General features: G+C 41.4%; 3 protein-coding genes across 8 annotated transcripts; 2 read left to right on the top strand and 1 right to left on the bottom strand.

Annotated features, from left to right (window-relative positions):
- Positions 1-3,302: 3,302 nt before the first annotated feature.
- Positions 3,303-27,304, top strand: BMPR1A (bone morphogenetic protein receptor type 1A). Of its 6 annotated transcripts, none has more exons than XM_009955788.2 (11): positions 3,303-3,369; positions 16,743-16,905; positions 18,704-18,806; positions 20,317-20,416; positions 21,641-21,740; positions 22,647-22,791; positions 23,522-23,714; positions 24,096-24,393; positions 25,120-25,295; positions 26,064-26,194; positions 27,179-27,304. In XM_009955788.2, the coding sequence occupies exons 1-11, from the start codon at positions 3,303-3,305 to the stop codon at positions 27,302-27,304; spliced, it is 1,602 nt and encodes a 533-aa protein (XP_009954090.1). The 6 variants fall into 6 exon arrangements, with proteins under 6 accessions (XP_009954090.1, XP_086323111.1, XP_086323112.1 ...); XM_086466985.1 differs by lacking the exon at positions 3,303-3,369 and adding an exon at positions 22,068-22,105 and having other exon boundaries at positions 16,748-16,905; positions 20,317-20,410; positions 21,641-21,737; positions 22,616-22,791; XM_086466986.1 differs by lacking the exon at positions 3,303-3,369 and adding an exon at positions 22,330-22,334 and having other exon boundaries at positions 16,748-16,905; positions 20,317-20,410; positions 22,604-22,791.
- A 10,439-nt stretch (positions 27,305-37,743) lies between these two features.
- On the bottom strand, positions 37,744-61,363 carry MMRN2 (multimerin 2). Its single transcript, XM_086467142.1, has 7 exons — positions 61,080-61,363; positions 46,435-46,557; positions 45,082-45,188; positions 43,571-43,636; positions 42,180-42,353; positions 39,150-41,057; positions 37,744-38,132 (listed from the first exon to the last, which is right to left on the bottom strand). Exons 1-7 carry the CDS (start codon positions 61,361-61,363, stop codon positions 37,744-37,746), a joined length of 3,051 nt encoding a protein of 1,016 aa, XP_086323268.1.
- Positions 61,364-69,340: 7,977 nt separating this feature from the next.
- SNCG (synuclein gamma) lies at positions 69,341-86,058 on the top strand. Its single transcript, XM_086467305.1, has 5 exons — positions 69,341-69,461; positions 74,417-74,458; positions 75,331-75,458; positions 84,760-84,846; positions 86,038-86,058. Exons 1-5 carry the CDS (start codon positions 69,341-69,343, stop codon positions 86,056-86,058), a joined length of 399 nt encoding a protein of 132 aa, XP_086323431.1.
- Positions 86,059-110,869: the final 24,811 nt, after the last annotated feature.

Genomic DNA, 110,869 nt, shown 5'->3' with positions numbered 1-110,869 from the left:
TTAAAACATTTGAAGTAGTCATTTAGTTGTGCCATTCTACACTGTTAGTAGTAGGCTGGTTTTGGAGAAATTCCAGCTGTTGCTCACTTTAGATAGTGTGCATTAGCTGGGCTGCCAGTCTTCCTCTTTAGTGGGAGTCCAGAAGTGGCTCAGAAAAGGTGTCACTGTGGCCTCTTCAATTTTGTCAAATTATTTTTTTTGTTGTTGTGCTTTGTTTTGTTTATAATGAAAGATACTCTCTTACAAAGGTCATAACTACATCATTTTGGGGTGTGGTGGTTGTTAGAAGCACCAGAACAAGTAGGTTTTTTAAAACTTTTTTTTTTTTTTTAAGCTGTTAAACTGCATAGCTATATTGGAGTGCCAGGTGATTTTAAGAATTAAATGTGTTCAGTTTTCGTTTCTGTGAAAGAGCGATGTAGGCTATTAATGCTATTAGGGACTTAATTGTCTTTGTTTAGCTCAGAAACTTACATGAGAAAAAGGAAGAACCGTTCAGAAGATGGGTAAAAAGATGCCTGGAATCTCTTCTGATAGCTGTGGCCGGAAAGCTCTGCTGAATTTTACTGGGTGACTGAAAAATTGCCTCAACCCATCCACATCATGTTTTTGCCACAGCTTTGTTGCTTCTGTAGTGTGGGTGGTAGAAAAGGACATGTGTCCACCCTGCAGTTCATGTAGTTAGTATTGGGACATTTTATTGTAAATCGCTAGTTTTTTCACCAGTGCTTTAAGCTCACTTGCCCAGTGGTGAAATGTTGCCAGTAGTGCTGTGGGCACAGCGAGCTCATCGGGGCTTGTCTGCCCAAGCCCTGCAGCCAGCTGTGGGGCTTGCGTGGCTAAGGGCAACCTTGGCACTGACAGTAGCAGCAACAGAAAGATAACTCGAGTAATAATGTTAAGGTGTCATACGTGTGTTTCAGAGGAAGAAAATTGCAGCCCTGCTGGGTTTTACTTTCCATTTGTGAGGTATTCTTTTAAATGCTGATAAGCATTTCCAAATTAGAATATTTTTTTAAATGAGGAATTTTAACAGAACTTGTTGGTATGGTTTTATTACATGTTTTAATGTAAATTTTTATTCATATTTACATTTTAATATGTATCTGTGAAAAGTGAAATATTTAATGAAAGGAAGATTCAGGTACAAAATACTGGTTCTAAGTGGAGAGTGTTATATTCTTGAATAGGCTTGGACAACATTTTTGAAAACTGCCTTAAATTGTCTCACTGAATAAGATCACCATGAAATTGGAAGTGAGTTGCATTAATTTTTTTTTTTTTCCCATTTCTTCTTGATGTTTTAATAATGTACTACTCTGTAGTACAGTGTTGTTTTACTACATACAAGCTGTTGGCAGTTTTCATCTTCCACGTGTTTTATTAAGGACTGAAGTTCATTGCAGTTGAAACATGGAATAAAGCAATAATACTTACAGACTTATGTTGCTGGCCTGATGTTTTTATAGCTAGAAGGACGTTCCCTGTCAGCTGTCAGAATTGGTCCCTTTTCTTGTGCTTAGGAAGCACTAAAGGGAGTGAGTATTTTTGTTACCATACTGCTTTTACCTCTGCCTCGCCGGGAAGTTGGCATTTTGAAGTTACTAGTGCTTTGGACATCCGCAAAGTGTCTTGTCCCGAGTCCATCCCGCTGTCACCTGGCTGTAATCACGGCAAATGCCGGGCCCGCTGCGGTGTTTGGGGAGTGGCGCCCAGGCCAGTGCTCGCCCCTAGCTTCCTCCAGTGTGGAGGCGCTTTGTCGCTTCATTAGAGAGAAGTCAGAGAAGTGTGAAAAGTAGGCCAGGGGTCGGGGCGGCCTGCCCCGGCCCCGCTGAAATTAAAAGTGACGGACACCTCCCGGCTCGGCCGCTAATTTGCCTCCATGTTAAATGCCTCTGAAGCACTAATTAAAATGAAAAGTTCTTGGGTCTCACCGACAGACAGATTGAGTTATTGATGGTGGAAGCGGCCACCAGCAGTAATTGCAGCCCATCCCTGAGCGAACACCAGTTTTGGCATTCATGAGCAGCGCCAGGCTGACAGGGGTCGGAGGGTCAAGCCCAGCAAGCAAGAAAGGCAAAATCAGCCCTCTGTTCGTCTTTGTGTGACATCGCTTTTGTTGCGATTAACTATTTAGGTGTTCGAGCTCCTTTTTAGTCCTTTGAGGCCCAATTATGCTTCCCTTGTGAATTGCTGTAGAAAGTTCCTTAAGCAGAACGTGACCACAACTACTGCAGTCTGAAAAAGTAGCTTCTTACTCATTTGTCTGTCTTAGCTAAGTGTTCATCCACTGAATGAGTAGAGTTATATTTTATTTTTGGAGCAAGTGGCGTGTGCATATAGTAGCATAATTTTTCAGGAGGGATTACTTTGTACAAAACTCTGGAATCCAGAAGGATATCAGGATTTTGAATTGGAGTTAACAGAGATTTAATAATAAATCTTCATTGGTGGTGTGAACTGAGCTAACTTTCTTTTTGCCAGAAAACACTATGTGATGTAGTAGTCTACAGGAAGAGGGACTGGAATATAGTTGATGTAGTGAGAAATTAATTTCTTCATTCAAATGCTAAATGAGATTGTGTTTGGGTTTTTTTTTTTTAAAGACCTAGTACTATTCTAGAAGACAAAAGTAACATTGTAAGTAAATTAGTAACTAAAGTAACTATTTTAATGCAAATTTAGCTTTCATCCCACAGAGAGGCTGGGTTTTTATTGCAATAAAGCTTCTCTGCAAGCATTTTTCAACTGGTGGCTTAACATGGTATTGCTTTTTTTCCTACAGTATTATGGGAAGTCACCATCGAGTCTCATTTTGAAGAAAAAGAATAAGTATAAATTTTAATTTCTGTAAAGAAAATAGTTTTCAAACAGATTTACTTTTCTGTGTTAATCTGTTGAATACTGGCTATGATAGCTGTTTGTGAGTCTGAAACATATGGCTTTGACGAGTGAGTTAACACATCTAATATTTTTGATAGGAATGTAAAAATATTCCTGTGGGTTGTTACCAAAAATGTGTATTTCAGAACACTGATATTTGTTTGGATACTAAACATGCCTAACGTTTATTTTTTGCAGTCACGTGGTATGATCAGTGTGATGAAAAATCTTGATGGTTTTTTCTTGTTTCAGAAATGCAGGGAGTTTTGTAACACTTTGTTTTACTGTGTTTTTCAGGAAACCAAGTTGGAAAAGTTACCAAAGCATCTTTGCAGTCAGGCACCAAATCTTGTATTAGGCTTAACATTTGTCAAGCAGAAGGGCCAGTCATCTTGCACAGGAAGGATTAAAAGTGAACAATGACTCGATTGAGAGTTTATGAGCAATTGCTTGGAGCCTATGTGCTGATCATTCTCCATGTTCAAGGTAAATATGTACTAGTTGAGATAAGGTTGTATTTTTTACTGTAACTGAGTCGTGTGTATTCCAGTGGTTGGGGTAGGGGTTTTTTTCATTTGGGGTCTGGGTTGGGTTTTTTGTTCTTTTGCAGACAAATGGCTTCTCTGCCTGACATGCTATGTAGACATTTCCCTAAAAAGGACATTACAGTGGTCATATATTGTTGTAGTATAGATTATAGATATTTTAGCAAATGCTTAAATAGAGACAGTACCAGAAATGCATAGTACGCTGTAGAGCAAGTTATATGAGTAGCAGAATTGAAGGTTTGACTTTCTGAATTTCAGTTTCCTGTATGTGTGCATCTTTGATCCCTTTTAAACTTGACTCACTGAAGAAATTGCAGTGTGCAGTTCCTCTTGCCTTCTGATGCTTCCAGTGGCCAAGAGATAGTGTGGCTTATCTAATCTAAATAGATTTGTTATGCCTACTTGATGGGCTAAGGTGAGGCTATGGGATGTTCACAATAGCCTGGTTTTCCTTTAGTGAGGATAATAATTTGTACACCTGTTGTCTTTCCAGCCACAAGTTATCAAAAACTTCTGGAAATCCAGTCCATTAGGTCTTTAACTCCTCTTCAAATTGGGCTCAATTAAGAACAGTATTGGAAACAGATCTATGTGACTATCTCATGGTCTATCAGGAGTTGAAGCTTAAGCATAAAGATTGTAACTACTTTGTGGGAAAATCCATTTTATTCATATTTCCTTACTCCTTATTAGTGACTGTACCTGGCAGATCTGATTCTGTGATTGTTCAGAAAAGTGTCAGAATAGCAGAATGGTATCTGGGCTATTAGTGGTCTTGCATTCCTACGTTTGGGACATGAACAGTAGTGATCTGCATGTCCTTCAAGCATGTACATCCCTAGTTGGTCTCTGTGTAAGATTTCTTGTTCTCCCAGCTGTATACCTCTCAGGTGTTTGAGTTGAGTACACAGAGCTTTCGGTATGTTTCAAGGGATATAGACAAGACTAATTTGGTACTGCCATTTTAGTACTTGAATACAAAAGGATTTATATCCTCTTTCCATACTTAAATCAATTACTGCTTAGTGCTTGATTTTATTTTGAGATATTATTTGAGCTATTTACTTTTAAGAATAAGAATTCTGTGAACTCATTAAAACAGGGAGTGGTTAAGAGCAGACTTGCATCAGATGTGTAATGGGCCTGCACCTTCCAAGCCACTTGATCCTGCCTCTTCCCACATGCTGCTATTTATCCTTCTGTAATCAAGTGCCAAGGTGTATTTGGGAACTGTTACAGCTTCTAACCTGGGTGGGGGGAAGCATTTAAGCAGAGCACAAGACTGTATCCTTAAACATAACCCAAACGTTTATTAAGCAGTAAATATAAATGACACTGAAGATACTTACCTGGAATTGACCAGGGATGAGCTGTCAACTACACTAATACCCAAATTAAATGAATAGTGCGAGGAAGAATAGTGCAACGAAGATCATTTTTAAGCTCTTTCAAGGACCATAACACACACACATTCACAGCTAAGCTTTTATGGAACAGAAGTGCTTGCTCTGGATCTGTGCAGAATTGCACTTTGTTAAAGATATTTAAAACTGCCATTCTTCCTTTTGAGTTTCCTGTGGAGTTCAGTCTAGGAGGCTACCATGAGCACACTGAAGGCTTCTGTGTCGTTGAGTACAGCCTGCAGAACTGTAAACGCTTTTCTTCCAAAACTGGTTAAGTGTTCCTGTATAATTGCCAAGTTATTTGAGTGCTTTCATCTTTTTAGCCTGCAGGGGCTCAGAATAGTGTCTCCTAACTTCTAGGTATGTGCTTTAAGCGCTGATGTTTGGCTTGATTCACTCTGTGTCTGTGTGTGTGTGTATGCATGCACACACATACTTCAGGAGTGGGGAAGAGCATGGGTCTTAGTTTGAAGCATTGCCATTGCAGCAAAGATTTCAAGGTTGGAAGCATCAAAGCAAACAAAAATCAAGGATTCTTCAATCTTTGTTGCATTAGTTAAGTTGGGAGAGGGAAATTCTCAAGACCAGTCCCTCTTCCTGTTGTGGAAATACGATTTTTAACTGGCAAGAAATAACTCAATCTATTTAGACAAAAATAGCCTAGTTTGGGTATAGTTGAAGTCTATAGTACAGGTTTACAAATATTTACAGGTAGCTGTAAGGCAGTTAGGCTGGTAACAGGCACAAATCACAGTAAAGGAAATTTTGGTGAGAAATTAGCAAAGAAACTTTCAGTGTGAATGTGGTTAGAACAGGCTGCCTGGAGAGGTTGTGCAATATCCATCCTTAGAGATGGCCAAGACTTTACCTGAATGACTGAACACGGTGGGCCAACTTAGAAGTTGGTCCTGCATTGACCTGGTGGTGGTACCAGGTCACTTCTAGAGGTCTTTTCCACTCTAAAATACTTTGACATAGTATTTTGCAGTGCAGCTTGTTCTACTAGTATTCAAGCAGTTTTGCTGCTTCTTGCAGAAGATAGCAGCCTCTTCCTTGAAGAGGCTGGGAGTGATATGCTTTGTTCTTTTTACTGAAGTCGTGGTTACCCCTTTGCATTAGTCAATACTCAGCATTTTACTCAAAGGCAATAGCAACTGAAGAAATTTTTTTTTTTCTCTGTAGATACAAATTGAAATAATAATACAAACATACAGGTCTTGTAGTGACTTAAAATTAAATTACATTAACTCCTTCCATGATCGTATCTATTAATAATGCTTCAGTAAATAACTTCTAATAAATAATGTAGCTAAATTAAGTTTAAAGACTGTATAAATTTTTTTTAAGCTTCTAAAGAAGAATTTGCCTTGTCTTAGGAATAGTTTCTGACTTTCAAATCAATACTGAGTGCGATCTAAAAGCTATGGGAAAGTTGAACTTGCTGAAACGTTGTTGGTTCTTTGATGCAAGTTGCCTAAGGGCTCGTCTTCAAACATGAAATATGCTTGGTTTGTAAGGGTGGTGAGTAGAAAAACAGTCAAGTCTTTCAGCTTGTCTCTAGATTCATGGAGGAGTTGTGCTTGAGGGAGAGGAAAAAATAAAATTGATAGCCATCAAGTATTTGAGATTTTTATAGGAAAGAGAAAATCTAAAGTGAAAAGTCAAAAAAGTAGAAATTGAAAGTGGAAAAATAGTTTCAACAAAGAAAATATATGCAGCATCTTACAAAAATACATCATAAAGGAACCAATAGAGGTGGAGAAGACAGAATATGAGGAATTGAAGAGCATTTGTGTGGTTTACAGAAAGAGGGAGGGAAAAGCAGAGAAAGTGGAAACAGCCAGCGTATGGGCTTTCAGTGACTGGCACCTAGCTTAATGGTTTGGTCCCTCATTTGTTTTGGAGGCTTCTTCAAAATGGTATTTCAGGACTTAACCAAGACCTGAGAGAATAATAGCAGCAAGTGTGTCTGTATATGTGCATGTATATACACACACACCAGATTCCTTAACATGTAACTTTAAAAAAACTAGTGGCTGCATATGTTGATTAATGTGAAAATATTCTTATAAAAAAGAGCAGAAAACAGGAGCTGTTCCATGACATTATTGGTGAACAGCTGTTGTTTCTCAGGTTAGTGCTATGGAGTAGAGGGATGCTTGATTACCTTTTGGATCGTATCTTTTTTTTTTTTTAGCTTATGCAACTTTTTCACGTATGTTGAGAAATGATTGAAAACAAGCCTGAGTAGCAGGTGACTAGATTTAATAGCAAGCTTTTCAAGAACGTTTTTGTATTTCCTTTCTCGCTGTGGAAGGCCTTTGCAATACCTTTAGACCTGTGACGTGCTTTGTGTCTTCATCCACCTACTTTTGCTCATCTTAAGGCAAGAGGTTATCGGCTTCAGTTGCAGTCGAAGACTGGTAGATATGTGGTTGTCTTCCCACTAGTGCAGGTTTTTAGGTCAGAGAGACAGTTTTACTTCCAAGTAGAGTTCTTTCTTTGTTTTTTAATGCATTGATGAGCATAATTAATCAATATATGTAATGGAGTAGTTAAAGAACTTAATGTATACGAAACATATTCTCCTAAATTTTGTACTTTGTTACTGTCAGTTTGCTATATACTGTGATGGTAAATATGTGGTTCATCACACCTTTATGTGTTCCTCAGAGACACCACAAAAGACCAGTATTTTAATCCTTGTAAATTAGTTGACTAAAAAGGTATTAATAGAATTCAATAGATATGACAAAGATTTATTAAAAGTTAAATTTTTAAATAATTAATGTTAATATTAGATATTAACATGATCTTACTAAAGTTGGCATTTTCCATTAGTGAACTGTAAAAGATCTATTGAGATCTGTTTTCACTGTCATACTTAACTTTTATTCAAAGATTTGATATAGAAAAGGATATTACTTTTTTTTTTCTTTTATGCACTTTATAAATTTCAGGTGAAATAGTTACTGAATTTAAACATATAAACTATTCTGAAATAAAGAAAATATTCTTAAATCTGCAGAAGGAACTTTCAGTTGTCAAGAGCTGATTCATTGCTTGAGGATGGTGTAGTTCTGTTTACCAGTAATTTCCCCAACTAATGACTGCATCTGTCTTTAAAATATGAGCAGCAAACATGTATTGTTAAATATTTGTCTGATTAAAGTTATTTTAATGGATTATTAAAAGGTTATATATTTCTTTATTATAATTCCGCATTTAGTTTTAAGTAATGCCATTCTTTAAAACTCCGCTTAATTTAAATTAGAATGCAATGTACTTTTTTTGAAGTAAAATACACGTAAAGTTTTCTTATCTCTGGCTTTTGTATTGAATACATAAGAACAGAGAGTAGTCTTCAGAAGTGGCCTTTTCAGGGAAGAGAAGTGGGAGCAGAGGCTGGGGATTGCTGGTTGGGAATGTAGGGGGGCGGGGGCACTTGTTGAGCACTGGTGTAGCTCCTGGGAGAGCTGGAGGGTGGTACAGAGAGATTTTAAACAAGTAGTCTGGGAACATGCTGTGATTTTTAGGAACCGGTTCTGCTAGATGGAGCTACCTCTAACGTGGTTGGTCTTTGGAGATCACAGCCTTGATATATAAAAAAACACTATAGGGAGAATTATTGTTATGCCAGACACAGAGCTCATAGAAGCATTTAAGATGTTTTCTTTGCACTCATAAACATGTATTTCTGATTTTTTTAAATTATTTTTTGTTTTAAGAAAAAGTACTAGTGTTTTACTCAGGCTGTATCAGTTGTACTGAGGTTTAATTCACATAGCAGTACATGTTAAATCATTATGAAAGCTTGTGATGTGTATAAAGGTGAAATGTCCTCGTTGGAGTGGATGATTTTGCGGTATCTGCATCCTAGAGCAAGAAAAAGTAATTTAAAAGTACCACATAAAAATTTCAGGTTATGTCTTTTTCATAAGGAAGGCATATTTAACATAAAGAACTTTGGTACAACTTTCATCTTTTATGAGAAGAGCCCAGTGTGGGCAAGCCCTGAGGGTTAGTGAGCCCAGCAAACAGCCTCAGCACCAGCAGGAAGGCAGGTAAAGGTGGTCTTCTGACAGAGATTGTTTTTATTTAGGTATTGAATTCTGGGGGGTTTACAAGCTTTGATCAGAATAGCTGCAGAGACATGCTGATACTACTGTAGTTCTCCATCCCTGGAACTGTTCAAGGCCAGGTTGGATGGAGCCTTGAGCAACCTGGTCTAGTGGGAGGTGCCCCTGCCCATGGCAGTGGGGTTGGAACTGGATGGTCTTTAAGGTCTCTTCCAGTCCAAACCATTCTATGATTCTACTAGGATAAATCCCTTTTAAGGATAATATGCGGTGGAATAAAAATGTTTTTATGTGGAACATCTATACTATGAATTCAGAAAGCTATTGAACCAACTTGAATGCTCTAGCCTACTTTTTGTAGCATTGCACTTCTATCTGTGGAGGTAGAGGAGATACAGTTAAATATGAAATTATAGGCGTAATTTGGCTTTTGATTTGTCTTGTTTCACTTACTGCTCTCTGTCTCTGCATTTCTTAATAGAGCTGGTTTTTTATGGGTTACACAAATCCTTTCTTAGATCAGAAGATTTAATGAAGTTATATATGTGTACTGGAATTGAGTTGCAACCAAGTTAGCTCAATCTTTAGTGGTTAGTAACACTTCACTGTCACACACAGTACCTTCTAAAGATTATCCATATTAATAGTAATATTCGAGGCCATGCTTTCAAGTAGACTTACACTTCTAACCTAGTTGGATTTTGAGTACAGTGTGCTGCTTTAAAATACATTTTGTAGTCTAACTTATTTTCTACGACTGGAAGAAGTAGTTCTTTGAATAACTTATATTTTCGATCAAGGGCTGGATATGATATATTGGCAAGCATTGTTCTTTTTTATTAAAAAACGTTTCATTTTAAACAGAAAGCCATTTAAATGTCTTCTTATCTGTAGGAGTTGTTCACACTTCTAGAAATTTAAAATTAATGCAGTATGTATAAGACAATGTTGTGATGGGGCAGAGCAGATGACAAACTGGGAACTGTAAGTCCCATCAGCTTGTTTCTCTTTATTGTCTTACAGTGTGGTTATGTGTGAAGAGGAGAATGTTCCAGCTCACCATCACTCTCATATTTTGTTGAAATGTGGTAAAAATGCACATTATAGAGCAGTTTGTATCTTGAAAGGTATATGATTCTATCTTTCTCAAGGCTGGACAAACAAGCTGAAACTGGTCCAGGATCTTGAACAAGTCCTCCAGTGTGTGACAGTTCATTTGCTAATGTATATTACTTTGCCCCACCAGCCCTGTGCAGTTTACAGGTAGAGACTAGGAAATCATGGAGAAAGTAGCTTTGCTGTGCTTGAAATCTCAGGGTACTGTATTTCAGTGCCAGTTTTTTTCTTTTGAAGCTGTATGTACTAATGCGTAGCGCTTACAGCTTTGAAGGTTATGTAAGACTTGTGTATGTGTGTTTCTTAGCTGCACTGCAGAGCTGACAACTGCATGTGTCATGGAAAAGAAGGCATTAATTACATCATCAAGTAGTGTAGTGTCACCCTAAAACGTGATCCTCCCTTTTTCTGTCCTGCTCCCAGAAGGAAGGTAAAGCAGTGTGGATGTTTGAGAGGTGGAGCTCTGAGGGTGGGGGATAATGAGAGCACTGGTGCAAGAAGGTCAGGTGGTTCCTGAAGCAAGATGTTGTTTAGGCATATCGTGCATTCACTGTTGTTTGTTTATTCTGTATTTGTTAACCAGGAAAAACAGCAATGTGGCATCCTGTGACCCTATTTAGATCTTGATCTTCCTTCTTAACATCTCAAGTGAATGGAAGCCAAGTCATTTTCCACATTCAACTCTCTTCCCCATATCTAGCATCTTTAAGATAGACACTAATCTTTCTTGATATGCTGCAGAGGAATTGTAGTAAAGGGTACAGATAGGGATAATATCTAGATGGCGGCTATTAAAAACTTTATTCTGAAGTGATCCCAAACAGTCTCAGTATTTTGCTTTTTCTTCCTTCTCTGGATGCTCAGTTAAACTCCTGTTTAATGAGAGCTTTTCTTTACAGTCTTAGAAAGTAAAAATGCAAGAGTGACATGATTTCCCCCCCCGCATTCTTACTTCAATTCAGATATTACCTGTAAGATGAAAACAGCCTACCATGGAGTATTGTTTCTCTTTCACGTTACAAAGATGATGAAATTGTAGTCTGTTTTTGCTTTGAATAAAAAATCTTTGCATATGTAAACTGTAGAAAAGACAAAGATGCTGGTTCTTTGAAAATACAGTTATCTACTTTGGATTTTATTTGGTATGTGTTCTTCATAATTCTTGTTATACAATCCATCATAATAAATTAAGAGGAAAAATGTATACCTGTAGTCATGCTTCAGTGTTACTTTACAAAGAATAATATTGCTTTAAAAGATCCCAGACCTGCATTAAAAAAAAAATTGTTCTTTCTCTTCTGAGTTAGGAGAAGCCATTAATAGAATCATAGAATCATTTAGGTTGGAAAAAGCCTTTAAGATCATTGAGTCCAACTGTTAACCTAGACTGCCAAGTCCACCACTAAACCATGTCCCTAAGCGCCTCATCTACATGTCATTTAAATACCTCCAGGGATGATGACTCCACCACTCCCCTGGGCAGCCCGTTCCAATGCTTGACAACCCTTTCAGTGAAGAAATTTTTCCTAATGTACAATCTAAGCCTCCCCTGGCACATCTTGAAGCCATTTCGTCTTGTCCTATCACTTGATAGTTGGGAGAAGAGTCCAGCACACACTTCACTATAACCTTCTTTCAGGTAGTCGTAGAGAGCAATAAGGTCTCCCCTCAGCCTCCTCTTCTCCAGACTAAACAACCCCAGTTCCCTCAGCTGCTACTCTTAAGACTTGTTCTCCAGACCCTTTACTAGCTTGGTTGCCCTTCCAACACTCCTGCCCAACTTGGTGTCATCTGCAAACTTAATGAGGGTGCACTCAATCCCTTAATCCAGATCATCAATAAAGATATTAAACAGAACTGGCCCAAATACTGAGCCCTGGGGAACACCAGTTGTGACCAGCTGCCAGCTGGATTGAGCTCCATTTACGACCACTCTTTGGGCTTGGCCATCCAGTCAGTTTTTAACACAGAGTGTGTAAGAGTATGCCCATCCAAGCCATGAGCAGCCAGTTGCTCCAGGAGAATGCTGTGGGAAACAGTGTCAAAGGCTTTACTAAAGTCCAGGTAGATCCACAGCCTTTTCTTTGTCCAAGTGTATCACCTTGTCATAGAAGGAGATCAGGTTAGTCAAGCAGGACCTGCCTTTCATAAACGCATGCTGACTGGGCCTGACCATCTGGTTGTCCTGTGAGCACTGTGTGATGATCTGCTCCATAACCTTCCCCAGCACTGAGGTCAGACTGACAGACCTGGAGTTTCCCAGATCTTCCTTCTGGCCCTTCTTGTAGATGGACGTCACATTTGCTAACCTCCAGTCAACTGGGCCCTCGCCTGTTAACCAGGACTGCTGGTAAATGATGGAAGGCAGCCTGGCAAGTACTTCCACCAGCTCCCTCAGTACCCTTGGGCGGATCCCATCTAGGATGTGTATGTCTAGGTGGTATAGCAGGCCGCTAACCATTTCCTCTTAGATTGAGGGCTTTGTACTGCTCCTCCCAGTCTTCCAGCTCAGGGGGCTGGGTACCTGTAGAACAACTGGTCTTTAATAAATATTAAAGGCTGAGGTAAAGAAGTCATTAAGTACCTCAGCCTTTTCCTCATCTTTTGTCACTATTGTTTCCCCCAGCATCCAGTAGAGGATGGAGATTCTCTTTACCCCTCCTTTTGTTGCTAATGTATTTATAGAAATACTTTTTCTTGTCTTTTATGGTAGTAGCCAGCTTAAGTTCTAGCTGAACTTTGGCCCTTCTATTTTTCTCCCTGCATAACCTCATGACATCCATATAGACATCCTCCTGAGCTTCCTGCCCCTTCATTCAAAGGCCACAGATTCTCCTCTTTTTCCTGAGTTCCAACCAAAGCTCTCTGTTCAGCCAGGCCAACTGTCTTTCTCGCCAGCTTGTCTTTTAGCACTTGGGGACAGCCTGCTCCTGAGCCTTCAAAGATTTCCTTCTTGAAGAATGTCCAGCCTTCCTGGACTCCTGCCCTTGAGGACTGCCTCCCAAGGAACTCTGTCGACTAGGCTCCTAAACGGGCCAAAGCCTGCCCTCTGGAAGTCTAGTGTGGCAGTTCTGCTGACCCCTCTCCTTATTTCTCTGAGAATCAAAAACTTTATCATCTCATGTTCACTGTGCCCAAGACAGCCTCCTACCATCACATCACCCCCAAGTCCTTCTCTGATTGCAAACAACAGGTCCAGTGGGGCACCTTCCCTAGTTGGCTCCATCACCAGCTGTGCTAGGAAGTTCTCTTCTACACACTCGAGGAACCTCATAGACTGTTTCCTCTCTGCTGTGTTGTATGTCCAGCAGACATCTGGTAAGTTGAAGTGCCCCATGAGAACAAGAGCTAGCGATTGTGAGGCTTCTCCCAGCTGCTTATAGAGTATTTCGTCTGCCTCCTCATCCTGGTTGGGTGGTCTGTAACAGACTCCCACCATGATATCTGCCTTGTTATTCTTACCCATAGACACGCAACCCTATCATCACCATCTTTAAGCTCTAAACATTCAAAACAGTCGCTAACGTAGAGGGCTACCACACCACCTCTCCTTCCTTGCCTGTCTCTTCTGAAGAGTTTGTAGCCATCCGTTGCAGCACTCCAGTTGTGCGGCTCATCCCACCATGTTTCCATGATGGCAACTGTGTCATAGTTTTCCTGCTGCACAATGGCTTCCAGCCCTTCCTGTTTGTTGCCTGTGCTGCATGCATTGGTGTAGATGGGCTTCAGTCAAGCTATTGATCCTGCCACCTTTTTGGGGGGAGAAGCCCCAATTCCTACGTGACCTTTCTTGGGTGCTTCCATGGTATCAAGCACATCAATAACTGTTGTGTCTTTGCTGCCGCAAGGGTTTCCGTTTCCTACCTCCACAGAGTCAGTGGTCTGAAGGGCCCTGCGTGCACACTGTCCCTCAAACATTGATGGGCCTCCCTCAGGCTTATCTCTAGCAAGCCTGATATCATCGCCTTCCCCCTTCAGGTCTAGTTTAAAGCTCTTTCAGTGAGCCCTGCTAGCTCTTGTGCAAAGATCGTTTCCCCCTTTGCAACAGGACTTCCCTGTCTATCGCTAGCAGGCCTGGTGTTGTGTAGACCAAGCCGTGATCAAAAACCCTAAAATTCTGCCTGTGACACCAGGCTTGGAGCCAGGTATTTATCTGCTGGCTCTTTGTGTTTCTTCCATCATCATCCCCTGCAACAGATGGGACAGGAGAACAGTACTTGTGCTTCTGATCCCTTAACCATGTGTCCCAGGGCCCTGAAGTCTCTCTTGATTGCCCACAGACTTCTTATTGCAGCATCATCACTGCCTACCTGAAAAACCACCAGTGGATAGTAATCTGAGGGCCGTGCCAGGATTTCCCAGGTTGCCTCCTCTTCACATCTTTAACCCTGGCACCAGGGAGGCAGCAGACCTCCCTAAGGAGTGGGTCCGGTCTGCATGTTGGACCTTATGTTCCTTTCAGAAGGGAGTCTCCCATGACAATGGGAGCTGCCAGATCCCTCGGCCTTGCCCCAGGTCTCCCCGGCTCTGGGGCAGCCCTGCCCCGCCTCAGCAGATCCACTGCTGGAGAGCTAACAAACCCAAACAATGCTGCATTCAGTGCTCAAGGTAGGAGGATGGATGAGTGACTGCTAGGCACAGATCATAAAAGTATTCAGACTTCTAACATGTGGAATGTCCCTGAAGATAAAGGGGATAACATTAACTAGGAAATAAACCTTAGTAGTTCAACGAAATTAGAAGGAAAGGCAATGTTTGTACATATGCAGTGGCTTTTCCTTTACATATTAGGTAGAATTACCTGTTCTTTGAGCAGGTAAGGATCTCTTAAATGTGAATACAGAATTTGTGTAACATCTGTAACACAGGGTTAAATTGAGCTTTCAGTTTATGCCGGGAAGAAATCTGTAGAACAGATGAAAGAGCTGCTATCTCAATATGTGCAAAATTCCTTTTGGTTAAATTGGAAATACCTATTGCATAGATAATTGTGTTATTCCAGCACTGGACCTTCTTTCTTGTTAACAAGTCTGTACATACTGGGAATATTTAACTCGGGCATTACTAAAGTATTGTTTGAAAACTGCATTTCATATAAAACATGGCTAAGTGATTTGAGGGTTTAGGCCAATGGTGCTGTACTTTCATAGGATATACTCTTAGCTGTGTCTGAAAAAGGCACAGTTTCATTACTTTCAGGGAAATTGCTGAATCGGGACCATGCACTAAGTGTGCTGTATTAATCGGATAAGGAAATCTGTGAGTCTGCTTTTTTCGGAACAGTAAGATCAAATTTCACAAATACTTAATCACATATTTGGTTGACTAGTATAGTGAATGTTACAATAGAGTGATGCAGAGGGTTGTATCTGCACAGGGTTTTATTCAAGTTTTTCTGGACATCTTTCAAGCAAGGTACAATGTGAGAGTATTGTTCTCATTACTCTACAGCTAGTATTCGGTGGGTTTGTCAGGAAGCCACAAGAATATGTTAAAAGAGTCCATGAGTTTCCTGGTCAAAAAAAATTATTTTTTTTTAAATTCTTAGATAAATTGAAAATTTTATTGTGACTAAAACCTTTTAAGAGGTACTGAGGTACCTCCACTTTTTTAGTCATAACTGAATTTGTAAAAGCTTCTATTGGTCCTAACTGGCTGTTCTCTTGTCTTCCATGCTAAGCCTCCCACAGTGACTGGCTGTAAATTCTGTCAGTGCAGGTGACAGTCTGTTCACAACTCTTCTAGCTTTATTCACTTCACACCTTCAGGACTTAAAGCCAAGAATACTGTGAGATGATGGACAGAAAGAGATTGTCTGCTGGTAAAATTAATGCACAATAAAGCTAGAGAAGATGGATGAAGGTGTTCTTATCTCACGTAGTGGTCACAAAGCATATTCCGAATGAGGCAGATAATGTTCCTGAATTTTTTTCTGGATGTTCTTCACTGAGAAGAAAATAGATGGAATTTTTCTTCTGCATGCCTGCGTTCACAAAACCACTTCAATAATACAAACTAGAATAAATGATGCTCAACTCTCCTACTATTGAGAAATTGAGGGCTACTTGGAACATAATTTAGCCCTGTTTTTATTCTGTGAAAGCTTGTTTGTGTGGATGTTCATGTCATTTACTGAAATTTAATTTGCAAACAAGATTTACTTTAGCTCTGTTTTGAAGTACTAATGCATACAGAGATCAAAAAACCCAAGAGATTTTGGAGTTATTACTGCTCTTCTATGAGACTGTGAATCCATAAAAAATTACTTCAGTTCAGAAAATTAGAAAATTGCATATTAAGTATGTTCAGTCACGCATAAAATTATTCTGTTGTGATTATCAAGAGGTCCACACTTTGGTTTTCTAAACACATGAATGACAAAGGCTTTTTTCAGAAAATTCTTACCAGTTACATCACTACTTTTCTGCCCCACCTCAAAAAGGGAAAATATCCTCTTTCCGTTTATATTGATTATTGTTGGAAAATCTGCTGTTACAATACAAGCTTTTTGAGCTAGGTATTTCTAGAATAAAATTAACTCAAATATCTGCCATAATCTTGGGAGAGGAGGTTCTTATGTCTTGTATAGTTCAATTATTTGTTAATATAATCATTCTATTGTCATGTTTTGCCTGTAAAGCTCTTGAACTTTACAGTTATCAGAGAGATGTAAAAATACTTTTTCTGTGTTTTTTTTTTTTTTTCATGTCCAGGTCAAAATCCAGACAGCATGCTTCATGGCACAGGAATGAAGACAAATCCTGACCAAAAGAAACAAGCAAATGGAGTAACACTGGCTCCAGAGGACACCTTACCTTTTCTTAAGTGCTACTGCTCAGGACATTGTCCAGATGATGCTATTAATAACACATGCATGTAAGTATTGCATACAGGGTAGAAGAGGCTTTTTGAAGAGGCTCGTTTTTGCTCATGAGAGAGCAAACTATCTCTAGAATGCTGACTGAGATTCTATCAGGTGATTTGACAATAATTGGTTAGAAACTGACTAGTTCTGTGGAGTCACAGAAAACCCACGGTCATCTGTATGCCTAGTGTTTACATAAGTAACCTGTAGCATTTTGTAACTGGGTGAGTATTGAATGACCCAAATCTAAACTTTCTGTTATGACCACCTGCTTGCTCAGTCTGATACTTCATCATCTAGTAGTCAAAAGGTGATGTCAGCAACATATCAATTTACTGAGAATTCTTCTTGTTAAATGTTCACTAGTTGTAGAGTATGAGCGGAAGGCAGGGGAAGAGAAGAAAAGCCTCTGAACAGATGGGGAACATGAGGGTAGTTTTAACTTTGATAGGCATAAGAATCCAGACTCATGGCACTGATTATGTGCTTGCTTAAGATGGGTTTTTCATGTCATGAAATGTCCTTAGTTTTCCTTTTTTTTTTCCTCTTCATTTTCAATTCCATGTTTAAGGTCCTCCTGTTTTCATCCTTAAGCATTAATATAAAGATAGATAATAGAAAACATATTACTTGCTACTGCAATTTGAGTCTTTAACACGTATTATTAAGCCTTTCTAAAGCTGTCACTTGGCAGATAAAGCCGTTTCTGTGGAACACAAGGAGGTGGAATAAACACTACTATCTTTTTAAATGTAAACACAGATAGTATTTTTACAAACATAGAAAATTGTCAGTTATGATCCAGTGTTTTGTCTTTCAATTCCTTTGATATTTTTTGCTTTTTATCTCCCTCTAGTGTATGCAGTCAGTATAGGCCTTATTAATTTTGGCCTCTGAACTAATGACTGTATAGATCATTATTCTGATGGTAAAACTGTTAGGGAGTTAATAACACTTATGCGATGTTCATATGCAAGGTATTTTATGGCATTATGCTTCCCAAATCTGTATTTCTTTACAATCATTTAAATAAAAAATTTTTGGCAAACAAAAATATTTGTGGGTTTATTTTCCTTCATATCTGCATTGAGGGAATTAATTAATTTTGATTTACTTAAAATCTTGATTTTACATATATTGAAAGCAATTGGTTTGGGATTCTTCACAAATACTGTTGACATTTTCGTGTAGTAGAGAAATTGAAGTATTTGTATAAAGAGATAAAAGGGGAATTAAAGTACCATTTTTTTGAAAGATTGATTAATTTGTTACTGTCAACTTCAGAAAGTGAGTTTGGGGGTTTGTTTGATTGTTTTGCCCTAAAGTCTGAATATTTGAGAGAGCTTATGTGGGAAAAGTGTAGCTGAGCTTTTCACCTTGAAATAGCAGTCTTTCACATACTGGGGCTTCTCTTCAAGAGTTCATCATTGCAGTTTCAGGAACAGACACAAGTGAATTTTATTTTTTTTTAACTTATAAAATTGTAGTCCGTAAGCGTTTTTAGTTAGATGTCCTCTGCTTTTCCACCCCCTCAGTTGTTTCTAAAAAACTCTGTGTGTGGTTGGATATGAGCAGTCTTGAAGGGGGGTGAGGAGCTAGAAGACAATATTCAGGAGGAAACATTGCTACAGTGTTCTATTTGAAAATACTGTGGGGGTCTTTTGTTCTCAAACTTTATGGTAATCAGTGTGTTAGAGAAGAATTTTTCTAGATATTGCCAGGCTAGTATTCTTAATGGGTTCGTGGTCAGCTAATGGTGCATATTAAATGACAAACATGCTGGTAAAGCACAAGTGATGTTTATTCCAGAACTAATGGGCATTGCTTTGCTATCATTGAGGAAGATGAACATGGAGAACCCACGCTTGCTTCTGGGTGCATGAAGTATGAAGGTTCAGACTTCCAGTGCAAGGTAAAAAAATGAGGTATCATTAAAATTTAAGATCTCCCTGGAGATTATGTAGGAAAACTGCATGAGCAGTTTAAATCTCTGTAGTTTACAACTGCAGTCGTAGAATTTTGCATGTTGCCATTTACCATTGAGGAGGGTGGGACTGAACAGTTAGGTTGAGTAGTGGCAGAAAAGACACTTAGTGGTGTTTGAGGAAAGGTTGGACTAGAATCCTAGCTTGTTGGAGTTCTCCACAAGTATCGGTAAGCCACTGGCAAAATGAACAGAGAACATCAAGCTTTACTTCTGTCAGCTGTTTCCTCAGTTGAAGAGACAACTTTATAGTCAACCTAATTGAGTAGTTTGTTTTAAGGCAGAATTTCTTGATTGTTTTAATTTGGAATTTCTTGTTTTCTTTGGTGCCTTTGACAGAAGAGCATACTCATAAGGAGTTGGCTTCGGATTACATAAGAGCTCCCTTCAAGTTTCATGAACATGTACACATAGTTTATCAAATGTGTATGGTTTCCTGTCCAACATATAGCTTTTCTTTTTTCCTTTCTAGAAGAGTTATGTATTGTTAATTGCATTAATATAACTTGCTTTTAATTTAAAGGGGTATAATTAAGCAGACTGTTGCCTTTAAAACTATCTGTTAGAAAAGTTGCAACTGGAAACACAGTTAATAGAGCAAGGATTTGTTTAGAAGACTGGGATATAGTGCTAGCTGGGCAAATGAATATTCCTTTGCTTTGGAAGACTGGATTTTGCTTTTTCTTTTGTCACATTGCTTACATTAAACAAAGCTTTTGGAAGTAATCACGAGCTGGGTTGCTTCCTGCCCTGCCACCCCTGCCACCTCCAATGCTATTACTGTTTTGGATACTCAGATCTCTAGAACTTCATTTTCTGTATAATACAGTTGTCAGTAGCACTGCTTTTTGGAAATGTTGACTGCAATTAGAGCTGTGAATGTTCAGGGTTACTGCAAATCAGACCTGAGGTGCCAGGATGACGTTCTGAAATTGCTTTTGTATTTATATTAGTGTCTTACTTTCAGGTTAATTTTCATGCTCCTGCATCTTTTAGATAGAGTTATGAGGACGTTTTTGAAGCAAACAGTGCTGCTATGACGAGTGCAAGAGAAAAACTTCTAAAGGGATTGGGGTTTTTTTGTCTTAAGAGCAGTATTTGTTTAACATACAACTAACTGCTTTTGACCAAACTTAAAAATTTTGCAGTGTATGAAATAACAACTTAAGTAGAAACCATCTATTTCTGTGCCCCTAATAAAAAAGGTTCTGTGACAAATAAAAAAATGTGAACATAGAACATAGGCACCCAAAGAGATTAGATGATGCTTGTCTGACACTGTGCAGTTGTCTCATACATTAAATTGTGAGGTTGAACTGGTTTTCTAAATAAATAGCTTAAACTTTTGTCTGTGCTGTATTGTATCCGTAGCGTCAGCTGTCCCCGTCCTAGCCAGTCACTTCAAAATATGAATGTTTATTCAATTCTCCTTCAACAGGACTCACCTAAAGCACAATTACGTCGAACAATTGAGTGCTGTCGAACAGATTTCTGCAATCAGGATCTACAACCAACATTACCACCGCTTGATAGTGCAGGTAAACAGCTCCTAGGTGTTCATACTGCTACTAATAAATGCTGTGTGGACTTTGTTCTTCCTGATCAGCAGATAAAAATAAGGAGAAAATGTAATTACGGTATTGCACAGATCTGTTTTTTCCTTATTAAGTAATTTTGATATGAAGCTCTGTACTAAACTTCATACTCTGTTTCCAGTTTTCCTTTTCTGCCACTTCCAAGTTAATCTTTTCCTCAATCAGTCACTCCTGGTATTTTTATTCTCTTAGTTTGCTCATAACTTGATCTGCATGTGATCTTTTGATCTGTTTTTATGCCTTTTCCACAGCCTATTCTCTTTTTCTTTTTAAAATTATTTTCCTAATCTCTGCTGTGCTTTTGACATGATGAATGTATTTTTTAAAAAAGTGTTCTGACATTGTTAACTGTTATCTACTGTAAATTCATTCCCTTTCTGTTGTTCCCAGTGAAAATAGTTTATATTTTCATGTGCTTACTCATTCATTGCTAGACAAGTTGCACTGGTTTAACTGTTTCTTAATACCTTCTCAGAATCTTACTGCTCTAAATCTTTCATTTCTATTTCTAAGAACAAACTAACAAGAGTCAACCAAAACCAACAACTCCAAAATCTCAAGTTACATGCTTTTGGTTTTGTTTTGTTTTGTTTCGTTGTCATCCAAATTAAATTATCTCTGCTTTTCTGGTGTAAATACTTAATATTAGATATTAAGCCACTAAACTATATTTAGTTTATAAATACTTTAACTGAAGTTATAGTAATTACTTATTATTAAGATACTAAACCACTATAAATTTTGTGTAATTTCATATGGACTCATATGCATCAGCTGTCTTGCTCCTTTCTGACATTTTGCAAGTGGCTCCACACACTGTCACAGAATCACAGACTGGTTGAGGGTTGGACAGGACCTCTGGAGATCATCTGGTCTGAGCCCCTGCTCAAGCAGGACCACCTAGAGCTGGTTACACAGGATCGTGTCCAGACAGCTCTTGAATATCTCCAGTGAGGGAGACTCCACAACCTCCTTGGGCAACCTGTGTCAGTGCTTGATCACCCTCACAGTAAAGAAGTATTTCCTGATGTTCAGACAAAACCTCCTGTGTTTCAGTTTGCCCACATTCATATACACAGTATACGAAAAATATCTCTAAATAAACTGTTTACATTAGGTGTTTAATTAATAGACTTTGGAAACTTTCCTGTTGTTCTTTTTAAATAGATGGACTTTTTGCTGGCAGCATTCGTTGGATGGCAGTGTTGATTTCTATGGCAGTCTGCATAATTGTCATGATCATCTTATTTAGCTGCTTTTGTTACAAGTAAGGAAAGCATTTCTTTATTGGCAATGTTTTTGATTTCCAAAATGAGCATAAACAGAACAGTTATTTTGTAAATGTACTCAGTTAATCATATGTATTTCTCACAAAAATAGATGGAAGTGAAGCCGTTGTAATTTAATTTTACTTTTCTGTGGATAGCAGTTTGTGTTGCTCGGTACAACGAAATGTTCACAGCATAGAATTTAAATTCTCTGGCTACACAGTGTGTACAGCTTTCTAAGCTACATATAACTGATGCTATAGCATCCAGTAGACAAGAGTATCAATGCTTTTAATGTTTTTGGATCTTCAATTACTTTTGATAGTTAAATTCCATCTACTTCTGAGATTTACCTTTGTGAAGTGCTTTTGGAAACCTGAAGTGGCAAGACTGTTTTCTAACTTTTCCTTTATCTGCTTTTTCAAAACTAAGTAATTGACCAGCTGAGCTATGACAATTCATGCAGGTGCAGTTTAAGAGACTATGCCTACTTCTGTCAGCTGCTCCAGCCCTGTACTGGAGGTGATCATTGTTCTAGCAGTTTCAGCACGAATGTGCATGTGTTGGCCTCATCTGCCATGGCTCAAGGTTCAGTCTGTTAGTTTAAAACAGAATGAGCGTTGTTATGCTAGTAACACTGGCTGCGAGCCGAGTATTAGAAATGCTGGTTTTCTGCCTGACTCTTAATAGACTGACATGCCTCTGTGCATTACAACAACTTCTTAATATTAAAAAAAAAAAAATGTAAGTTACATTTCTGGAAAAAATGGTACAGTAAAATCTGATTATTATTTTTTCTTTTAAGAAAATTTGTACATTTAAATAGCTTTTTTCCTATCTCAATTTACTACATATTTTGAAGAGTGTTTTGGAGCTCAGCTTAATTTCTCCTGTTACTTTTGCAGGCATTACTGTAAGTCGATGGCAAAGAGGCACTGTTATAATCGTGACCTGGAACAAGATGAAGCATTTATTCCAGCTGGGGAGTCATTAAAAGACCTTATTGACCAGTCACAGAGTTCTGGGAGTGGATCAGGACTACCGCTGTTGGTAAACCATAAACTTACCATGTTTCTTCACTGAACTCTCCGTCAAATACAAAGTTATACCTAAAGCATAGAACAAAGTAGTTTATCCATACAGTATGTTATATTATGTCCAAATACTCTGAAAGATACAGTACAAACTAAACATGTATGAAAGCCCATCGTCACATAATTAACTAAAATGAAGTGCAAAATTAGATTACATGTTAGGAAATCTGTTGGCATCAGCAAAATTTAAAGAAAAATTAGACCCTACAGACATTAAGATAAAAATGCAATGAATGGATAATACAAGTATTGAAGTGAGTGAACTCAAAGATATTTTTTTTTCTCAGTGTCCTCTGTCCAGTAAGATATTTGCTTTTTATTGGCTGATAGTTGTTGATAATTTTTGATTCACCATCCTATGTAATACTTGCATAAAAATTAGCCAGTGAGACAGATGGCTGCAATTATTTATAAAACAGAAACAAATAAAATGCAAGGGAATGCATCTGAATTAAATAAGACATTGAACTGATTTAATCTTTTTGGGTTTCTTATACAGGCAGCAATAATGAGTTTGAAATAGGAATAGTGGAAAATAATATAGAAGAAATTTTACAATGGGATCAAAATTCAAAGCAATCCAAGCTTGAGAAGCAGCTTGTCTGGGTACTTTTGGTGAATTACTGGCTTTCCCTCGTCCACCTTCTCTATTTTTTTTTTTTTTTTTTTTTTTTTTCCTTCTCTAGGTTCAGCGCACTATTGCCAAACAAATTCAGATGGTGAGGCAAGTTGGAAAAGGACGGTATGGTGAAGTGTGGATGGGCAAATGGAGGGGTGAAAAAGTCGCAGTGAAAGTGTTTTTCACCACAGAAGAAGCCAGTTGGTTCCGAGAAACAGAGATTTACCAAACTGTTTTAATGCGTCATGAAAATATCCTTGGTAAGGAAGTGTTGTTTGGCTACTGGAGGGCTTGTGCAGGGGTGAAGGATGACTTCTTAGCAGGTGGCTTGAGGGGTATATAGTGGCTTCTGTGGAATAACCAGATGGGTGTTCCTTAATATATGCTAATAAAATGTTACTGAAAGGGTAGTATCTTGCTGCTCTTGGTTGGAAACATGTCTGCAATCTCTTTGCTGGAAGACTGGAGTGGTAACTTCATGTATAGTTGAAATCTGAGCGTTTACATTATTAGTTTTTATAAGGGCAACAGGTATCTTTTGATATAGTCCAAGACAATATGGCTTTAGGAATTCTTACTAAATCTGTGGCATAAAAAATTTATGTATAAATAAATTGTAACTTTGTTGATATATTTTGTAGGTTTCATAGCTGCAGACATTAAAGGCACTGGCTCCTGGACACAGCTTTACTTGATTACAGATTATCATGAAAATGGATCCTTGTATGATTTTCTGAAATGCACTACACTAGACAACAGGGCTCTCCTCAAACTGGCATATTCTGCTGCATGTGGTCTGTGCCATCTACACACAGAAATTTATGGGACACAAGGCAAGCCTGCTATTGCACACAGGGACCTGAAAAGTAAAAACATCTTGATAAAGAAAAATGGAACCTGCTGCATTGCTGACTTGGGTCTTGCAGTCAAGTTTAACAGGTAGATGAACAAATCCTCTGTAATGAGAAAACTTGTATATCTTTTTTTCTTTTTAATGTACCAGGTATCCAGTTTAAAAGGAAGGTGGAATCATTTGGTTGCACACTTTTGGGTTTTTTCAGTTTTGAGAGTAAAATGTTGTTCTTCCTTTGAATGCTGGTAAGCATTGAGATGAAAATAGGTTGTCAAGAGAACAATTAAAAGACTTTTCTTGTGGGAAATAAAAGTAATTTTGTAGAGGAAAGGAAGAGGAGATGAATTCATTCATTATTCAAAACTGGCCTTTCACAGTAATTGCTATCATGTAGTTTCATTATAAATTATCTCACAGAAAATTTGAACAGTGTAAAGGGAGTTGAAACTTAATTGGAGAAATAATACTGTAAAAGTATTATTAAATACTTTTTTTTAAGTCAATGGAGCCAGAGAATTGTCTTTTGCTATAATAGAGCCTGAAGGAAAGCATAAGCCTTTGCAAATAATTTTCTGAGTTATCAAATATACTCATCTTTATAGTGGTTTTTAATTCCATTTTTTTCATAGGTGTTTTCAGTGTCTTGTAAAATAAGCAGTAAACTGGCAACTCCCATACTCATCATTTTTCTAGATCACCTCTTTCAGGGAGGTAAATGGGAGCTTTGCAGTGTAGTGATTGCATCGTAAAGGATTTCATACAGTGTCTTGTAATAGTCCATAATTCACTAACTTCCTGATATTTTCATATAGTGACACCAACGAAGTTGATGTGCCCTTGAATACTAGAGTGGGAACAAAACGTTACATGGCTCCAGAGGTCCTAGATGAGAGCCTGAATAAAAATCATTTCCAGCCGTACATCATGGCTGACATCTACAGTTTTGGGCTGATCATTTGGGAAATGGCTCGGCGCTGTGTCACAGGAGGTACACTTTTAAATTTTCTGCATGAAATCTACCAGGCCTTTGTCTCACTTTAACAATACTTCTCCAGGAAACAATATAACAAGCCTGCTATATCAACAGGCTTGTGTTCTTTAAAAGCATTAGTAACAGTCTGTCCAGAGTACAGATTGAAAATCACTGAACTAAACTTTTTTGATTGTTACAATTAAGCATCTCAGGCTTTTTTTTCCTTGCTTAGAAAGCAGAGTGCCTGGTCTGGGAGAAGTAGGGGGATGCAGATGTATTTTACCCCTGTGCTGTTAATAAAACTTTTAAAATGTAATTGATGAGATACTATTGTTTTGTTGTACTTTGCTGCGTTTCTGGTGTCATTCAGTTTTCTCCTTCCATGTATTTTTGTAACTTATGCTTCCTTTTCTTTCACTCTTCTTTTGTGACTTTATAGATCTTTACGTGTATTCTCTTCTTCCATCTTACGCATTCTCCCTGTTTCTTTGTAGCACGTAGTGGGCTAGTAGATGTCAAATTCTGCATTGGGTATCAAAGTGAAAGGGACTGCAAAGAATTATTGTAGCTATTAAACTTAATATTCACAATATTGCAGCTTTTCTGGTGAATGTCTGATTGTTACAGTGAAATTTTGAGATTTTTATCACACTATAACAATGTTGTGGGTTTGCATTGGCACAAAATTGAGTTAATTTTTGCTCCTGGCTAGGTAGATCTGAGAGTAGATATATAGATTTTTTTTTTTTTCAATGGTTTTTGATCTTTCACAATTATCTTCAGGTATTGTTGAAGAGTATCAGTTGCCATATTATGACATGGTGCCAAATGATCCATCCTATGAGGACATGAGAGAAGTGGTGTGTGTCAAACGCCTACGCCCAGTAGTATCGAATAGATGGAATAGTGATGAAGTGAGTATGCTGAAAGGAAAAATCAATCCAGTTTGCTCATTAATATGGAAGGATGTTTTAGTTTAATAAATATTAAAATATTGTAAAATAGGGACTACATTCAGACATTCTGATATTTTGACAACTCACAGCAGCAATGGGAGAAAGATATGTTTGAAATCAACTCCAAAATACTGTATTTTCTATGTATCTTTTCAATGATCAGAGGGGAAGATACCCTGAAGTAGCATCCAAGTGTATGAATACTGCTCTAACTGTGGAATTTTTTTCAGAGTTTTGAGTTTTTAATTGGTTTTATTAGTCTTAATGTATATAGCACGTTGGTTTATGGCATAAGGTATTGTAGACTTCCTCTTTTTTTATTTTTTACCGGTACATTCCAGGGCGAGCCATGATGTAATGAAAATATTAAATTTAAATGTGTTTTTAAAGGGCCACAGCTTGAACACAGTAAATAAGACATAACCTACTTTGCACAGCAAGCTAGATACGCCATATACTTTCTTCCCCAAATTCTTGATTTCTTTTAGGAATTCCCAGTTTTTTCACATTTTTTTTTGACTGACTGCTGAAAGAACTTTTGTCACATCTTCATTTTTAGTGAATATGTTCTCTACAGCTTTTCTGCCATATATACAGAGATTTTTCTGCTCTATATAAGGAGACTTTTCTGCTTATTGCTACTATTTTTGTCCTGCTGTTCTTGAGCTGTAATGGTAAGTTCTGGTAATGCATCTTTGTGAAACTAAAGAAACACTTCAGTTAGTTCAGCTGCTGTAATACAAGGCAGTGAAAAGGAGGAAAAAGGATTTGGACGTGGTGGTTGTTTTTTGTGTTTTCTTTTTTAGTTGATTTTGCAGAAAATGTAGAAGTTGCACTTTTAGACTTAAGAGTTCTATGATTTGGACTTCACAGCAAACCAAAATTATACACCTCAGATCTGTCAGTTGTTACAATACTGTTCCTTTGTTTTTTATTTTGCAGTGTTTAAGAGCAATATTGAAATTAATGTCTGAATGCTGGGCTCATAATCCTGCCTCAAGGCTTACTGCCTTGAGGATCAAGAAGACACTTGCCAAGATGGTGGAATCACAAGATGTAAAGATTTGACATAGTAAATTGACATTGGAGAGCAAAGCTGGACTCCTAAATCTTTTCACTCAAACATGGGTGAGACTTATGTGGAAAGAGGAAATAACTGAGATTCAGTATATTTTCTCAGCACACTGCTACAGGCTGCTAATCAAATCTTTCAGTACTTCGTAGACTGTGATACTGAGAGCCTCTGTACACTACATGCTACGTATATGGACAGCCTTGATAAAATACATGTTTTGTTTTTGTTTGAGCTGCATTGAGACTTCAGTTATGCTTAATGAGTCTCCAGTAAAACTCTGGGTACTGAATTGAATGTTCAGATTACAGTGCTTTCTGTGAAAGCCTAACAAGCTAAATGGATTCAACAGAGATGGAGAATATAAGCTTTTTTTTGCCTTCTACCTGATAAAACCTAGTCAATCCATACCAAGTTTTTGTGAAACAGCCTGTAGGTTATGAATCTGTTTGTGATACTACTCAGTTTAACAGTTCTTTATGCCTTTGTGTGTGCCAGGATTATTTTGCTGTCATTTGGAATAGATAAGAAACCATTTAAATGAACAAAGTTTTATGGTCGGGGCTTTGTGAGTTTTGTGGCTCCACAATCAGAGATTTGCTACAGAATTTACTCCTTGCCATTAAGTTATCTTCCAAAGTCTCAGTTTTAATTTAATTTCTATTATTGTTTTGGTCACAAGGAGAACTGCAAAAATGTGAACCATTAATAGATTAAGGACTGCCTACCTAAATATGTAAAGAGCTTGAAACAGTCTCTTTTAGAGGTATAGACTGCCTTGGACATCTCACTTACAGTCTGGTGGGCTCCATAATTGGATGTCTATGAAATTTGGCATATTTTTCATAATGCCACATGCAACCAGCATTTTTGCTGTAGAATACATCTTAACAGAAAGACCATTGATGATGTGTTTTGCCTTTCCACTTTATTGGGACTCCCTGCTAGGTCCTTGTCACGCTCTGAACTTTTTTCCGTACAGGAGGGAATCAGTCAGCTGAAGGAGCATGGTTTTTCATCATTTGACAAAACTAGGCAGAAGATAAGTTTTGAAAGGCTTGAGAACAAGTCTAATTTACAGACACAAAAGAGGGAAGGGAAGAAGCGTAGGCCAGGTACTCAGAAGATTAGAGAATACAGTAAAGATCAAGCCAAGGAGAACTGAATATGTGAACTGTTGAGGATAAGATCCGCAACACGCAGAAGATTTTGAGCTGGGTTGCCCTGTTGTAAACACATGAGGCCGTGTCTGTGAGCCACTTAGTGGACAGTTAAAAAATTCAAGATTTGAGACAAGGTAAATCAGTGGATGTTTTAAGTTCTAGTTAAGCACATTTGGGAGGAATGGCATTGAAAGATAATTCATGAAGGTAAAGTAAGTTAACGTAGTTGCAAAATTTGGTCTTATTGTGCCAACTATTTGGCACACCGAGGAAAGTGTAGTTCCCTCCTTTTCTTCACTGACCCAGACTAGTTGGTTAAAAGCCAGAACCCCTCCATGAGGTTACTGTAAGGCAGAATTATTAATTTGTAACTCCTTTGGCACTTCTTCTTTTAAGTTAGAAAATACTACCATAACTCAAGTTGAAGCTTCAAATGTGCGAATAATCTGAAGAATGAACACACAGTATTGGAACCATTGAACCTATTTGATAATTTAAGTGCCTATAACTTTGTACTGTAAATCTTGTTCTAGATAACTTTAAAAAAGGGAAGTTATTTATACTGTGTGTTTTATGCTTTAGTAAAAATACCCCACCTAGTCCTAGGTACAGGTGTACAATTAGATACATGTGCGCACACACACACACCCCATAGTCGAGATTTGAAGAAAAAAGTTAGGAATAATATTAAAATTGATGAAAGAATGTTAAAACTTCAGATTGATTTATGCCAGATTATTTGTTGTCTTAAATATGTACATGGAGGTTGTTTTGATATGTGTTTAATTTTCCCTTGAAAATACAACTGATAGAAAACAATGTAATGCAGAACTAGTGTGATTTGTGAACAATTACAACCTTTCTAACATGTTAATTTTTTGTTTTAATTCTGTAGTTCACATAATGTAAATGGTCAGGCAAAAGATTGCAGTATTTTTATTTTCTATTGTGATGTACAGACGTTATTTAACAGTTCTACATATTTTATAGAAAACTAGCTATTTTGAGGGACTTTTTTTAAAAAAAAATAAAGTCATTACTTTTGTTCCGTAATGCCTTTAAGTATTAATATGTATTCTGGCTGAGAAGTCCATAGGTTTGTCAACTATGGTTTTAACTTATTTGAAAACAGCAAGAGATACATGATACTGTACCACAATCCTCACGGTAAAGGGCTTTTTAGGAGAACATTGCTCCGTCCATTGCCAAGAAATATATGATGAGTTTGAAATTGTTAATCGTATCTTCGCGCATAATTTTTGCACAGGTAGTTGGAAGATATTTGGTATGAGCCAAAAAAAGTAAGGGATAAGCTTTTTTTTTTTCCTTCTCTAGGATTTTTATAAATAAGAATTAAAAATGTTGATGTAGATACCCTGCTAGCTTAAACTTTCAGAGCATGGAGGTCTATTTAAATTAATCAATTCCTATTTTGAATATTTTTTTATTTCTTTTAGAAGTTGCCACAACATTGTTAGCTGTAAACTTGTTTTGTGAATTTTTTAATTAGTTTTTCCCAAGTCTCCAGGAAGCCACTGCTGGAAGTGTGAATTTTGATAATTTGTGATTATTCACTTATTTTCTTCTCCATTCTTTAGGTATTTGCAAGGCAGTAGGATAGTAATCGTTGGTAGACATCTTCAGACCTAAATTCATTTACACATTTACTTTAACGCAGAAGAAGTGAACTGGCTGCTGCAAAGTTGATATCTGAGAGAAAGAAAAAATCTTTCTGCCTTAAGCTTAACTTTAATTTTTCAGCACTTCGGTTACTAAGTTCATACTCAAGCATGTCATACATACGCAGTTTTCATTGTCCTGAACAGGAGCTGCTGGGTCTTTAGCACTCCTTGGTTCTCTGATACTCAAAAAAATGTGATTACTAAAGGATCTGGTTGCATAAAGCGCTTGAGCACATATATACATTCCATGCCAAGTCATTCACTATTTGACACTTAAGTATGTCTATACTAATATGTTAACAATCATCTGGAGGGAAAAAACAGCTTCGCTCAAAGCTGGCTATTAGTTTTTACATAATTAAGCATACTTAGTGCAGTCTCTAAAGCTAAGTTGTTGCTTTATGCAATACTGTAGAGTTCAGAATTTTATTTTTTTTTAAGGTCAGGACAGGTAGTAGGATTCTTCTGTTGAAATGTGATTAATCTCATTTTGTTGGTCAAAACAAAAGCAGAAAAAATATCCCCAAAGCTGGCAAATGTATTTTCATTCTTTTTTTTCTTTTTTTTAAATATAAAAAAAAATCAAAGACGTGTGGAAAAATATTTTGGGCAGTATCAAGGTACAGACCTTGGAAGTTCTTAAACACTCGTGTACAGAGGGGTTTTTTGTGTTTAACCTGCTCCATGTGATTTCAGTTAGGTGGAAAATAATTTAAGTCACTTATGTAATTCTTACTCTTAACAGCAACTGAAAGGAAAGGTTTTGTGTTCCTGGTTAACTTGTGAATTCTGCAAGAAACATGATATTCTTGGAGAAAAATGTAGGCTTACGTTTTGAGTTTATTCCTGGTTTTACTCAATGTGTAGTTTTTCCTGAGTTTTACTCAAGAAACTGCCAGTTTTCCCAATAGCCATCACTTTTCCCCCAATTATTTTCTTAATTAGTCTATTTTGAGGTAATGAATAAAATGTAAAATGCATATTTTGTTACCTCCATAGTAGTCTAGAATCAGAGTTTAGATCTTGATCTAAATGACCATTTGAATGTGTTTATAAAACAAATCATTTGGATACATTTCATCTATTCTATCTTCACATACTGTATTTTGAAGGTGTAAACTGTTTGAAAAACAAAGATATTAAGTTAAAAAGCATTCTTTTACTATTGCAGATATTTTTAAAGAAAAGTTACATGCTCATCTTCTGTCAAACATTAGAATGATTTAGGACTTCCTCATTATTCTGATGGTGCCTCTGAAGTCAAAAGTCTTTATCCTATGCCCACGATCTTTATCCCCAGTAGGAGTGGTGTCTAAAGATGGCTGGCGATGTTGCATGGTACAGTGCTTTATGGAGCCATGGTGTATTAGCCTTGGTTGGTACAGCAGAAGAGAGTGCACGTTATCTCTAATTTGTGAACAAATCTCATGTAACTGTTGCTTTTTAATATTTTCCCGTTGAATGCAATTATAGAAGCCCACATCATGTAGTGACATTTGTGCTCTGACATGCCGTGCCCAAAATGAAATGTACTATATTGTATACAGGAAGAGTAAATAACATTGTAGTTAACTTGGAGAAGATGTAAATAAAATATGAAAGAGTGGAACAAGACAAATGATCACACTCTTGTGTGTGTTATATGCCAGAAGTGTAGAATACTCCTTTAAAAATGTAACACACAAATGTATTTTGTACAGCATCTGCTTTAGAAGGTGCCTTATTGAGTTTACCATGAATTGCTTGTTCTGTACACAGATTATGTCCAATGTATCATTTTTAAGTAAATAACCTTATTTTAGTACACATTAGTATGTGTTTTGTTACTGTAAGATTTTGCCTTAAAAATGTAATGACTTGGAAATCATAATACTGTAGCTAAATAATTCCCTACTTTTTAATACCTCGTTTATGGGTTGGTGTTTTTTTTTTTCCCCACGGTCTTTCAATAAGTTGTTAATGATCACTTTTATTGTTCAGAATTATTTTGTGCTCTGTAAGTTCAGGCTTTGTATTCCTGGGGCTAAATTTGGGCACAACAGTAAAACCAATGTTTCCTGTTTTTTATCCCTGTCTTACAGCAAAGCCAGAGGCAAGTCAAAATTGAGTAATTCTTTTATTTGAATAATGCTTTTATATGCAAGTTCACTACCTGTTGCTTTCATCCTTGTAAATTTGCCTCAAGCTCATAAAGTAAAAAAAGTAAAAATAAAGGGATGGGGGATTTTGTAAATGTGTTTTGTTCCCTCAGTGTACCACGTTCTTTTTGAGTAGTGATACCTAAATTAAGGCATTTGAGCTAATATACTTATGAGCTGTTGGTTACAAAATTGTGCAGATGCTTCTGTATAGCCTGCTAAATTCATACTTCTATGATTCAAGCAAATGAAGACCAATCAAGGGGGTATCTCATCTGTGAGTACACAGTTCTATAAAATCTGAGAATTTATTTCCTCATTGCAGAAACGTGTTGGTTACTACTCTTTGTAGAGTTCACCTTTAGTTTGCAAGCAGGAAGAAGTAAAATCAATTTCTGTTCTCTTTTGCCTTCGATCAGGAGTAATCTTAGCTTTAAAGATAGTTTTTTTACAGTAGCTAGAAAATTTTGATATCTAAGTATCATATATGAGCAGTATATTATGAAGTTAATTACAACACTTTCTTTTTCCTGCAAAGTCAAGTGTTAAATTCTTGCAATAGAGTTCTGGAAAGCACAGTGGAAGACTAGACTATGCGGTTTCAAACCCTTTCTTCCTTAATATGCAGTACCGGGAAATTGTACTGCACAAAGATTTGGTCTCCTGACGATTAGTATCTTGGCAAAGTAAACTTTGTCTTATGGTTGTGACTGTTGTGTAGTTTGTGGAATACCATCACTGATTACACTGATCAGTGCATTGATTACACTGCAGTGCTGCGTTCAGCTCTGGGGCCCACAGCATGAGAAAGACACGGACCTGCTCGAGCAGGTCCAGCAGAGGGCCACGAAGATGATCAAGGTGCTGGAGCACCTCCGCTGTGAGGACAGGCTGAGAGGGCTGGGGTTGTTCAGCCTGACTGGACTGAAACCTGGGATTTTTATATTGGCGTTACAGGAGAACTTAGTGAAAATGCTGTGGGTAATTGAAACTTTTTGCATCTATCTTGGTTTTGACAAGCACTCCCTCCTCCCCAGTGTTACTTCTTGAAATGACCACAGGATGGTGCTATATCCTAAAGACAGGGAAATCCTTTTGAAAAAATTGGGGCATTTTGATAAGTAAAAATAAGTTCTACTGCCTGCTCATAATAAATACCAAAATGTTATCGTTTATGTATGGTTATTTTTGACCTCTAAAAATGTGTTAGTGATGAGCTTGCATCAGTGTCTAAGAAGTGAAACCTATATCCAGTGACAAGTGTAAAAACCCCACATGTATAAATTGTGTGCAAGCCAAAAAGCATGCTGAGTAGCTGGATTGAATCACAAGCTTTTAAATAAATTGCAGAAGTATTACTAATTTCATAAAGGTTCAGATTTAATTCCATTCATTTCCTTTGTCCCTTCTCCAGATTTATATTCACCTCTCCTCAAAATACCACTTCAGTCTTTCTCACTGATGTTAATGTAGTAAGTCAATACCAACTGTGAATCTGAGACATGAGGACCAATACTGTGGGCTGACCACCTCATGAATCTGGTTCATGAGGGGTGACCACTATGGACTTCCCCTTGATGTGGATGTCTGAAATGAGTTCAGATTAATCTAACTGCAGCATTCTGGCATTGATGGACCTATAGAAAGTAAAATTGTTTATATACAGTGGGTACTTGCATTTTGAGTAAAGTAAGGAGATTATCTTAGTAAGGAAAAGAAAAAAAATTAGGAAATTTTAAATGTAAAGATACTGACATTGATAAGGCGGTAAAACTTTCAGTAACAAAATGATTATGAGCAGGCATTAAGATGCACAGCTTTTTTAATCTTTTTATAAAGCTTAGTGGTTTGGTCTGGAAATCCAGAAACCTGAACTATTGACAGTGTTTTCTGGTAGATTTTTGGGTAGGACTAAGAGGAGTTGGAAGGTGGTTTTGTTTGGTTTTATTTGTAATATAAGGCTTAGATTGACAATATAAATCTGTATCTTGGTGGGAGCATACATGTTTCTGTCTGTGTGGGTCCTTGGCTGAAGCTGCATTAGGCATGCCAGTCTAGTTGGTCTGCTATGAAATAAACTGAAGCAACTTGTCTACTCTTACAGACAACTTTTCCTAATGCCTGTGGTCAGCTTCATTTGTTTTTCGTGTTTGAAAATCCCGTTCTTAATCCACTGGCTAGCCAATAAGCCATGTTTTAAATTGTCAATTAATCATCCTTGTCCTTTTGCTGGTTTTGTGGCAATTTTTTTCCTCTAGGTCCTAATTTGGAGTCTTCTGTCTCTTCATCAAAATGGTTTCCTCTAGTCTGTTGCTTAAAAATGCAGGTTGTGGCTGTGTTAAACTTATCCAAAAAACCCCAAGAAACCAACCCCCCAAAAAACTGCAGACCACAAAGCAAGTGTTTGGTGGGGGGGGTTAAAGAAACCTATACCAGTAGTCAAATAGTTTGCTTTTATTTGACATGTGATTTAGATGGAAGTTTATTAAAAAGCTGATGTATTTATTAAAAAAAAAAAAAAAAAAAAAAAAACACAAAACACACCACGACCAAGCACAACCCAGTAGCTTAATCACGTTTCTCTTGTTGCTTGAGAAGGAAGTCAGACTTCCGTGCTTATGCAGCCAATCAAATGTTTAACCCATTATGTTGTGTTAATTTTTTGCTCCTTAGTCTAAAAATGAGTCCTCCGGTCAAGTATGTCTTCTTTGTATATGCAGGTGGCTAACTTCAGCACATATTTGAAAAATACAAATTCGAAAACCTCTTTATATTAACATTGTGTTCACTCTGAAGTCGATGATCTCTGAATTTGCCAGGCTTATTCTTCAACAAAAGTAAACTGGTAAGCACGAGGATACCAAGCCTTTCAAAGCCCTGTCTGGATGAACTGCTGTCCTGTCTGCTCCCTACCATGTCCTTTTCCAAGTAGCTGTATGGGTTTTGTTCCAGTTGAAGCTTTCCGTCAAAGCTTTAAGAACAAGCAAAGTGTTTTTAAATATATATATCCCCTGTCTGTATTTAATTGTGGAACTTAGCTGGTAGCTGCAGAATTGGTGTGCACTGAAGATGGGGTGTTCCTTGAGCTACCCTGACCTAGGCAGCACACTTGGCTTTGCACTGCAGAATGCTGCTACCACAAAAGCCCATAATTTGGAGGACTACTGGGAAAAAAGCCTGGGTCATCCCAGTATAGTAGCTTTGTACTGTAGAAACCAGTCTCACAATTTCATGCTTTTCTTTCTTTTTGACACTTCACCTCTTCAAATTTTTTCTTCTCTTCCTTCTCACGGATATTTGAGCAATCTGTGGGACGGAAGATGATACTGAGCTTGTGGGCACTTCGTACTGCCTGCCGCAGAGCAGTGTGAGATGTGGTTCCATGCTAGATAAATGGGGAGACTTGGCCTGTTAATCTCATGTGAAAATCAGAATTGGTTAGGAGTAGATGGGAGAGAAATTTTAGTCATTTGCTTTGTTGGATTTTTCAGGATGGAGGATAACAATCTTCTCAGCAAGTCCGTAGCTGAAACTGCTTTGTAGCTTTATTTCAAAAGACACACATTGTCTGCTTGTCGAACTGTTGTCTTAAGTGCAGTATGTATTGGTACTGATGTGTAGTTTGGGTTCTTGGGGTTTTTTTTTATAATTTATTTTATAATCTTATAATTTAGTGTTGCTTAGAATACAAGTAGGTGGGGAGAAAAGCCCTTAACACCAGGACAGATTACTGTTAGACAGTGCTACCTTAAAAGGGCATAAAATACATAATAAGAATTTACCTCCTTCATCAAAAATATTGGGAATTTCTAAGTACATTTTATTTTGGCAAATTTAGTTGTTTTAATATCAGTTTGTAAGGCATTAGGATAGGCAAGGAAAAATACCACAATAATTGAACTTCTTTAAAGTGAAAGCCTTTGGGATATTTTATTTGACAGAACAAAAGTTTAGGGCAAGACCAGACATGGCCATTTTGAAATTTCAGAAATTGAATAAAACTTCACAGTTCAGAAATTCCACTCTTTAGTTTACTTTAATTATAAATCTATATTCGACAATGACAGCAGACCAATGAGCTTGCCTTTTTACTGTGAGTTTTATTTGCTTGCTTGCTTGCTTGGTTTTAAACTATTTATTAAATGCTGAACTCTGGGCTGAATTCACAATATGCTTCAGGATTATCTTTAGAAATAAACTGTATTTTCCCCAATACTTTTTTAATATCCTTGAAATTTTCCTAATGTCTAAATGTAGATGTAGTTCGGTGTAAGAAAGACATGGACCTGTTCGAGCGGGTCCAGAGGAGGGCCATGAAGATGATCAAGGTGCTGAAGCACCTCCCCTGTGAGGACAGGCTGAGAGGGTTGGGGTTGTCCAGCCTGGAGAAGAGAAGGCTCTGGGGAGACCTTACAGCCTTCCAGTGCTTAAAGGGGGGCTGCAGGAAAGGTGGGGAGGGACTCTACCAGGGAGTGCAGTGATAGGATGAGGGGTAAGGGTTTCAAACTGAAAGGGGGGAGATTGAGGTTAGATATTAGGAAGAAATTCTTTATTGTGAGGGCAGTGAGGCACTGGAAGAGGTTGCCCAGAGAAGCTGTGGCTGCCCCCTCCCTGGCAGTGTTCAAGGCCAGGCTGGATGGGGCTTTGAGCAACCTGGTCTAGTGGAAGGTGTCCCTGCCCATGGCAGGGGGATTGGAACTGGATGGTCTTTTAAGGTCACTTCCAACCCAAACCATTCTACGATTCTATGATTCATCTTAACAATGTTGTATTACTATTAAATTTTTACAGGCCCAGTAGCAAAAAGACCAAGCCATTTCTAAAATCCTTGCTTACAAATACTAGCATAGGGTTCATCTTACTGGATTTGATCACTCTCTTCTAGTGTTCGTGTTATGCACCAACTGAAACATTGAATTGGAGTGAGTAGCAGAAGCTTCCAAGACAGTCTGTGACTGCCTGTGGTCCTCAGAGAACTAAAAGGTAATGTTATCCTGGCTTCTTGGTTTTAAACTACTGTTCACAAAATACAAGAGTTGATCTATACAACCCTTCCTAAAATCTTTTCCTTTGCAGTGATGGGAGTGTTTGCCATGGCAGGATACTCTTTTGCCAGGGGAGAGGAAAAATTATTTGTCTTTTAAGTGAACAAATTCCCATGAAACATTTTTTTCTAATTAGGCGCAGTTCTCACAGTGAAAGGATGTGGGAATGTGTGTGCTGATACATTTGGAGTCCAAACTATTATCATATCACTTGAAAGAAAATCCCGTTGCTGCTCATAAGCAACTAATCAAAAGCCAAACACTTCCAGAAAAGAAGCATGAAGACAAATCTAGGGTAGTGCTATGTTTAAACACATGCAGTAGAATTGAATACATCACAGATGAAGCAATAGTGAATTGATCCATTGCATCTATGGAAAGATACCAGTAAAATAAAACGTCACTATTCAAGTTTTAAATATTAGGAATCCACCCATTGTTGTCCCAGGTGGACTCCGTTTCACTACAGAGCCCTGCAGCAATTCAAAGCATACTTTCTCCCCCTTCTCCATTTCTGCCATAGCAAAAGTAGTCATGGTGTTCCCATTTGGTGTTTTCCTCTGACTACTTGAGAGAGTTCTTTTGTACCCACGGCTAAAGGAGAGTTGTCCTAATGCTGGTCCTGAACTAAACTCTGCTGAGATGACAAACAGGTAGACACCTTTATGCGGTGCTTTAAAGTAGCCATGTTCAGGGAAATAGCTGTTTCCATAATTGAGGAAAGTTTCATTAAACCTCAGAGTTTTTTCTTTATCCTTTCCTTCTGAGAATCCCACATGGAATGCCACCAAAGAGTCTGAAAAAGAAAGAGGAACAGGATTTTAGCAGTGAGTGCTCTTCTCTCCCCAGGATCATCAGGTTGGGAGATAAGGTGAAGAAGCCCTATCAGGCCTGCTTTCTCTACGCTCCTTTGCAGAGCTAAATGTGGGTATGTGCCTGGGATTAGATCAAATGGTTCCCTGGAAATATCTGAATTGCTACTCTTGGAAAAGTGTAAGGCTGAGACCACCCAGGAGAAAAAAAAAATAGCACTTTTTTACTGTCCTAAAACTATGTTTGCTTGAAATGCATTCTGTGGTTATTCAGTCGTACCTACAGTTTTGCAGCAGAGATGCCTAAAGGGGCTGATTTTTTCTCTATGTTCTATGTCCATAACAAGTGCTACAGTCATAAAAGCCAATGCTAAAGCTGTGGTGGTTGTAATTACCAGGTCCTTATGGGCACAAGTTTACAGTGAAAGGGAACTGGCCAGTCACAGTGAAGTATAAGGTGAAAACTTGTCTCTGAAGCTTAGCCATAGGAGTGTGTGCTCTCTGGTCAGTCCTCCCTGTTCCACTTGTGCAATTTATAGTAGTTCATTTAATGTACCTGTCTGCGTTAGGAAGGATTTGGTGCTTTGAGTATGCTCCTTCCAGACTCAAATGACAGAGGGGAAAAAAAAGTAAGACCAGGAAGCCTAGCGCTCCCCAGCAGCTTCAAAAGAGAAAACTGCTACTACATTAACATGAACATCTACAAACAGAATTTGTGTTCTAAACATCTCAAGTTGAATTAGTTCAAGACCAATTTCCCAGCAGCTTTAATAGATGTTATTGGCCTCAAGCAAAGTGCAGCAGTGTATCAACTTAGTTCTCACTCAAACTGCTTATTTTGATGGAGGAGGAGGATGTAAATGATGTCAGAATTTCTCCCTCCAGCATCCCATAAGATATCTGACAGGTCTCGCAACTAATATGCTATGTGTGGGGGACTTAGGGCAGGGCCCAGAAAGAAGCTAGACCTGCGAGTGAGCAAGTAAGAGAGAAGAACCCACCTTTTTCCAAAAGTTCTGTCTGCACTGTAATTCTTTTACTTATTGTTTGCATATTTTCTCTGTGCTTCTCAGGCTTTTTCTTGTCTCTTTGCTTATCTTGACCTTTCTGTTGCCTCCTCACTTTCCTGGTCAGCATTGACTGAATCTTTGTAACATCCAGACTTATATTAGAGGCAACTAATTCTTCATTGCTTCCAAATAGCTTTTTAAAAATCAGCAGATGTTCCTCCAGCTTCTGCTTGATGGTTGCTAAATCTGCTGAGAGAATTTCCACAGAAATGTTGAGTGGCTCAATTACATTTGCTATTGTATGATTGCAGCAGAGATTCATGTCACTTCTGGATTCATGCCTCTTGATTGCCAGGCTCAGGTGTTTAATATCGTTCTTTAGAGTCGTGATATCATTATAAGCTGAGCTATCCAAGGAGTCATCTTTGGCAGCCTCATAGTTAGGTTCCATATGTTCCACGATGTTGCGTTGACTACTAGCTTCATTTAGACTAGAGGATGTTTGCATTTCTTTGGGGTGGTTAGGAGATGTATGAGCATTGTGATTATTCTGTTGACCTCTCTCCAAAAGATGAAATCTCTTTATAAGAGATTCTAAAGTCACATTTTGTTCTTGGAGTTTATCTGAGATATGTCTGAGAGATTCTTGCAGCTGAAATACTGATGATATTAGAATTCTAGGATCTTCTTCAAACAAGACTTCCATAAATTCTTCTCCCAGCAAAGCCTCCAGTGCTGCTTCATGCCGCTTGCCATCTTCCAAAAGAGAGCTGAAAGAACTGTTGAGATAATTGATATGTCGATGAATTTCTTCATCTTTCTTCTTCAAGAAGCCTATGTCTTCTGAAAAAGCCGTAACTTGTGACTGAAGCTGTCTGTTTTCTTCTTGACGGAGATTAAGGGACTGATGGATAGAAGGAAAAGCTGAGGAGAGCTCTTCGATTTCATTTCTCAAGAGATCTCTGAAAACTGACTCTAAGTGCTTCATATCCTTTAAGTTTGATTGGGTGCCTTCAAGGGAATAAGTGATGTTCTTTAAATCTTCCTCCATTACATCAGTGTCAGAAGATAGTCTCTGGCAATTACATTCCTCCATGTACCTCAACAGATCTGAATAGTTTTCCCGAAGATTTGAGAGAGTATAGTTGAGCTCTGATACCTGCCTTTCCATTGCTGCTTTGTTTTCTGCCATAATAAGTGATTTCTCCATTAAAGTTATTGTCAGATCTTCTGGCCTATACTTTGTGATGTTTTTTTTTAACTCCTTAAACCACCTCTCTAAAACTGCAATATTCTGAAAGGCCACATCTGACTCCATGTAAAGTTCTTTAAGCTGCTTTGCATGCCCTGCCAGAATGTCATTTATTTGTCTGATAGTTAACTGGGTATTTTCATCTTTGGGACCGTGCTGTGAGGAGAGTTCTGTTAAATTTTTTTTCAAAATCTCGAATTTATTTTCAAGATTGCTTTGCTCTTGTTTTGTGTTTGCTATGCTGTTGTTCAAAGCTAAGAAATGAGACTGCTGTATCTTGTGAAACTTCTTGAGCTTTGTGTCGGTATCTGCCTTGATCATGGTGAGATTATAGTGAATACTAGCCTGCTGTGTTTGCAGTTGGTTCCCTATATCTCTTTTCACCTGATCAACTTTCACTATGTTTTCTTGAACTTTCGATTCAAACTTAGTTCCCAGCTCCTGGAATTCCTTCTTGGGCACAGTGCTCTCTTGGAATCTTTCTATGCTTTTCTTGTTGGCTTCCACATCATGGGACAGGTTTCTTACCATATTCGACAGGTTCTGTAAGCTTCTGTTGAAGCTTGCCCACGTTGGGTTAAAATGTTTCCGTAGAAAATTCTCCACATAGGGAAACAAAATCTGCTGCAAAAGCCTTTCCTGTAGATCTGTTAACACAGTTAAAAAAAAAAAAAAAAAAAAAAAAAAATTTCATTAAACTTAAGTTCTGCTTTTGGAACACATCTTAATCTGGCCAAGGTAACTCAAGTATGTATTTTTCTATAGCAACTGCCATCTTACTCCCCAAAAGCTGATCGCGTGATGAATTTTGACAATTACAAAAATAGCCTAATTTTAAATCAAGGTTACTGTGAAGCACATTGTGTCTTGCATCTGCAGACAATAACTGAGATATGTATTGACTGTCCCATTTAAGTCTCAAAAATACTGCATTTTGAGACCCCTGGACAAGCAGTTTGTAAGTGGCCATAACTGCTGATTTTCACAACAGTTCTTAGCTGGTCAGCTCTTGTTTATTTGACTGTCTCACAATGTTGTTCTTTTTCTGATACTTTCTACAATGCACCTTCTACTTCACAAAGTTACACAGCATCTTAACAGCTGAATATTCCAGACCAGGACTAAATAATTGAAAAATCTGTGAAGTGTCTGTACTAGGTGTGAATTACACTAAGGCTAGTTTTTTAATTTTTATGTTCAAACTTGAGTGCCTTGAATCTCACTGAGGACAGTAGTCAGTATCATTAGAAAATGTTTCCACAAGCCAATGGCTCACATTAGTAGGTCAAATTTGGTAGCTCTCTTTTTCCCCACTTCTGTGTATGGCAGGAATAATATTCCAGAGAAAGGTTTACTTTTTTTTTACATACACCAGTCTGATATTCTACGCATCAGAGTACACAGCACGAGTATGAAAAAAGAACAAAACCCCAATCTAAACTCTGCATCTCCATAGAAGAGAAGAAGCCATAGAAGCCGAATAGTAAGCTAACAAATTGTAAGTATAAGCAACCTCTTCATTCTGAAGGCATATTCTGAAATTCCAGAAAGGCAGATTCCTTTGTACTTTTCATCTCATTTTGCATTTCAAGTTACTGTTGAATTTGGTTCATTCCTTTGTATTGGGATAGCGCCCATTTTTTCTCTATTTAGAAGCAACCATCAGACCAAGGAATATTAGGGTATTTTTGTTTTCAAATTTTCTCTCTCGTCTGCACAGTTTTAAAGGGCCTATTGGCAGGCTGATAGTTCTGCATCAGACCTCTCACCTGAATTGCTCTGGTTCACTTCTAACACCAAGCTTGTACCGTTGCTTTCAAATATTCTCTGTAAGTCACCTAAGTTGCTGACTGCTTGATGAATATCACTTTGAAGATCATCCAGTAAAGCCTCATGATTTTGAATGACTTCCAACATTTCTCTTGAATCCAGTGTTGTTGACACTAATCACAAGATTAAAAAAAACAAAGTCATGCAACGGAGTGCCACAACCAGGTGACAGGTATTTCTAAAAGACCTCTGAGAACACCTGTGTACTTTTTGCTCTGAAAATTTTGCACTGACATTTGTTGATTTATAACACCTTATCTTGTGGTTTCTTTGCAAAGATTTTTTTTAACAGTGACGAAAACCTAATATATTTAAGTATTATCAGAAGAACTTCAGCCATGCTAGCCATGATGGCAGTAAAATGCTCTTCATTTCAAATCTCCCCATGTCATAAAAATATTCTGGAATAATAACTCCTTTCAAGCCATTGACCGAAAGGACAGCAACGTTTAACCACCCAGAATAAAAGAGAGAATGAAAGAGCAATTGAGGCGTTCCACTAAGGAATCAGAAGCATAGGGTTTAAGTGTCATAGCTGACTCTCACTGAGGGGCCCTTTAACTGGTGTTATTCTAAGTAAAGACCTGTTAATTTGAGCTGCATTTCAAAGTGTATAGTGACTGTGCCATCCTGGGGGCCTCTTACCCTCCAGGGTTACCTTGACCTTTTAGTCTAATGTTTTATAAACTTAAGTCATGTAAAGCAACTGCTTATGCATTTAGTGCTGGCAGCATAATGTAAGGGAGACTCTCTTTCAGAGCTGCAGCATTACCCCAAAGTCGATTGCTAGAAGATGCTTAATAGGACTGCAAGCCGCTTCATTTCCCAAAGGGTAAGGAAAGATCCTTCTTGGATATGTAGATTAATAGGATAGAGTGCCTGAGACACAAATCTATGGTACCTCATAGCAATAATCTCAAAGCTACTGGGTAGCTGCTCTAAAATAGCATTTTGAATAGATTTTTTTCTGGTAGACTTCTGAGCATGGTGTACTTTCCTGTGAATCTTAGCAGAGCAAGGGGTTAAACATCAATTCCATTGAAAAGTTTAATGCTCTGTACCAGCTGGCATTCTCACTAGGTATTGCTGATGACCAGCCAGCATACAATTTTGAAACTTTTGGAAGTTTTGTGTAGAGCGTTCATGTAGTGTTATAGCAAAAGCCCTTGTTTATGTCAATAAATGTAGTTGTGTAAAAGCTTTCGAAAATAATGCTTTCACTAGAGATAGTGTCCATAGCTTATGTTAAAACTGCAGCTAAAAAATACATCTTTCTTTCTGATGAGTGGCTGAGAGCTAGAAGAATAGCACAATAACTTCAAGCACATACTGTGTTTTGAGAACTCTTCTTCCCGTCCTTCAGTTTGATTTTCTGACACCAGAATAAAATTGGGATCTGCAATTGAGATGTAATACATCTGTGAAAATGTTTTAGATGCAGAAACTACTACAGTTAGCAAGGCAACACAGGGCAATTTCATGTGTAGTGTAACTGATGTGGAGATAGCCCTTCTGCATTGCAGGTTTCTTAGGGAAAGAACATCTTGTCTGGAGAGCTTATTTTGCTCATGGTAGAGCACTGGCATACAACATCACATAAATGGTAATGCTGTGCAGTAGGGTGGGATTTTTTAACTCATGCTGAGTTATTGCTCTTAAGAAATAAGTCTACTGCAAATAGATCCACTACTTTTTCAGGGGGGTGGGGTGTCCTATCGAAAGATCTGCAAATCCGTCTTCCTCTTCCACAGTTACCTGAACATTCTGGTGATACCAGTTACAGTGAGTGATACTGTACAAATGAAGACATAAAGATGGAGCAGCTGGTTTTGGTCAATGACTGTAACAAAGGAGAGACTAAACTAGAAGCATTGCATTTGGTAATACCTTTGCAACATTATAAATGAAGGTCAGGCTGGGGCGTCACCCGGAGATAAATCTACAATAGAAGCTATCAGTGAAGAAAAGGTAAACCTAGAGATGAAAACAGGCACTCCTGTTTTGTCCATGGAGTCTGTAGGTGAGTTAGACATGGATTATGTGAAAATTTTCACACAGATTTTCCCTTTTTTTGTTGTGGTTGTCTTAATTGCTAAAGGAAATTACCTTTTATCAGTTTAAATTCTCTTCCTGCTTTTGGACTATTATTTGCTAAATCCCTCCAATGCTATGAAGCACTCCAGTTTTTAAACCACACTCTCCCCTCTCTTTTACTGGCTGCATACATCATAATTCAACAGTGCAAAGAGCTACAGTAGTTTATTGTATGTAAAGGCTATTGCTAGAGCTTCCATGGAAGTAACAGCCTGAGCTCTCTTCTTGTGTTGTAGAGCTGCTCCCTGCTCTAGGAGCCAGTATCTGTGCAGCCAGGGTAAGCAGAGAGGAGGCAGCAATGCAGGCTGGAGAGTGAACGCTGCCTACCTTGTTTGAACTTGGATACGTTGTGATTTCCCTAGCCAGACGACTTCATCCTGTAAACTGACCATAGGGGCATTTCACATACTAGTGTTGCTTTCTGAGGTCACCAGTTTCTACCTGGAATTAGGCATTACACTTGTACATCTGACAGGCCCCCCCAGCAAATGAATACCTTTCTCTGTGTGTAAAGATTACAAAGGTGCCTACTAACAGAAGAGTAAGTAGCTAGTGCTATTAGCTACTAATTGCAGCTAATTACAACTACTCCTTGTTTCAAGGTATCGGTGACATGGGGCATAGCAGACCAAAGAAAATAAGGCATCAATTCCAAAAAAAGGAAAAACAAATAAGCAAACTTATTTCGTGCCACCATGACTGGCATTCAGTCATTCATTCTCACGCTTGTTCTCTAGCTTTCCTTACCGTGCTGTTCACAGTTCTTGCCAATAAATCCAGGGCAGCATTTCCACTGCAGAGACTTGAAAACCTTCTGTTTCACTTGATAGACTGGCTTCAGAGCTGTCCTGTACCTGGGGAGTAAGCACCTGGGCATTAGGTCGCAAGTTATTGCAAGCTAGCATCACTCTGGGTAAATTCACTGACACTAGCAGCAGTCTGTGCCAAGTGTGTCCTAGATGACTAATGCAGAACACGGTTAAGAAATTTGTCATAAACATATCACTGCTGCTTAATAAAACATTCAGGACAGTCCACAATTTTTTTCCCCTATGTAAGATTGCTTTTCAGGATTGCTGTCTGCAAGAGGTGTGTGCCCATTCTTACATGCAGATAGAATATAACTACTATTCAGTGAGCAGGGCTCCAGTGGTCTGCCTCACACTTTAGTGTTCTTCGATAGAGATTCTTTCCAAACATGTTGGCACGGGTCTGGCACAAGTCTGAGAAATGTCACAGATGGCAAATTTATGTAACCATCAGAAATGCAACTGTGATATTTATTGTAATAGAGCCATTTGCAATCAAATTTGGACTGAGCTTGAGCTTCTGTAATGTTCTGATGAGTTGTAGAGAAAGTTTTATTTCTAAACAAATATTCCAAAATGTCACTGGTACCAAGGAAGATACAAATTTCTTAAAATCTCCAGTAGAAATAATCATGCTTTCTTGTTGTTGTTCAGAGAAAGATAAATTAATTGTATTAACATATAACAAAAGCATTCTTGCACTCAGGTGACTACATAGTGTGAAAACATGTAGGTGAGCATTAAATATTATTTCACTTCAAAAGTGTGTTGTGAGTCAATGTCTCCCAACTTAAAAATGTATCAGTTCTAGTAGCTTAACATACGCTATTGGCTTTCACCAGTATTCTTTGGGCAGCCAGTCCTTCTCAAAGAAGAGTAAGCACTTGGGCAATTGCACATCTCTAACTCCTGCCATGTAAACAGTCTCACTGATGGCCACAGGCAGAGATTTTTTTTTTAGTTATGAATGTGTATTATGACCTGAAAATCACGGAGAAGGTATGGGTTTTGGTTTGTTTTGTTTTCTGAAAAGACGTGGTAAGATTTGAAAAATCACTTAATCACCTTGTAGTCCTGTATTTGATGGCTTGGAAAAGCAGTTGTTCTTCCAGGTTACTTAAATGCCTGATCACCTGAGGTACCTAAATCAGACCCTACATCACTTTGGTATTAAACTGAGTTGATGCTTTAATTCTTTTTTAAAATGGGTCATGAAATACTTTTGAAAATATCATTTAGATACTTCAGAGAAAATTCTGTTTTCTTCAGTGGTTTTATTTAAGATACTTACATGATCTTCTGGCAGTCTGGTGCTCCATTTAAACATGGCTGTTGGGAGTTGACAATGTACTTCTCCTTCATGCAGGCTTCTATGTACGTTACCAGCTTGGACTGCATGAAGGAACACCAGTTCCTAGTGGAAGACAGACATGGAAAAGGAATTTGAAGTAGGTTTTTTTTAAGTCTCTGCTTGTAACAGTGCCAAGGATGAGTGAAAAGTAGAAGGATCATAATCTTTTTTTTTTTCCCTCCTGTTTTTTGAGGGTTTTTTTTTCCCCAGCTGGATGATGAGGAAAGTGGAAAATGCCTGCTAGTTTCTACCTCCACTCCCAGTTAATTTGTTTTCATTTGGGATGTTTATCTGAGTTTGTTACAAAAGAGTTGATTGTCTGAACTTTGATGCATTAGTTCCATTTCCAGTCCTTTCATTTAGCAGGAGAAATTTCCAACCCATGATAACCTGCAGGTTAATGTCACTTTAAATGTCAAATTGCCTTTCTCAGCATGTTACCATTTCAGATGCCTAATGACTGACTCATCAGGTTGAGGCAGACTGCTTCTGAAAACTTAATCTGACATAAACTCAATTAATAATCAATGTCTTCCTAGGTAGTACTTCTTCAAGATAATATAGTAACTGATTGAATTTTATTTATTAGACTAGCTTTGAAATAATTTCTCCCATCACCTGCAGGCAAATAATATTGGGAAAATTAGTGTTTTCTTGGCTTTTAGTTTTATGCTTCTAGCAAGGACAAGTGAGTTTTACTAGTCTGGTAAATTTTCCAGGTCAAAATTATACAGACATCTATTAATCCTAGAGTGTAGGTGAGCCTCTTCCTTCTTGAGAGTTTAAAGTCAAGACATGGAAGTGTACAGTTGGTTGAAGTCTGATGGTTAAAAGCCAAGATCAGAAGTGACAGGAAGTGAGGAATAATAACTATAATGGGAAACAACAAAAAAAATTATTAGCATCTGATTAATTAATAATTGCAATTATTGTTCATAAACTATGCATGTATTCAATACCTTATTTCAGATAGTGCATTTACAGAAGTTTGCCAGTTAAACACCAAGGGATCCGATCATTCTCTATGGATAGTGATGAGTAGAAAAGGGATGTGACAGCTTTGTTTGGACAAAGAACCTATAGGGGGACAAGGGGTCCCTGCTCTCTTGCTGTTTAACTCTGGCTACAAAACCTTCAGAAGAAGAGTCACTGAACCAGCAATTGCATTTTACAGATGACCTGTCTTAAAGACAGTCTGGGGCTGTCTGTTTCACACAAGTTTGGCTACGTGTCCCTGTCTATTGTAGGAGAGCACCCTCAAGGGTTATTTCTAAAACTGTGTGCACACAGGGCCTTTAGGAAGTTGTGAAATACCACTTAACAACATACTGATGTTAAAATGTGCTAATCCGCTTCCTTAGGAAAAAGGTGGGGTTGAGCAGTGGGGAGAGAGAAATGAGAAAATATATACCTCCCTCAGTGTTACAGCTAATTTAGCTTTCCAGAGTGTCTCTATAGAGATGGATCCAAACAGGCTGCTGGGTTAACACAGATAACCTGACTGGGTCCTGCCCTGGGAAGTGGAAGCAGGGATTTAATTTAGTTCCCCTCTTCAAATGAAGATGCATTTTTTGAGGGATGAGGGGCTTACAGGAGCACTCCGACTCTGGCAGCTCAGCCTCTGTGGTTTAGGCTCTAAAGCAGTGACCTTCCACAGCCCATGCCACCTGGGCATCAGGCAGGCTGCAAAGGGCTCAGTCTTCTTCAGTGACCCATGAAATCCAGCTCTTCCCTTTGCAGCAGAATCTGTGGCTCCTCCAAACATCCCTTGATGCTCGCTGGGTTGGGGCTGTTAATTATTCTGAACCAAAACACCAGACTCCACAGTTTAAGTTACAGTCTCATTTTCCAGACGGGAAGATTAGCATGAAATCTAAAAAGGGCTTTGGGCCTTCGTCGCTCCCTCATGGTAAAGCACATGCAGAGGAAACAGCTCTGTAATTGTCATGAAATTAGCTGTCCTGGTTGAAGACCACTTGAATCTTAAAAACTGAGGTACTCCGTTATGTTAGATGTCCCTGCACCAGATACATTAGTGACGGCAAGAACTGGTCATTATGTTTTGGATGGTTTTTTTAACATTGTTCTTCCTGATACTGACACTGGAATTCAGTACTTAAAAGTTTGTCACTGGAAAATTTGAATGCCCAAGAGTAAATCTGATGAGTGAGCAGGTGCTATTTTTCACATGATGTCCTAGGTTACAGTGTAAGATGTGCCCCAAAAAAGTATTCTTTTACCATCTTCAGGAGCTGTTGAGACCAGGTGGGGCGGTGCTCCCTGCCTCCCCCCTCTGGACTATCTTCTGTTAATGGGCACAACAATGCCTTGTCGCATGACCCATAGATAACTCGCTCCTGGACTATCTCCTGTTAATGGCCCATCAAGGAACTGCTTCACGACTCGCCATCCATTGTGAGATACTCCGCCCGGGGGAAAGGAGCCAAGCATTCCATGCTACATAAAAACTGAGATCTCGAACACCCTAGCAGCCTTCTTCCACTGGATTCCCAGAGGAGTTTTTCCCCTCCACTGGAGTTCCAGAGGACAAGAGCTACCTACCTACCACTGGACCTTCGGAGGAAGACCAGACCCTTTTACAAGATCGCTGCTTCAACAGAACTACATCCATCACTTCAGGAGGACTGCAGCCAGCATCTTATTGGACTGCTACTGCCACCCTAACAGGGTGTCAGGTTGTATTTCTGACTCTGTCGGTGTAAACCAGTGGGTTGTTTTTTTTTTCCTGCCTTGTGTTTTTTATATATATATATATATATATATATATATATATATATAAGTAAAGAATTGTTATTCCTATTCCCCATATCTTTGCCTGAAGGCCCGTTAACTTCAAAATTATAATAATTTGGAGGGAAGGGTGTTGCATTTTCCATTTCAAGGGAGGCTCCTGCCTTCCTCCACAGACACCTGTCTTTCAAACCAAGACACACGATCTGGGGTTTTCCCCCCTCTGTCTGGAACCTCTAGGGCTCTGCTGTTCTACCTATCGTAGAACAGTGTCCAATATCTTTGCAGCCGTTACTATGAGCCTTAGAGCTTTCTGGTGTCAATACATGCAGCATATCTGCTTAAATGAAGCCCAGAGAAAAATTAGAAATCATGTTATATGCCATTATGCATACTATTCAATTCCTTTCCTGTAAGCAACCACACTAGTTTCTCAGAATGAAAGTAATGTCAGACCTTATGCAGTACTGATCATGCCAGCTGGGCTATTTGGAGACATCAGGAGGTTCTTGTCCTCCATGAGTTTGTCAGAACATGTGTTATAATGGAGAAGGGCAGTGGGAGTGAGGAGAGCTGTCTGATAAAGAACAGCTGAACTTTAAGCAGTATATTTTTACATGGGAACACAGGAACCAAATCTCTGATAATCAGCATATATGGAAAAAGTTTGCCCCTCTGAGACAGTTGCAGAAACAATGGGGAACTGAGTCCCACACAAAAGCAGAAGCTGCGGCTGCAGCAGCTGGGTGGCTAGTAGAAGGGGAGGAAGCTGCAAGGAAGCTGGAAACATCAGGAGGAAAGGGCAGACAGTCTATGCGAGCTGGGAACAGTTCACCAGGCTTGCTGGGACATAGCCTTTTTTGCTCCCCTATTTCTTAAGGAAAATATTATTGTGATTTCAGCAACCACTCATGCAGGCAAAACTCTTCCTCTCTTAGAAGCAGGGGCAGGAATCTGGCAAAGCCTGCGGCACTGGGAAAGCTGAACAGGAAAGCCAGCTGCTGCAGCCTTTGTTGTGATTTCAAGCCAAAACAGCTGTTTTGATGAGCTGTAGTTTTAAGGCCTTTGCAAGTGACTGGGGAAATTTTTGTGCCTATTATCAATGGGAGTCTTGTTTCCTATGGGACTGAACCAGAAGACAAATCCTCAAGTTTTTATTAAAACATTACTCAAGAGTCAAATGCTCTACTTGTGTCACCGGGCGATTCAGTTAAAGCCAGCAGACCAACACATGTTCTGGCTGATGTCTGCCTCCGAGGTGTAAGTCCACCAGGCTTTCTAAGGCTGCATCACTTTTCAGTGTTTGGTGTAAGATGAATAACTCTGAAACAGAGACCTGATTTGTGCTTGTATTTAGGCTGTCCTCTCTCATGTGCCTGGCAAGCCATAGCTGGGAGTGGCTTTTCCCCTCTCAAATCCTCTCTGCTTTTTTTGGGGAGGAAACAAAGTGACTGGGTGCTGCTGCTGGAGCTCACTGGCATTGATGTTAGGTGTAGTATCTTCAGTCTGCCGCAGGATACCTGCCAGATCCAGGCAGGAGTCTGCATTCAGTATGGAAACCTTTTAAAATAGGATTCTTTGGCTTTAGTGTTTTGTTCTTTCCCAACAAAAACAATCCACACCCCATGAATCATCATCTGAGCTGATTTGTTTTTCCCATACAGCTCCCAAACAAGTCCTTTGAGTCATATAAGCCATACAAATCTAAACCAAATGTTTACATGCATCAACATGTGTGTGAGCAAGAATGGGGCATTGTGTGACTGTGAGTACTCTTGCTGTATTGCACATGTAAATGTGCACACACATTTAATAGAAAATACGAAGATTCCCTTTCAAAACCTGTTAATGTGTTGGAGGTATCTGGTGGGCTTCCCACTTGTAGAAAGGGATTGTATCAGAAATTGAATCAATGGTTGATCCCAACTTGATGTGTACTTTGGACAGTTATTAGCATTATGTAGAATGAATAGCATGAAAAAAAGGGAATTTGATAAACTTTCCATACAAACTACTTTTATGGCGGTCACATATTTTTATGACCATTTTTCTTTTGTATCTGCCCACTAGTTCTCTCCCACTTGATAGAATCATTGAATGGTTTGGGCTGGAAGGAACCTTAAAGTTCCAACCCCCTGCCATGGGCAGGGACAACTCCCACTAGACCAGGTTGCTCAAAGCCCCATCCAACCTGGCCTTGAACACTGCCAGGGAGGTCACAGTCACAGCTTCTCTGGGCAACCTGTGCCAGTGCCTCACCATCCTCACAGGGAAGAATTTCTTCCTAATATCTAATCTCAATCTCCCCTCTTTGAGTTTGAATCCCTTACCCCTCATCCTATCACTACACTCCCTGATCAAGAGTCCCTCCCACCTTTCCTGTAGGCCCTCTTTAGGTACTGGAAGGCCACTAGAAGGTCTCCCCAGAGCCTTCTCTTCTCCAGGCTGAACAACCCCAACCCTCTCAGCCTGTCCTCATAGGGGAGGTACTCCAGCCCCATAAGCAAAATTCATGGCCCTTCTCTGGACCTGCTCAAGCAGGTCCATGTCTTTCTTACACTCGGGACCCCAGAGCTGGACTCAGCACCGCAGGTGGGGTCTCACCAGAGCAGACAGACAGAATCCCCTCCTTCGACCTGCTGGCCACACTGCTCTTGATGCAGCCCAGGATGCGATTGGCTTTCTGGGCTGTGAGCGCACATTGCCGGCTCATGTTCAGTTTTTCATCCACTAGAACCCCCAAGTCCTTCTCCCCAGGGCTGCTCTCAATCCACTCGTGGCCCAGCCTGTGTATGTGCTTGGGATTGCCCCGACTCAGGTGCAGGACCTTTCACTTGGCCGTGTTGAACTTCCTAAGGTTTGCACAGGCCCACCTCTCCAGCCTGTCCAGGTCCCCCTGGATGGCCTCCCTTCCCTCCAGTGTGTCGACCACACCACACAGCTTGGTGCCATTGGCAAACTTGCTGAGGGTGCACCCGATCCCTCTGTCCGTGTCACTGACAAAGATGTCAAACAGCACCGGTCCCAATACCGCGCCTGAGGAATGCCACTCGTTACTGGTCTCCACTTGGACGTTGAGCCACTGACCGTGATTCTTTGAGTGTGACCATCCAGCCAATTCCTTATCCACTGAGTGGTCCATCCATCAAATCCGTGTCTCTCCAGTTTAGAGACAAGGATGTTGTGCGGGACAGTGTCAAATGCTTTGCACACGTCCAGGTATATGACGTCGGGTGCTCTTCCCTTATCCACCAACGCTGTAACCCTGTCACAGAAGGCCACCAAATTTGTCAGGCGCAGCTTGCCCTTAGTGAAGTCATGTTGCCTGTCACCGGTTACCTCTGTATTTTCTCTGTGTGTAGTTTCCAGGAGGATTTGCTCCATGATCTTGCTGGGTACAAAGGTCTTTGCATTGGTCTTAAAAGCTTATTTGTGGAACTGAAAGGCTATGTAATACAATGTTTTGCTTTAATCACAGAACCTTTCAGTGGTTTCGAGTTCCACGAAGCTTATCAAAATGTATTTTTTCATCAAATAAGTAAATAAGACCCATCTTTCCCATCTGTGATAAGCTGCAATATAGATACATGTGCCCAAAGATTAAACTTTTATTGCAGTATTTTTTGCACATCTTGTCAAATGCTTCCTTTAAGGAAACTGCTCTCTGTAACTAAAAATACTCCTTAACTATATTAACCTTGAGGGAAAATACGTCATTCTTTAATGTTAAGTGGAACAACGTGAAGACTGAGAAAGGCTTGATCTAAAGTTCAGTGAGGGGAGCAGGAGTTCTTTTGCTGGCACCAGTGGGCTCTGAATCAGGCTATGAAGTTTCAAAGAGCTGCTCTTTCACAAATAGCACTTTCTTTATTCAGCTGGTTTCTGGAACACAGCAGCTTTGTGTTCTGCTTCTGCATTTTTCCCCTCTTTGTAGTTATGTCTTCATTCACTGAATATATAACCAACTTAACACCCTCTGCTTTTGTTCTCTTTAGTACAGTTTCCTTTTGATTCAAGCTTCTGCTGCCAAGTAGAGAGAGGAGTAGAAAGAAGTTGCTCATGTGAGGAGAGCAGAAGAGCTTTCTTTTCAGTCTGGTGAATGGTAAAAGTTTATCACAATACTGCAACACTTGAGGGAACCCTAGCAAATTCAGAGCTACATGTTTCATTTGTTCAGTTGCTTTTCCTGTTTTACATTCCAAGCAAATTACTTTTTTCCTGATTTAAAAAAAAAAAAAAAGGATTATCTGAATACTTTTCTTTGCTAGACTTGGTGGGTTTTTTCCTAGGCTTTATTCTAATCTCCTTGTTGAATAGAGTCTTCACATGCATCTATCCACTTTTGCCTTATTTTGAGGCAAGTATATTCTTCTGTCTGAGGTTAAATACATCTGATGACAAAGCATTCTGTCTTTAAATAAGATTCAGCAAATCTGTGTTAGCTCAAGCTCCTTTTATTTGAACTTTTAAGATCTTTAAACTAAAAATTGATCTTAAAATTAATTTTTTCTTATGTTGGGTAATACTTCTGCTTTTACAGAAACATAGCAACATGCAGGCAGTTCTATTTCTGATTCTAGGATTTGGCCGGGCCACCTTATGTGTTAGAAAACAGAATAAAACCCACAGAACCAGGAGATAAAGTGAGATGACTGGTCTGCAGTAATTATCACTCCGCTCAGATAAATATGGGGTAGTCTCTTTTTTCAGACACATTCTGAAAAAGCAGACAGACAATTGCAGCATGATAGTGAGTGTGAATAATGCCCCCCAGCTCAGCTAGGTACTTACATACTTTATATTTCTTGGTTACATGCTCTTCTGATTGGCACTGCAATGCATGATTTTAGCCACTTCCTAGGTCAGTGGAATTTTTGCCTGAACAAAAGCTTCAGGACTTCAGGATATTGTTTTTCCATGAGTTTTGTTATTCCTTTGGCTGTACTAGTACAACTGAGTTGTCCTTCACATCAGGTTCCTCGGGTTTTTATGCTCAGGGAAGCCAGTTTCTGTAATTACTTTCAAAACTCCTGTCCAGCCATTCCTGTCTCTACCACTGACAGAGCGCAAAACTTCTCAGGTCCGTAACACTTTCCTTTTCTATACAGAGCAAAAGGCACCAGATAAGCAATTATTGCTGCTTAAATGTGCTACGAGGTGACCAGAGAGGACTATGTTGTTCTGATTTAAACAAGCAGTTTTCCATAGACTTGTACAGAATGACTCCTGTTTTATACCAGTTGAAGCAGAAAAAAGAACGAGGCTTTAGCTGTGGAATAGTCTGTTCAGTTTTTCCCTTAGTGCAAAATGTTCACTTACAAGAAAAAGCAGCCTCAATAAAACAGAGGTAAAATACCACATTTAAACTAATCTAAACTAGGACCGTGCATGTCAGTTTTAAGACAGAAGTATCTTTTTATTTGTTATGGAATGGTGTTTGGCTGTTGAAAAAGGTGCTTGCTTTCTGAGGGAACACGGTGCGCCTCTGGGTTTTTAATTAGCAGACAGCAAGTGGTCACTGGTTGTCATCAGTGAATTCTCCAGCTCTTCCCGAGCAGACAGCAGCAACTCTCTTATTTCTCTGTCTTTCCCTTAGGATGAGTAGAGCTCCCTCTCAGGCAAGGTCTGGGATCTTCCTGGGACTCATCCCACGAACCACCCTGCTTTTCACTGGGGTTTAAGCAGAACGATTGATTTGCAATTCACCTTAACAAGCCAGGCTGAAAAGAGTGGCAGTGGTAGTTTCAAACATGTGGATTTCCATACAGTGCTGGAAGTCTTCCAGAGCCCTGAGTCACGCTGATTGAATGCCACTTTTATTCCAACAGTAGTGCCAGTTAGTCTGTTATTGGCTGGGACTTGTCCTGCAGAATGTCCTGAAAACTTAGTGCAGTGAAGGCTTTCTGAGTAAATCCAGTCCTGAACCTGGAGCCTCACTGGGAGCAGGAGCTCAAGAGAAAGCAAGCTTGGCTGGGAGCTGGTTTTGAGCCAAATCCAGCTGTTGTACAAGTTACTTCAGAGAAATAAATGCAAGAGGATTTTCCTCTTCACAAAGCATCTACAGCCATTACCTCGTTTATATTATCCTCCCCACAACAGAAGCTCTACAGCCTGTAGAGCAGCTTACACTTGGATTTAATGTTTTGATTTCTGCAGACTTAAGTTCACCCCTAGTATAGCACGCTCTCTCCTTTGTCAGACCTGGTCTTGAAGCAGGAATTGCAGCCAGTGGCCACCGACAAGCTCAGCTGTGCTGATGCCAGTGAGTCAAAAATATCCGGGAAGACAAGCTTCCCAGACGGCATGCACTGAGGGTGCAGACAGCGTACACCAAGGTGTGCCCCCGTCATGTTTTGAGCATGAGTGTAATTTTGTTCAGGGTTGGCCACTGATCACTCATTCAAGGGGTATTTATTGACCTGCACAAGTAGGAAGGCATCAGATCCACATGGTAATAGTGCTAATGATGGTTCTGTGGCTCTGCTAAAACAAGAAATTCCTTGCTATCTGCTGAAAGAATGCATTGCTGCAGCTTGCACTAATAAGCTGTGAAATAAAACAATCCTTTGGGCACAGAGGGTTCGGTAAGTCCTGTATTGCATGCCATGAAGCTGCATCAAATATGCTAATGGGGAGCCATTCCACCTGCAGCTGTGCAGCTTGACAAGAGCCAAATATCAGAGAATTTCCTGAAGTCCTGAAAAGGAGCTAAGTTCCTAACTTTAATAGGAAACCTTTGCTTCTGTTAATGAACTTGGCACTGCGAAAGCTATTGTTGAGCACTCAGTGGCCATTCCAATAGTTTGCAGGATGTCAGGGGCTGAAGGTCACATTTAGGTGAGTTTTATCCAAACCTGTATTATTTTAAGCATATGTTCTATGCCCCTTTGTTGGGAAATTTCAGTATCCCATAAGCTTCCTAAGAAAGGCCCTGACCAGTTTTGAAGAAATAGATGAGTCAGTGCAAAAGTGGTCTTAATTAAATCAGTGGATGTTTTCCTGTAAAAGCAGGCAAAAAAATAAGCTATTAAGATTGATTAAGCATTGTTCTGACTTTCCTTATAGTAAGACAGATTTGGGTTTTCTCTGCTTGTCTACACTTCAGAGGATAGTTGTACTGTATTTTGACACCCTGGGTAATCACAAAAAGAGGCCTGCTTCTTTATGGCTGTCTCCATGCTGAATTAGAGGAAGAGGTGCCTGTTTCAGTGAGATAACAACACACCTGGTTGACATCAGGAATCCTTCCTCTAATCAAGGATGACTTCACAGAATTGTGTGTCCAAACCTCGAAATATGTTAACGCAATTAAGGATTTACTTATGCTGAAGATTTCTGCCTTTCCTATTTATAGTTCAGGTTGTGGGGTTTGGGGATTTTTTGGGTTTGTTTTGGTTTTTGGTTTGGGTTTTTTTTTTTTCATTTTTTTGCAGACAAGGTAATCATAAGAAGAATCCCAATAGAAGAAAAGCTGAGTGTGTGTTTGTGGATTAAAGAGAAAGAAGGAAAACTAAACCACCTACCCGACTGGAGGGCAAATCCAAAACAGGGGCCGCTTGGCAATGATTACAGTTTCGGAAAGACAGAGAAGTTCTGTGAGACTTTGTGACAGATGAGGAAACGAGCTTTAGTTGCTCTGCCCCTTCCCATTTCATCACCACAGTCTATTTCTCCCTTAGTGGGTGAGCCATCTGTTTGGGGACCAACTCTGTCAGTGTGGTTACTGAGTGGGGGAAAGTTAAAAATAACCTTTGCCTTTTCCTAAGATTATTTTTAACCTGGAATGCTTAAGTGATCTGTTTTACAGTGTTACTTGACAGACAGGTCAGGCCAACTGAGGGTACAGGCTTTGGGCTTTGCTGTCAGAACTAGCATGTGATGGGATTGCACCTTTTAGATGCTTCATTTTTATTTTTTTTTTAATGAAGTATGAACACTACATGCATGAAATCTGAGTTGTCAGCCTGACTGTTCTTGTTGTTGCAGGCACATGGGTTAGATTAAAGCCAACTGACTGCAATTCCGCTCAGTGCTGAGGAAAGATAGGAGCCTTGTGGGCTATAGTGCTCCACTGATGGTGCTTCAGTGCATTGCTTGATTTGAGGAATAATCTGTTTGTAGGGAGAGAAAACAAGCCCTTCTGAGTGTAATTACAGTAGAGGGCTTTTCATGGATCACTGATCAACAGAGGTAAGTTCATGGCAAGGGTATAGAGAAGATGGTGAGTTCTGCCCAGGGCCATGAAGCCTTTCCTTTCAAAGGCTGGGTCACCATGCTCCCAGCTCCATACAGCGGCATGGAGAAAGACATTTGTGTCCAGTTCTGTCTGCCCAGGGCTGAACTGCACAGCCTAAGGGAGGGCAGGCAGCTGTATACTTACGTGGCCTTCTCTTTCAGCTCCCCTGAGGTTAGCTCAGCACCAAGCCTTGCTCAGGCATGTGTCATTACCAAGTATTTGATGGAAGCGGCTCTAAAGAAAGAAAAATCTCCAAGGTGGCTTGCTAGTTTAGGACAAGTTTCCACAAGCTATCAGGTGTGTCATCCACATAGCAATTGTCAGGAAAACAATAGTGGTGTATTATCTCATTGACCTATTTGTTACCCCTTTCACTATGACTTGATCAGACAGCAGTTGAATTGGTAACACCTAGTGGTGAGTATTAGAGTAGGTGATGAGCTAATGCAAAGTTAATGCAAGTTCTTATTTGATATTTACTGGGTCACTTTAGAACTTTCACATATCTGGTCATGTCCTAGGCAGATTTTCAAGCTTCACTTTAGCTGCCTGTATCCACAAAGAGGAAAGCCACCATCTGTTTTATATGGGAAATGAAGAGTGAAAAACGTATTTATTGTCTGAGTGTTATGCATTGATTATTTATGAAATCCAGAACCTGTTTTTACTGTTCTTACTCTTCATCTTCCATTGCTGAAACAAATACTAATATAGTCCAGCAATTTCACAGTACAGATCTCTTCATGTACTTGTGCTTTAGTTTCCCTTTTAAATTCTGCTGAAGTTTGGGTACACATGGATCCATTTACCTCAGCCATAGAATAAAATATCTAAAGTCAAACTGATCAGCTCATATGACGCACAGCTGCAGGGTAGAAAAGAAAAAAAAAAGGTGATTTCCTTTGGAAATTGCCTCTTCTGTTAGTTTTGATTTTGTAAGTTAACATGTACAAACACTTGTCCACTTTGAACGTGCAGAGCTTCTCCTGCTCACTCAGACACAAGCAACAGCTGAGATACTAAACTGTTACCTAGTTCTTCCTCTAAAGAATAGTTGAAATGAGGATTATTAGCCACACATTTCTCTTTTTAAAAAAGTCACCTAAAGGCCTGTGACTTCTTACTGATTTTCTTATTTTAAAAATCTTATTAGAATAATCTTATTATTCACTAGTACAGTAACATATCCAAGCATTTGACTGGGATCTAATGAGTCTTTTCCCCTTACATTTTGAAACAGAAACCAGAGGATTCTGTCTGACTAATTACCTTGGACTTATTAGTCATGATGGTCTCAAATAGCTGTAATAAAACAAATAATATTTTTTAAAAAAATCTAAGAATATTTTGTAGCAACCACTATTCCTAATACATAAGGAAAATAGCAAGAGGTTGGGAAAAAACACATCATTTTCATTAGAAATTGATGAGAGTCAAAGCTACCATAGATTTCGTTTGTTTGTTTCCTAGTTCTGAAAATAAAGTATTTTCATATTTCAAAAGCAAACTAGAAGTGGAACATAGTTTTGGTAGAAAATTATTCTCTGCGACCCCAGGCTTTTTTATGGCATGTCTTTTTCTCCCTATATCTCTTAATTCCTGATTAGTTCCGGATGCTTTTTTCTTGCTCTCCCCTTTAGAAATACAAGTCCAGTTCCTCGATGTTTTTTTCCAGGGCATGTGTCACATTTGTAGGGAGGAAATACTAGATTCATGACAACTTCTTGTCTATGCATAGCGAGGTGCTCCAGCCATGAGCACTGACATGCACTTGAGGACTTCAGGCTCTGAAGGTATACATTGCTTCAACCATTTGCAATGACTTTTAGAATTTGGAGTGCAGTAACAAAGGGAGCTGTGCTGTCACTTCTTATTTGCAGTCTCTCCACTCACTTTTGGACATAATTCCTCTCAAAGTCTCGAATTTCTTTTGTAAGACATACACCAGTTTCCTGGGCTTTTGTCGCTATAATTGTGATAGCTCTAGCAAAAGAACAAATCCCTTAAAGCTACTGCCAGGCTGGATTTTGATTGCCTGTAGTCATCAACATAGCTTTAGAATTGTGAAGAACGTTATGATTTGACTCATTATGCAACTATCTCCATAAAAGGAGGAAGTATTTATCTTCTTGGGAAGAAATTAGGATGACTAATAGCTGGTGCTGAACTGAATTACACTAGCTGGTGCTGAACAAAGTTACATAGCAAAGGAAGAAATCCCTCTTGCTGACCTATACATGCACCTTTTTACACCAATGAATTTTCATAGTACTTGTAGTTTCCAGAATGCTTTCGGCATTTCAACCAGCAGTCAAATGATTAGCACATTACAGTATAACATGGAACTTCAGAGTACCCGTTAAGCTTTATTTTCCTTCCTCTGACTGTCTGAAATGCATTAACCAGGGGCTGGTGAATTAACAGCGCATGTCGTTATTGAGCACTACCCATCAGGAAGCTGGAAGTCAACACTTACAGGCTATAGAAGATGCTTTAAGGTTAATGTTGGGAGGTATAGATTTGTGCAAAGATGTAGTATGAAGGGTAACAGGCTTTCAATGCACTCACCATGCTACATGGAGACGGGAGGCCTCAATTTTACACATAGATAAGATTAGAAACAAGATTGCATACTTTAGTTTGCATGAAAGGGAAGCGTGAAGTGAGCACAGGTTTTATAATCTCTTTCCATCTCCCCTTTTTTCTTTTCCTCAAGAGCATTTAAAGGGAAAAGTACCAGGGCATCCTAAAGCAGTGAGCTGTGAACAGCACTCACTGTGCTGCTGTTTCAGCTCTCCCAAACAAGACTCTGCAGTACCCATCCATCAGGGCTATAAAAGATTCATTCACTGTCCTGCTTGGTTTTCATCTATTTTCAACATTTAGAGACCTACTTACATGCCCTGTAAAACTTACAAAAATCATAGTGTTTGGAAATCTTTCTAGTGAAGTACATGCCTTTTCCACTCAGGATGGCTATAGATTACTGTGAAAAGCATTTCACTGTCACGAAAACCTTTGGGGGGGTTGAATTTGTAGTCATTTTCATATTTATTTATTATTCCTTACTTTATATTTGTTTATTCCTCACTATTTTTTGTTTTACTAACATCCTGCCATTCTCTTTCCCTCTCCATTTCCAAGGCCCAACTCTGCCCAGGCACATTCTGATGATGGGCAAATGTTGCCAGGATCAGCAAAAATAATCAGCATTGTTTTGTGATGAGAAGAAGTCAGTAAATCAATTTCCTCTAGTTCTGCTTTGCCAGAAATAGCATTTTGTTTTACAGTGCTACAGCAGAACTGTAAGGCTTCACATCTGCCAGGTGTGTCCAGACCCTTAACCCCATTCTGCTATCTAGGTCTAGGTAGAGAGCTGATCCCATCTGTGCTTTCATCCTCCACAAGCAATTCAGCTTTCTGTTTCTGTAGTTAGAACATTTAAACCCCTCCTGTTTGGCTATAGATTGATCCCTAAAATCTAATATATTTTAATGAGAAACTTCTATTGAAAATGGTCCTTTATCAACAAGATATAAAGGTATCAGACAGGATTGTACTATCATTACATGTAAGACAGACACATTGGGGTACTTACCCATTTCGGGACTGTGGGCTCGCAGCTTCAAAATCCTCTCTCTCTTCCTCATGTAAGGAGATCACACTGGAAGGGTAATCCTGAGTATCCTCCCTGAGCCCTTCTGCCTCCCAATAACTTTCTTCCTGGTGTGACAGAGGAGTCCTCTGGAGGTATGAAGAGGTGTCATAAATCTGTCGCTTTGAGCTGTGCACTGAACCACCGTGATATCCATGATGGTCTGAATGTTTGACCAGCTTTGCCAGTCCTACTGTATTACAGATAAGCAAAAACTTCACTAGCATTGTGGGATTTTTCCCACCCAGTTACACCTGTCTCTTGTTCTCTTCTCTGAAGCTCAGCCTGGATTAATTCAGGAATGCCCTGGCAATATTCTTTAACTGAAAATTTGGAAGAAGGAAGGGGGAAAAAAAAAACTGTAACAAAGAGCGGAAAAAGCTTTAGACCCTCCCAGCTACTGTGGAAACGTCCGTGGCTATTGAACAATGTGAGTCTGGTTCCTGTGTGGGGCTCGAACGTCTCTGACCGAGCAGGAGGAAAAAAGGTGGTAGGAATATAGCTTATTCAAGGACCTTCTGAGCTTGGCTGCCTTCTAAACTTATCTGTGAACAGGAACTTGGCTTTTATCAACTGCCTTCTCCCTCAGGCACAGGAAAAGGATGTTAGCTTAAAGGAAAGGAAGAGAAAAGAAAGGAAAGAAAATACTGAGTGGTGTAACAGACTCTCCTTACGGTGCCAGAAAATGTCACAAACCTGCTTACTCCAGTGTCTGCACATGGAGTTTTTTCCTACATTTTAAAGGCTGAAATACCCTGGCTTTTTAGCAGCAGAATATTCATGATATGTACAACAAATTATGGACATTAAGGGATTCAGAGTAAAGCACAGCAAAAAAGAGCTTACAAACACTCATTTTTGTGTGGCCTTTGCAATGTAGCTCTGTGAATCATAAGCTGTTCCCATCAAAGTGGAAGGATTTCATGAAGTAGACCTCCAGAAAAGTCAGGATTATTGAGCATTTTTAAGAATTCCTGTTTTGGTTGTCAGCTCTGGATCTCATGCCTAATTTTTTTGTGTGTTTTTTAATTAGTGTTACAAAAAAAATTACTTGCCAAGAGCTGCGATAAAGAGTTGAATCCATCACCGCATCCTAATAATAAATTTTAAAATGGCTATGGAGGTTGGATGTAGTTTTCTTACTGGTTTTGCTTTATTTGGTGGTGCTGCTTTTAGTTTTGTTGCTACGATAAAGTGTATTTCTTTTCTCACTGCCTTGTGGGGTGACTGGAATTTTTAAGAATAAAATGAGGGAGAATGATGCTCCACTAACAAAACAGGTGGGAATGCTGCTGCAGGACTGCTAGATCATGTCTCAGTTTGAACGATGAGATGCATAGCCCAAAGTTCCGTACGTCCTGCAGAGCATTAAATGTAAAACTCTTCTGGAGTCATTCCAATGCCAGCCGAAAAAATAGAGTATAAAATCTCTCTAGGATTTTGGAAGGCCTTGTTATTAAAGACTGTGAATTTGCATCTCCTTTTCACTGGTTGGATCTGCACCCCTTTCCTTCTTATTGCCCCTCTCTTATGCTTAAGGGAAGAACCTAGAAAAATGCAGAAAAGCCCTTACTGGCCTGCGACAGACACCGCTGGGTAAGAGCAATTAAGCACTAGGGTAGTGACAGTGGTACGTGGGGCAAGGTAGAGAGAGATTTTGGTAATTTTAAGGGCAAAACCTCTTGTCGTTGTAGCCACTTCTCCAGGGAGGTGGAATCACAAGTTCTGGACTGAAGACTGAAAGAAATAAACAACTTCCATCTGTTCCTTCCTGCTGCTTGTATTCCAGAATTGTGTGCATCCTGATATAATACATGTTAATGTGTGAGTACTTTATGTGCTATGTTTCACATGGAAATGTGCCTTTCTTACAAGTAACTGGATGTGACCTAAGCATTATGTTTGTTTACTTCATAAGACCCATTATCGGAAAGGAACTGAAAAAAACATGAAACGAAACAAAACAAAACACACAACAGGCTTGTAAGATGAACTGCTGTGTGACTGAGGCTTGCAGAACAGGGATTTTGTGCTACAGATGTTGAAGTTGTCACAGCTGTGACCTACTTCCAAGCCCTTTAGACTTGTCTTTCAATATATACCTTTCCACTCAGTCTTAACTCATCCATTAAATCTTTATTCTTCATGGATGTGATACCTCCCAAGTGGTGGGGCAATGTTTCTCTCCTGTCTTCCTGGCTTGGAACCTCTGCTGCTCCTTCAGGTGCAAGAACCCATTCTCTATGCCTTTGTAGTCGTGTTGCCTGTAAGCACAGCAGTTGGGAGGCACAGATTGCTCAGCCGTTTGCAAGTTAATAATTTAGCAAGACTTTTTGGTAGCAGTTATGAAAGAATTTAAAATATTGACCATCCTGGGGACTGACATCTCTTTCCTTGTGATGGGCATATCATAGGATGCCGCCATGAACACGTGGAAGGCATGAATTATTCAAAGGGCCTTCCCCACTAAACACTAGTTAAGGTTTTAAACACTAGTCAAGGTTTCTCTCTAATAGCTGTTCAGATTAAGGGTATCTGCATAAAATATTCAGACTGTTATACTGTTGGTTCATAACATAAGTCTTATTGGCAGACAGAGCTGTAAGTTTTCTTCCTTTAATATCTGTAGAGGGTCAGGTATGAGGAGTGTACCTATTTAAGGAACAAGATACACCACAACTTTGCCTCTTTGTTTTAAAGCTGGTGCCTCAGCATGGAACCAGGGAAAATAGACATACACGGTCATTTGCTGTAACAATTTGCTCTTGGCTTTCTGATGTCAGACTCTTCTAGGAGGTACATTCTAGATGAGAAAGGCAACTGTGCACCAACTAACAGCAATAGGTATCTATTCACTGTTCAGTTGCCTAGTTTAGGCTTGGTGTACCATATGGAGCTGGATACCCCTGCTGGAATGGAAGAAATAGGTCAGAGAAATCAAATTTAAAACATAGTTTGGGAAATTATTTGGAAATAGGCGTTGCTCCAAAAGTATACTTGAAACCCTATCAGTAAGTGGCATGATAATAGCAGTATGGAGATGTTTGGAGCTGCCCTGATACTTCTCAGAAGTTTCTAGCAGTTCTAGAAAGCTAGCTTCACAGCTAGCTAAAAAAACCCACCTCACTCACTCTTTATTTTGGCAAATAAATTTGACAGGTGACAGATATTGTTCCTCCACTCTTCGTCCCCAGTCATTAGTGGCTTTTTTTCCTGTGCTCTTATTCATGAAAATACTTCTTCCCCCAAGTATTTCTGAGAAATACTTCTTTAAACTAGTCAAACTACTCTTCAGACTTCAAACTAGTTTTGAAAGAGTTGATATTGCCAGTTACACCAGATTCATAGGTGTGCCCTGGATCTTGCCAGATAACTGTCAGGTAACTTGCCTTGTCTGGTAATTATAACCATTTCCATTAAACACAGCACTTAACACACTCCAATGTTGCTCACGCCAAGAACTCAATATCTTATTCCATATACAAGTTGTCAAATACCAGCACCGTCTTCTGGATAACCTGCGCAAGATGTAAAAATATCACCTTAGCCCCTTTCTGTTTGTTTAGAGTCAGAGCCCTGCAGTTGGCCAAGAGGTGGGTGACCACACTAGAACGGTGCCAACAATATGCTTGATAAATGGCTCAAATGTACTTGGAAAGCAAATGCGCTGGCTATTCCAGTTGGTGTCTCTCTGGAGAAAGAGCCTGTAGAAATTAAATTTTCAATTAATAGATTCAGATTTTTTTTCTTTGTTTCGTATCTTCACAGATCCACTGCCTACTCCATAATGCTCTTAATTATGGACTTAAATTCAGAATCTGTGTATTTAAAATTTAAAAAAAAAGCCTTGGAAAAATGTTTAAAAATCCAAGAAAAGATGGAATTCTTTTAATAAACATGTGTTGCCTTAGATTCATGTATCCCAGCTCCAAATTTCTGAAGCAGACTGAATAACTGAAAGGATTTTATGCCTTGGAAGATGAATAGGACAGTTTTGTTGATAGCTGCACAGCAAGGGAATAACTTCTCATCAGGCATTGGTTTTCAGATCTGGAAAAACCGCTGTCTCATTCCCTGCCTGCTGCCGATGCGCGCATGTGTGTGTGCAGCAGCTCCAGGAAAGGGGAGCACAGGGAGAGGAGTGTCAGGAGAGGGGCCGCTGCACTAGGAAGCGATTTCTTCCAGTGGTCTGTCCTTTAGAGGAAGAAGATGAATTCTTGTTGACTATATCTTTATTAGTTTGCCCAAAAGCTATCAATGGTATTCGATGGCAGAGATCAGTCACGAAAGACTGCTGTACTGGCAGCACTCTGCTTGCTGTATGTGTGCCTTAAAAATGGCTTGTCTGTCAGCCTTCGCGCTATGCATTCCCTGGCAGAGGAAATTACTCATTAACTATGCAAACGTACATGCAGGGATTCAAGTCCCAAACTGTTTGCCAAGAGGATGTCAGACAGAACTGCTTGTTTTTGTTACGGCATGAAAATGAATGATCTGAGACAGTTCTCCCTTCTGCATTTTGAAGTTTTCATAAACAGACAGGGAGGATTTCTGTTTATATAGAGCAAGGTTTGTATCCTGTTAATATTAATATTATTCTCCATACAAAATTTTCCTGAACAAAGGATATTTACCAGCCACAAAAGTAGTCTGTCTTTCCTTTCCTTACCTGTCTTTCAAACATCATACACCATTTAAGTCTTTTAATAGAGTATAACCAAATCCCACTCCTTTCATCCAGCAAGGTGCCTTTGTCAGCTGTTAGTCTCCAGTGCAGGTTCATTGTTAAAAGACAAGGTTAAGGTTTTGTGTGCAGGGTAACTTGCAACTGGGAAAATTAAGGAAGGAAGATTAAAATCCTGTTTTAGTCTGTTGGAGACACAGAGAAAAAGACAGTAGAGGACAGGGAACCTTGATTTCTGCTTTGCATTCTTTTTTTTCCCCTTGCATCTGTGTTTTGGTAATAGGTAGATTTGAGTTAGACTTGTCTTGCCCATATTCCAGAATTACTGGCAGGCATGGCACAGACTTGCTTCCAGATATTAGCCACCAACACCCAGGGGGAGGTTTAGGCGTGTGGGAGGTGGGGAACTGCACCTTTCAGAGATCCTCAAGAATCTAGTGTTATGCAGCAAGAGACTCAATGGACAAGCCTGAGCAGCCTGAATTCAGACTTTAAATGAACAACAGTTGGATGGTTTGCCATTGCACAAGTCAAGAAAAGGCTTTCTTTTGGTATTACGCAGATCAGCTAAATGTTTGGGAGATACAAATTTGTTTACAAAGTGATATGACTTAAACTCAATAGAAAAAAATGGGAAGTTAAATGTCTAGCTTAAATGACTTCTCCCTAGTGTCCCAAGGTAGATAACAGAGAAAAAGAGGTTGCTTCCAGGTGAGATAGTAACTTGGGTTCTCTGAATTGCTCACTGGAGGAGCTTCTTTGTAGCTGCTGATTACAAGGGGAAAACTGATACAAGGGGAAAACTTATCAGGCACAAAGTTGAGATCCATGCAGAATCTTAAAGCCAGAGTTGCTTACATTAACTCCTGGTGTTGGGTTAGCCTAAGGCAGGATATGCCACAAATCAGGAATGAATCCTCTGCTTAGAATAGAAATAGGATACTGCAGTTGCCGTGGAGTAGCAAACGTTCAGGAGCTGTTATTGGTGCTTGCCCTATATAGATCACCTATGATGTTGTCTTGAGTCCAGAGCTTTCCTGAAAGGGTTTCACGGTAAAACAATGGCTGTGCAAACTGCCTGCTGCCTTGGGAGGGATCCAATGGTATTTAAATGCCTCTTGTGAGCTCCTTCTGAAGGTCATCCGGAAAGGAGAAGGCAGGAAAGGAGTATCCCATTCGAGTACCAGCTAATTCAATTTGGTGATGATTCATGTTTCATGTCCCAGAATGGCTAGATATTTCATGTATTTGTTACCTTTTATAGCAATGCAAAATATGTAGAATTGTAAAAATCACAATGACAGAACAATAGCTTAACAAAATCAAAATACACTTCTCAGTCAGCCTTATCAGCCTAGGCATTCTCCTGAAAATGTGAGTAAAACCCATAACCTTGGGAAGATCTGTCCTCTGCTTTAACGATCTTTGAAGGCCTAGTGAAAAAGTAAATGGGCCCTGTAGCAATTCTGAAAAATGGTAAATTCACTTTTTACCAAACATAGTAAAAACAAGAGTCCTGCCCTGTGTCTGATGAAATCAATGGGAGTCTTGCAACTGATGCCAAGAGCAGCTCAGTTAAACCACAGGTTGTATGGCACAATAAGACACAGATATCTTCGATTTATGAAAACCCTGGGAGCAGAAACATGCTCTGCACACTGGGTAGTGGTCAATCAGCCACCTAAGGGAAATTTTGAAAGGTGGTAAGAGAAACCTTTTTTTGCTCCTTGCTGCAACAGTCTAGAACAATGACAGCTCCTGCAATAATTGGTATGTTGTGATGGCCTTCCTCTGAATCTTGCACTTTTTTTTAATTAACATCTGATAAATTTATTAGTATGTCAGAGATTTGGTTCTTCTACATTCAAATGGAAATTTGTTCTTCATTTATAAATAAGGAGACTTACCTGTGAGAAAAAGATTAAGAAATCTGTATTTTATTTTCCAGATCAACAGCTTTTTGATTGTTTCAATATGGAGTACAAAAAACACTCCCAAAACACAAAGAAATATTCTTAGTTCCACAGTAAGAACTATGTTTGTGTACACACCTGCATATATGTACAGATATGCCATTTTTTATTCAGTCTTTTTTCTTTTCTGTGTAGTCATTCCCCATCTGACACTTCCAGGCTGATAACTTGTGGCAGCAGTGGCTTATGGACCACTACACTTCGTGATGTTACAATGTGCCACCCTCCTATGCAGTTAAATCTCTGAACTTCATATTCTGCTTGCTTGGTAGAGAAAAGCAGCCAAAGCTGGTCAGGGTTTATGCTCAGAGGCTGATGCTCCATGGCTTCCGTAGTTTCACATATGGTACTATTAAAAAAAGATATAAATAATCACCTTGTTGCATCACCAATTGCTTTCACAGGTGCTTGCACTGAATTTCAGTTTGCTAGAGGGACAATAGCTGATTTGGGCCACTCAGAATCTACTTCAGAAAACAATTTAGCTTGAGTTTGACTTTAAGAACATTAGGATATCCAACTGCGATTAACGATCACGTTTTGGTATTTTTTCCTAGTGAGGACTTGAGGCTGGATGGATCCTCTATGCAAACTGTAAGATGTCCCAAATCAGCTCTCCGCTGGATGATTTTCTCGCTCCACTGTGCTCTGCAGCACAGACCTCTAATGTGAGTAATGGTGTCAGCGTAAAATGTCGTCTCACTCTGCAGTGGCGGAGCAGAGTCCTGTCTACAGTGACTCAGAGAAACAAATAGGAAACAGCATTTCCCCCAACAGGCATCTGATTTTTCAGAACTGAGCCATTGTAATGGGATGTGCAAAAAAACCCATCATTTATGCTTTCAGACAAACATGGCAAGTGGGACTTCTAGCTCCCTTCACTTGAGCATCAGGCTTTAGCTGGTTGCCTTTTTTTCTCTCAGTATTTACTAGAAATATTGTTCTTGTTACCACTTTGTGCAGGCTGGGTTCTGGTAACTGCCAGACCAAGAAACTTGACCCTGTTTGTTTGCTATAAGTGCTGCCAGCTTTACACGCATTCCACCCTCTGGGAACCCAGGAGAGCTTGTGTTTGCCTCCTGTTGCAACCTCGGGGAGATGCCCTTTCAGGAACTCGGCTCTTCAAATAAAAAAATCTCCCTCTTCACATGAAAGCATCCTAGAGTGAAAGCATTGCAGCATATTTTAAAAGCTTTATCTGTCTGGAAATTTTCCAGACAGTCCCTTACCTACCAATGTCGTCCTCCTCCTCTCCCCCTCCCTTCTTACATCTTCCCAAGCAGATCTGTATCATTAATATTTCAGTATCAGCTGTTCACAGGCATTGGCTACACTGCAGCGCACTTCATCAATAAGAGCCGGCAAAGGCTGTGAGGTTTGCCACACTGCCTTCATCCAGCGGAGGAGTAAGAGCAAAGGCAGAGACCGGCAGAGACACCAAGTATCTGCCGAGGGTAAGGCTGCATATTGCTGTGCCAGTCTTGAGGTGTGTTTTGCTGCTGTCCTTCACTGAGATCGTCCAGGTAATACCCTAGCAAGCAATAGGAATGGATGTCTTTAAGAAAGGTTTCTCCATTGCTAAAGAAGGTGTGGTGGCTGCTGCAGAAAAGACCAAGCAGGGAGTGACGGAAGCTGCGGAGAAGACTAAAGAAGGGGTGATGTATGTAGGTAAGACAGAACTATTTTCAATCTACATTTGAGCATGAACTGACACATAAGTTGTCTCTGAGAAAGCCTGGGGAAATTATGCTGTGGCTAAAGCTTGGGAGTGAATGGCAGGAGGTCTGGATAACATCCTCAGCTCTGTCCCGGAGTCGCTGCAGAACCCTGGAATGCCACATCCTCCCTGTGCCTCAGTTTCCCCAACTGTAAATTAGACATAGGAACAGCCACTGCTTCAGGGGAGGCAGAACTAATGCAACGTTAAGGAGCAGATGCCCAGGGGGAACGTTTCTGTTATGGCTATTCACTGGTTGTTTGCAGGGCAAGTCACTTGCTCTCCAAGCATCTGAGCACTGCTCCTCTCCGCCTCACTTCCACACTCCCCGAGAGGAGCCAGCAGCATTAAGTGGGGATTGCAGGATGCATCAGTTTCCCCAAAAGCATACTGTTTTATCCTGAAATCCTTCTCTTGTTCACTGATCTGTTTCATTCCTTGTGCACACATTAATCTTGCTTTGCAAGAGACACACAAATTAATTTTGCCCAAGCAATAGGATCTGGAAAACAGCACGTCTGATGTCCTGCCTAGAGACCTCTCTCACAGTTAATGTGCTGTTTCAGAAGCCTCCCTGTTCAAGGTGACCCTCGAAACCCTCTATCTCCACTATCTAGTGCATGCAGTTATATGGCTGGATGGTCAGATATTCCAGGTACTATAAAATCTATAAAGTCTTATGTTCCCAAGACTGATTACCTCGCTGCTGATTACTGCACCTCGCACAGCTTTTTCTGTTTGCTATATGTGGGAGAGAGGGGTTTTTTTAATAGGAAAGTTTACATGCAGACTCCTCCTGCTATCGTGCTGCAACATCCACAGCTGTACATAGCTACTGTATTTAAAACAGCTCTATTGACAATAGCTACAGATATATATTTGTACATTACAAATCAAATACACATTTTATGTGTAGCAGATCTGGTAATGCCTTCCTCCCAAAATTTTAAATACTCAGCTATCGATTGGTATGCTGTAAGTGAACACATGTAACGGGTCACATTTCAATTTGAAGCTGACTCACAAGAAAAAAAGGTAAACAGCATCCCTGTAAGCAATTAAACTAACCACAGTAGCTGAAACACCAGCCTGTGAAACATCACAGCTAGATGTCAAGTTGTGGCACTGATACTGTTCCAGCTGCTTCCTGATTTGAATGATGTCAGAGAGGGTTATTCTGAATGTTTGTACATAATTCCTCACATCTCTGTTCAGTCATGTTGTACATCTCTGTACCATGACCTGGTTTTCATTTTTGCACAGCCATGAGGTACAGAGTCTGCCTATGAGATTCTAACCTTTTCAATAAAGTTTTCTAAAAGCCTTCTTAAAACCTCAATCTCTGAATGAGGATCAAATAAGAATCAAGGTGAAGACTAAATGCTTTCTCCTTTTATTTTTTTGTCTTGGTTTGTTGCATACTGCAAGTTCCTGTCTGTCATGCACTGAAGAGTGCTTTGCCTTTGGGCTGGTGCAGTTCCTGTTGCACACTGGAGGATGCTCAGCTTTTTAGGGAAAACTCAGTCTTTCACAGGCAGGAAAAGTAAAGGCCAGATGCTGATTAGCTCGGAGAATTGATTTTTAAATAAGCAGAGAAGATGGAGGCCAGGTATGTTGATTAAAACTAGAATGATTAACATGTTGTTCGTGCTGCCTTTTCTCACTCTGTGCCACGTGATGGGTTAATCAGAGACCTGAACTATTCCTTCCTTGCTCCTTCTTTGCAGAGCCCTATCCCAGCAACTTGGTCTAGAGTGTTACGTGATGCAACCTGAATTTTTGGATGCTAGAGAAAATAGTAAGTGAGGAAAAAGCTCAAAGCCTAGGGTGGATGAAGTGGATCCTTGACTTTTATTCAGGTCTGTGTTAACTCATTGCTTGCTCTCCGAGGAGGATTCCAGATGTCTGGGCAGAACCACCAGGTCTGGTGAGTCATTTGCTGCTGCCCCAGGAGAAAAAAATAATGCTCATTCAGAGGCATCTGCCTGGAGCAGATGGTGTTACCAGGGCACTGCAGCCACCTTGTCCCTCCCCTCTGAGCCACACAGGTCCAGTTCTCACAACCTGTGCCAGGGCTGGAGATGCCTTCCTCCTGTGCTAGCACTGCAATGTGGCTCACAACCAGGCTGGTTAGGGAATGAGCATGGGGTGCTCCTGACCCACCGTGTGGCTTGCTGGATGTATGGGGTAGAGAAAAAGGTGCAGAGAGAGAGAGAGAAATCCTGTCACATGGGCCACCTTTACACTTAGTAAAATCACAGTCTGCTCCCCAAATCGTAACAGCCTCTGTTACACTGAAGTGGCAGTGGACCCTTGCACATTAATGTGTATTCAGCAGTTGATTCAATGAGCTGTCTTTTTTACTTGGTTTAAATAGGGGGATAAGTGATGCCGAAGTTCATTAATGAAGTTAATGCAAAGATGCATCAGAGTGTTGAGTATAAGGTCATTACTAGTGATTAATACTATAATTCAGGAAGCCTCAACAAAGAATGCACTTCTAGTCTTCCAGAATGCCCTTTGACCACGCGTGTCACAGAAAGCCCCAACGCAGCAAGCTCTACTTCAACGAAGTGACTCCAGCATGAACTCCTGCAGGATTTACAGCACATTGTAATATTCTTTTCTACTGTAAACCTTTTCCCCTGCACAGTGCTCCGCCACCTGGGTCACACCCTTGTGATACCAAAGCTCTTACGGATGACTCACAGCACTCAGAAGAGGCAGGATGCACGAACTTTTAATTCTGTGTACACAAGCTGCAGGCAAGGACTAAGGAGTGAAATGAGATTGAGCATCAGGTGATTGCTTTCTGATTCAACAGATGTGGGTTGCTGGCAAGGGTATATGCTGGAAGGTCAGATTTCATCTGGTACATAATAGATGCTGAGCCTGAGTCATTGGGTGTGGTCCGGAGACTGGGTTAGGAAGATGAGGCAAGCTCTCCCCAGGCTGCAGCAATGACAGTTTCTGATGCCATTGCTTCTGTCGTGAAATGGATTTGGGTGTTTTTCTTCTGCCTGTATCCCTCCTTTCTGGAATTATTTTCCATTGGAAAATATGGCACCCACCCACTCCCTTCCCCCTGCAAAAGACTCAAGCCCAGATACTAATCTTAAATTAAAAGTCTGGTAATTTTTAATGCATTTTTACTGCAAAACTGAAACATATGCAAGGCTAGTACAGCAAATTATGTATTCTACTTACCTAACAACTGCTCTTTGAAAAAACAGCTAAGCTTGAACATCTGTGTCTGAAGTGAGAAGAGCTTCTATGTCAAATCAATATTGTGGCAGTCTTTTATTGGAATGGCACTGGGAGGGAAACTGAAGCAGGACAGTGTCTGAATTGAACTGTGCGCATTCGGCCTGTTCAGGAGCTCACATTCATGGCTTGAGACTTCCACCTGCTCAGCCCACTGCTGTGCTTCTGTATACATTTGTATATGATGGGCATCACTATTACATCCAGTTTACAGCAGTGCACACGTATCATATGCATCATTAGGAACTGCAGTTTACAGCAGCAACGAGTATAAAGTACAAAGATTTCATCAGTGTGCAGTTCAGGAGGGTGGAGTGAAATGTTGAGGGGATATTGTAGTAGAACAGCTTTATTCTGCCCCAGGCAACCATTACAACTACCAAAATAAATCAACAATTGAGAATTACGTTCAATAATACATAAGGTGTATCGGGCAGAACAGAGCTGGGCTGGATCTGTCGTTATCAGGGCACCACACCTGTTTTGCTTTTCAGGCTGTTAATGAGAACGAGATGTGGTTTGTAGCTGATTTCTCCCACCACACCCATGGATGCTCCAGTACCTCTGGAGCTAAAGATCTGCCTGATTCTCTATCATTTTGACAGTTGGCCATAAAAATCCTTTTGTTGTATCAGTATGGGAAACTTGAAAAGAGCCTCTATAGGTGCAGATAAATTACAAAATACAGTAAAGTGGGACCAGTGGAACCTTTTAGCATGTGTTTGTTTAACTTCCAACAGAGATAAATCTGATCCTTTACGTTTGTAATGTGAAAAAGCATCTAGTTACTGTGTGGCCTGCCCATCTACCATATGATTTAACATACATGCTGCAGTACACAAATAGAAGGGATATATAGCAGGTCACTTGAAGCCTGTAAGATTATTTATTCCTTAAGGGCTACTTGTGTTGCAAACCGAATGCCCTCACATCCTGTTAGCTTTTCTGCCTTGAGAACAGCGAGATAAATTACCATGTAAGAATACATATGGTGTACTTTTATAATTTGAGATAAAAACATCTGCATTCTGTGTATCGCTGCAAGCAGGCACTTACAGCCAGGGCTGAGGCATCGAAATGAGAATCTAATAAGCAGGTATGTAGTAGGTGCATGGTTGTTCTGTCAATTCAGCCTCAAGTTTCTCCAGAGTCTTTATTAGAGGTGGAGAATGAAGCTTTAAATGACCACTGCAGCCAAGTATCCTGCTGAAAGGCAGGAGAGAGTCATGGATGCGACTCATTGTCTTGAAAGACTAAAGTAGTGAGATTTTACCAGGTGACTTAATATACATTGATTTTTACAATTAGCTTAACATTGACTTACCTCCACTCGACTGTTCTTTTCATTTTGGAAATATTCCAGGGACAATTTTTCATACTTCAGCATGGTATAATCAAGAATTTTCAGGTCTAGGCATCTCCAGACAATTTGTGGTTGAAGTTATCCAACTCCCGACACAAAGGTACTCATTGACATTATTGCGGAAGGAAGCTGGTCCCTTCTGCTGGCTCTACAAATGGCTTGTGTCTTAGCAGAAGGTGCTGGCAGTACCACAGCTCCCCACTGCACCTTGTAAGAACAGAAAGCCATTCATGTTCAGAAACCAAGTAGCACTGATGGACCGTGTGTTTCCTTTCACAGGTACCAAAACCAAGGAAGGCGTAGTGCAAAGTGTGACCTCAGGTAAGAGCACTGTCCCGAGAGAGATGTGGAAATCTGTGATGTCTTGCTGGACCTCTTGATAAGGCCGTCGCTCCTGCCAAATGGAAGGTCTCTGTGGTGCACCACTGATCTGTGTGACCTTCCATTTGATGAATGGAAGATGCTCGCCAGGAGCGATGGATGGTTCAGGGTCTGGTATTTGCAGAGCACATGGATGGGAGAAAATAATCAGTAGAGCAAGTGAAAAAAACCTCAAATGTTACTTGGCAGACTTGGATGGTTCACAGCAATTTAGACATTTCACAATGTCAAAAGTGCTGCCTGGCATGCAGAGAGGATTTACTTGCATCAGATCCTGTCCAGCCAAAACTGTGGTCTTTGGGAGACTCCTGTCAGCCAGTCACAGAGTCAGGGACCCTAAGGCATCCTTCTCAGTATCTCAAGCTCCAAGGCAGGGTAGCCATATAGATTGCCTTGGAGAGAGATGAACAGATCCTTTCCCTGGAGAATTCAATGATTATTACTTTTTTCTACCCAGGTGTATTAAATCAAACAGAAGGTACCCAGAGAGAGGTCATACACAGTCTGTAATGCAAAATACCTAACTTGCACAGTTGTCTCCCAGTATCTTACAGTGAATTTTTCAGTCTCCAGTTGCCCACAAAGATTGACGGGCTGCAGTGCTGCTCGCTGTGCAGCATTTTGAGTCAGACAAAACCCTCACTTACACAATCTAAATTCGGATGTGATCTCACATTAAAAATCCAAATAAGGACTGTACGAGGGCAAATTTCTTCTCTTATTTCAATGCAATCGTTTTATTGTTCCAGTGAACCTGTCAGCCTTCTGGCAGTGCCTAGCTCATTGACTTTCTGCTTTTGTTGAAATCCCAGTTGCTGAGAAGACCAAAGAGCAGGCCAATGTGGTGGGAGAAGCTGTAGTAGCCAGTGTGAACACAGTGGCAAACAAGACTGTAGAAGGAGCAGAGACCATTGTGGCCACTACAGGAGTTATAAAAAAGGTATGTTTGGTTTTTTTGGTGATGTGCAGGATAGAAGAGTCATCTTTGGATGACAAAATATCTGCAAACTTTTACAGCTGATGGTTTTACCTAGTCAATGAGAGGTTTTCAGCAATACCAGCTTTTGTATAATGCTAACATCATTGTGTAATGCCTAATATAATCATAGAATCATTTAATTTGGAAGGGACCACCTGAGATCATCCACTCCAACCCCCTTAGGGTCAATGAGAGCAGGTTGCCCAGGACCGTGTCCAGCTGGGTTTTGTGTATCTCTACAGATGGAGACTCACAATATCCCTGGGCAACCTGAGCCTGTGTTTGACCACCCTCACAGGAATAAAACAAGTGTTTTCGTGTGTTCAAATGGACGTGTTAAATTGCCTCTTGCCCCGTCAGTGGCAGGAGTCCATCTCCCCCTCTTCTTATGAATGTAGAAAAGCATTTTTCCCTCGGCCTTGGCTAGAAATGCAGCCAGGCCGCGGCGGGAACCCGGCCGGAGTTGGAGCTCCGGGGTGTGCGGGCTGTGCAGGAGCGGAAGCTCAGCGACTGCCCTCCCGCCGGGCCGCGGCCCGTGCAACGCCAGGCCCCGGCCCCCCGGGGTGTGCGGGCTGTGCAGGAGCGGAAGCTCAGCGACTGCCCTCCCGCCGGGCCGCGGCCCGTGCAACGCCAGGCCCCGGCCCCGGCCCCGGCCCCGGCCCCGGCCCCGGCCCCGGCCCCGGCCCCGGCCCCGGCCCCGGCCCCGGCCCCGGCCCCGGCCCCGGCCCCGGCCCCGGCCCCGGCCCCGGCCCCGGCCCCGGCCCCGGCCCGCTCCGCAGGCACCAGAGGGCAGCAGCGGGTCAGGCGGAGCCGGGCCGGCGGGTAGCCGGGACCTCCCGCTCTGCCTCGTGCCAGTTTCGACACTAACCAGGCGCCTGCTGTTAAAGGCAGGCGGCGTGACCCAAAATTGTGCACAGTGAAGCCAGGTTCAGACAAGGCGTCTTCTGTCCTCCAGCCTGATTTGACGAACTGGGTTGCTTCAAGGGGGGGGATTAAGGGGCATGTGGAGGAGCAGAATGGCTCCCTATATGCAGGCGAAGTTGATCATTAGAGAAGATACTTTCACTGGGTGGTGACAAACAGCAACCGTTTGTACAGTACATGAGGCTAATATTTGGCAGCTCTTTGGTACGCCCGGCTGCGGTTCCCCCCTTCAGAGAGCTGTGGTCAGAGGTGCTGATAGCGACATGAACTAGATGAGTCACAGCTAACCCAAACCCAGAATCAAAGCGAAGCAAGGCTGGCCAAAATTGTTTTAATTGTTCAGACAGTTGGCTAATTAATTTCCTGACCTACACGTAAACACATTGTGGTGTGAAACAAAACTTCTACACACCATATAAATCCTGAAAGAATAGACTAACAAAAGAGGAGAACAGCAGCTACAAGTGACGCAAAATGTCCTCCTGAAAGCATGTGAAAAGGGCAGATACAGAAGTTCTGCTAAGCCCTTGGGATAAGATTAATCTCTATTCCCAGAGGGAACAGCAGTTAGGCTGCAGGAGTGCAAACAGTCATTCCAATTTCTGTGGGGCCAGACTACCCCCCCTTACCTTTTGACTGGCTGGGCGTGGGGTGGTTGACCCAGGAGAACTAGGAATTTGCTGATGGTACGAATCCGTCCTGCAGATACCAAACTGTCTCCCCTTCTAGCAAGGACTGAGCAGCAGCAATCCTCTTCCCCTTTCACCCTCAGTGAGAGCCCCCCCTCAAAGACTGATGCACTACACCTTACAGGTGTTAATTTCAGAGCTCAAACTGATCGACATTATCTGTTTCCATCCTTGTGTAGGTAGTGCCTTAGAAAATCTGAGATTCCTTCACCCTGTAGTGGTTCTGGGTTATTCAGACTGCAGGCAATACACAAAATCTGTAAGCTTTCTAGAGGGTCAAAGATGTCATTCTGGCATCTTCTGATGATGTCTGCCTGCTTGGAGTTAAAATGGGGATTGATCAAGAAATAAAGAAGTGGAAAGTGTCACATGCTAAAGGGCAGACTAAATGGGGGAGCCAGGAAACTGCTTTGGACACAGTATCATAATGTAATGCCAAATAGCAGAGGTGGGCAGCAGAATCAAAATGGGAGGAGAAATGCAAGGCAAGTCACAGAAGAAAGAAATTCAGGAAAAATATTTCTATGAAAGAGAGGGGTCACCAACTCTACTGGTTTAATTCATCTTAGATTAGGAGTGCAAATCTTGTTGTCATCCTTACTCACCATACTTCGGTTGCATCTCTTAGGTACTTTTTGGATAGCAATGACACTGAGTGCATCCCAGCTGCTGACGGTTAATCGCCATGGAGTCAGAGCTGCTCCAGAGGGAGGGCCCTGAAAGGAGCAGAGGTGTTGTGCTGGGATATCACCAGATTTGCTCCTATTGCGCTGCACAATTTGCTAATAGAAATACAGCCAGAGGCTGCCAAGAGTGGCACTGTAATGCATGGAAAAGACCCACTGGAGCTACACTAAGAAGAGTGATGAGGTATAGCAGGTAGATGTTTAAAAAATAAATACCTTGTGTTATAGTCTTGCAGTCCTGGAAACACAAGCATTTCAGCCCCTGAAGTTTGAGAGAGCTGTTACATCCAGTCCTGAGACTTGTTCTTGCTCCATCCTGTCCTCCTCCTTTCCAGTTACAAAAAGCAGTTGCTAACATCTTCCTTCTGTTTTCAACTATCTCCAGTGTTCCCTGCTGACTTTATAGAGGGGTTGTTCAAAGCACCAGGGGATCTGCATGAATGCATGGCACTGAGCAGTGCTATGGGATGACTTGAATCTGGGGAGTCGAGTGCCCTATGAGGCATGCCCCTAGCTCAGCATTTCTGGTATTAACTACGGAGAGCTTGTAGACATTTAATCTGTGCATTTGCCGGCTGGGGTCAGTGGCAGGCACATACTAGCAAGGAGAGGGGATCTCTAAGGATTCTGGATTAAGTTTTGCTTGGGGTGGCAGCCGTGGGGTGGTTGAGCTCTGCGGGTGTATCAGATGGCGACTTTGGCCATGGGAAAGAATTCAACCCTTCGCAGAACATGGCAGGCACTGAAATTGGACACACGTAGGGCAGCTGGCAGCCCGCTGCTCCTTGCCGTCCTCTGTGGGTGCACTTGGAGCCAGGCAAAAGGAAACGGGACTGAAGTAACTCTATGCCTATGAAGGGGTGCCAAGCACCAGATGAGAGCAACCTCAACTAGTGTTGGCATTGCCTAGTAGGGCTTTGGCACAGGCCTGGTCTCTGCTAACTGAGTACAAGAAAGCATTGACTGGTTTGGAGGAGTTTTTAAGTATTAACTAAAAAATACGTAAGTTAAAAGATTATAAATCCTCCACAATTTTTCTAACATGCAAGGGAATGAGACCCATCAGTAACATGTTTTGTCTGTGGCTCTGCATGATAAATATCCCTATCTTAGAAGAGGATTAATTCTTCGTCTGGATGACACAGCACAAAGTTTGCTGCATTGGAGACACCATATGCTTGGGAACAAGTGCATGTACATACACACACACTCACAAAATGTCCCTCGGGGACTGGAAGAATTCCCCCTGTAGCTGATTCTTCCCTATGCCCTCCACCTAGATCTTCCCTTTAGATCTATTTGCTCTATCAGTTTTCATATGGTTTAGTTGTCAGTTCATGGCTTTGTCATTTGAATTGGGTTTGGTCTTTTTTTGTTTCACTGCGTTAATTATTTGAGCAGTTGCCAGTTATGTGCAACTGCTGGGCGCGTTCGCTGGATCGCACCGTTTCTCTCTGCACTTGATCTAGCGCACGTGTGCTGCACACATACCACAGCTTATCGCTTTCATAACAACTGCACATTTTGAATATGAATGGTTGATGTTCATGGCCTTAATTCTGTTCACTTAAACCCTGCAGTGCCACTGACGCTAAGACGGTCGCACCAAATGTATGCAAAGTAGAAACTGATGAGTGACCTCCCTGTTTAAGTTAGTTTGGGCAGGGCAAGTGCCACTAGGAGAGAGCCACCCAGGGCGTCTGAAAGGCCACCAAGGGCAGAGCTGCTGAGCAGGAGAGGAGCAGGGAAGTCAACAGCTGAATGACCTTACAATGAAGTAGAATAAATAGTCAAAACTCTTCCCCTTTATATTCAAGCTTCATCTTTTGTATTCAAGCTTCACTGTACTTCACTGATGCAGTGATGCATCCTGGTGGTATCCTTCAGTGTCCCATGGAGCAGGCAAGACCGCAAAAGCAGCGTGGAGGGGGATATTCTGCCTACAGGCACTATTTCTTGTGCTTCCCTCTCAGTCTCATTAGTGCCTCCAGACGTACATTTTTCACATGCGGAATAGCTGAGTTAGTAGCACTAGTGAAGCCTTAAAGTCTGCAAGACTCTGTGTGTGCTTCATGGCTAAAGGCTGTGCCCCCGTAATCCTGTAGGATAATAATGTAAACATTATTAAATTTGTATTATTTGTATAAGCAGCCCCAGAAAACCCTAAAAGAGTCTGGCTGCAAGCTGGATGAAAACAAAGCTACCCCAAGAGTTCACCTGGATTTGTAGGGTAAGACAGGAATCCTGCATGCCCATCTGTCTGTCCTGTCAGTGGGTCCACTCATTTTAATCACAGGTTGACCTCCTAGTCAGAGCTGTCAGCATCACTCCAAGCACTTTCAGCCTGAAACCATCCAGGACAGCCTGTCCATAGGACCTGTCAGGTTGCCTGAGGGTTTACAAGGGAGTGGTTTGGTGATACTGCCAAGTAGCATTGCTTTTGCTCCAACGCCCAAGGTCAGGAGCACTATAGAAGGCTGAACATTTCTCCACCTTATGCAATTGATGTCCCATTGCGGGCTGTTAAATTTGTATCATATTAGGTTGCCAGTCAGCCTCTCTGGTTTTACAGCCTTAAAATAATACCAATAAACCCAGAAATATTTCTTGCCACTGAGTTTGTTGAGTTTTTGATGAATGATCTTGCAGCATCCAACATTTAGATTCTGCATGTTTTCTCTGTTAGATAAGGAAGATAATCCTGATAACGTCGATTGTTTCAGAATTTTTGGGAATGGCAAAAAAACCCCACTGACCTATAACATAATATGGATAAAAATGTGAATTCCATTTCATGTAAGGACTCAGCCAGTGGAACATAAAACACAGTTGTTGAGCTGAAAAAGAGAATTTCATATAACCTGTGACATAGAGAAATCTGAAGAATCGAGTTGTAATTTTTTTTGCAAAATGTGTGGACTTTTAAAACCTGTGTTTAAAAAACATATTAAAATATCCGAGTCCAGAAGCCTATAGTACACTCTATTTAAGACCTCTTAACATTGTGCAGGAATATTTTTATAAATGGCAGGCCCTAATTTGTTGGGCTTTTCATTAGTGATACCTAAACATGTGACTATGTTTCATAACCCTAGTGAAATGTTGTATTTTATATATAGAAATCTTCTATAGTGTATATATTCTATATAAATATATATATGAACAAATATTTTTAAACTTGTATAGTATTCCTGTAATGAATTCTAAGGTCTTGTATTTCACTTAACTATTTCATTAAACTACTTAATTTTTCTCTCTTCTCTAGCCAAAAAGATTCAAACCCACCCTCCAAAACAAAAGGAAGATAACAGCCCATAGCAAACTAAAGTAGGGTTTGTTTTTTCATTTTAAGTACCTTTTCTAACACAATACATAATTTCTGAGAGGGGGAAAAAATCTGCTTGCCGTTTAAGAGCAGGAGGAGCGTTACTAATTACTTCATGGTTGCAACATGCCTTTCTCTGAGAACTTTTTATCCCTTTTAATGAGGAGATGGACACTGAAAGGAATGCCAAAGTCCTTGCTGCCCTCCAGAGAAGCTGGATTTTCACCCTTGCTTTCTTGCTCAGCATCACGCTGTGAGTCAGTATTATAGCTGGGGTTTGTATCCAGGAATTTCTGGCTCTTCATCCAAGGTGAAGACCCTTACATCACTGGGTCCTCCTCTGTATATTGTTTTCCTGACTAGGTACAGAAATCCCCAGCCAGCTGACGCCCAGCTGAAGAATGCAGCCCTTCCTCGTGCTTGTTATTCTGGGCAGGGTAGGAAGCGCGTGAGAAAAAGGCTGTGAGGCGACGTCCCTAACACAGCCTGACACCTCTTCATCCTGCAATTGTGCTGGTTCCTCCACCACAGTTTAGAAACACTCTCCAGAAACATGGTTGCTTTCCTTTCTAAAAATAGATGGATGAGTCACTTCTATCCTTCTGGAGCACAGTCTTGGCAGAGAGCATGATTTAAGGGATATAATAAGCAGCACGATAGCTGAACAGGGATTCTTCAGCCCACTCATCGCTCTCGGATGCAGTGTCTTGAGGAGGGATCCCCTTTTCCATTACTGTTTCCAGAGCTGAGCTCCTTGCCCGCAGGAAGAGTGTGATAAATAATTTTGTCCCAAACCAGGTTTTTAAACAAAGTTTCCAATTTATTAAGTAAATAGAGATAAGCAAACAGCTCTGGGTGCACCGGGAGTCTCTGCTCTACCAGGACGCACACTGTGAAAAACAAAGCAACTTCTTTTATAGTCTAGCATTAATTACATATTCATAATAGGCATGTTCTTTTCCAACGGGCTAGCAAGACACATCAGTTCATATACACAAAAATCACACACATTAATCAGACCACCTGAGAAGGGCAGTCCTACAGTGATAAGTTCCCGGGATTCACCCACACCTCTGGTGATTTGTGATAAATTCCCGGGATTCATTTACACCTCCGATGATCGCTCTTAATCTTCCTTGCATTAGTTGAATCTTACTCCCTGAGCACAAGCCAAGGCCCCTTTTCTGATGCAAATTCCTCTTGTAAGGAGCAATCCTGTAGATGTTTCCTGGGCGTGTAGATGTGTCATGGGCATGTAGATATGTTTCCTTGATATCTGGAGCTTTGTCTTCTCCATGTTAGACAAGATGTTAGCTATTTACCAATTTTGCTCATCAAATAGCTAAAACATCCTTGTGGGGGAAGGAAAACTCAGGGGAACAAAGACGAACACGAATCAGATAAGAACATTTCACAAAGAGTAGGCTTAAGCCTTGTAGAAAGATGGGGTGTACCGCGCTTGTCCTTGTGTTCCTAGGAGCTGTCCCCTCGTTTTCCCAGCGCAGCTCAGTGCCTTAGGCAGTCACCTTTAATTCACCTTTACGATTTCATAGGAGCTGGTAACCCCACCTGCAAAAAACCTACGAAGCGCCTGCTGTTGCAGCTCTTGTCATTGGCCTGCATTGCAGATTTCTTTCCACCTAACAGTCCAAAAAACTGCCTGTAAAGCTTCAAAATACAATTTTAGGCTATTTACCTGCTTTGACCTAATATGCACCGTTGAGTTACAAGGTGTAGTCCTTTTTATGTGGCCCTGTACACATGTAAAGTGTTTTAAAGCCACAGACTCGATCCTGAGGCTGGATCAGCCTCCCTAACTTCAGAGTAGTGAGCTCTGTTTGCTCACACTTTGCTTTGCAAGGAGAGATCACTTGTTTCAGAAAGGCTGTGGCTAGGCTCCATCAGAGTGGTGGCCTCTCCCCAGCAGCCTCGGCTCCCTGCTGCACTGGGAACTGGAGACTGTGTGGTGTGCACAGTTTGATGTCATTAGGTTACTGGGGGTTAACACAGATCAGGCTGATACTAGCAAGAATCATTTCAGTCAACAACACGGTGCAAATTAAGGGCACATATTTTAGGGAAAACAAAAATCATACTTTACTTTTCATATGGAGACACCGCCAGTGCATGGCTCTCTATAAACAAGCTGACTCTTGACAGGGAGGTGAAGGGAATGCCTGGAGCTGCAACAGACATCAGTACTGGGCTGCAGCTCCTATTTTGGCCATTTTCTTTGTTTGGTGGATTGATCTCTTATGGTAGCTTGCATGGAGAGCAGGAAGCCTATGGCAAGACAACCAGGTTGCGGTGCTTCCATCTCTCAACTCCCCTTCCTGCCAAAAATGGATCCCAAGTCCAATTTGCAGCTTAAATTTTCATGGGATCTACCTTATATCTGTGTAACTCTGTGAAAGATGTCTATTTTTTCCTTTTTATTTTGCCTCACCTCTTCTTTCCCTATTCAGTTCCAAAAGCAGCAGGGGTGTTCTCCTACTGATGATATGTGACTGGACAGGAAAATAAGGACAGACACGTGTGAAAATGAAGAGTGCAGTCCCCAAAACACACAGAGCATAAAGTTCTGTTTACAGTAGGTTTGACAGCAACATTTGATTTGCATTGCATCAACAGCAGCACCAAGGAAAGTGGTGGCTTCGTGTTTCCAAAATACCAAAATTAAAATGATGTATCTTCCTTCCATGCAAAACTGATTTTCCCTTTATGTAATATACATGTCTCAGGTTCCTTCCTGACTTCATGTGGGAAAAGACAGTAAAAATTGAGCGATACTGCTAGGCATGTGCGCTTAAAGGGAACAGCGAAGCTTTGTCATTTTAGCGGAGTTCCCTGGTGATTTGGGGCTGGACTATAAAGGTCCTGCTATTTCTGCTTCCCCCTGCTCTTACTGACTGATTGCCCAAAGGTGCATTGCTGCTTTCTGTCCATCCCCTATGCACATCCAGTATGGTCCAGATTTTTGTCGTCTTTCCCATGTGGTCAAATCACGTTTAAAGTAAGTGCCTGGTAATACCACCTTTTCTCTTCTTCTTTGGATAGGAAGGTAGCTGAAAGATGTGGGCAAGTAGCTAAAAGAGCCCAAAGTGCTTATGAAAATGCTTGGACTTCAAACACAAAGAAAAGCTTATCCTTTGATAATGACATTTTATCTGAGGCATGACATTAATGCCACCACAATACTGCTACATCTGAAATTAGTATTAGTCTATGCAATGAGTGCTTAGGGTACATAAGATAATGTCAGGACAGGCTAGGCATAATCTGTCTTACTTGAGATAATTTTATGTGTTCCTCCTGAATTTCTTCACATTGAAAGAGTCAAAACTCCGGTCTTGGTGACAGGAAAGAAAACTTCAGAAAAAGAACAGATTTGCTGTATGAAAGAGTCCCTAAACCAGGCTGTAAGAAATTGAATTGCTTTTCCATAGATACCTGCTCCAACAAGCTGCACAAAAAAATTGATTTTGAACAATATTTGCCATCTATTAAAGCCGGTAATTTTTTTCTGTGTGTAATGTTCAAACCCATTTCGCGCAGTCTGCTCAAATACTCTGTCTAAGATTAGGGCGATGTCTTTGCATGTCGCAGTAAGGACAAACCTCTCGCTTGTGACTTGGCAGGAGGACCTGGCTGCGCCGCAGCTGCCCGAGCAGCCGGAGACGGCAGGAGAAGGGGCCCTGGTGGCAAGCACAGGCGGCGGCAGAGAGGTGAGGTGGTGCCACGGCCCTGACTTCCCTGGCAATCCAGACTGCATGTGGGCTTTTTCTGGGTTACTGGGTTTCCTCAGGACGGTCACCCCTTTGCTGTCTGTGGTTATAGATCTGCCGCATATGGAGCCCATCAGTAGTGCCACTTTCACGAGCTATTTGACAAAAACCTGAGCTCATCAGTTCTCGCTTTTGCCACTTCCTTTTTTGGGACCAAGAATTTGCCATGAGTGACAGATTGGACCGTTTGTAAACTGCTGCCTGATTTGGGCTGATGTTGGGATGTAAATGCACATATAATAGTTAATGCTTTTCTATGGTTTTATCATCACATGGAATAGCTTTTTCCTGGTTACAGACATGCTTTAGAAGACCTTTAGTTAACAAGTTAAATTTTTCTATAGATTTTTAGATAACAAATTAAGATTTTTTTCTACGGATTTTTCTATATTTAAATTAGTTCTTTTATTTTTTTTTAATCTATGCTACCTGCAATGTCTTTTGAAGCCCTGGGTCAAATGTCAGTCTCTGGGGCAATTTCAGCTCTTGAACAAGGGAGGACAACCTCTTATTGTCCAACATGAATGCTTTAAAGGGACAAATGCTTCTCACGTATTATTTCCTTTACAATTTTTGTCCTAAGGCCTTTGGCTGCCCACTCCACATGCACCACAGTACTGCATGCACCCAAACTCCCCAGTTTTCAGCTTCTCTGAAGCTCAGACTGTTTTCACAGTGCCTGAAGCTCCCAAAAGTCTCAGCTTGCACCGACCAACCTCCACTAGCCATTGCCCTCGTGCCAGTCCCAAAAATGAGCCCCGCTAACCTGACTGACTTCATGGCTGCACAAGTGCTAACATCAGGCTGCATGTTGGGCATGAGGCGGACCCGGCAGCAGAAAGCAGGACACTCCTGCCAGTGGCAGCCCAGCCCTGTATTAGCTCAACTTCCACCGCATGTGAAATCACACCCTCGTTTTCCCCAGAGGTCTATTGCAGCAGGACTGTGTCTGGTTCCCAGAAGGAATGGGCAATTCATTTATTTTCTGCACCACATACAGTCCTCATTGTTTTGTAGCTGTTTATGGGGTTTTGTATGGTGACTACCAGCATTGATTTTTCGCCTAATTTTATTTATGTATGTTTTCCACTGGAAATAGTTAACTGTTTTCTTGTCTGCATTCTCTCATAGGATGAAAATGAAGGCAATTAATCAACTTAGGGACTTCTAGCTCAAAAGAGAGCATTCCAAGAGCATACATGGAAATATTAGCTGACACTACAACAGGAAAATCCTGCTCTCCATAGACTATCAGCATTCAGCTCTGTAGTCTTTCACTTGCCTCATAAACCAATGGTACAATATATGTAAGCCAGACTCCTCTAATTGTAAGTGAAGTGCAGGTGTGTACTGGGGTGTGTGTCTCCCCCCCCAACCTCCGTCATGGCTTCCTGACCCGCTCGCTTTGTATGTTTTTGTCGGACTCACTGATCTGCGTCTTGCATCTATCTACACTGGCACTTGGGATCTCTAGGTATCATGGAAATATTTTTTTTTAACTAATAAAAAAGTGTTTGAACAATTTTTTTGTTTTGTCAGTTTTGTTTGCACATTTTGGATGTTGATTCTTCCAAACTGATTAACTCTTCCTGTGAAAGTGTTGTATTAAACTATAAGGATCTCAGGAGTGTAAGGGCCTTAGATCATGATGTAAAAGATGGGGAATAATGAAAAATTGTATTTCTGAAGTCAATAGCATAGGTAAGCCAGCTTTCTGTCTCTCAGGGTTGAAAAATAGAGATTTCACTTTTTTAAATACTCCCCCATGTTTAAGAGGCAGGAGTGTGGGGATTGGAAAAAAGGAGGTTTTTTAAAGGAACGTGAAAGTCATGTTGAGCTCTGTTGGCATTTGTTCTTTGCTGTTTATTCTGCTTGCACCAGAGCCTGAACACTCTATCCTGACATCTGAGTAGAACAAGCAGCTAGAAGGTAATCAAAGAAACGTTCTGGGCACTGGCCAGACCAGAACTGCATTACTGCTGGCAGGGGCAGGCAGGATTGCTGTGAAATGCGTGAGTCCGATAACAGGTGCCAAAGGAGAATTACTGGTGCAACAGGAACACCGGGGCTGGTATCAGTTACAGCAGCCAGTCAGTCCACGGGTAAGCTGCTGAGTGAGAGCAGCAGAGACCTTCCACGCTCACAAGTGTAGAGAATGGGAAAATATTGCTACAACTCATTGCTGTAAGTAATGAAGGATGAGTTTAAAGCACATCAGTAAGTATGGATCTAAAAATGGGGTCTTTTATTCACCTGCAGGCAGAGCACCCACAAATCCATGAGAAGCCAGTATAAAATGCAGAGATTTAGACGGCTTCTTTAATCTTCATTACGGTGCATAATGGTGATGACTATGGAAGGTATTACAGGAGACACTTGCTGTAGCATGGAAGGATCTAGCAAGTGTGATAATCAGCCTCTCTCACGCACTAACAGTACGCATAGAGCTTTGCCTTGCAGAGACCACAGGATTTCTATCCAGAATGGATGTTTGATCTCAACAAGGAAAGGGAACAACAGCAGAGATAACAGGGTCCTTCAAAGGAAGTGATATCCCACGTGTGCATATTTTCTGATATCCTGAAAAACATCTGCAGAACTTACCAATTAAACAGAATGACTGAAATTGAGGCCAAGGTAAGGGGGCATAAAGGGCTGTGATACCCATGCCCTGCAGCAGGAGGCTGGAGCCTATTCTTAGTGCTTGCTAGAGACAGGGAAAAGTCACTCTGGTCCAAAGCTTTGCTTTATGGGGATACAAAAAAATTGTTCTGCCAGCCAGGGGTAAAGAGGAGGTGAGCACCTTCGCTAGCTACAGCACGTGTGGGAGGCAGGAGTGGGTATCAGTGGGGCCAGGCAAGTGTCAAAGCAAGGAGTAAGCCACTTCCCAAATGCCTGCCTCAAGCAGGCTTTGGTCCTGCTTCAAAAGGACTTAAATCAGGAGAGAATCATAATTGCTGAGCTGCAGGCACACTGCTCTGTGGTACTGAGCTGTATAGCTGCTTAAAGAGTGGCTTGCAGCACTCCACATCAATAAGCTGTGCTACAGCATCTTCTTCCCTGTGGGAAGGGAAGGATTTACTGGTATTTACACACCTATATCTAGAACTGTGGGCCTAAACACTGCTTGACTGTGGGCAACTAAAATGTCTGAACATTTCCTAAAGATCTGCCTCTGCCCTTGCCTGCTTCTCACATTGCTGAGCATGGTTTCATGCCCAGGCTGGACAAGGGTTCAGCATTTCCCTGCCATAGCCCCTGCCTCGGTCTGGTCTAGTCCTGTTGCAGTCACAGCTCGGAGGAGTCTTTATGCATCTTGCACAAGGCAATCACAAGCCTTAAAGACAGAGGTCAGGGCATGTTGTTTCCTCCCATGTGACTGTCCTGCGTCAGTGAGCGGGAACAGGGTAGTGCTGTGCCGGTGCAATGGCTCAGTGAGCCTCGGTTTCCTCCCCTCGTTTCCCCAGAGCGGCTGCTACCCAGCTGGTGAGAGTAGAGGTCCCAGTCTGAGTGGCCTTTGGCAGAGGCAAGAAAGGTAAACACTTGTTTCTCCTGAAGTAGAAGGGTCTGTCATAAAAGAGCCAAGGATTATCTCTTAATTACTAATTACATTTTATTGTATGCTTGTTTGGTTCACTGCACAGAAAAGAATTCTGTACTTTTAATGAGTATTCAGACAAGCATAATGAGAGGTGATGGAAACTGAAAAATGGAAGGATGGAGGAGATACATCAGAAATATCCCACAGCAGAAGGTGCCTTTGCAAGGGAAAAGTTGGGAATCCCCCTGACCCAGGTAAAAGCTGATGGAGGCAAACATTGGCAAAATAATTTTCTGGTGACAGGTCTTGGTCTGTGTGATCAAGAGTTTCTTTTATACATCTCACTCTTTGAATTATTTAAGTGGACCTTGTATGTGTGATACCACTCTCGTACAACCTGTTAATTTAATCTCACTGTGATGAGACAGCACTCGGTGCCCAGGGCGGCAGGGCCATAGTCTGTCCCCAATGACGTGACTCCAGGTGCTCCCGCTCAGACTTCCATGGTGATCCAATAAGCCAGGAACAGCCACTGTGAAGTGTTGCCTCAACTTTACCATGCAAGTGAACAACAAAATGCTGGAAAAACTTTTTTTTTTTCCTCTTGTAACAGCAAAACTTACCTACCATATAAAACTGCAGTTAAGCTTTATTAAGTGATTTGTTCTGATACAGTCCATAGCCTTTGAGAGCTCCTCCAACAATTACGTTTTAGCTAAGGGCTAAAGGGCATGCAGGGTCTGATTTATTAAAGATGTTTGTCTGGGATGCAGAAGAGAAAGCAGTAACTCTCCAGAATATCTCAACATGCATTCCACTAATTTAAATGCAAATCAGGTAATAATACACTTCCTAAAATACCACTTCATCTGAAAGTCCTATTTTTGTGTCTGCATAATGCATGTCCTAAAACTGAACTCAAAGACTACCTGATTAAAAACAGAAGGGCTGGTTCTTTAATGTCGTTATCCATAAAACATATATAACTACACATTCTCCCCACTTTGACACTTTTTTCTGTATTGAAGCATGACTTATTTTGTCTCATAAGTGCATTGAATCCCCGCATGAAGATACTCCCATACTGTTAATAGCATATCAGAAAAAAATTACATTAAAAATCAGCTTTCTGAACATCAGACAAAACGCTGTCTGCATGACTTCACACAGCTCTGTTAGCAGTGCAAAGTTTCTCTCTCAAGATTTGGCACTGATTTTTTGCATGGATTTCTGCATGGGAGGACAGCAAGCTCGGTAGCTCTGTTTTACCACCTTTCTTCTCCCACTGAGCCCCAGGTGGGGTGGGCAGCACAGCCGTGCATCCGAGTGGTAGAGCCACAGCGCTCCTTCCTCTCAGGCCATCTAGAAACAGATCCACAGCCCTCCCATAGTCCTCACCCTTGGCTTACATCCCAGCTCACATCCTCGGCTTTCCTAGCCACTCCTGGGATAAGACCAGTTATTTCCTTCCCTAGCCCTGTGCCAGTTCTTAAGGTGGTGGTCAAGCCTTTCTCATCCTTTTGCAGTTTAAAGGCCAGACAATTTTTTTCCCTAATTCGCAATCTGCAGGCTATCACGAGACTCCACAAAAACCCCAGTATTTAAGCATGGTTTTAGTCTTCAGTGCTCTGGAAGATGGCAGAAACTGAACACTTCACCTAGACATTGCCTGGACATTCAGAGCCCAGAAGGTAAAGGAATCCTTATATACTGGCTTTATTTTAATCTCATCTAATTAACCCCATTTGCCCATTTTCATGGGTAAAACATGAGTTCTAGCTCTGATCGGTTACCTCTCATCTTCATCAGGTGATAAAAAAAAAGAAGTGTTCCTGTTACTGATATGTGAGACAGTGCTCAAAGATGCCATAGAAAAGGCACGAAAGGAAGGAAACCAGGACAATTTCTAATTTCCCTGAGATTTAACTCACAGCTGTTTGGGCTGCATGTTTAGGGTTGTAAACAAGCTCCAGAGCGAGCTGTGGCTCATGGAGCCCTCCTAGCGATTAAGGAATCAGTTTTGGGGTTTTTTTTTCTCCCAAACAGAAATAACCTACTGCTTGTCAAAGACAGCAGACTGAGAAGGAGCAGAATATGGGGAAAGCCTGAGGAACACGGCACAGATAAAGCGTGTCGGTGAGACAAGTTACTCGCCGGAGGTGAGCAGGCAGAGCTGCTGGGGGTTGTGACACTTCACATCTTGGTTCTGGCCAAGCAGTGTCAGCGATGTGCCCCAGCATTACCAGGTGGAGTAACTTTTGGAATAGCCTGAAATCTCACAGGCACCTCAGTGTGTGTTTCTGCCCATACACTGTGTTACCTACTCCAGCTGGCATTAACCAGGATTTCTGTCTGCAGTCTCAGCAGATACCAAGAGTTGAATGGAGCAAAAGTCCAAACTAACTTTCCACCTGTAGGCCATTTGAGTTGACCTTAGGAGGCACCGAATGATGCAATCGAAGACCAGGAAACCCATTTGGGAAGAGATAATGCATGGGAGGAACAGGAGTAGAAACTGTAGATGTATTTAGAGGCTGGAGCTTTGGGTCAATATTGTGGAGACCTCAGGAGACAAGGAGCACACAGGCTGTAGTATTTTGGCATTTAGCTTTCATATTACTTTGTAATATCCTGCCCCACCCCTATCTTGTCTTGTTGTGAGACAGCATGATTGAGAACTGACAATGGCAGAATGAACAATCCCACAATGCTTGCCAGCCAGGTCCATCACGTGATGGTTGGATCTTCTCTGACAAGGGTGACAGGCTATCAAAAACGTACAAAAATGTCAAAGCAAAGACTGGGATTCATAGTTCTTACAAAAGCTCATTTTTTTCACCCAGACATTCAGGATAGCTTAGTTCCTATCAATCCAGAGACACAGCATTTCAGAAGACCACGCATTTGAAAGCTGAATTTCTTGAAAATGTAACCACAGGTGTCCCAGCGCAGCCACAAGTTCGTTGAACTCCAACTGAAGTCAGGGGAAAGGCCAGTGCCCAGGTGACCAGTGCCCAGCCATCCCGCTTGTCATGAGCTCAAACACTTTCCATGACACTTCTCAGAAGCCCAGAGAAGCCCATCACGAACACCTGTGTGCACACTTACACCCAATGTCGGGAGATATACGCAGTGAAATGTAAATTGGATAACCTATAGCTTGGACCAGGACAGGAATGAATTTAAAGCCATATGGTTAGTTCACTTAGTTCATTGATCTACAACTAGAAATAAAATACTCTTTTACTTTTACTATTCCTTAAATAGTCAGTCTCAAGAAAAGCCTTCCACGTTTCCCTTGTGATACTACTCCCTTTAAAGGTCAAGAGAAGGGTAAATTCTTTAGAGAAATACTTTTTTTTTTGCAAAATCCAGAAGTAGACCCAAATAGATCCATCTACATCAGTAGTCTCAGTATTCATAACAGAACAAAATGAAAACTCAGGGACATATTGCTATAAATTTCTGAGCAGATGAAATTCAAATTCTCATTTTTGCTCAGGTCAACCATCCTTTTAATTTCTGAATGCTCTAATCTAAATCCAACATCAGTTCGAAACACTTTGTGTTATCTTTAAAAAAGTGGTAACTCCCAAAGTGAATAAAGATGATGCAATACATTACATCAATTTTCTGATGTGGTTTTGTAGCTCTGCAGGGCACCTGGTGCACAGACCTCTCTGTCCCATCATATGAGACAATTACATATTATGACAAAGTCCCTTTTCCCTCTACTCTGGGCTGCATTATAATGATCACTCTATGTCACTTTGCCAGGCAAGTGTAATTTCCTTCCTTTGTTTTTTTTTTTTTTTTCTTGCTTGGAATCGGGGTAATGGTATTAATGATAAGGATAGGATCACATTAGATGAGAGTTGTGCTGCTGTGCTGACAGTGGTGTGGGCTTTACTCACAGATTTGTGCTACTTAAAGTTTTGAGCAGGAGGTAATACAAGCAGTGGCACAGATCAGATGCCCGTATTGAGTCCGAAGGGACAGATTTCCACTTGGAAGAATAATAGTTGGAGCTGAAGTAATGAAGGTGACTATCACAGCAGAATTAGAGAACAATATGTACGTGAACTTCTAAGGGGTCTCTAAAATATTGCTATAATTTGGCACATGCTTAATGTTTGGTTTAAGTGTGCATCAGCTTTAAACGTTCTCCCAAACTCCTGTTCTCCCTTTCAGGCAGACTACCCCAGCCAGCATCAGCAGGACCCTTGAGCTGAAAATCCAGCAGCAGAAAAGAGCTGGGAGGGCAGCTGGAAGGTATATGCTGCTGGAGCTTGGGTACATCCTCTCTCGAGCCATGACAAGCTGCCTGGGGGTTGCTGGAGAGCCTCTTCCTTGCTCTCGCAAATACTCTGCACAAAGTTAATCGAGGCAGCAGCAATCTGGCTAAGGCAGCTGAGAACGGCTGAAATCTGCCTGCTTGTTATAGTTCTGTTGTTGCTAGGTTCTCGGGTTTGAGCAAGAAAGATAAATAGGTCTATGTTGGTGGGTTTTCCAAAAAACACGAGAGACCCAAAATGCTGGGTGTCTTTTATCTGAGTTTTTGCAAATCCAAGTAATCATTCTGAAAAAGGAATCAGCAGGGGATTGAAAAAGATACCTGATGTGAATATGTAACTAAAATTGACCTGTTGAGGGGCAAAGGGAATTGCTGTTTGAAATAATAAATGAAGGGTGCTAGCAGTGCGAAAGTTGAAAAGAGCTCTCTGAAATGACAGGCTGAATAGGAGCAGCAGAGGAATGCATTTAACCTTGTTTTCTGCTGCTCTTCCTCACTTGGGTACTAATGAAGTACTAAACTTATGAGCACTGTCACTTCCCACTCTAGTTTATCTACAGCATCTTGTTCTCGTGCCCATTTCTCAACAAAAAAGCTTTCCTCAGGAAGATGAATATGGGTATGAGTGTGAACATCCGAACCGAGGTGCTTTGTATTCTGGAAAATGGTGATGAGGAACCCGAGCCCCACAAAGCCGGCAAGCCCTTTGGCCCCAAACTCTGCCAACAGTTTGTTTGTACAAAGTTTCTTTGTTCCGGGGATTGGTGGCAGAAAACATAAATTCTAAAGGCTAGTTGGAAACCTGTGAAATGCCAGAGGTTAAAGCCAGAAACTTTTATTAATGTAGTGATGTTAGGTAAGGAAATTATTTTAAACATGATTTCTGTACTAACAAAACCTGTAATACAAAGCCACACTAGGAAAAGGTGACTTTGCTAATCTGGCTTCTTTTTTCCCCTTCTCCTGAGAAGTTGTAGTGCTGACACGAGTTACCTGCCTAACCCAGGCAAGGCCTTCAGTGATGCTGGGTTTTTGCAATCCAACTTGAGCAGGCAACTGGAAAGATGACCAGATCGGCAGTTTCTTATAACAATACAGGTAAATTACAAGTCTCGCCATCTAACAGTACCCCATCTGACAAGAAAAGGGGATTGTGATTAAAACTGCTAAAAAATGAACGATGTTTGGGCTGTTTTCTCAGGAGGTTCAGCTTGGGGGATGAAGGAAGGAGAAAGAAGTCAGCCAGCAGGGATGAAAGCTGGCAAAGGCACTGCTACTTCAGTAGTTTTCCAGCAAAGCTCAGTTCAGTGGTTTTCTGTGTCTGTGGTGGTGGAACCAGGTTCTTTTTTTTGTGGCTTTAATTTAAAAAAAAAAACAAAACAAAACAAACCCAACAAACTTATGAACAAAGACAGAGTAATGAATCAGAAATCTCTACCTGGGCACACCCTCTTATTGGGGAGGGTAAATAAATCTCTTTTCTGTGTGTATTTTCAGCTCTCATTCCTCACAGTCAAACTCCACCCATTGTACCAATCACCCCCAAAAGCATCAGCAGGTCTCCTGGCACACGTATAAAGCCAGGACAGGTCAGGACACCTCTCACATAGTGTGCTATACATCACCAGGTGCTTCATTTTATTGAAGCAGTGGAGTGTTAACAAGTCTCAGAAGCCACGATGTCAGGTAAAAACTTCCAGGGACTGAAGGAACAGGCTGAAAGTGCAGCAAAAGATGCTGGTAAGAAAGACTAAATATTCTTGTATATTGGGGGGGGGGGGGGCGGGGGCAAGGGGCAGGCTTAGCTGCTGCTTTTGCTTGCAGAAACCACAATCTGAAGTTACTCCACTAGCTTCATTGGTGCTAGCAGGACACAGCTTCCCCTTTTCTTTCTGTTCCTGGGGCACAAGTTTTAGCCATCACCTGGAGAAGGCCTGAGGCTGGCCACAGCTCTTGGCTTGGCATGGGCAACCACCTCCACCCACCCACAGGCCCCTTAGCACCTGCTGAGCATCAGCCAACTCTTATCGCTCCCCAAACAGATCTTTAAATTTAAGTGGTTTTAGAGCAATGAAGCCTGTTTCAGTAGTAATAACCTTTTTTATCTAGCATTTACAGGGCTCAGGGTGGTCTTTTCTCACGCTCTGCAGAGGTTTTTAAACTGCTCTCTTTTAAGAAGTTGGAGTTAACCTTTGATTAATGTTTGCTACTTGGTCTGACTACCAATGCTTTCTGGTAATAACCATATTGAGTGCAATGAACAGTTTGTAGTAAGTAGTACAAGTATGCTTCTGTTCTATTCTTCTCCAGCAGTGATCACCAAACTTTGCAGGGTTTAAAAAAGTGTGTGCAAACATTTCTGTTACAGCTCTTCCTATGTTGTAGGGCCAAGCGCTGTATTATTAGCACTGTGCATTGGAAACTAATTTCAATGCAAAGTATAATAGCTTTTAATTTAAATGAAAAACGTCAATATGTATACAGCTTATGCTAGCATTTTATAGTATGTTCCTTACGGTGTTTGTGGGCAGCTCATTCCTAGCAGAGTATAATTTCTATCAGTCCTGGATTCTGATCACGCAAACACTTTGTTGTATAGCTGAAATATGTGATTTCTTTGGAGTTACAGTAAGTTTCCATACTCCTGGGAACAAAAGTGTAGTAGACCCAGAAACATGACAATATGCCTTTCTGAAAAACAAAATAGTCTTGCTGCATCCTGAGTATATTCATGTTGTTGAGGGGTCACTTCTTCTAGCAAAAGTGATGGGATGGCTCTTTCATAAACTATCAGACACCTTCCAGTTACACAGCATCTCACTTTTTCAATGCTTTATATTCTGGAGTTGATCCATTACATTTCTAGCTTCTGCTTCTCTTCTTTTTCTATTTATATCGTGTTTGTAAAACCTCCCTTTTCCTGTCCTGCTGTTTAATGTGTTTGCTTCCATTTTGGAAAAGGCACTACTCCCAAATGGCCCACAAACAGAATGCATGCTAGATGGCCAAACTTCACCAAGCAGAAAAAGCCAGAAAAATCAGTAAAACAAGCATAGTGTAAAATAAGCAACTTGCAGCTAAATATCATAATTCAAACTCACTGCTAATATTTGCTTCTTTATCTCAAGTGTAAAATAAGCAACTTGCAGCTAAATATCATAATTCAAACTCACTGCTAATATTTGCTTCTTTATCTCATTTTTATTTTATCTTCTTATCTGTCATTGATTTGCTCAGCTGACCATAGGTGCTAGGTGAATGCTAATCTCATAGCAAGCTGCTCTGGCAACACACATAGTTCCCAGGGTGTCCACAAGCAAAGCACACAGTCTCAGCCTGCTCTGCACCAGCCTTATCTCTTGACAGGCACATAACTTTCTGCAGACATGCAGAAAAGCCAATCAACATAAGGAATTCCTATAAGCATAAATGTGAACATCTGGAAATAATTTTTTTTGTCCTTAATTACAGCAAACACATTGGGACAGGCTACTCAGGATGCAGTCAACCAGATTACAGATGCAAGCCAGAAAGGTAGGAGCAATGGTGTTCAAATCAAGAAGCAATGGAGCAGCTCAACACAAGCCAGCAGCTGGCGGTGCTCATTCTCCTCTGTCCCGCGGGCACTCTCAGCCTGAAAGCCCTTGGTTTCAGTGACAATTTTTGATCTTTTACAAATCTCACGGGACAGGGTTTCAGGATCTGTTGCTTAGTAGCCCCACGCATTTACCAGCAGATGGACCACGATAGCTGACTCACCCCAGCCACTAAGTACCTTGCATGACACCCAGATTTTGGCTTCCTTTATAGAAAACTTGTGGGAACAGCACGGGCAAAACTTTGCTCTTCTTTCTTGGGGATTAAGAAACCCTGTGATACATCTTGCTTCCCCAACCTAGAGGGCAGGGATCCATCCACACCAGCCCCCAACACCCGCTGAGGCAGCAGCTGGGGTCAAACATTAATGATCCCGCAGCTGGAAAAGTGATGTCACAAAAGTGTTGGCATTTCATTTCTGGGGATTTGGAACAAGTTAAACTAAAAACTAAGCTCAGTTCTCACTTAATTTTAATAATTTTCTAAGAACGAGGGGAGAATTAGCAACTTTGGGGTCTAAAATGTTTAGCAAAAGCCAAAATGCGTGGCAATATCTCCTTAGAGCAGATACCCTCTACAGCTCCATGATGTGACAAGAGGGCAGGACTTTGGCACTTGTTGACGTTAAACGGGGAGGCAGCAATATTGCCAAAATACAGCTGAGATCCCAGAGAAGAGGGAGAGGCTGTGCCCCATTTGTGAGGGTCACCTCTCTCCTGGTGAGACCCAGCTGTGGTTTCCTGTCCCAGCTGATGTCGGGCCCTGCACAGGAGCAACCCTGCGCCTGCAGCCCACAACAGAGCACAGTCCTTGTTGGTGGTCCATCAAATACACAACTGAGAAGGGAATAGAAGGGAAAGCATCCTTCACCCTCCCTATCACTTGATAAGGTTGTCTTTCCCAAACATCCCAGTATTCACAGCACTTCTTAGCCCAGAGCACCCTCCTCCATTAGCGAGGCTACACTTCGGCCAAAATCAATCTGTTCCAGCTTTGTCCCGTCGTTCACCTCATACTGCTTCAGCTCAGCAGCCAAAACTTCCATGTGACCCCTTCTGTTTTGCAGCCCATCCTAAATACATCCTGCCAAACCCAACTATAATCACCTGTGGAGGACCCTTTTTTTAAAAAAAAGATATATCCCTCTATTTTATTTTTATAATCTAATTGTTTTCACACTTTCTCTTTCCATCATAAATATTAAACCATGTTGCATTTTTCAAGGTTTTTGCTTATCTTTTTCCCCTCTCTTGCAGCTATTGACAAGGCTTCCAAGACAGCACAAGATGGGGTAGCAAAAGCAACCGGACAAGCTGCAGAAGCAATATCTGGCCTTGGGAAAAAATGTGGATTTAAGAAATGATGCTAATTTAAATAACCGGTATTGCATGTAAAGATCTCTCTTTTGTCTGCAATTCCCTACTCCTTTGTGTAGAAAAACAAAAGCTGTTTGACATCTGGATAATTTCTCTCTCTCCAAATACAAAATTTTAAGGCAAAAGGCCCCCCCTCATCCTTCATATAGGAAAAATACGACTTTTAGGACATCTTGTAATGTCTGTTCACCATCTTCAAAATTGCTCATAAGGCTTCAGCAATGCTACTGCCCTGCTCTCACAACAGCACAATGGTTAGTGCCCCATTTGCTGATTGTATTTATAAAACCAGTGAAAGCATTCATACTCCAGGACGCCAGAATGTTTGTGTGATGAAACTGACTTTCCTTCCAGTAATCAGAAGTTGAGCTATACTTCATGTCAGTTGTTCGTTTCTTCCCATCTGCTGTATTTTCAGATTAAGATAAATAAAAGATATTGTAAGATTTCCACTACCCAGAAATATGTTTATTATGTACCTTGTTATGTACTCTCGCTATTTTATGGGAGCTTTCAGTGGAGGATCGCAAAATGTCTGGTAGACCTCTTTTGCTCTTTGATTCAAAGCCCAGTGAGGCCAGTGACCATTCTGTAAGGGAGGTGAGTACTGAATCATTTTGCAGTTTGGCAGACAGACATCTGGAAATTAACAGCTCTGCGCTGCAGCAGAGCCCCGCAGTCTCTGCGACTGAATGGGAGTTGCGGTGTCCACCCCCTTGTCCTTTCTCTCACGTGTCTTGCCTGTCTAAATTTCTTGCTGCCATTATCCACAGCACATCTTCTGTTAAATCTCCTGGGGACAAAAATCTTTATCCCAATGTGCACTTGCAGCACTACTGTTGAAAATGGCTGGTAGCACCAACATGAGAGACAGCAGCATGGGGTGCTCGGCCCATTGCTGTAATCATGGCTGAGCGGCAGCCTCTGCGCCGCCCTGGACACACTGCACAGCTATTCCCCGCTCACAGAGGCAGCAGTGCTCAGCGATGGACCAGGTGCGAGAGGCAAGTGGGTGATCTTCTTGCCTAGGAGATGGAAATATTTAATGTAGATTGCTGCTCCTTGGGCAATCAGAGGCTGCTGCAGCCAGACAGGGTGCCCACTTAGTGCTGCCTCTGCCAACAGAAGGCACAAATACCCACTTATCCGCAGTAAGTGCTCTTACCTTGGCCTTTGGGTGTTTCTCATTACTAGACAATGTTCCCTTTCTTCTCTTTCTTCTCTTTTTTCCTTTTTTTTTTTTTTCCTACTGATTTGAAGCCTTACCAACCTGATTTCAGAAAAAAAAACTAATCTTGGCCTTACAAAAGGAAAGCAAAGCATAACCAAAAGCATCCAGCTGTAATGAAAGAGGTCAACCCAGGCCTGTTTGAGATACCACTGTCTCGCACCTGTTGACCAAGAGCTGTGGCTGACCAGGGTTTTCTGGAAGCTGACCTTTGCAAATGCAAAGTCCTAGAAGAGACTGACTCACTGCTGAATCCGAAGACCATGATTGCCTGCAATCTGAACAAGGACTGCATGGACTGAAAAGCCTTTAGAAGGCCCTAGAAGTAATAGACCATCTGTGAGTAAACCTACTCCAGGGCTTTGCACAGAGTGTCCCTATGCAATGTCCACTGTCATTTAAAGCTTTAAAAGCCTAAATATTTACCCAAGACAAGCTCACTGAAAAAGCATTAGACTATTGCACTCTCAGTTACTGGGCAACCCTCAATAGTACTTAATCATTTAGTACTTTCCATGGTTACCTCCCTGATGGTGAAATCTTCAGAGACTGAGGTCTTCAGGCTCAGCATTTCAGATACCAGTGCTGTGTTTATGGGTGATAGTGGTCCATACATCACTCTCCATCACCCCTTGTTTTTCCTGCAAACCACTTCTTAGTTCATATTACACAAAAAATATTGAACAGTTGAGGGCTTTTTCACCAGTAAAACCTGTTATCCCTTTACATGACAGATGCTATTCCTGCTGCTTCGTACAAGGGGAACAGAGCCCTGACTCACGGTGTGCAGTTTTTGTGTTCCCTTGTTCCAGTCATGGTGACATCTTCAGTGTAACTATACTGGTTGTCACTGCCTGCTGCTCTGGCCTAGTGTTGGCAGCAGCACTGGCAGGGTGGGGACTGGACTGCCTGGCTGGAGGTCATCCACTGAGTCAAGAAAGGAGAAGCACGTTTCTCCATCCAGCCAAGGAGCACTCGGAGGCAGCTCCTGACTCCTGGTCCCCAGCACAGGGATGTTCTTGCTGCTTCAGCACCAATCCCAGGAGCCTCATCAGAGTATTTCACATCTCTTTTGTCCCAAGGGTGCATGCTGTGCCACAGGCACCCGTGAGTCTGAGTCACTTCGCTGGGAAGTGTTTCTAGGTCTAAACGTCAGTGCTTTGCTCCACAAATGTCACTGCCTTAGTCACAGTGCCCTTTGGCCTTAAAGTACTTGGGGCTCTCTCTCCCTTGCGCACCACACGAGGAGCTGTGTCCCAATCCAGGACCATGCTTTCCCATCCCACCTGAAGGCTCCAGATGTTGTGTAAAAGCAAAACAGACATCCTTAGAGCTCCTACCAGGTCCTGTGCCATCAGCCCTGGATATGTGAAGTTACCCAGCACCCATGTTCTCAAATTCCTGCAAATTTTCTTCTTCTTTCAGCCCGCAGCTGCCTGAGCCATTCAGTGCTGAGTAAAGGGAACTCATGTGCCGGCCTGTCCGGCCTGCCCAGCGTGAGCACCACCTGCCCTGTGTCCCGCTCTGACGCCTCAGAGACCTTCCCAGGGTGGCTGCGGGGGCAAGCAGCTGCCCCATCTCCCCTTTGCAGCTCAGCAAGGCAGGGGCACAGGGGGCACAGATTCTAACAGACTGCTCGAAATCCACCTTCAACTCCTTCCTTTGCCCAAGAAAACATGAATCTCAGGTGAATGCTTTGATTAATGGTCTAAGAGTTATCGAGAATCCAAGCTTTCCGAAGCCTGTCGTTGTAGCTGTAGTTCCCTGTCATTTGGCAACACAGACACACACACAAATTTCATGCAAAGAAACTCTTTTTATGTGTAGCTCCTTCTTCCTATTTAGTAACAGTTCTGGGTTTGGTATTTTTTTTCTTTCTTTACAGTTCCCAGACCTAGCCCAGCCACCCGCGAGCACCCTTTGAGCATTTCTAGCCCTCGTGGTTAATTTTAAAAGCTGGGAGTTCAGAGCCTGTGTAAAAGCTGGGCAGCAGAGAGCACAGCTGTTGAGCACAACAGGTTGACCTGCTGCTTGTGCAGACAGGCGTGCTGTGGTAAATATTAACCAAGCCCTTGGTAAAGAAAGCCCTTCTTACTGCTCTTCTGATGGCCTTGACATGAGCATCCCCCCCAGGGCCTGCCTGCCTCAGTTTCCTCCTGGTCCCACTCTCACATGTTTTTGCTTTAGCTGCTGTTTCATTTCCCATGTCTAATTGAGGCAGCATTTATGACATATGGTCTCCTTTGTCCTTTAGGTCTAACCCTCCAGCTTTTTACTTGTTTTCCCAAATCACCCTTTTCGCAGTTAATCAGGTTCTCGCTTCCCCCTGTGGCACACCCAATGTCCCTGACCCAGAGCCCACAGGCCCCCCTTGGCCCTCCAGGGGCAGCCCCCATGGGGCTGGGGGGCTGCTGTGGCAGGCTTTCCTGGCATAGCCGCAGCTGGGGGACCTGGGGCTGAGTGCAGGACATGGGCAGGACACAGGCGGGACATAGGTGGCTGCTACAGGAGGCTGGGAGGTGCCTGAAAGAAGCCACAGACAGGGGGTGCTGGGGCTTGTGGAGTTGTGAGTGGGAACAGCTTGCTACTTCGTGAGGATACTGTGGAGAAACTGCTTGCCATGAGATGAGGCAGCACATCTGTGGAAAGAAACTCACATTCCTAAATGTAAGATCAAAAAACCTAAAGATTAACAAGCTATTGCTGGGTTGGGTGCTATTCTCCATATGCTGCTGATACATACTGGGGGCAAAGCTGCTGTGAAGGCTGCATGCTTTGGTCGTGTTATGCCATTTCACCATGACCTGAAAAAATGTCAGACAACCCCCCTCAGCCTGTCTCCTTCCCAAAGAGCAGCAGCAGCAGCAAATGGCAGCAACAGGATGGGTGACTTGGGGACCCTCAGCAGGTCAGGCCACTCTGTACCATTTTGCTCATACGCCCAAGCAACCACGATTGCTGGATTAATGATGTTGGAGAGTATATCCTGGCTGCTCCCTGGAGATCTGGTTACGAACAGATCTATTGTCCCTGATGTTATCCAGCTCCTTTTTGGACCTGCCAGCACTTTCTGCTCCCAGAGCCCATGGCGGCAGCAGGTTCACTGGAGTTTGCTGCCCACTCCAGTGATGAAAGGAAGACAACCTTCCTTTCATGTTTTAAATTCCTCTCTTACCAATTGCATAGATTTCCCCTTCACTTGAAACCTTGCAAAGTTTGACAAATAAGGGCTCTGCTGCAGGCAGGGCTGGGCTGGGGCGGAGGGGCCCTTCCCCAAACCTGTCGCACCTGGTCTGGGGCTGTCCAGCTGGGGCTGGGGAGTCTATAAAGGGGCTGTGGGAGGGGGCCTGAGGGAGTTCCTGGCTGCAGACATGGTCGGTGGGTAGGAGTGAGGTGTGTGAGGCAGCCATGCACTTTGAGGGAGGAGGGGTGTTTGCTGTGATTTCTGCCCCCAGCACTGTGATTTCTGCCCCTGCTGGGGCACTGCAGCTGCGTGGCATGGGATGTGGCTCCGCAGGAGAGGCTGAGATGGCTCCCGGTGGTCGCTGTGGGCAGTGCTGTTCAGCCAGACCGCGTGTCCCACAGCCTACACTCGTGGCAAAGGACATCGGGCTTCATCTTTGCTCTCAAGCTCTGTGCGTTTGCCCATGCTGGCCGGTGGCTGAGCTCAGGAAGCATACGTGCTTTGTGCCTTGGCACCTTTAATCTGTGTTCTCAGCAAGCTGTCCTGGCATTGCCCACGCAGAGTGGCAGTCCTGGGCTTTGGCTGCGTGATCAGCCAGGCACAGGGAGGGCAGCGAGGCGTGGGGGGCCATACTGGTGCGTGGAGGTGAGCCCTGTGGAGGCGGTGGGAGCTGAGGCCCCACTCTCCTTGGCGCTGGTGCACTGCCAAAACAAAGTTTGCCAGGATGTGTCACTGCCAGGGGTGGCTGAGGGAGCCCAGGAGAAGTGGCAGCAGTGGCACAGGGGCAGCTCATGTTATCGAAGGACATGGTGCTATGCACCTGCACTGCCTGCACGAAGTCAGGAGGGGCCGTTGCTGGGATGTGTGCTGCTGCTGTGACAGATGGCAAAGGCTATGGTGCTGAGTGCAACCTCATGTCAGCTCAAATTCACATGCGGTGAGAATCCCGGTGCCTGCAGAGCTACACCTTTTCACTGGTCTTACATGGTTTTATGCACTAATAGCAAATAGGCCCTTTTCATATTTGAAACCTGTGGTGTGCTTTAATGCTGTACACTTTAACTCCTGAGGCCAACATCACCTTCACCTGTTTGTGGGGAGTGTTGCAATGGCATGTACTCTCTCCAGTGTTACAATGCAATATGTACCTGCAGTGCACTGGTGTAATATAATTAGGATTGTTTCTGTGATTTTATTTCTATGCTCATGTTCATTGGGAAGTCAAAACATCAGTGCTGGTGCCATACTGATCTGCTCTTGTGGAAGTTGCTCATGAGCTAGCAACGATGTGGCTTTTTAAAAAAAGAGTCGCATTTGCAGTACTAGGGCATGGGAGAGAAGTAACCGTCCTTCACTTTGCAGTTAGGATAGGATGAAAAAGGGGGTTTCTAGTGACTCCTGACAATGTAAACAGACACCTCGCTCAATACACAAGCCTATTGCTGGCTCCAAGTCTCGCTGTCTTCTCACATCTCTCCCTGTCAGTAACTGGAGCCGCAACAGAGTGGGACTAGGAAATTGCTAGCCATGGGTAACTGAGGATGTTACACGGAACGATGTGTGCATTTTACCGCTTGGCTGCCATGTAATGAATTTCCATGGGTCAAATGCTGCTCTGAGTTATCTGAAATGTTTTGGTTCTGCATCGTAGGTCACTTTGGAACTTTGTCAGTGCCCCTTAACTTGGTGTCAAAAATCTAAAACCAAAATTGTAACTTTCCTTCTCTTTTTTGCAAGCATATTCTGGTAAAATTTGCTTTCAGATATGGTGAATAAATCCTTCCCTGCTGTCAGAAGATAAAATGATGCAGAGAAGCCCCTCCCCAGGCCCAGAAAACCCTCCACACCATATTTAGTTGACATAAAGTAGGACCTTGTGGTTGGTAAGAAACTGCAATGGTTGGAAGAAAACAGAACTTTTTCTGTAATGTTGGAAGGGACATTGTAGAGGAACTGTTGTTCATAAAGTGACAGGCTTGAGGTCGAGAGGCATTCTTAGAGCCTGCTCTGGCAGTAGCTGTAGGCAGATCAGTTTGATGAGTAAAGCCCTTGTTCTGAGGTAGGTTACACTTCCCCCCCACTTTTCAGTAACAACTACATGATCAACAGAGTGAAATCTCCTGTCCACTGCATGAAAGCACACAAAAGTAGTTCTGCTATAAAGCAGGTGATCCCTGAAAAAAATAAGCCTAGCTGTTTGGGGTGAGAGCACTTCCTGACTGGCTGGACAGCATATAGGTGTCCCATGAGAGGAACCTGGATAGCTGCTTGGCAGCCTGCCTCCCACTGTGCTGCACACAGGCTGGCCCCAGGCCGTATCCCACCCCAACGGCTCCAGGAACAAGGTGGTAGCTCAGCTTTTTGTTGCTCGGGGCAGGTGGTGCGAACCTAGCACTGCAGGGGCTGTGGGGCTGTACCCCACCGGCTGTTGCTTGATGCCCAAGGCCCTGGAGACTATGCTGGGTCCTGTGAGTGTTTGCTGTGGGGACAGGGGAAGGGACATGGACCTTCCTTCTTCACTCTCCTGAGCCAGGCATTGGCAACAAGGGGTTAAAATATTAATTATGACACAACAGAAATTATTAGCTTCATCTAACACAGTAAAGATTTTGTCAGATACTTTAAAAAGCAGGGTTAGCTCCTCCCATTTCTTTTTGTAACCTCGAATTTTAAGTCCCACTGGGGAGAAAAAAAAATGTGGGCAAGCGTCATCAAAAACTGGATACTTTTCTATGTAAGGTTTTGAAATGCCAGTTGGTTTAAGGAATTCTTCAGCTGAGTGTCTCGCCATACGATGTTTTTCTGCCCGGTTCATGTTGTGCTGCGCCTGCCTGTATCTCCCCCTGGGCACTGGCTTGGGAGCCTTTGGTCAGGACAGCTGTGGTGTGCACGCTGTCTGCCAGCTCCTCAACATGGAAAAACAAAGCTTTCATTCCTGGGCTATGGAAAACTTCTGCCAATTAATCCACGCCCTCTCTCTGGGGAGGAAAGCATAATAAACATAATGTCTCTTCACCCTTTTATGCCTCGTGTATTAACCACCCGACAAGGGCTCATTGCTTTTCCCTGTTGCAGTTTGCATTTGCCCTGTAACTACTGGGAGGAGTCCTCCTTTGTCTATAAAAAGCTGCACTTCACCAAACATTGTAACACAATCAAACTTAGGGACTCACTCACCCATCCTCTGCGGGGTGAGAGGACTGAGTGCAGCCATGCTCGGGATTGGGAAGAAGCTTGCGGAGGAGGCCACACAACAAGCTGAAAGTGCTGCACAAGCGTCAGGTAAATGCGAATCGGTGCTTTCCCTCCTCCTGTGCCTAATGTGCCCTGCTGCCACCCTTGCACCTCGGAGCAGATCTGTCCCTATAGATGGTGTCCTCAAGGGCATGGCCAGTATGGCCTGTAACTTCCAAACCCTCTAACACTATAGTAAATGAAGGACTCATATTAACTAACTACTGTTTTCCCACAACTTCTCCCACTCTGGCTTTTATTGTGCGGGTGTCTAGATGATGCACTGAAGAGAGGACAGGGGAAAGCTGAGAATGGAGATGAGGCTGCTTATTTAGGGCTTTGTTTCCTAACATGAATAGCCATGATAAATACGAGTTTTGTAGTGGATTAATTTGCTAAAGCTCTGAGGTCTTTGATCTTCTTGGTGCTGCATGAATATGAGCAGTTAAGTCAGCTCTGCTCTGCTGTTGGGGCTCCAGCCCTGCTGGTGTAGTAGCCACTCGCCCCACCAAAAGCACAAGTGCAGCTGCAGGGGCTCAGGGCAGCCGAGTCAAGTTTACTCCTGCAGAGGCTTGCTGAATTGGCACTGAATTGGCTCTGAATTTAAATAACATGCCACTTGGATGAGCCATTGCTAGTGAAGCTTTAACACAGACCTGCACTGGTGCAATTCCTGAAATGTTTGTGCTTAGTATAATACATGAGCCATGGAGACTGTTTCATATTTCTTTACATGACACTTAAGTAAACTTGAAACCAGATATTTTGTCTGTGACTTCAAATGCAGTAGAAATATTACTTGCAGGTTATGTGCACAATGAAGCAAGTGGAAATCCTACTACTTATTTACCACCTATCCTTGGTTCAGTTTGTTAGGAAGATGAAAGATGTGTAATCCCACACCCACTGCCCTCTTTTCCAAAGAATTTGGGTTTATGCTTAGATTTACTATTTTTATGCTGAAGCATGAAAGAAAAACATCAAGATGTAGGCAATTGCAGGGTAGCCATGAATTTTTGTTTTCAAATGAAGATTTCTACAGCCCTAGAAATCCGTATTTTGTGCAGGTTTTTTGATATTCCTAACTTTTTTTTAACATTGGGGAAACATCTACTGTTTCCTATGATGGAAGACTGATATGGATGTTTTAGAAATGGTATTTGTCATCTTGAAGGAGCCGAGTCAATGTTCAGCTGATTGAACTAAGGGTTAGGGGTCAACAAACTCCAAGAGCAAAGTTTTTAAATAGTAGCAGCAGTCCTTCCCCTTCTGTCCCAAGCACTTGTAGCTGAACCAGTTCTTCAGATACCAGCAGTCTGAAGCCCTTTACCTCAACACTGTACACCTCTTCCCAGCAAGTCCTGTGCTGCAGCATGGCTCTTTCAGCTGCAATTGGATCCTGGAACAACAATGGGAGGTCTCAGGCACTGGCCAGACTTTGGCCACTTACTTCTGTGCTATCAGCACATACCTTGGTGATGGGCAGTAAATACACAGCACATGATGCTGAACTCGTGTCGCATCGCTGTCAGTACCACACCAACTCCTAGACGTGTTATAGACATACCCTCTAAATTCCCATTTAAATGAAAATAAAGGGGGATTTAATGTCAGTTTTCTAACTAAAGCGAGACTGTCCAACTGGTGATTCTGCAACTATTAATTACCTTGTCTCTGAACTGTGCCTGCATGTGCTCCAAAGGCACAGTCCCAAAGCGCAGTGGCACAACCAGGCTTTGCAAGTATCTAAAATTAGCACCTACCCCATGGTTCCTGAAAGGAGCCACGAAGTTGTCTGTGACCTAAGATTGCCACAAGAAGTGCTTTCCTCAGCTAGACCTCAGGAGCAGTGACCATCATTCATGTTAGGAAACTGCAGCAAAAGATGACTCATAATGATAGTTAGCACTTCTTTTAAGTAGTGGAAAGTGTCCTACAAAGCCAAGGTGAAATAGGCCACTGGTTTTTACAAGAGACACTTATTGAAACAACTACTCTTGAAAAGATGTTCAATCCAAGCCTGGAGACCTTTGAGGCTTTAGACACTCCCAGTCCACTTAAAAAGTCTTTCCTCACCTCAGCACTTCTCCCTCATGCAATGTCCATGAGGAATCTGGCTTACTCAGCCAGCCCCCCCCTTCAGTGTCTGGTGTGCAGAACTCATCACTGTTTTTTAAAAGGTAGTATTTGGGGCCAGAGGGAATAGAACAAATACAGGTTCAACTGAAGGCCATTTGCCCCAAATTTTATTTTACTCTTGTGGGCAAGACCTTACCTGTGGGAGGCTGATCATCCAAATATTTATCACTATTTTCTAGGCTGCAGTTCCTTCACTTTAAGACAGTACCTTCTCTTGCTCTTCATGTCTCAGTAAGTCTCCTCTGTTGAGTATTTCCATGCCTTTACAACTAGTCTGGTCTCTTACAGAATAAAATTTTCTCTAGCTGCAAGAGAAAGTATTAGACTATTCACTGAATTCTGATGTGCTGCTCTTACAGCACGCTGTTTCAGACAGCGAGCATCAAACTTCATGCAGTTGGGGAAAGAATCTTTACCAACAAAACTGCCCAATATGCTCTTGGCAAATCCCAGCCAGGCTCAGTAAAAGGAAGGGTTCATTGCAACTGATTCTCTACTAGGATTTGTTTCCTGGCACTGTGGGTGATACGCATTGTAACATCCACAAGCTTCACCTGTACCAAGACATACGGATAGCACAGGGAACTATAGCCAGGGTCCTAATAGCATCTCTCCCACTAGGTCAGGGTGCCCATCCCTACGGAGTAACTTTTCATCTTCTAGGCCTGAAACATTTAGAGAACCCTTCTAAAATGCAATTACTGAATTTAGGGGAAGGGTAAAGACTGCTTAATTGGCACTTCTTTTTCTCCTGATTCCAGTAAACACGGTGGGCCAGACTGTGCAGCAAGCAGTGGAACAGGCTAAGGATGCTGGTCAGAAAGGTACAGTGATGTTTCTGTTTATTTCAACAATAACATCAGTGACATCCCAGATAGATTCCCCTAACCCTGCCTTGCTCTTTGTCCCACACTTGGTGGGGAAGGGGAAGGTGTTACAGTGATGCTACAGTGACCTTTGTTTTTCTGTTTTAAAAGCTCTTGATGAAGTCTACAAAGTTGCTGAAACCAGTGAAAAAGCTGTAAAAAATGTAGCGAATCAAGCAGCTTCGTGGGGCAAAAGCTTTGGACAATGAAGATAAAAACATATCACCACTGACATTTTTGTAAACAAGTTTGTACTACATGTACTCTTAAACAAAGAAAAAAAAAAAACCACTTATACTCTACTTGGCTTGCATGTATTCCTTAGGAATCCTTTGGTTATTAAAAAAACCATTCACAATCCCTGGTCTACAAAGACTGGATTACTTCACAGAGCAGACAGCTAAAGCTGTGCTATGCTGTTAATGCAGACCAACACCATCATCTTTTTTTATGAGGTAAGGGATGGCTCAGAGTGGGCACAATGCAAAGTCAAGGACTTAAGAGCTGGTCTCCTCCATTTTGGCACTGAGTGTAAGTCATGATCATGCATGTGCAAGTCTCAAGCCGAGCACCCAACAGCCATTTCAAGACAAGGTAAGCACCTGTGTGCTGCTGCGACTGCACTCGTACTTCTGGTCTTACCTGTAAAATTGTAATTAGCTGCTGTGCCGATGAAGACTCAGGTGTGTTTAAGGTATATGAAACCACTGTACAACAGCACTGCGATACTTGAACTGCTGCTAACGGCAGAACGGTGTGTTACTGCTGGCAGAGCACGTAGCTTGCCACTAACTGCTCTACACTGCTGAGCTGGATGGCTGGCATAACTGCAGCAGCTCTGCACAGCAAAGCATTGCTGAGTAATGCAGCATGCAGTATGGCAATGGAGTAATTTGCCACACTTGTAGAGCTCCTGCCAAACACACAGATGGACAGTAATCAAGCAGGAGCTGAAGGAATGAGAACAGAGCAAGCTTGGGCTGTTCAGAGGAAAAAAAAAAACCCAACAAAACAAAATGAAAAAAACAAATCTACTGAACAACAAACAACATCCCCCCTGAATAACACCACCACAACCACCCGCATGAGCTTAGAATGAGATCTTTGAATCAGACTCACCAGTTATTAACAAACTAATTTAGAGTTGCTTACTTGGCACCTTGAGATTGCAGCAAGAATTACCATTGCTCCAACAGTTCTTCCTGATGGTGACAGTTGCCATGAATGAAAACAGGCGTAGTACTGCGCTCTTTGCTGGGATAAAAAAATGGTTGTTCTACTCGCTCTTCTGCGTAAGAGGTATTTTGCATTTAGTAGTTGGCAGGTGGCATGTAACCCTGAACACTGTATTGTCATCCTTATATTCACTTGCAGCTTCGAAGAACTGAGACACTATTCAACACAAATCGTCTACGTAACCAGCGCTTAATGCTGCATGGGAGATTACGAACACCCACTAGGGTAAGGATGTGCTTTGCTCTAGGTAGTATGCATGGTTCAGAGCAGTTTCAAATCTGTGTTAAAAATCTAACTTCAGGTGGCAACTGGCTCCCTGCCAAACACCCTAGCAAGTTTCTTGGTGAACATCTAGTGGCATGTAAGCGAATGCAAGCAGTGACAATGTTGTGAGCTGGAAGATAAAACTTGTGTGGGTATGTACACATAATGAGGGGAGCATTCCTCAAGAAGTTTGGTCTAACACCTAACAGAAGTTACAGCTATAGTAGAAACCCCCCAATATTTATAACATAGGCCCCAGAGAGTGATTGATTTCTTCAACTGTGGCTAGGAAAAGGCTAGAGCTGCTTCCCACCCAAGCCTCTAAAACCATGTTAGCTCATAGCAACTGTGTGAAATGTTACCACTTTCTTCCCTCTGTTGCCAGGTCTTGAGAGGTACGTGCTACAAAATGTGACAAAGAACATGCAATTTTTTTTTTCTCACAACTGTCTGATCAGATTAGGACTGCGCTCAACAATGCTCGGTGCCAGTGTAGCCTTAGTGTACAGGACCATTTCAGAGCAGGCTATCACAAAGTCTGGGTTTGCTGATCATTTGGGTCTTGTGTTTAGCTACAAGCAAAGGGCAAATCAGCTGACAGGCTGTAATCTTAAATCAGACTCCAAGCATCAATCTCCTCAAGAATCTCAACACCTTGATTGAAAGTACCCCAAGTTCTTCTTATACCAGCCCTTGGCTATGCACAGACCCAACATCTTGCAAGTCTCCAACACTGACTGTTAACAAGAGAGCAGTAACCATTGCGTTCAAGTCGGCTGAGGAGAAATCCAGTTAGTGTTAAGGGCTCATCTCCAGGTTTGGTAAAATCATGCCAGATGGTAGGTCTCTTTCCTTTCAAGACGTCCAGGGAAAAGCAATGTTAATGTGTAGGTGTACAAGAATATAAGATGCTAACGAATTGGGGAATTCAGGCATTGTGCAGCTTTTGAGTTTTTTTTTCCCTTCGAAGTGGGCAGGAGGCAGAAGATATCCCAGTTAGCTAT

This window comes from Leptosomus discolor, chromosome 6, assembly GCF_034619465.1.
Source record: "Leptosomus discolor isolate bLepDis1 chromosome 6, bLepDis1.hap2, whole genome shotgun sequence".
Classification (NCBI taxonomy): domain Eukaryota; kingdom Metazoa; phylum Chordata; class Aves; order Leptosomiformes; family Leptosomidae; genus Leptosomus; species Leptosomus discolor.
The sequence above is the reverse complement of the archived record's forward strand: the minus strand, read 5'-3'. Positions and strand labels throughout refer to the sequence as shown.

Excerpts from the sequence above, each read along its gene's own strand:
- BMPR1A (XM_009955788.2), top strand. The coding sequence starts at position 3,303 with ATGACTCGATTGAGAGTTTATGAGCAATTGCTTGGAGCCTATGTGCTG. Across the intron at positions 3,370-16,742 it reads GATCATTCTCCATGTTCAAG|GTCAAAATCCAGACAGCATG; the intron begins GTAAATATGTAC and ends TTTCATGTCCAG. Across the intron at positions 16,906-18,703 it reads GCTATTAATAACACATGCAT|AACTAATGGGCATTGCTTTG; the intron begins GTAAGTATTGCA and ends TGTTTATTCCAG.
- MMRN2 (XM_086467142.1), bottom strand. The coding sequence starts at position 61,363 with ATGCTAGTGAAGTTTTTGCTTATCTGTAATACAGTAGGACTGGCAAAG. Across the intron at positions 46,558-61,079 it reads AGCCCACAGTCCCGAAATGG|GAACTGGTGTTCCTTCATGC; the intron begins GTAAGTACCCCA and ends GTCTTCCACTAG. Across the intron at positions 45,189-46,434 it reads CCAGACTGCCAGAAGATCAT|GTACAGGACAGCTCTGAAGC; the intron begins GTAAGTATCTTA and ends CTTACTCCCCAG.
- SNCG (XM_086467305.1), top strand. The coding sequence starts at position 69,341 with ATGGATGTCTTTAAGAAAGGTTTCTCCATTGCTAAAGAAGGTGTGGTG. Across the intron at positions 69,462-74,416 it reads AGAAGGGGTGATGTATGTAG|GTACCAAAACCAAGGAAGGC; the intron begins GTAAGACAGAAC and ends TTCCTTTCACAG. Across the intron at positions 75,459-84,759 it reads CTACAGGAGTTATAAAAAAG|GAGGACCTGGCTGCGCCGCA; the intron begins GTATGTTTGGTT and ends GTGACTTGGCAG.